The 141,129-nt window shown below is 49.8% G+C and overlaps 4 protein-coding genes across 29 annotated transcripts in view; 2 read left to right on the forward strand and 2 right to left on the reverse strand.

Moving 5' to 3' along the window:
- The first annotated feature begins 4,785 nt into the window (after nucleotides 1-4,785).
- Nucleotides 4,786-68,285, forward strand: Clstn1 (calsyntenin 1). 4 transcript variants are annotated; one of them, XM_039110100.2, is made up of 19 exons: nucleotides 4,786-5,292; nucleotides 37,749-37,871; nucleotides 47,481-47,510; nucleotides 48,606-48,801; nucleotides 49,762-49,970; nucleotides 52,320-52,469; nucleotides 52,715-52,900; nucleotides 54,994-55,242; nucleotides 55,552-55,673; nucleotides 58,300-58,462; nucleotides 61,194-61,250; nucleotides 62,669-62,826; nucleotides 63,022-63,170; nucleotides 63,420-63,646; nucleotides 64,145-64,315; nucleotides 64,619-64,764; nucleotides 65,719-65,854; nucleotides 66,150-66,334; nucleotides 66,739-68,285. In XM_039110100.2, the coding sequence occupies exons 1-19, from the start codon at nucleotides 5,202-5,204 to the stop codon at nucleotides 66,934-66,936; spliced, it is 2,946 nt and encodes a 981-aa protein (XP_038966028.1). In that variant the 5' UTR covers nucleotides 4,786-5,201; the 3' UTR covers nucleotides 66,937-68,285. The 4 variants fall into 4 exon arrangements, with proteins under 4 accessions (XP_038966028.1, XP_038966030.1, XP_038966029.1 ...); XM_039110102.2 differs by lacking the exon at nucleotides 61,194-61,250 and having other exon boundaries at nucleotides 4,855-5,292; XM_039110101.2 differs by lacking the exon at nucleotides 47,481-47,510 and having other exon boundaries at nucleotides 4,855-5,292.
- Nucleotides 68,286-68,651: 366 nt separating this feature from the next.
- Pik3cd (phosphatidylinositol-4,5-bisphosphate 3-kinase, catalytic subunit delta) lies at nucleotides 68,652-117,278 on the reverse strand. Of its 23 annotated transcripts, none has more exons than XM_063288137.1 (25): nucleotides 116,506-117,278; nucleotides 114,989-115,113; nucleotides 94,501-94,619; nucleotides 83,483-83,655; nucleotides 80,249-80,477; nucleotides 79,933-80,162; nucleotides 79,031-79,210; nucleotides 78,759-78,908; nucleotides 78,351-78,440; nucleotides 77,134-77,355; nucleotides 76,445-76,541; nucleotides 76,217-76,347; nucleotides 75,423-75,473; nucleotides 75,179-75,346; nucleotides 74,967-75,088; nucleotides 74,654-74,797; nucleotides 74,355-74,454; nucleotides 73,947-74,125; nucleotides 73,746-73,861; nucleotides 73,535-73,613; nucleotides 73,023-73,190; nucleotides 72,324-72,447; nucleotides 71,954-72,099; nucleotides 71,483-71,615; nucleotides 68,715-70,462 (listed from the first exon to the last, which is right to left on the reverse strand). In XM_063288137.1, exons 4-25 carry the CDS (start codon nucleotides 83,621-83,623, stop codon nucleotides 70,325-70,327), a joined length of 3,138 nt encoding a protein of 1,045 aa, XP_063144207.1. In that variant the 5' UTR covers nucleotides 83,624-83,655; nucleotides 94,501-94,619; nucleotides 114,989-115,113; nucleotides 116,506-117,278; the 3' UTR covers nucleotides 68,715-70,324. The 23 variants fall into 23 exon arrangements, with proteins under 23 accessions (NP_001102448.1, XP_063144207.1, XP_038966423.1 ...); XM_039110495.2 differs by having other exon boundaries at nucleotides 74,967-75,097; XM_063288138.1 differs by having other exon boundaries at nucleotides 73,746-73,858; nucleotides 116,506-116,648.
- LOC120103039 (uncharacterized) lies at nucleotides 95,315-114,669 on the forward strand. The gene is made up of 3 exons (XM_063288663.1): nucleotides 95,315-95,809; nucleotides 100,892-101,042; nucleotides 107,457-114,669. Exon 3 carries the CDS (start codon nucleotides 112,759-112,761, stop codon nucleotides 113,428-113,430), a length of 672 nt encoding a protein of 223 aa, XP_063144733.1. The 5' UTR covers nucleotides 95,315-95,809; nucleotides 100,892-101,042; nucleotides 107,457-112,758; the 3' UTR covers nucleotides 113,431-114,669.
- A 22,649-nt stretch (nucleotides 117,279-139,927) lies between the features above and the next one.
- Nucleotides 139,928-141,129, reverse strand: part of Tmem201 (transmembrane protein 201) — a 22,632-nt gene continuing 21,430 nt past the window's right edge. The window contains exon 11 of the mRNA XM_001078224.7: nucleotides 139,928-141,129. This exon is cut by the window's right edge and continues 485 nt beyond it. The gene's annotated coding sequence lies outside the window, so the exon portion shown is untranslated.

Consider the following 141,129-nt stretch of genomic DNA (forward strand, 5'->3'; position numbering starts at 1 on the left):
AAAAAAAATATTTTGCTTTCGCCAGGTGGTGGTGGCACACACCTTTAGTCACGGCACTCTGGAGGCAGAGGCAGGTGGATCTCTGAGTTCAAGCCCAGCCTGGTCTACAGAGCCAGTTTCAGGACAGCCAGCGTTATATAGAGAGAAGCTTTGTCTCACCCCCAATTGCTTTCTAGGTCTGACTTTAATATAACTATAAAACAATTAATTTGAAGTTTTACAGAAGAGATGAGTAGAAATGTGTTTGAACCCAAGTGTGTCCAGCCTCAAACCATATTATACATTGTGTCTGAGAATGAGAGGTAGAATGCTTGAGAGATGCCCTAAGCCATGAGCTCTGTGCAGGGCACCGCCAATAAACAGACAAACAAGTAGGAGAGGGAAAAAGGTGAAAACAACATTGAAAGAATTCTCGCCAGGGCTTGCTGATGTGTACCTGAAATACAGTTCACGGAGGGAGAGACAGGAGCTGGAGAGAGCTCAGCTTCGGCTCTTCCAAAGGATATTACAAGCACCCAAGTCATGTGGCCTGCAACCATCTATAATTTCAATTACAGGGGATCCAACAATCACTCTCTTCTGGCCTCTTTACGTGTGTGTGTCTGCATAAAGAAAAAAATCTTTTATCAGCAATAAAGTGATCTGCTCAGGCTACCCACAGGCAGAGATCAGGCTAGACCTTGTGCTCTGGGTCCTAATGGTTCCTGGTGGTTTCTTGGCTGAGGCTTTAGGACCCACAGGAGTTTACAGTCAGCATGAAGACTTGTCTAACCTTCTCTGGTTGCAGCCCCTGACTGGCTTCGTTTCCCTGGTATATGGTTAGACAAGTACCCATAATAACTGCTTACTGGTCCAGACTCCCCTCTGCAGACACTTGCCAAGCATATACTGTGCAAACCAGTAATAATGTGCCTGCCTACCTGTGAGCCGGCGCTGCATGGCTGGCGAAGAGCGTCCTGCAGGTGACCTCAGTTCACCCTCACTGTCATTCTGGATTTAGGACTCACACACGCAGCCAGGAAGCCCAGGATCCATGAGATTGGCCCAATGGTGTCTTCTACGACTGGAGGGCAGGACTCTACAGGTTTCTCCTCCTCTTTCTGTTTTTTTTTCTTCCTTTCGTTTTATTTATTTATTTCTTTTGATCTATTTTTTTGAGACAGGGTCTTTCCTGGAATCCGATATGTAGACCTGGCTGGCCTTGAACTCACAGAGAACTGCTTGCCTAAACAGCTGGGTTTAAAGGCATACCTCATTACACCAGCTCCAAAGCTGTACCTTCTGAGGCAATGGAGCCAGCTGTGGGATCCTGGAGTGCCTGTGTGTGTGTGTGTGTGTGTGTGTGTGTGTGTGTGTGTGTGTGTGTACTTCACATATAGGCTCCTGTTTTATTTAGAGTTGGTGACAAAATTGAATGCCAGGAGTCCTACGCTCTACCAATCTACCTTTAAGTGAATTTGACATTTCCCTCCTCTGTGAAACAGAAACGACAAAAATACCTTCTGGAAGTGTTGCTGGAGACCATTTGCAGGTAAGAGCATGGAACAGAGGCTCCTATTGTTATCAAGTATTTCCCCAGAATTCAGTGATTTGGAAACTCTGTCCTCACCACACACTGCCTCACATCTCGAGTTCAAGTCTTCCTTGACCAACTGACAAAGCCCCTACTTATTCTCGGTCCCACAGGCAGGCCTGGCTTCCTCCCACTGTTTCCTGGTCCCTCCCAGACCCCACTCTGCCGGCCTCCTAATCCAGATCGATCGTTTGCACACTAGCAATCCCTTTGAAAAGTGCCACTGTGGCAGATGCTCTCCTCAGGCAGACCAGACACCAAGATTCCTGGCTCCCAAGACTTCCACATTGACCTTTGCAGCCAGTCAGGCTATGCTATGGGCAGAGTCTCAGCATGGGCAGGGTGCCCAGCTCTCCAGGCCACCCCACCCACCCCAGCCTTTTCCATCTACCTCTTTGTTTCTAAGGGACAGTGAGGAGGAGAGATAAGGGGTTTGGGATTCCACACAGGGAAGATCTTTGTTTCTGTCTTTAATAGAACTGAATACATTAAAATTTCCCTTTGGCACCAGTCTGTTGACACCAGCCAGTTCTGAGGTGAGACCTTGGTTTCATGTTCTGCAAATCTTAAAGATTTCTGAGAAACCTGCAGAGTCCTTTTTTTTTTTTTTTTTTTTAAAGTGGTGAGTTCCAGACTAACACTACTACTAAAATGGACACGGAAATTCACTCAATTCACCAGTAGAATATTTACTAAGTACCTACTATGTGCTTGACAGTGTGCCAGGGCTCAGAAGCCTTCTACTCCCAAGGGAAAATGCATGGACCATCTATTTACAAGGGTTGTATGCCAGACTCTGTGAAACATGTTAATTTTTTTAGCGACTGGATTGCACTGGCTACTCTTGCAGAGGACCTGGGTTTGATTCCCAGGGCCCACAAGGCTGCTGACAACCAACTGTAATTCCAGTTCCGGGAGATCTTATGCCTCCTTCTGGTCTCCTTGGGCACCTCTTGGTACACAAGCATGCAGGTAGGGAAATAAATACCCATGCACATAAAGTAATAAAATAATTTAATAAATATTTAATTTACATTTCATTTATTACTTTGTGTGCTCCTGTGTGTGTGTGTGCACATACACAGTCCACATCTGGAAATCAGAAAACAACTTGCAGGAGTTCAATCTCTCCTAGCATGTGGTTTCTGGGGATTGAACGCATTCATTAGGTTTTGGTGGCAAAAGCCTTTAGGGCCTTTGTCCCCTGAGCCATCTCTCTCCAGCCAAGGTCTCTTCGCTTGTTTGTTTGTTTGAGGCAGGATCTCCTGTCTCCCGGGCTGGCCTCAAATTCCCTATGTAGCTGAGGATGATCTAAATTTCTGGTCTTTCTGCTTCCACCTCGGGCGCACAAGCATGTGCCGTCCTGCCCAGTTTATGGAGCGCTGAAAATGGAGCCCAGGCTCTCAGGAATGCTAGGCAAGCACCCCACTGGCTGAGAGCTACCTCCCCAGTCCCCTGTGAGACACTTTGATTTCATCATGTGGCATAAATCTCCCGACTCTAGAGATGTGGGTATTGGATTTCACAGGAGAGGAAAGAGATCCGGAAAGTTTCATGATTTGCACACGGCACTCCTTGCCAAAGCAGAGCACAGTTCCAGCCCAGTCCTGCCGGCTTGGACTGTCGAGTTTGGTCCTTCCCACTGGGCTTGGGGGGTGGGTGGGGGTGGGGGTGCGTGCGTGTGTGTGTGTGTGTGTGTGTGTGTGTGTGTGTGTGAGAGAGAGAGAGAGAGAGAGAGAGAGAGAGAGAGAGAGAGAGAGAGAAAGACCGAGGAGTTCCTGAAGGCAGCAGCTTGACGGGGCAGGGACTGCCAGGAGGACTTCTTGACAGAGGCAGCCCTGACATTCAACGGACAGGGGTGAAGGAGGCTGGGCTAGGGGATGCAGGCCTTGGGTAGGAACGAATTCGAGTGAAGACAGCACACTCTTAGCTGTGTAGGTCCCAGGCTGAGGTGGGGAGCCTTCCCAGAACTTCCTAGAGCAGCTGAGGTGGCAATAGGAAGTCTCAAGAGTCAACAACAATGCTGGCAGTTGTAGTCGCAGTCAGAGGATGACATCTTTGGCTGGGAGGAATGCTGGGGGCGTGGTCTAGAGGTGGGGACCGGTCAGGAAACAAAGGAGAGGGAGGAGAGTTTCCATTACAGTTTGCTTTGACCCCTTCTCGGGTCGCAGCACCTCTCCTCACAGCTGTTGAAGGTCTTCCTGTAGCATACAGTCCAAATCCTCTGACCTGCCTGTGTCCGGGCACGTCAGTCTACCTCTATGGCCTTCTTTCCCAAACTCTCCTAAACGGTCCTCTCTCCCGACAGGCCATGCTCCGCCCAGCATGGAGGGCTGCCCGCCTTCCTCACCCTCTCCCCAAGCTAGCCCACCAGCACCCTGTCCTCTCCCAAACACACCCCTGACATTGCTGATGACTCGTCCAACATTGGCTGAATAACTCTTGTAGGGCAGTTGAGCTTTTTGTTGTGGGTATCTCCCTAATGAGGCCACCCTGCCCTCCAGGGCTGACCCTACGTTGTTTTACCTGAGAAGGCATTTCACTTTCCTCATCCGCAAACTGGAACCAATTAAGTCTCCAAAGGCGCAGTGCTTACTGAAGCTCACCGTGACTGCCAGCCCTGCCAGCCCTCTCCTCTAGAGCGGGGCAGTGTGAGTGTGTGTGTGTGTGTGTGTGTGTGTGTGTGTGTGTGTGTGTTTCCAGATTACAGTAGGCCTATAAGGAAAAGGGACAGACTCCAGAACCCTGTAGAGAACCCTTCTTTTGAATTTCCAAATTCCTAAAGGATACATAGTATCTCTCTATTGCGCCACAAGCCTATAAGCCACAAAAGGTTTCTACGGTAAATCAGGAATCCCTGGAGTCAGAAGTCTCTTTCTAAACCCCCAGACTGGAGCTGGAGAACAAGTACAGACACCCTAGGCTGTTTACCAAACTCATTGGGATGAGCTGTGTTCCTTGCTCTGCTCATCACCTCCACTCCGCAGAGGAGGTCACTGAGGTGCTTGGAGGAGACACCGCTTGGATAAAGTGAGCCGGTGCTGGAACTCCGAGGCCCACGGATCTGCAGTTCTAGGGGGTGGAAGGACAAGTCCTTAGGTTCGGAAACCGAGGCGCAGATCCCTAGGAGTTTTGGGGAGCTTCCAGGTGCAGCGCCCAGGGGCGCGCGCGAGGAGGAGGAGTGGATGCTCCGGGGAGGCTGCGGGCAGGGGGCGCGTCCTGCCGGTCCCTCCGGGCTGCTCCCGGGCCAACCCTCCCTGGCGCGTCCCCGCAGGCGCGCACCGAGGGCTCAGCCTGTGGGCTCGCGCACCCGTGGAGCGGGGAGCGTGCGCGCGCGCTCTCCCTCCCCGCCCCGCCCGCCGCCACCCCGCCCCCGGCCGGGTACCCTCGCCGGACCCGAGAGAGAGCGCCGCCGCCATCTTAGTCGCCGCCGCCGCCGCCTCCAGCGCAGCGCTGCCGACGAGGGGAGGGCGCGCGCGGCCCAGCAGCACGGCGGCTGCCGCTCACATCCCGGTGCTCGCCGCGCCGCCCAGCCGCTGGCCCCCGGCTGCCCGCACCCCTCTCGGCGTCCCGCGCGACTCCCTGCTGCTTCCGCGTCGGGCCGGCCGCGGCGCTCCGAGCCCGAGCGATGCTGCGCCGCCCTGCGCCCGCGCTGGCCCGGGCTGTCCGGCTGCTGCTGGCGGGGCTGCTGTACGGCGGCGGGGTCTGGGCCGCGCGAGGTAAGCGGCGGGGCTCGGTGAGCCGGGTGCGGGAACCATAACTGGGTGCAAGGTTGGGCCGAGTGCAGGAGTCATGCGGGGCCGCTGGGGTCGGGTCGGAGCCGGGTGCGGGGACCGTGCTCGGGCGCAAGGTGGGGGGCCGAGTGCGGGAGTCATGCGGGGCCGCGGGGTTATGGGCAAGGCGGGTATAGTGCTGCAGTCTTGCAGGGCCTTTGGGTTCTGGGCCGAGTGCGGGAATCGTGCCAGAGCCCAGGGTTCGGGCCCTAGTGCACGCATTGTATCAGGCAAGGTTCGGGTCCGAGTGTGGGGATCGTGCAGAGGCCCAGGGTTCGGATACGAGTGCGCGAATCATATTGGGCAAGGTTTGGATCGGAGTTCCGGAATAGTAACCGGGTGCAAGGAGGGGACAGAGTGCGGGAGTCGTGCAGGGCCGCAGGGTTTGGGTCCGAGTGTGGGAATTGTGCCAGGGCCCAGGGTTCAGGTCCGGGTGCGCGCCTCGTATTGGGCGAGGCTCGGATCCTAGTGCGCAAATCGTCTTCGGCAAGGTTCGGGGCCCAGATCGTATCAGGTGCACGGACGGGTGCAGGACCCAGTGCAGGAATAGTGTCAGAGCACAGGGATCGGTGCCTAGTGAGGTAGTGTTGCTGGGGCGCGGGGTTCCGACCCGACTGTGGGGCTGATTGCCCGGGCTCAGTGCGGAACATCGAGCCCGCTCACTACGTGAGGTTCAGGTTCAGGCGCTCAGAGAGAGCTCCGGAGAACCTAGTCGCGCGCTGCAGATGCCTGGGGAAGCCAATTTCGTTCCCGGGCGGGGCACCTGGGCCTTGACTGCCCTAGTTGTAGCCGCAGGGGTGGTTGAGGTGCTGATCTGGGGAGATCTGGGGACGCGCGGTGGGGGTCAGCTCACTTTCCAGTAGCGCACGCAGCCTGGGGGTGCGCCCTTGGGTGGGATGCAGTGTACGTTGTTGGATAATCAGCCTAGGGATGCATACACGGATTTTGGTGTGTGCTTACATAAGATTCCACTCCTCCGCATCACTCTCCCAAGATCCCGGTTCTCTACTGCGGCTAAGTGGACACCACGACTTCGCCCCCTTTCGCCTCCTCTCCGCCGCCTCTCCGCGTCCTTTAAACGTGTGGTTTCGGAAGTAGCAGGGGCGAAAACTCCGCTCCCTTCCCACCCTTTTGCCCAAAGACGAAATTGAGAAGGTGCTTGTGTTCGCTGTTCATCCACCAGTGGGAACGAAGTGTTCATCTCCTGTCGCTTTACTCAGAGTAATGTTACCTGACTCGTGTGACCACGACGGAGACCAGGCAGCCCCGCTGATTCCTTAGGAGTGTAGGAGGCAAATATTTCTTTGCTAACTGAGTGTTTTAAACCTTCATGCACTTCAACTAAACATTTTACCTGCCTTCTGATACTTGAGGTTGCCACCGAAAATGCTTACGCATTGCAGATGAAGGCTTCTGAATGGAACTTGAAACCGTAAACATTTCCCTGGTCTTAAAAAAGTCTAGGTATTATAGTCCGCAGAGTGCTCGAATCTATTTTCTTCGAGTGTATATTTTGGAAATCAAAAGAGCCTTGTGGGAGGAGGATTGATAGACGTCTGGGTGAGACGGTCACATAATAACTTGCAAGCTTTCAAAAGAGATTCTTTTTCTCCTTGGCCTGATGTAGGAAAGTTGTGTTCACAAAAAGGGCAGAAGAGGGCAAAGCATCCTTTGTTCCAACATGCCACACAGAGGGTGATAAACTGAAAACGTCTTTTATTTCATCTAGAACATTCTGTCCATTCTTGTCAAATTCAGCTCCTTGCCACTAAGTATCTAAGTACCGCGCATTTGATTATTTTTATTTTTTGAAAAGTTTCATCAAACCAACTATGAGATGAGGTTTGAAGCCTGATATATTCAAGAGGGAGAAAAGTCAGTGTCGCTTCTCTTGGGGAAAAAAAAAACCGTACATGAAAGCAGGGGAGGGCTGGATTGGGTGTTTTGGAAACAGTTCAAGTAATATTTGGTTGAGTTGGTAATACAATTCCTTGCTTGAATCTCAGCTTTTAAAGTGTGTTCCTAACACACCCTCTAATTACTCTGGTAAACTATGGTTCAGGCTCACCTGATTAGCCTCATTATGGCTGAGAGGAACGTGAAATTTCCAACGTCTTCAAAGTAAAAATGTTTGAACATCAGTTTTTCTTTCCCATGTGTCGTTTTTTTTTTTCCCCCCAGCCTGCATGGTCATGAATATTCCATGACATGCTAATAAAACAATTTCAGTTTGAAATGTTACAAATGAGTTTTATATGTAAATATGCAATTTCTGCAGGCACGTTCCCTGGCCTCATTATTTCAGTGAACATCTGAGTCCTCCCTGCAACGTTGGTGCTGGGGACGGAGCCCAGGGCTCGTAGGCTGGGCAGGTGCTCTGTTCCCAAGCCACACTGAGCCACACTGCCCCTTCAGTGTTCCCCATTTGTTTCTTGTTGCAATGGAATGGCATAAAGTGTTGTTCATCCTCCACACGCCTTGAATGGTTATTAATGAGATAAAGGTCACATGCAGACTTACAGTGAGAACGAGATAGTCTTACTCTGTGGCCCGACTTGCTGTGTAGACCAGGCTGGCCCTGAACTTGTGATTCTCTGGGCTCTTTTCCCTAGGTGCCGAGGTTACATATATGTACCTTCTGTATGGCTAATTTGGGTTTTTTGTTTGTTTTGTTTTTTTTTTTAAGAGTACCATAGAATTTCACTTTAATTTAAAAAATCCAGTAAATCAAAACTAGACGTCTCCTCTGCATGTCCTGGATGGTCATGTCTGCAGGAGCTCATCTTCTAGCCAAGGAGATTGGGAGAAACCATCAGGGGACAGAAATCAAGTGCAGAAAACAGAAACCGACATGAACGGGGATGCGAGATGCACTGGGTTTGTTTTTGCTTTTGCTTTGTCTGTCTTTTCTTTCATTTCTTTCTTTCCGAGACAGGGTTTCTCAGTGTAGCAGCTCTGGCTGTCCTGGAACTCACTCTGTAGACCAGGCTGCCTCAAATTCAGAGATCCTTCTACTTACGCTTCCTGAGTGCTGTGATCAAAGGTGTGCATCACCACTGCCCGGCAAGATTTCCACACAGGCTTCTCACAGCCTCAGTCTGAAACACTAGGGTGTTGTTGTTGTTTGGTTGTGCTCTTTGGTTTTGTCTTCAAAATCAGAATGCTAACGGTCGAGCATGAGATAGGAAGGAGCGCCTAAGCTTCCCTCCTGTCCTGTTCCACAGCTAAAGCTTCTCTTGAGAGACAGGTGCCGATTTGAAGACTGAGCCCAGGGTCTTGCATGTGGCTAAAGAAATGTGCTGAACTGAATCTCCTGCCCCTCACCCCTCTATTTGAAATTGTCTGTCTGTCCATCTCTCCCCGAACACCTGCTCTCCCTTTCTCTATTTCACTTGCTCATTTTGCATAGCGTTTACTTTTTTTATTATTATTATTATTTGGGGAGAGGGGAGCACACCTTCTAGGCATCTTGCTGGCCCCTGTTAAATGGGTTTTTAGAAATAACTTTGAGGTGGGGGATTATTTCAACACAGACTTTATTATTATCCTTAGTCGAATACTTTATTTGGACCCTTAAATGCAAAAGAAGTAATAAAATGTTACTAAACCTTAGTGTGTCATAGTTTAAGAATCCTTTTTTTTTTCTTTTTAAATAAACTGTGAGCTGACATGTGGGTGCTGGGAATTGAACTCAGGACCTCTGGAAGAGCAGCCAGTGTTCCTAACTGTTGAGCCATCTCTCCAGCCCATAATTTTTTTTTAAGGGGGGGTGGGTGCTGGGCGGTTTGAGAAAGGGTTTCTCTGTGTCGCTCTGGTTGTTCTGGAACTTGCTCAGACTCATAGAGACCCACCTACCTCTGCCTCCCAGGTGCTGGGATTAAAGGCGTGCACCACCACTGCCCGGCCTGTAATTTCATTTTTTTTTTAAAGATTTATTCATTTATTTTATATAACTACACTGTAGCTGTCTTCAGACACACCAGAAGAAGGCATCAGATCTCTTTACAGATGGTTGTGAGCCACCATGTGGTTGCTGGGAATTGAACTCAGGACCTCTGGAAGAGCAGTCGGGGCTCTTAACCTCTGAGCCATCTCTCCAGCCCCCTGTAATTTCATTTTTTTTTTTTTTGGTTCTTTTTTTCGGAGCTGGGGACCGAACCCAGGGCCTTATGCTTGCTAGGTAAGCGCTCTACCACTGAGCTAAATCCCCAGCCCCTGTAATTTCATTTTTAAGTCAACAAGAGCAACTCGTTTATGTATGAGAATATAGCCTGAAATGACATGTTTTTGTGAAATATATAATTTTTATATTGAAATGAGAAAAAGGCTATAATTGTACCAAGCTTCAGTAGCTGAGTACGTTTCGAGTCAGAATGCCATGGCACATGAAAGATCCCCACCAAAATACATAAATATGATAAGGAAAAACACTTAAAAACAGAACCGAGGGCTGGAGAGATGGCTCAGTGGTTAAGTCTCACCGGTTCAGAGGACCTAGGTCTAGCTCCCGGTCCAGTGGATCTGGTGCCCTCTTCTGGTCTCCTAGGGTATTGCACACAGGTGGTGCACAGACACACCTGCAGGAGAAACATATACCTGTAATTATAGCCCTGAGGAGGGTGAAGCAGGAGGATTGCCACAAGTTTGAAGCCAGCTTTGGCCCTGCAGTGAGTTCCAGTCCAATGTCAGAATCCCGCACCTCACATATTCGGGTCGAGGCTGCAGACACGTTCTCGCTTGCTTTTCCTGAGGTCTTGATTTGCTGGGAGCAGAGTTTCTCAAAAGGAATCCGTCTTTGCACATGGAAGTCTAAGACGTCGATTCTCCTGTGAAACGCGGCTTACGCAGAACATGGGGAATGTGTGCCGTAGACCTGTTCTCTTCGTTGTTTAGAAACCCAGACGCCGCCGCCGTGCCCTTTAGATGTAAGCGGAGGCTATGGAAAGGCCACAGGTGGGAGCCGCATGCTGAGACAGCCCCTCCCTGAGCACATTCTCTGTGGGAGCCACCGCACCGAGACATCTCACTTAGCTGCACAGAATTGTCCTGCCCTCTGTCTGCAGTGTTTTAGCGGTGATTTTGTTCATCTTATTATCTAGCTGTGGGATGTATTATTAGAGCAGACATTTTCACAGGCTCCCTTGCTGAGTGGCTTTTTTTTTTTTTTAAAGGTTCTTGGCAAAGGTTCAGTTTCTTCAAAGTAACCGAATATAGATATATACTTAAAAACCTGTAACCGTGTCTGAAGGTCAGCTTCCTTCCACTCCGAACCCCAGCAGGAGGAGTGTGGTGGGCAACATACAAAAGAAGGTCTGTGCTTTCCTTTGTACCTTTCTCATCAGAGGAGGACATTGTCTCAGTCACCTGCTTCAGGTCAGCTCCCAAGAGCTCCTGTTGAGCCTCTTCCCAGCTTCTCTGTTGAACCCATTCTCCAACTCATGACCAGTCAGCCTCTGAACTCACTTTTTTTTTTTTTTTTTTTTGGTTCTTTTTTTTGGAGCTGGGGACCGAACCCAGGGCCTTATGCTTGCTAGGCAAGCGCTCTACCACTGAGCTAAATCCCCAACCCCAACTGAGTTCCATCCTGACACTCCCTTTGCAACAACACTGTGGAGGTAGATCTCAAACCATAAAATTTACATGCGTGTGTGTGCGTGTGCGTGTGTGTGTGTGCACGTGTGTCTGTGTCTGTGTCTGTATGTTGTCTGTCTGCGTGTGTGTGTCTGTGCGTGTGTCTGTGTATGTGTGTCTGTCTGCATGTGTTTGTCTGTGTGTGTGCCTGTCTGTGTCTGTTTGCATGTGTGTCTGTGTGTGTGTATCTGTCTGTGTATGTGTGTCTGTGTGTGTCTGTCTGTCTCTGTGTGTGTCTCCATGTCTGTGTCTGTGTGTGTGTCTGTGTGTCTGTCTCCATGTGTGTGTGTGTGTGTGTGTCTGTGTGTGTGTGTCTGTGTGGTTGACATCAGATGGCATGTTTTATGATCTAGGATTCACCATGGCTAGACTGCCTAGCCAGTGAACTCAAATCTCTCCATTTCTTGCCACCTCAGGAATAGGATGTTTGACTTTTGTCATCATGCCCTGTGTTTACATGGGTACTGATGATCTGAACTCAGGACCCTGTGCATCAGACAACACACACACACACACACACACACACACACACACACACACACACACACGCCTACCTTAGGAGACAGTCTCATATAGCTCTGGCCTCACCTTGCCATATAGCCAAGATTAACCTTACAAGTCTGATCCTCCTGTCTCCGCCCCCACCCCGTGCATGCTGGGATTATAGACATGTACTCCCCTGCAGTGCTGAGATGGAACCTGAAGTTAACCCTTTCGAGTGTACCATTTGGTGATGGCCCTGTGCACAGTGGCAGTCACATCCATGCCTTTGGCAAGCACTGGTTTTCTGTCTGGATGTCCTGGTTCTGGACAGGGCATATCAGTGTTCTCACAGTACTGCCCAGGCCTCTTCCTTATAGTGTATCCTCAGGATATGTCAGTGTTGCAGCGAGTGTCAGAACCTCATTAAAAATTTTTGGCCAAATGATGCTCCATTGTGCTACGTTTTATGCATTTATTCACTGGCTGGGAGGCGCTGGATTACGTCCACTTAGTGCCTTTTCTTTTTTAAAAAATTATTTATTTTATGCATATGAATACACTGTCGCCATCTTCAGACACCAGAAGAGGGCATCGGATCCCATTACAGATGGTTGTGAGTCACCATGTGGTTGTTGGGATTTGAACTCAGGACCTCTGGAAGAGCAGTCGGTGCTCAACCACTCCTTCTTCCTCTTCTTTCTCCTTCCTTCCTCCTTCCTCCTCCTTCTTTCCAATCTCTCATAGCTCGGCTGATCTGAACCTGTCGAGTAGCTGGGGCTCTCACTGGTTCTCTCATCCTGCCACCAAGAAGAGAGATCCTAGGCTACTTTTGGTTTAACCAGCCTCCTTACTCAGAGGCTCCGCCATCTGGCAACCTTCACAGTCGCCCAAGGGAGGATTTTTCTGTTCAAACACCATATCCGACGCTGTCTGTTCTTAGGTCACAGGTTGCTCATTTTTTCCTACTGGGGCAAAGAAGTGTTTCACCTAACGGGTTCCCTCCCTGTGTCATCCATGTCCCCCTTCCCCCACGGGGCTCTGGGTACAAAGCTGCCTTTTCTCTCGCTCCGGTTTCCTTTGCGCTGAATCCTATCTTCCTTTCCTATCTTGGCGTCATCACCGCCTTCGGCTCTTTGCCACCTTTCACTCTGAGAGGCCCACAATGCTCTGTGGCCCAGTATCTCCCAAGTCCTGATGCTCAGTGATCTGAGGTGGAGCCAGCTCATGTGAGGGACACATGCAGAGTGCGGGTCTAGACTCCTGAGCAGGGCTGAGCGTCACGAAGGGGCCGGAAATGACACTCGAAGTCCTAGGCTTCAGCCAGCGTAGAGGACGATGATTGTTCATTCATTATAGTTGTTAAGCTAATCAAAGACCGGGGTTTAAAAATTAAGTTATTTTGCCTGGTCTTTTGATTTTCTTTAATTAATGTTCCTTATTTACGTAGCCTTTAATCCTGGTACAAAACATTTGGAGATGACGTTTTTAGATTCAAGTACATTTTAAAACTCAGTAAAAAATAACTGTCATTTTAATACCTCCTTAAAAATCAAAAGAAACAAAGATACTTATTCTAAGTTCTACCGGTACTTAAAAATCCTTAAAATTCCATATATTCTGTACAAAACTGAGAATGCCCTTCGAGGTTCTGATCCTTCTGTCTCCACCTCCATGGGCTGGGAGACTGGTGTGTGCTGTCATTCCCAGTTTGTGGGTTCAGGGCATCAGACACACACACTTATCACACATTCACACTCGAGTGTGGCTTTGTGAATTCTAGTGAGTACTGTAAGGCCAAGCCATACTCGAGTGTGTGTGTGCGTGCATTTTTTTTTTGACACAGGGTCTTACCCTGTGTCCCAGACCAGCTTAGAACTCACCATATCACCCTGGCCTGCCTTTAACTTTCCTCAGGCCTCCTGCAGCCTTCTAGATGAAGCAGCCATGCATATCCACCCTCCCAGCTGATGCTTGCCTCCTGGGAGACTCCAGTCTTCTATTCTCTAACAGCCTCAGGATGGAGGCCCCCCTTCTTTGTGTGTACAACACCTTGCCAGAGACATGTCACTCTAAGTCCATCGGAGACAGGAAGAGCAAGTGGGGTTTCTGCGTGATTGGGGGACTTAAAACCCTGTGTCCGACAGACTATGTTTACCTTTAGGAAATGTTGACTAATTCCTGCCAGTTTCGTGCTGCATACAGAATCAGCACCCAGGACTACAGTCATTAAAATTCACGGCGAATCCATCATCTCTTTTTCCTGCCTTGCATTTCAAACATTTGTCACGAGCGAGAACCGTGTACACGGACGTTGACAATGAGATTTTTTTTTCCTGGCCTCTTCTGGGTAAAGACTGTGGAAGAACAGTGGGGTGGGGGCGCTGGCAGGAGAGCCGAGGCCAGCTTTGTGCCTGAGCCCTGTTACGGGGCGCTGCATTAATGGCTGAGCAGCTCGGAAATCCTCAGGGAAGGTTGTACACCGAGGTGGTGAGGGCTGGTCTTGCTTCTGAGCATTCGTAAATGTCTTCATACTCCCATGTGTGATTCCCCAGTAAAGGGTTTTGTTTTTTAATTTATTTTCTTGGCAGAGGTTTAGAAAGGCCCTGCCCAGGTGTGGCTTGCTTAACCAGGGGCCGATTAGGGTGCATCATCTATACATCAAAGTCTCAAATGTAAAATAAACGTCCTATGGCTAGAGGGATGGCCCGGCAGTTAAGACATCTTGCCGCTCTTGCAGAGGACCAGTCGGTTTCTAGCATTCTTACCACGCAGCTCACCACCACCTGTAATTCTTGTTTTGGGGCATCTGATGCCCTACTCATGTAGCGCGCACATACACATGTAGACTTTATTTACATGTGGTTAGGGGTGTGGCTTTCCGCTAGAGCACATGCTCTCTCTGTGTGTTTGGCCTCCACCATTGCAAAAGCAAAAGGCAACCCAGGAGCTGGGGAGGTGGCTCGGGCTGAGAGCACATGGTCAGGTCTGGTTCCCAGGACCCACGTGGCCTTCACCTCCATCCATAACTCTAGTTCCAAGGCATCCAGTGCCCTCAAACCTCTGCACGCAGTGCATGTGTGCAAAGCACTCATACACACAAAATGAAATACTATCAAAACAGAACACAGCGACAGAGCCCTTGACTGTCGGTAGGCAGGCATGGCTCAGCGGGTAAAGGCGCTTGCCACACAAGCCTGAATTCCCGGAGCGCATGATGGAAGGAGAGAACAGAGCGCTGAGGCTGTTCTCCAGCCTCCAACTGTGTGCTCCAATGCGTGAACTCATATTCCTATCCACCTACAGAAAATAAATATGAATGAAAACATAGGTGCTTTTTCTACATGAACTGGGTGTGTGTCGTAGGCAAGCGTGCTGTCACTGAGCTATCCCCAGTCCTGGACAATGCCATGTTGCTCCAGTTCTGGGGACTTTAATAACCAGGGCTACAGTGTTAGTGTTTGTTTCAGTGAAATGTTTTAGAGGCCACTGGTGGCCAGGGATACATAGTTGCTTATCTAACTGGTTGAGTTTATTGACCCTTAAAAAAAAGCCATCCTGACTATTCTTTTAAAAGTACTAAACTATGGAGGAGTTAGAGAAAGGACTGAAGGAACTGAAGGGGTTTGCAACCCCATAAGAAGAACAACAATATCAACCAACCAGACCCCCCCCCCCCCCAGAGCTCCCAGGGACTAAACACTATCCCAAGAGTACACAGGGATGGACCTATGGCTCTAGCCGCATATATAGCAGAGGATGGCCTTATCAGGCGTTAATGGGAGGAGAGGCCCTTGGTCCTGTCAAGGCTGGACCCCCCAGTGTAGGGGAATGTTAGGGTGGGAAGGTGGGAGGGAGTGGATGGGGGTGGGGGAAGCACCCTCATAGACACAGGGAGAGGGGGATGGGATAGCGGGTTTCTGAAGGGGAAACTGGGAAAGGGGATAGCATTTGGAATGTAAATAAAAAAAATCCAATAAAAGAAAAAAAAGTACTAAACTTTTTGCCACTTTTAAGAAAAAAAGTGAGGCTGGAGATATGGCTCGGTGGTTAAGAGTATTTGTTGCTCTTGTAGAGAACTCAGGTTCGATTCCCAACACCCACAGAGGCTCACAGCTATCTGTAACTCCAGGGTCTGATGTCCTCTTCTGTTCTTATCAGGGACCAAAGTTAGTCCAGGGATGTAAATGCACATAAAACACGCATACACAAAATAAAATAAAAAATGTACCGCCAATGGCCTGGGTGGCTAGTCTTTGGTGCCCTTCTCTAATTATAGGTGGTATCGCCGTGGCCTGAGATATAGGAGGTTTCCCTGTGTCTTTAGTTGACGCCAGGGCCTTAGTATCAGAGCGGTGACCAGAGACAGAGGGAAAGATGCAGGAAGTATGTGGAGTGAGCAGCCCAAGGGATGTCGTCAGCGCCCTGTTTTGGAGGGAGCAGTGAACCACTGAGAACAGGAAGGGCATGGCTGACCATTGCAGAACTGGCAGCAGCCAGACTGCAGAGGCGGCAGCGGCCGGTCCAGAGCTGGTTATGACGCTGGAAAATGCAGAACATGGGTGAGCTCAGTTCCTCTCTCTGACACTAGCTCACTGTGACCAGAGCTCTGGTGGTCCATGTCCCCTATGGCCATGGGTCTCATCCTGCACCTTCTCAAGGAGGAGACCAGGAAGCATTCAGAGAGAAAGTCACAGTATGGGATCCTAGGTCTGAGCCTGGCCTGGAGCAAAGGCAGAAGGACCCTGGGGACCCCCGTCCCTCAGCTTAAATGGGTGACTGCCTTCTGCTTGGGGGATCCTCAACCCTGGTGGATGGAGCAGAGCCAGGGGGCAGCGTGACGGCAAGCAAGGCTCTCAGGCTGGGCGGGCGGGTTTGACAGGTGGCTCGGAGGGACAGTCTGAGTCTCTGTGAGTCAGTAGGGCAGCAGGGAAGGCCGTGGGGCAAAAGTCTTCACTTCTGAACAGTCCTGACTCTCTTGTTTTCGGAGACAGGGTTTCTCCGTGTAGCCTTGGCTGTCCTAGAACTCACCGAGAAATGCCTGTCTCTGACTCCAAAGTGCTGGGTTAAAGATGTACACACCATGCAGGCCCAAGAGTCCTGATTTTTAATTTTAAGGGGGAGTCTCCCTGTATTGTCTGAGTGAGGTTGGACTTCAACTTCAGGGCTCAAGCAATTCTCCTTCCTACAAGCTGATTGGATTTTCTTCTAGAAATTGAAAATATGCTGGTAAACTAAGGCAACTGGTGTAGAAGGTGGTGTTGGCACCTTGGCCCAAGTAGCCGGATGTTGACAAAGTTAAGCCATGTCTAGTCTGGAGTCGATTGAAATCTCTCCTGGATGCCAGGAGTGTATTTAATCTCTCCTCGCTCAGATCCTGTTGTTGTAAACTGGCCCTCAGCATTCTCTGACCTCTGGTATCTTCTGGAGCTAAGAGCCAGCTTCATTCTGACAGTCTTTTCTGAGATCAAAGTCATGTGTGATGCCGGGATGATCCAGGGGTCACACCTCGGGTCACTTGTTAATCCGAGAGGACAGCAACTCGAAACTCAAATAATAGTTTCTGCTTGGGAACATTAGAAACCGTGGAAGTTTCCCAAGTGACCACGGGACGGGCTATTTACTCAGCCTGTATTGAGATTGGGGTAGATCCATAGGGAAACAGTAGTCACATAGACGTCATGGCATGGGTAATCACGGCTGTAACTCCTGAGTCTCATGTACGATGAAGAGATGAGAAGGTGGAGAGAGAATTCCAGTGTCTTGAGTTCTGCACCAGGGTGGGTACGAAGGTGGACACAGCCCGTCCGTCATGGTCTGAAGGGGAAGAACGGAGGCCGGAGTGGAGGGAGTGGAAGAGCCTCCTGGTGCCTGTGGATCAGGTCAGGTGATGTGCTCACCACCGGGGACTGTCTGACCCCTTCTGAAACTTGGTCTCGCTGTCTCCAGCTCCCCGGTGCTGGGATCTTCGGCATGGGCCACTTCGCAGGCCTTTCAGGAAGTGTTTATTAGTGTGCATTACATAAAGCCGTGACTGATCAAATGTACCCAAGAGTTGGTATTAAAGAATTTAACTTAAGAATTGCTGTTTGGAACTGCCCCTTGGGCTTTCCAAATCGTTTAATCTATAAGAATCAGATTCGCTCTGTTGTAGGAGCACCGCACCAAAGTAAAGCTAAAGAGTGGGTTTCGGAGCCAGCCTGAGAGCTCAGTGGTCAAAGCATTCGGTGTGGGAGCCTGTTTTGATTGGAGTCTGATCCCTGGAGAGAACCGGCTTCCCAGGGTTCTACTCTGACCACACATGGGCTGTGGCACGTGCACGCCCTCTGTGACACACAAAACATCACGCATCATACACGCTCACCTGATGGTAAAAACGCAGAAGGGGGCTGGACAGGTGCCTTGATGGCCCAGAACACTGGCCGCCCTTGCTGAAGAATTGGGCTCAGTTCCCAGCACCCACACTGCAGCTAAGAACTGTCTGTAACTCCAGTCTCAGGGGATCCAACACCCTCTGCAGGTAATGCCTACCTAAGGTACACAGGGATACACGTAGGCAAGGACATACACATAAAATAAAAACGAACACGTCCTCAAAGGAAAAATATTAAACTGCGGCCTGGAGGGATGGCTCGGGTTAGAGCATTGGCTGATCTTTCAGAGGATCCAGGTTCCGTCCCTCGTACCCGGGTGCAGCTCACAGCTCACGTCTGTAACTCCAGTTCCCGGGGATCTGACGCCCTCACACAGACATACATGTGGGTAAAAAACACCTACGCTCGGAAAATAAAAATACAAATTTAAAGTGTGTTTTACGTAATTTCCCCCTCCCCACCCCCCTTTCTTGAGACAGAGTCTGTGTCCCAGGCTTGGTCTTGGACTTAACTGTAGCTGAGAATAATCTTCCGCTTCCGATCTTCCTGCCTTTCCTTCCCTCAGGCTGGGATTACAGTGCCACCTTGAGGGGTTTATTCAGTGCTGGAGGTCTAACCTGGGGTATGCTAGGTAAGCCGTCTACCTGCTGAGCTGCTGCGTCTTCAATCCCTCCTCGTGGTTTCACTGTGCCTGCAGGTACCTGTAGTTCTTACAAGCCAGAGGACCATTGCAGTATGGGAGTTTTGAGACCAGACTGGGTAGACCTGGTACCAAACCAGACCAGACCACACTCTGGGGATGCAGCAGAGCCTAGGTACCCACCCTTCAGGGTTTTAGAACTTGGCGTGACAGTTTATAGCTTTCATTTGTTTTGTTTGTTGAAGCAGAATTTTTCTGTGTAGCCCTGGCTGTCCTGGAACTCCCTTTGTAGACCAGGCTGGCTCAAACTCACAGAGATCCACCTGCTTCTGCCTCCCCAGTCCTGAGCCCCAGGGCGGGCATCACTACCACCCTGCCGCAGTTTGTATTTTGAGACGGGTCTCCTGGGGCTCAGGTCTCTGGCACAGCCTACCCTAGTGCTGGGGTCACACCAGGCAGTCTCAGACTTGACCAAGGACTTAAGGAACTTGTGTTAGTGTAGTTTTGTTTCTGTGCAGATTAGAAACCAAAAGCAAGACCCAGGTAAGCGAATTGATAATTAGTTACCGAGACAGTAATAATAACCCCCATCACATGACCATTTCACATATTAAATTTTTCTTCCTGAAACAGCTTAGAGAGCTGGGGATGTGACTCAGTTGTAGGAAAACAAAAAACCAAACCAAGGGGCTGGAGAGATGGCTCAGTGGTTAAGAGCACCGACTGCTCGTCCAGGGGTCCTGAGTTCAAATCCCAACAACCACATGGTGGCTCACAACTATCTGTAATGAGATCTGATGCCCTCTTCTGGTGTGTCTGAAGACAGCGACAGTGTACTCATATATAATAAATAAATCTTTAAAACAAACAACCAAACCAAACCAAACCAAAACACTTGCCATTGTGTGGGAGGCCTTGGGTTCGATGCCCAGAACCCCCAAAACCAAAACAAGCAACAATTTAATCAGAAGACCAGCACTGATTTTTTCTAATCCCTATGTCTGATTATGAAGTGAGCTGAGTCCACTCCGTTTGAAATATAGGAGGAAGGTTCAGCCTTACACAGACGCATAGGTACAGGCTTCTGAAAAGACACTGAGGCTACCTCCCCCTGCCCCCACACACACCCGTAGCAGGAATGGCTTTAATGCAGCACAGAGAGATCTACTTGCTTCCTCTTGCTGTGGACCTCATTAACCATGAGGGACTCCCTGGAGTGGAGTTCTGGCCCTCACGCCTGGCACTGCTTGTGGTACAATGCAAGCCACCATGGCCCAGCGAAGCACCTTCACAGATGGAAAGCTCCCTCTGCTTGGTGTTGGGATTTCTGTGTGCTTTCGAGCTACATTACTTTGCTTAGTTTGGTTTGGTTTGGTTGGGACTGGTGTGGGCTGTGTGTCTGCTTCACCACTGGGGTGCCCGAGTGCCTATGGCAAGCCGCTCAGGGGAGGCAGAACACAGTGTGTGTGATAGGGGTCCCAAGCGAGAAACAGCGGGGTCTGGGACAGATGCTGAGATCTGAGCCTCCTGTGAACCCAGATGCTGCTGGTTACCTCGGGGGTTGGGAGCGGGGTCTGTGGGTCCACACCTTCCCTGCACGTCAGGCAGGAAGGGGATGGCTGAGCCTGAGAAGGGATGGAATATGGTTTGGTGCCCAAAGTATGGAGGGTCTGGAAGAGAGAAAGCCTCCATGAGAATTAAGCATGGCCTCACCCAGCCATGGTCCTTGATAAAGGAGCCGCTTCTTGCTTGTTCAAACCGCTTTATTCGTGTTGGATGAGGATGCCTACGTCTGACTCATGGTGAACCAGGGATTAAATACCCTTTGCAGGAAGGAATGCCTTGGAAGGGAAGCTCGCTGGCCGTTAACATGGAGAACTGCATGTTTTTATGCTACAGGACCGAAGGTCTTCTCAGTGGGGCGTCTTGGTTATGTGTTCCGGAGCAGGTAGTTTGCCAGGGAGCTGGCCTCACGCCTACTGTCCTCAATTCTGAGATTTCCTGGGGTTTAGGCTTTGCTCAGCCTTACCAGTTCTTCTGTCTGGTGGCGCTGTCCACTTGCTCCACAGAGGATGACCTTGAACTCACGATCTTCCTACCTTCATCTCTCAAGTACTAGATTGCAGAAGTGTACTGCTTCTGCTTCCACATTTCTTGTCTTTTAAAGTTCTGCTAATTTTTTTTTCCTTTTCTTTTTTTCGGAGCTGGGGACCGAACCCAGGGCCTTGCGCTTGCTAGGCAAACACTCTACCACTGAGCTAAATCCCCAACCCCCTGTTAATTTTTATTTTCTACGCGTGGGTGTTTTCCGTGTGTGCGCATGTGTGCTCGTGTGCAGCAACACATGTAGTGCCCGTGGGGGCCCGAAGAGTGTTGGAGGCTCCTCTAGAACAGGTTGTCAGCACCCCGTGTGTCCTGGAAACCAAACCTGGTTCCCCGCACGAGCAACCAGTGCTCTTCTTCACGGAGCCACCTCTCCAGCGCACTTCTGGGTTCTCTCGGTGGGTGGTGGTTCTGGGGTCCGAACCTCAGAACCTCACTCATGCTCTGGAAACACTTCCATGTCTGGCCTCTGTTCTTGGACTTCAGTTGTTAGCAGTAGCAACAAATTATCACCTTCGTTTACCCTCCCAAGATGGCCCCTTGCAAGCCTGCAGGGCGCCTGCTTTTTCTAAAGCTGTGATGAATGGAGCCTGTGTTTGCTGCCTGCTTTATTTTCCTGAGGAATCTGTTGGGATTTCTCAGCATCAGGCTTTACTTGGGGGACAGTTCCACCCTCGGGACCTGCCCCGTGCCTGTGGGAAAGGCTGTGAACTGCTAACCCCAGGGCGTGGGTTTTGGTGTTACCCTTGATAAGACCAGTGACTTAAGCTTAGATAACATTCTATACGTCTGGGTCCCTGAGCGTACTCCGTCCCAGTCCTCTCTGTCCTCTGTGTGTGTGTGTGTGTGTGTGTGTGTGTGTGTGTGTGAGAGAGAGAGAGAGAGAGAGAGAGAGAGAGAGAAAGAGAGAGAGAGAGAGAGAGCGTTCCTTTACTTGTAAAGCTGCCAGCTTGCCTGCCCACTTAAACAGGCTCTGGAGTCTGGAATTGTATTGCATTAGGATGTTGGGCACTTAAAACCCTTAAGCTTTAAAAGGAAAAAAAAATCTACCAATTTGTCTTAAAAACAACAACAATTAAAAAACAAACAAACAAACAAAACCCTCAGCTACTGAATTGCGATGCTGGAATTCCAGAAGTAAAAGGAACTTCAGAAATCATGTTACTTACACATTTTACCAAAGTGGAAGTGACCACGGCTGATACCTCTGTCAGTGGTTTTTGTAGCTCAGGACTAGCAGATTAGGTTGAATAGTAGAAATGACTTAGAGGTTAAGAATACTGGGGTTAGGGATTTAGCTCAGTGGTAGAGCGCTTGCCTAGCAAGCACAAGGCCCTGGGTTCGGTCCCCAGCTCCGAAAAAAAGAAAAGAAAAGAAAAGAAAAGAAAAAAAAAAAAAGAATACTAACTGACCTTGCTCTAGACCTGGGTTCAGTTTCCAGCACCTACATGGTGTCTCACCTACATGGTGGCTGTAACTCCAGTGTCAGGATATCTGGTTCCCTATGGTCTCCACTGACTCCTGCATGCATGCATACGGTGCATGTAAATTCATGCATGCAAAATAAAATAAAATGTCCTTTAAAGTAAATCGATAGTTCCAGTGAAGTGTAGCTCATTGTTGGAGCGTGTGCCGTGCATATGTAAGGCCCCGGGTTTGATCCCCAGCACGACCCCCGAATATTTCGTATAATTGGTACATTGTATTTATTAACTTCTATGGCATTTACGTGTGTAAACATCTCAGAAACGTGTGCTCGCCCCGTTGGCAAGTGCCTAGGAAGGGTCTGCTGTGGCTTTACTAAGTACTGCTCTCTCTGTGGTGTCTTCAGTGTGAGCCCCAGCCCGCTCGCCCGTCTCCAGGGGAGCCCTCCTCATCAGGGAGCTAAGCTTTACCTTGGAGGGCATCTGGAAGGCTGGCTGCATTCTGCCTGAGCATCCCACGGGGTGAGTTTGGGTGTGGCCACTCCCCACTGGGAGCTCTGTGTGGGTTATTTAACTTCTCCGTGACCCAGATTTCTATCTCTGAAATGAGGATAGAGACAATACCCACCCGGGGTTGTGGGAGAGCGAGTGAACCTCTCGAAGTGTTGTGAATGGCAGCATAAGTATGTAAGCTGTTTTATTAAAGTCCGTGTAAATCCCCCACACCTCTTCTTAAAATTGAGACAAAATTCACATAATGTAACATGGACAGTTGAAAACCTGTTTTTAGCATTCGCTTACACGTGTGTCTGCGCTCATGTGTTCCCCTGCTACAAATGCGGAGGCCAGAAGACAGCTTGAAGGGCTTGCTTTTCTCTTTCCATTCGGTGGGTCCCTAGGGATTGAACTCCGGTTTTCGGGTTTGGTGGCAAGTGTGTTTACCTGCCAGCCCTGGTGTTTATGTGGGCATACATTTTTAGTTTGCATGGGTAAGTACCAAGGACAGTGGATAAGGGTGTCTCTTGTCTGAAACTGCTGGTGTCTTTCAGGGTAACGTTTTGCCTCCACACCAGTAGTGATTGAGAGTCCCCGTTCGTACCTTCCCCGGCGTTTGACCGCTCTGTTACCTGGTCTGTTTAGTGGAGTCTCACTGCCGTTCAGGTCCACAGCGCGTGTGGGGAACATCTGTTCACACATTCACTCACCTTGCCGTCTGTGGAGGATTCTGTCTGTCTTTTGCCTGTGTTAAGATTGTTCATTTTGGGGGCTAGAGAGATGGCCCAGTGGTTAAGAGCACTGGCTGCTCTTCCAGAGAACCTGGGTTCAGTTCCCAGCAACCACATGGCAGCATAAAACTGTAACTCATACCCTCACACAGAAGAATGCATGCAAAACACGTAAATAAAAAATAATAATACAAATGAAGATGCCGTCATCTTCTTACTGAGTTGTCCTCTTGCCCTCAAGCTCCTGCCCTTGTCTCCTTTTGAGGTGAGGTGTTTATTTGGTGCCCAGACTGGTATCAAACATCTCATCTCAATCATCCTCTTGCCTAGATCTCTTGAGGAGCTCTGGCTACAGGTGTGTCTGTCTATCTGTCTATCTATCCATCCATCCATCCATTTATCATCTGTCTATCATCTTTTCATCTTATCTATCTATCCATCCATCCATCATCTGTCTATCATCTTTTCATCTTATCTATCTATCCATCCATCCATCATCTGTCTGTCTATCATCTTTTCATCTTATCTATCATCCATCTATCATCTGTCTATCTATCCAACCATCTATCATCTATTTATCCATCCTATCTATCTATCTATCTATCTATCTATCTATCTATCTATCTATCATCTGTTCATCTGTCCATCCATCATCCATCCATCTGTCGACGGGTTCCCACTATGTATCCCTGGCTGTCTTAGAACTTACCATGTAGACTAGGCTGGCCTCAAACTCACAGATACCCTCCTGCCTCTGCCTCCCAAACTCTGGGATTAAAGATGTGTGCCACTATACCTGGCTGCACCTGGCTCTTTATTGAGACCCATGAGTCCTTTGTTTGTCTTGGGTGACAGTCCTTCATGCGAGACACCTTTCGTAGATGTGGTGAAGTAGCCTGTGGCTTGTCTTACGTTTTTCTTTTCTTCTTCTTCTTCTTCTTCTTCTTCTTCTTCTTCTTCTTCTTCTTCTTCTTCTTCTTCTTCTTCTTCTTCTTCTTCTTCTTCTTCTGTTTTTAAACATTTGTTTATTATGTATACATCATACAGCTTTCTGTCTGCATGTATGCCTGCAGGCCAGAAGAGGGAACCAGACCTGATTATAGATGGTTTTGAGCCACCATGTGGTTGCTGGGAATTGAACTCAGGACCTCTGGAAGAGCAGACAGTGCTCTTAACCTCTGAGCCATCTCTCCAGCCCCCTTCTTCTTCTTTTGAAAAAAGATTTGTTTATTTACTTTATGTACATGAGTGCCCCATCGGCATGTACACCCACGTGTCAGAGGAGGGCATCAGATCCCATTACAGATGGTTGTGAGCCACCATGTGGTTGCTGGGAATTGAACTCAGGACCTCTGGAAGAGCAGCCAGTGCTCTTAACCACTGAGCCATCTCTCCACACAGTGTTTTTTATAGAGCAGAATTGTGAGTTTTAACAGCTTATTGATAAGCACAAAGTCACTGGATTTTTTTCTTTATCATCTGTTTGGTCTGTGTATTTCTTGTGTGAGTTTTGGCAGACTTTGCCTTCCAAGGAGTTGATCTGTTTCTTTTAGTTTAGTTCATCAAATTATGGGCAAATAATTTTTTTGTATTATTTCCTTATTCTTATGTCTATAATCCTTCACTCTTTTTTTTTTAAGATTTATTAATTTATTATATATGAGTACACTGTAGCTGTCTTCAGATACACCAGAAGAGGGCATCAGATCTCTTTACAGATGGTTGTGAGCCATCATGTGGGTGCTGGGAATTGAACTGAGGACCTCTGAAAGAGCAGTCAGTGCCCTTAACCTCTGAGCCATCTCTCCAGCCCCTCCTTCACTCTTTTTAAAAATGTTTCTAGCTGGGGTTGGGGATTTAGCTCAGTGGTAGAGCGCTTGCCTAGCAAGCACAAGGCCCTGGGTTCGGTCCCCAGCTCCGAAAAAAAGAAAAGAAAAAAATGTTTCTAGCTTTATTTTTATTATTTTATTTTTGTGTTTATTTTGTGTGTGTTTTGCCTGCATGTGTGCCTGCTTGTCACACGTGTGCAGTGCCCATGGAGGCCAGAAGAGGGCGCTGGATCTTCAGGAACTGGAATTTACAGACAGTTGTGAACTACCGTGGGTGCTGGGAATTGAGCCTGGGGTCCTCTGGAAGAGCAGCCAGTGCCCTTAACTGCTGAGCCACCTCTCCAGTCCAACCTTTTATTTCCACATCACCGGGAATCCTTTTCCTTAGCCTGTCTAGAAGTTTGTTTCTTTTTCTGTTTGTTGTATCTTTTTGGAGAACCAACTTCGATTTTGTTCGTTTTTTTCTATCGGTTTTGCTGATGTAGCTCTAATTTTTGCTTTGATTCATAAATAGCTTAACTGCTTTTATATCTTTGTTTTAGGGCAGTGGTTCTCGACCTTCCTAACCCAGCTACCCTTTGTTACAGGTCCCCATGGTGTGACTGCCAATGACAGAATTGTTTTGCTACCTCGTAACTGTAACTTTGCTACTATTATAAGTCATAATGTAACATAATGTAAATACTTATATGCAGAATGTCTGAGCCTCCAGCCCATGGCTTCTGATAGGTAGGAACTGTAGACTTGTGTTACTGTTTTTTTTTTTTTTTTTTTTTTTTTTAAGATTTATTTTGGGCTGGAGAGATGGCACCGACTGCTCTTCCAGAAGTCCTGAGTTCAAATCCCAGCAACCACATGGTGGCTCACAACCATCTGTAATGAGATCCGATGCCCTTGATGCCCTCCTCTGGTGTGTCTGAAGACAGCGACAGTGTACTCATATACATTAAATAAATTTAAAAAAAGATTTATTTTATTTATATGAGTATAGTATTGCTGTCTTCAAACACACCAGAAGAAGACATTGGGTCACATTTCTCATGGTTGTGAGCCACCAGTTAGTTGCTGGGACTTGAACTCAGGACCTGTGGGAGAGCCATCAGTGCTCTTAGCCGCTGAGTCATCTCTCCAGCCCCCTCAAGTGTTGTTTAAGTGATGGGAGTTATGAGGAATGTGTGGCTAGCCAGTCTTATCGCTGTGTAAGCATAGCGTGTGTTTACACAGGCTTAGGTGGTGTAGCCCGGAGCGCATACCTGTACACACCTGCCCTCGGTGTGTAGCCTGGTTTATGTTTTAAACTTTAATTAATCACTAGATTCTGAGATGCACATTAGCCTGTACCTCCACGGGGTTGAGATGGTCAGCATTTCTTTTCCGTCGTATATCTCATTCCTTAGGTCTCTGGGGCAGTGGCAGGCTTCCATCCATGTTACCTCATGATGACATAAAGGAGTACCTTCTAAGATAACAGCAAACAAACACCATGGCTTGTCCATTCATCTGTTGATGCTTCTTTCGGGTAGACCTCAGCCAGCACCTATTGATGCCCTGAACAGTGCTGCTCTGAGTACCCATATTTATGTGGCTGCCCCCCACACCCGACAGTTGTAAGGCACCAGGGATGGCATTGTGTTCGTTAGCTTATTGAGAAAGTTCCAGCAGTGGCAGAAATATTTTTTTGTTTGTTTTTAAAAGGTGTCCCTCAGGGGCTGGGGATTTAGCTCAGTGGTAGAGCGCTTACCTAGGAAGCACAAGGCCCTGGGTTCGGTCCCCAGCTCCGAAAAAAAAGAACCAAAAAAAAAAAAAAAAGGTGTCCCCCCCCCCCCACCATCCCACACTCCCAACCGCACCTGAGGCAGGGTTTCTCTGTCCAAGGTTATTGGCTGTCCTGGAACTTCCTCTGTAGATGAGGCCGGAAGATTTATATTTAATCTTTATTGGTGTCTGCGTGTGCACGTGCGTGAATGTACCCCACGTGTTTGCGGGTGCTGAAGGCGACCAGAAGATAACATTGGATCCCACAGAGCTGGAGTTCCAGGCCGTTGTGAGGTGCCCGATGTGGGTGCTGGATACTGAACTCAGGTCCTCTGCAAAAGCAGTGTGTGCCTTGACCCTGAGCCATCTCCAGCCTGGCAGAAACATTTTTATACATCAGCCAGCAAAGGAAACCCTTCCTTGTCCTTTGCCTTTGAGGGCAGGTGAGCTTTTCCCCATCTCCAGGCCAAGCAACCTCTCGATTCCTCAGCCGTCCTTCATGTGACTCTTTCTCAAGCTTCCACCAGCCAGCCTGGTTTCTTTCTGGGCACCTCCAATGGTGTGGGTGTCGCCTGTCAGCTGAGGGTTTGATGGAGGTCCCTATTCCTGTCACTATCGGGGTGGCCAGCTACCCTTTTCTGTCAGCACGATGCCCTGTTCTGGTCCTCCCTCCCTTTCATCCATCTTGCTGCCTGTGATCCTCGCTCTAATTTACTGATTAATCACCACACATCCTATCTATTCAGTCGTGTCATCTCCAGTTTGACAACCAGATGGGTTGGAGGGAGCCCGGTGAGGACAGAGCCTTTGAAAGATGGCTGGAGGGTGGACTGGGTTCCTGATTCTCCTGAATCGGAGCCCTTTTGAGGAGGCTGCCAACATGTGGTTAGTCCTCCTGGCCTGCCTTTGGCGGGTCCCTGACTCCCATCCTGTTCTCAGTCCCTGCAAACCGGGAAGCCTCATCACGTGTTCACCGGAGACCTTGTCACGTGTTCACCGGAAGCCTCGTCACGTGTTCAGGATCTCAGCTGAGTGAGGCAGTGAGGCCCAGGCCCGTGCTTGGCACTGAGCGAGTTGTAGCTGAAGTTTTCCTCTCAGCCTTTGCCTGAAGCATCCAGAGATCTTGTCCATGTGAATCCGGATGCCAGCTCTCGCAGTTCCTCGGTCTCCTCTAAAGGCACAGGAACGAGCTGAGCATGTGTATCCTCCGCAGCCGCAAGCATCTTCATCTCCCGGCTTTGTGAGCACCATAGGCCCCTTAAAGAGCAGCTATGGTGGAGCTTAGTGTCCAAGGACTTAGAAGGCTCAGAATAGCTCAGGCAAAGTGAGTCCCTTTCTTCTTCTCGCTTGGAGTCTGGTTCATTGATTCTGTTCTTTCCAGGAAAATAAACGCGCTTCTTGAGAGGCCCCGTGGCTGAATCTGATAGGGAAGGCTAATTTTCTGTTTATCCTAAGAGTGTTAACATTTGTTTTGCAAATAAAAAAAGGGCTTGTCAGAGCACCAGCTTTGCGGTGTTAGTCTGTAGGAACATAAATAACAAAGGGGAGAGGGGGAAGAAAAACAGGATCCTGATTTTCAGACTAAGCTTTCTGGCTTTATAGAAGCTTCACAGCCAGCCTTTGGTAGCACTGGGGGAAGCAGCTGGTAAGGGTTTTGCATCGATAATGAATGTCAGCAGGTCTCCAATACCTCGTGGCCTTTTTGGAACTGCGTGTGATAAAGTTTCCTATTGTGCGTGAAGGTCAGAGACCAAAAACAACACAGGACTTGGAAATGCCGCTGGACTATTAGTTACCGGTTCAAGACGATGCCCTGCCCTATTTAAATTCAAGACAAATGTGGCAGTGATAAAGGGGGAGGGAAAGGTCAAATCCTGGCCTGTATTTTCTGATAGCACTAAAAGAGGAAATGAGGGGACTCATAGCTTGTGCTCTGCGGGATAACTGGGTTTGTAGTCAGCACTGTAAGCCCCGCCCACCCGCCCGAGCGTCACTTGCCACCGAGCTGTACCCACGTGCTTACCGTCAGGATCTGCCCCTTGCGTGTTACCATTTAATTCTATAGGAAACTGCATGGAGGTGCTATGGAGAGGACTCAGCAGTTAAGAGCACTGGCCGCTTTTGCAGGGGACCCTGGTTTCGTTTCTGGTACCGACACCGTGGCTCAGAGCCAATCTCTCTATAACTCCAATTCCAGGGGACTTGATGCCCCCTTCTGGTCTCTGAGGGGACCAGGCATGCACATGGCGCAGATGGGAAGCTGAGACAGATAAGTTGGTCTGAGGAAGCAATTGGGAGATTTGGAAACACTGGTTGCAGGGTTTATGTTGGAAACCCCGGCTTGCCCTAAAGCACGTAGGAGCAGTCTGCACAGAAAGAGACTGTTGGCAGCTCTGCATGGAGATTCTGGGCTACATCTCAGCAGTCATCCGAGAGAGAACGGTAAAGGGGCGAAAGCAAGAGCTGGTGGTCTCAGCTGCTGCAGGCGATGAGTGAGAGCCAGGGTTGGGTTCCTCTCAAGGTGGGAGTGTTCAGAGAGCACTTGGGAGAAAAACCCCACTCAACTCAGGCTGAGAAACCTTGCCACTTTCCCCAGCTGGCCTCTGCCCCCTGAGTGTCCAGTGACACCGTTGGGTTCTCTGTCGGGAAGTGTGACAGCTACCTAGAGAAGGCCACACCAGTGCTGCAGCCGGGTCAGTCCGACTGCCTCAGCCTCCAGTGTGAGGTCGGCTGCCCAGCGGAAGTGCACCAGGCAGTAGACTTCCTGCCCCCCTGAGGTGTTCAGAGCAAGGTGACTCTTTGTAAGGTTTGCTCTCCCCTGCCCTTATCCTCAGGAATGAGAGTCTTCCAGTTTCCCTCCTTCGTCCGCTTCAGGGACAGATACCTGAGAGAGATGCACTCTTGTCTCAACTCCAGTCTCCCTGACTCCTTTCCACACCTCACACCTTAGTTCCCAGGAAGCCGCTGCTTTGTGAAGAGTCAGCAGTCACTGCTTGAGGTGGGAGCTCAGAGGAAACTGGACCCCTCCCACCTGACTCTCCCTCAGCTGCCTGAGATGCGACCTGCAAACATCAGGCGCCCTCTGTCTTCTGCGTCCTCTCTGGGTGTTCTGAGAGCCTCTTTGATCTCAGGGATACTGCAGCTCAGGGTGTGACTCCATCTCTGCCCGAGGCTGTCCTGGGTCAAGACATAAGGACACCCAGAGGAATCCTGTGACCCCAGGGCCCCCTTGACTGGGCCCTTTCCAGCCTCCCACCAAATTCAGAGAGCGATTTCTGGTTTCCCAAGGCCTACCTCTCCCCGACTCCTCTTCCTTCACCTTTGGGAACATCCAGGAAGTGGTGCACGAACTTTGGTTTGCAGTGCGTGGGGTCCAGTGTAGACCTGTGGTGCATGTCTTAACCTGCTGCAGCCGGTCTCCAGGCCTCCCGCCCGGTGCAGCACACTGATGAGACTGAAGAGCCCTCGGGACACTGCGAACTGTGTAGGAAGCTCAGGTGACAGTAAGGGTCACAGGCTATCGTGGAGTTTGTCATGGTTTCCGCTGGTGCCTGCCGGGCTTTGGTAGAACGGATCTAATGTTGAGAAAAACAGATTAGAGGAATGACATCTACAGTTAATGTGCGCTGGCTCTTGTGCTCCTGGAGAAGTGTGTGTGAGTGTGATCGGAGGGCACTTTTGGAAAATTAAAGATAACCTTTTATGAGGGTCTTCGTGACAAGAGAGCGGGGTTTGGGGAGCTTTTACTGCTGCTGCTGCTGCTACTGTCGTCTGCTGTCACTGTTGCTTGGGATAGACCCAGCACCTTGTGCGTGTCAGACCCCTGCTTTGCCATATAGGACATGTTCTCACCGCAGTGTAAGTAATGATGCAAGCTTCGGTTCCGTTGTTTTCTGAGACAGCGTCTCCTTGTGTAGCCGTGGCTAGCCTGGAACTCACTCTGTAGACCAGGCTGACCTCGAACTCAGAGATCCACCTGCCTCTGCTCCTTACTGCTGGGATTAAAGGCGTGCACCGCCAACGCCTCGCTGTGACACAGTTTTTAAGCTCAGGATCTGGGAGGTAGAAGCAGGCAGAACTCTGTGCTTGACTTCTAGGCCAGCCTCGTCTACATAGTCAACTCCAATCCAAATGCTTGTAAGGCCGTCTCCCCAGCCCCTCTTTTGTAGATTTCCCTCAGCCTCCTCTCCTGTCTTGTGCAGCAGCAGAAGCTTAGGAGCCACACCATAGCTCCATTCAGCGCCTTCTCGTCTTGCCGTGTGGCATCTGGACTCCTAGTCTCCTGCCCCAGTAGCCCTGGCTGGCTGCCTTCCCTCACCTTCAGGGCCAGGCCAGCATTTCCTGCTTCCTCCCTCACCGCCCTCCTTTGGAGCTCGGGTGGGAGAAGTCTCAGGGATTCTTCTCTCTCCAGCCACACTGGTAAATCTCCAGTGTCCCCTGCAGCTGTCCTTTCCTCACATGAAGGACTCGGTGCAGCTCTTCAGTCCCAGTGAGGCAGATTGCTGCAGAGTCAGCCCACGCCTGGTGACAGGTTTCAAGCCAAGAGCCTCTCTAGAGGGTTAGATCTGGCTCTGCCCTGGTTGAGCACATTATCACCTCGTAGGAAACTGGGCCTCTTATGATGCAGTGTCACAGCCAGTGCTTCTCATAGTCGAAGTGAGTAGATGTAACCTCCATTCTCTCCCCTTAATTCTGTATAGCTGAAGGTGACCTTGAACTCCAGATCCTTTGGCCTCTAATTTTCATGTGAGAGAGAGAGAGAGAGACAGAGAGAGAGAGTGAGAGGGAGAGAGAGAGAGAGAGAGAGAGAGTGTTAGTTCACACCAGAGGTTGATGCCAAACATCTTCTTTAATTGCTTTTCTCTTTATATATTGAGGCACAGTGGGTCTCTCACTAAACCTGGAGGTCTCTGATTCAGTCAATCTGACTAATCTGCAGTCCCCAGAGAGGCTTTGTCTGCACCTGTTAGGGCTGGGATTATAGGTGGACCCTGTTGTACTTTTTTTAAAAATCTGGGTGCTGGGGATCTGAACTCCATTCCTCATGTCTATATGGCAAGTACTTTATCCACTGAGCCATCTCCCAGCACCTTCTCCATGATGTTTACTAAGAAAACCAAGGGCTTACTTTTATAATTTAATATTGTCTTATACATTGTATGTTTTTATGTGTACATATCACACTAAGTTGGGTGTTTTAAAAGCGTACAGCTGATTTTAATGTGCAAAGCGTTTTTTGAGACCGATTTCTCTGTGTAGCCCTGGTTGCCCTGGAACTTGCTCTGTAGACCAGGCTGGCCTCTAACTCAGAGATTAAAGGTGTTGAACAGTCGCTGCCTGGCTACATTGTTCTTAGCAAGGGGAGTCTAAGTTGCCTCTTAAGGAAGCAGGGCTAGAATTTGCCTTAGAGGATTTCTGACCACGGCTTGACTATAGCTGACTATGGCTTGACAGCTTGACTTAACCAGGGAAGATGCTAGGGCCGTCTAGTGTCTGGAGGTCTAACATTGGACGTTCAGTCCACTTGTTCCTTTTGAAAATTTGCTTATTTCCGTTTTATGAGTGTTTTGCCTGCACGTGTGTAAGTACACCAGGGGTGTGCTGTGTGTGCCCACAGAGGCCAAAAGCCTGTGCAGCACGGAGCCGCTGGCCCAGTCCTGGTTTTCAGTGGGGGAAATCACTCTGAACAATGTGAAAACACTTCACAACGAGGGAACAGGTGCGCTGACCAAGCCGGGGCTGGGGCTAAGCTGAGCAGCAAGGTACATGTTGCATTTTACTTCAGTTGATTTAGTCTCCCCATCGTTAAAGGTGCAGGTTCTGCCTTACCCTGGACATGGCCGTCGCTGTATGGTCCCTCTCTTCCTTTGTTGAGGAAGAACAATAAATTCTCTAAAGGTTTGAGAGTGGGATTCTCTTTAACGTGAGTTGTATTAGTTGGATTTGAGGAATTGCTGACTGGGGGATAGGGTGGGGGTGGGGTGGGAGTTGTGGACTTGTGCCCTCCCATCCCAAGCCTGGGAGGTAGCCTAAGGGGTCTGGCCCTGCTGGCCTTCACAGCTACTCAGATAGTTAACTGTCTTGCTGCCAGCCCTCGGGTGTATGGTGGTTACCTAAGTAAGATAGTTAATCATCCACGCCCAGCACTGCCTAGCATGTTTGAGGCCCTGGGTACCAAACAACCTCTGCAAAAAGCAAGAGAAGGAAAAAAGGCGCACCCCTCCCTGGACCCCACCCCATGCATTTCCAGCAGGCAGAGCAGTGTGGCATCATCACCCCCTTCATTCCCACCCGAGGCCTCCTGCTGCTTCTGACCTCCCGCTCTTTCTAAAATTTTAGTGCTGGCATGGTGGTGTGTCCCTTTAATCCCAGCATTCACTGTGCCGTTCTGGCTGGCCTGGAGCTCACTATCAGATCAGGCACACACCCACAGCAAGCGCTTCTCTGGAGGGGGGGAGGATCTTGCTTTGCTCCCCTTGCCCTTGGCATTGGAGTGGGCATATTTGTGTTGGCAGCTGCCTGGGTATGTTGGTCCTCACTGTGAAGTTACCCTCACTGGGTGCCGGCTCATTACCGCGCTGCAGGGGCACTGTGAGCAGAGCTCGAGTGGTTTGGAGTGCAGATGCAGTTGACGTTGTGTTCTGCCAGGGTTGTCCTGAGAGCCCAGCACCGTGCCTTCCTCCTGCAGAGGATTGAAAGATTGCCTGTGACACATAGCTGTGAGAAGTTAAGGACCTTTGACGCCCAGCTGGCTGGAAGGATCACAAGTGGCCTGAGCTGAGCAGAATTTATACTTGAGGACAGTACTCAGTCTGAGAGTGTGTCTTTTTGATCTAAAAAATTTCTTTTAATTATTTTTAAAAGAATTATTTACTTATTTTATGTATATGGGTACACTGTAGCTGTCTTCAGACACATCAGAAGAGGGCATCGGATCCCATTACAGATGGTTGTGACCTACCATGTGGTTGCTGGGAATTGAACTCAGGACCTCTGGAAGAGTAGTCAGTGCTCTTAACCGCTGAGCCATCTCTCCAGCCCAGTATCTTTTTTATTTTTACATCTTATAATTAAGATTATTTTTATTATTGGTGTGCATGTGTGCAAGTGCGTGTGAGTACGCACCCCAGTATGCATGTGGAGGTCAGGGGGTAGCTTGCTGGAGTTGGTCCCCTCCGCCACTGCGTGTTCCTGGGCTGAAACTCAGGCTGTCGGGCTTGGCAGAAAGTGCTATCTTTTAAGCTATGATGGTGGCCTGAGAATGTCTCTTCTTTTTAAAGGTTTGTTTTTGCCATTTTAAATTATGTCTGTGTGTGTATTTGTATGTGGGTATGTGCTGGTACAAAAGGTGCTTTGAACCAAACTCGGGTCTCCCGCAAGAGCAGTATCCGACCCTAGTGGCTGAGCTATCACCTTCCCTGAAAGAGCGCCTGCTGCATTTCCAGTTTGGATCTGTGTAGACGTCCTTCTGTCTGCTTTCTGTTGTGTTGCTGTAAACAGTGTGTGAGAAAATCACCCTAAATAGGGAAACGAGTGCTGGCTAATAGGTTCAGAGGTTGCTGTCCGTGGTCCCGTCCGTCGGCTCTTGTTTCCAGGTCTTGCTGAGTGTAACACTGCCTGGGGTGTGTACTGGAGGCCACTGACCTTCTGGGGCCGTGGTTTTCAACCTTCCTAATGCTGCCACCGTTTAATATAGTTCCTCGTGGTGTGGCGGTCCCCAGCCATAAGGTTTTTGTTGCTACCTCGTAACTGTAATTTGCTATTATGAATCATATTGTAAATATATCAGCAGGATATCTGACGTGACCCCCTCCCCCAACACAGGTTGGGAAGTGGAGAGGAAGTAGTGAGAGGGACAGAGAGGAAGTGGGCCACCATTCTACTCCAGGCCAAACCCCCAAAGGACCACCTGGTCCCACCTCCTATAGGTTCTGCCACCTCCCAAAGGTACCACAGTCTGGTGAGCAAGTTAGAGCATCCAGGCCTTCAGGGGGCACTCACTCTGTAACCTGTACCAGCCTGCTTTAGTGTTCTGCTTTGGTTCTAGATCTCTCTCTCTTTCTCTCTCTCTCTCTCTCTCTCTCTCTGTCTCTCTCTCTCTCTCTCTCTCTCTCTGTGTGTGTGTGTGTGTGTGTGTGTGTGTTGCCTGCATGCATTCTGCACACCACATGTGTGCCTGGTACCCACACAGAGGTCCGATCCCCTGGAACTGGACTTATGGATGTCTGTGAGCCACCATGTTGGCGCTGAGAACCAAGCCTAGGTCCTCTGCAGCTGCTCCTAACTGCCGAGCTGAGTCCAGCCCCTCCCCTGTCTCACAGTGTATTTGAGGAAAGAACGAGTCAGCTCGAGACTTTACGTGTACTCTCTCATTTTTTGACGGGTCTCACTCATAGACCTGGCTGCCCTGGAACTTGTGAACCCTTTGCCTCTGCCTCCTGAGCTTGCAGAAGATTGTGGGCATGTGAGGCTATGCCTAAGTAGGAATTTAGAACATAGTTGCTGGCACTCTTCCACCCCGAGCATCATACGGGGGCTGCTGGTAACACCAGCTAGAGGTTATTTTTAATCAAAGCATCATTTCAAGCATGAACACCTGAGCACCTGCTGCCCCCTGGTGGCAGTGTCCTAGGATTGCAGGACCAAGATTCACTCATCTTGGATTTTTTTTTTTAATTTATTTATTATATATGAATACACTGTAGCTGTCTTCAGACACACCAGAAGAGGGCATCGGATCTCATTACAGATGGTTTCGAGCCACCATGTGGTTGCTGGGAATTGAACTCAGGACCTCTGGAAGAGAGCAGCCAGTGCTCTTAACCACTGAGCCATCTCTCCAGCCCTCGTCTTGGATTTTTACAGGTTCAATTATAGTCGAAATGCATTAAAGACAGTTGAAGCTTACAGCATGGCCAGCGTAGGTATTCTGCTATAGGAAGCACACATCAAATCCTTACTCTCGGCCAGTGGATTTCTACACGGAAAAGGTGTAAAACAAAAGAAGTCGTGTAGTGTGTGATTGGTATCAAGGGCTCTGTGGCACATTGTGGATCTGAAACCTGCCTGGCGGAATCTCTTGTTTGTGTGACTTGAGCAGGGGAGCAGCCTTCTTAGCCCACAGAATTGGGATGTGTTGGGATGAATCTTTCGTATTTGTGATTAACCCTGAGATTCACTGATTGGTTTTGTTTCTGGGTTTTTTTTTTTTTTTTTTTTTGGACAGTTTTCTTGTGTAGCCCTGGTATTAAAACTTGCCCTGTAGCCCTGTAGGCCAGGCTGGCCTCGAACTCAGAAATCCACCTGTCTCCACCTCTTGATTATTGGGATTAAGGCACGCGCCACTGCCGCCTGGCATTTGTAGGTTCTAAAATCAAGTTTCTAATGATTAAGATCTGTAGTCATCCCCAGCTCCAAAAAAAAGGAAAAAAAAAGATCTGTAGTCACAAAAATCATTTTTATCTGAAAGTAACCCCAGAAAACCTACACACTCACAGGTGTGATCTCTAGGTCTGCCATCAAGAATGTAGCCGGCTTCGATGCTCTGGAACGCAATGGAGTGAGGGCGTAGGGCTGTGCCAGGGCTGATGTGGTCCTCGACTTAACTGCCCATAATCTTCTGGTGGTTTGGAGAGTGGATGATTACAGAAACATCAGTCACTTGTTTCTATAAATGTTTCATAGCACAAATTGAATGTAATGAAATATTAAAAATATCATTCATTAATTATTGAAAAGTTCAGCCTTTGGAAATGGCCATATCTCTCATTATACTGCCAGCTTAAAGGAGCAATTGAGAGATTTCGAATTATAAAATTAGAACACTGGGATGGCGGTGAAATGAGTCGACACAAAGTTATTTTCCCCTCTGAAATTTGTTAACCATTTTCAGCCTGTAGCCTTTCTGCTAAGGCGAGCGGCCCATTCTGTGTTAGGACAGTGCAGGCTCACCTCACACTTCGCTTTGCTCGATACTTTTACATCCCTGTGGTGCTGGGAAAAACAAGGTGACGTCATTTAATCTAAGAGTTTTATGGACTCAAATGTTGGAGTGAAGTTCAGTTTGTTTTATTATGCTTGTGATTTTGTTAGTAAAACAAAGCATCGATACAAATTTGTATCAAATGTTTCTGTTCATTACAAGCCAATGAGTGGTTTGCCTTGTAAAGTGAAAGACTGGAGTGGGGTTCGGTGTGTGCAGCTGTAATCCCGCAGTTTGGGAGGCGGAAGCAGGAAGATTGAAGCTAGCCTGGGATATATAGATGAGAGAGAGAGAGAGAGAGAGAGAGAGAGAGAGAGAGAGAGAGACAGAGACAGAGACAGAGACAGAGACAGAGATGACAGACAGAACCATAAGACTAGAGGTTAGGGAGATGTGTCTGAGTCTTCAGACTTTGTGAGCAATTTGTAGCTCCATTTGCCTCCGGAGTTGTCCCAGCTTCAAAGACACTGGGGTCTCACCAGTGGGTGAATCGCCCATCTCCTGTTGCCTAGCAGAGGTGCCCCCGTTGCATGAACCCTTTAACAGAAGGCCAGCCCGTGCTGCGTGTGAGACTCGATTCTGTTGATGTCAGTAGGCATCCCTGCTACTGTGCGATTCCATCCTGCCGCCGCCGTGGGGACGGGGACGGAGGGTGGGAATGCTGACCCTCCTGAGTCCCCTCTGTCAGAGCTCATGTCCCAGGAGTACTTTGTGGAGGGAAAGAGTCAATTTTTGTCTTCATGATCTGGGTTAGATTTTACGTGGGGCACTCCTGCAATCAAATCATAGTTTACCCTTTTCAGACGATCTGTCTCTTTGCCCTCACATGCCTCTGGCTTCGCTTTCACGTGCGTGCACACGCACTCGTGCGGAAAGCCAGATGACACAGACTCGCCTTCAAAGGCGACAGCATCTCGGTCTGAATCTTACCCGTGTTTCCCGTTTTCTCCCAATGCAGTTAACAAGCACAAGCCATGGCTGGAGCCCACCTACCACGGGATCGTCACCGAGAACGATAACACGGTGCTGCTCGACCCCCCCCTCATCGCCCTGGACAAAGACTCACCGCTGCGCTTTGCAGGTACGGAGGCCAGCTGTTCACTGTCTGCAAGGCTGCCCTGGATAGGAAGCGACTTAGTGGCTGGATGACTGGACCTCTCGGGAAGTGTTCTGGTAGCTGAGAGCTGCTTGTGGCTCCAGGCACCCATGTTCTCCTTGTAATAGTCACAGGTAGCTGACACTGAGCTGTTCTGCTGGACGAAGGGGGAAGGAGATACTTAATTGCTCTGCCTTGTGCAGATAGGCAGATACTGTCTAGACACACTCAGTGCAGATGGAGCACGGACACTGCTTAGGACAGAGTTGATGTGGGACCTGCACTCTGTCCGTTCATTCATGTCTGGGTGTTCAATTGTCAGTTTCCCTTCACTCCAAAAACTCTTACTCCCTTCCATTCACCCGCACAGACTTCAGAAACGTTGAGCAGTCTTCGTTGAGGAACTTTCAGCCTAGATTTACTTTTTTTTCCCCCAATCTTTAAATTTTATTTAACTAAATCTTTTTCTATAGTTTTATTTATGCATATGAATGTTTTGCCTGCACGTATGCATATGCATCGTGTGAATGTCTGGTGTCCACAGAGGTCAGAAGAGAGCATCGTATCCCTTGGAACTAGAGCTGCAGATACTGAGAGTCAAACCCAGGTCCTCTGGGAAGGCAGCAAGTGCTCTGTGGTTTAAAGTCACGTATGGGGCTGTGTTATTTAAGGCATGCACACTGCATGCTGATCACATTGTCAGTTTGTGTTTGTTTGTTTTTTTTTTTTTTACGGGCATGTACCACTATGTCCAGTTTAATGAATTTACTTTTTCTTCCTTTTGTGTGTATGGGTGGTTTTGTTTTTTTTTTCTGCCTGCATGTGCCTGTGTACCATGTGCATGCAGTACCCAAGGAGGCCAGAAGAGGGCATCAGATTCCCTGGAACTGGAGTTAATGGTTGTGAGTGACCTTGTGGGTGCTGGGAAGCAAACCCTGGTCCTCTGGGAGAGCAGCCAGTGCTCCTAACCACTGAGTTATTTGTTCAGCCCCTTGTTTGTTTATTGAGACAAAGTCTTTGCTCTGTTAGTGCTAGCTGGCATCCAACTTGTCATCCTCCTGCTGCAGCCTTCTGAGGGACGAGGTGACACACACGTATGCACCACAACACCTGCCTCAATAAAGTTATTAAATATTTGATACAAGTTATTTTTTTTTATAAGATTCTATCCTGTATCTTTGCAGAGAACAACCTGCAGGACAGTGTCATAGATTTCAGTCATGTGGTGATTTTCCTACATTGCCGACATTCAGTGGTGTTTGCCAGTCGGATCTGCCCTGGCTGCTTGATGGCTGTGTTTTTCAGTCCCAGCGTTACAGTAAACGCTGGGATCACACACGAATGTGTGTGGCTCTGTCCAGCTTTTAAGTTTTCCTTCCTTCCTTCCTTCCTTCCTTCCTTCCTTCCTTCCTTCCTTTCTTCCTCTTTCTTTTTTCTTTTAGTTTTTTTTTTTTTTTTTAAGTTTCTGAATATGGGTGTTTTGCCTGCCTGTGTGCAAATGTCTTAGGAGGTCAGAAGAGGGCACCAGAGCCACCGTTGTCCTGTGAGTGTCCACCCAGGTTCTCTGTGGGAGCTACCGGTGCTCTTAACCACTGAGCCATCTCTCCAGCCCACTCTGTTATTTTTCTTTTTAAGTAGTTATCATTTCTCCTTTTGTGTGTGTGTGACATTTAAAGATACATCACAGTTATAGCGGGGTTGCCTAGGATGTGTTGCTGGTGGATTTATATATATTCCTGCATTTTAAGAAGTGCTTTGGAGGCTTGGGGAGACAGCTCAGTGGTTAAGAACACCTGCTGCCCCTGTGGAGGACCAGGGTTCAACTCCCAGCACCCACGTGGCTCACAACTGTAATTCTAGCTCCAAGGGATACAGTGCCTTCTTCTGACCTCCGTGGGCACCAGGCGAGCATGGGGTGATGCATAGACAAACATGCAGGCAGAAACACTCTTATACATAAAAATAAAATGTTTAAAATAAATTAAGAATGAATGTTTTAAAAAGAAAGTAGTAACTCAGGCTAGGAAATGCACCCGCCTGGCAGCAAAAACCTCTGAGTTCAGAGCTCAGACCCATGTAGCATGTCGAGGTGCTACATGCTTTTAGTCCCCTCAGCCTCCGTGAGGTGGAAGCACAGGGATTAAACAGTCATCCTCCGAGGCACAGTCAGTTTGAGGAAGACCAGCCTGAGTTACACAGGATCCTCTCTCGAAAAACAAGGAGGCAAAGAAATGGCTGTGGTCCGGGATTCCGGGGTCACTGCCGCCGGCCTTGATCTACAAGGCTCCAGCTGCGTGCAGCCTGTGGCGCTCGGAAACCACCCCACAGCTAATAATGCATTTGCTCCTGAGCATCAAGAATAGATTCCAGGCCCTCTTCCAAGTGCTTTATTAATAAAAATTTATATTTAATTCTCCACCACTTGAAGTGAGGATGCTTTCTGCCAGACCCCCTTTTAACAAGAGGAACTAGGAGCTGCAGAGATGGCTTGGTGGTTAAGAGCTCTGGCTGCTCTTCAGAGGACCAAAGTCTGTCCTGAGCACCCACATGGTGGCTCATGACCTCCATCCACAACTGCAGTCCCTAGGGATCTGATGCCCTCCTTTTCAGCCTCTGTGGGTACCAGGCATACACGGCTCACAGCCATATAAGCAAAGAAACAGTCACAGATAGATAAAAATAAGGAAGTATTTTTGTTTTGTATTTTTTGAGACAGGGTTTTTCTCTGTGTAGCCCTGACTGACCTGTAACTCGCTCTGTAGACCAGGCTGGCCTCGAACTCAGAGATCCACCTGCCACCTGAGCGTTGGAACTAAAGGCGTGTGTGCCACCACTGCCAGCCTCACCCCTCGGTTCCATCATCTGCAAACAGAAATTTAACACCCTTCTTAGGGCTTGGGGAGTTCTGTGTGTCGGTATGAGTCGAAGAGCTTAAATTCACTCCTGAGGCCCAGGGACGTAGCTCAGTGGTAGAGCACTTACCTGCCGTGCCTAAGGCTGTGGGTTCAAGCTCCACCCCAAGTCCTACCCTTAGCAATAATAATAAAATTTATAGGAATGTCTGCTGTGTCAGTGTGAACAACGGAATCACACGTAACATGTTTAAAAATACGTTTTTACGGGCCAGCAAGATGGTTTGGTGGATAAGGCACCTACTACCAAGCCGGGTCCTTGATCCCTGGTGGAAGGGAAAGACAGCCTCCTGTAAGCTGCATCCCCTCTACCCCCAAATATTTTTTTTTTTTTGAAAAAATTCAGTTTAGTTTTTTTTTTTTTTTTTTTTTTTTGGTTCTTTTTTTTTCGGAGCTGGGGACTGAACCCAGGGCCTTGCACTTCCTAGGCAAGTGCTCTACCACTGAGCTAAATCCCCAGCCCCTCAGTTTAGTTTTATTTGGTTTTGCTTTCGTTTTTTCAAGACAGAGTCTTACTACACAGCCCTGGCTGACCTAGAACTCAGTCTGTAGACCAGGCTGGCCTCGGACTCACATCCACCTGCCTCTGTCTCCTGAGTGCAGGGATTAAAGACATGTGCCACTACACCCAGCAATAAACGTAATTTTTATAGACGTTAATGTATATTCTTAAATTTAATATTCTGTGGGAAATGTGTTTCTATGGTTTTACATAAGTCGTTATTTAACTCCCTCACACTTGGAAGCTATTTTCGTGTTGAGCAGGGCTTATTCTGCAGACGAGTTCTGAGATTGTTTTTGTGATGGTACCGAGTCCGCTGTGGTGACAAGATTGGAGAAGGCTTGTGCGGCGGCCGGCCGTGGCTCACTCTCCATGAACTGACAGTGTTCCCAGCTTGTCCTGGGGCTCTTTCTGGCCACCCGCCCTCGGCTTCCAGAAGTCAAGTGCCGTCACCCTCACTGTACCATTTCCCCAGTGGGCAAACTGGTTCAGAGCGTGTCAGCTTGCACGGCCGTCGGGAATGGTACTCTCCCAGTTCTCTTTATAGTACCCTGGCTACTCAGTGCTTGGGACACACCAGGGCTCCAGACCTGCATGCGGAAGGACAGAGGAGTCCGTCTGAGGCCACACGCTCTGCTAAGCGTGTTGCCTTTGAGCCAGGCCCTCTGGCTGCAGCTCTCCAAGACGTGACATTTCAAAGTTGAGAACAGTCTGCTCTGTGTACCCAACCCCTCATGGGCTGTGTGTGTAGGAAAGCATTGAGCTCTCTTGACAGAGCTCGGAGGCAGACACGTTTGTGGTGTTGAACCTTTTGTCCCTGGTGCCCCTGGTGTGTGTTGTCAGACTCTTAGGGAACACACAGCCAAGTCTGCATTGTTGTCTTGGGGGGAACTGAGTTGGGGCGATGTAAGAAAATGCACCAGTTTGCTGAGGGTGTCTGCTGTAGGCGTCCACTTTCATAGATGAGCCTGACAGTGGTGACTCCCTCTCTCTGCCTTCACTCTTACATGTTTTTCAAGATTATTATTATTATTATCGTCATTATTGTGTTTCTGGCTGTCCTCAAGTCTCTTTCTCGGCCCTATGGTCAAGTGTGAGCATTTTTGCCTACCTGCATATATGTCTGGTGCCCTCAGAGGTTAGGAGAAGGCATCAGATCCCTGGAATTAAAGCTACAGATGCTTGGGAACCACCATATTGATACTTGGAACCGATTTTAAGTCTTCTGCAAGAGCGGGCCAGTGCTCTTAACTTCTGAGCCTTCTCCAGCCCCTGTTCTTCTGTTCGATTAAACATGGCATTCCTTCACAAGTAGCTTATGGTCAGATTTCACGAGTTCAGGAATCATGACTGGTGAGGCAGGAGAGGGGACACGGAAAGCCTTTCTTTTTTTTTTTTTTTTTTTTTTCTTTTTTTTTTCTTTTTTTCGGAGCTGGGGACCGAACCCAGGGCCTTGTGTTTGCTAGGCAAGCACTCTACCACTGAGCTAAATCCCCAACCCCTACGGAAAGCCTTTCTTGGTGGAGCCTAACAGATCTGGGTGCTAGTGATTGAGCACAGACAGGAAGGCACGGTGTAGGAACAGCACAAGTGGACACGGGGCAGCATGGGTCCCCATAGGTCACCATCGACTTCCTAAGATAGCCATTGGGATGTAGCTTGGTGGTAAAGCACTTGCTTACTGAGTCTCAGGCCCTGGTTCAATCCCAAATATAAATGGGGGGGGGTTGTTTTGTTTTTAAATATATTTTTTTATTATATATGAGTACACTGTTGCTGTCTTCAGACACACCAGAAGAGGGCATCAGATCCCATTACAGATGGTAGTGAGCCACCACGTGGTTGCTGGGAATTGAACTCAGGACTTCTGGAAGAACAGCCAGCTCTCTTAACTGCTGAGCCATCTCTCCAGCCCTTTAAAGATTTCTTTAGGGGAAAAAGTACCCTTGGCCATTTTAGATAGGAGAGGACGAGGTTGGCGGTCAGAAGTAACTTTGGGGGAGTGACAGGGCGGGAGAGTTCTGACCCTGTCCCTCGCTGGTATAGCTGGGAATCTGATTTTCATGGTATCGTAGGAGGTTCCCTGCCATGAAGCAGTTGTATGGAGTCCTCATGGGACAGGAAGGGCTGGGCAGGGAGGAAAAGGTATGTGAGGTGATTCCGAGAGGTTCTTCTCTGCAGTGTGGGACCCAGGGAACACGGCTGAAATCACAATAGTGGAGGGTAGAGATGCTAGTGTGGGGCCACACAATGCTAGTAAGCTCTGTAAATTGTGCGTGGACTGGGAAGGGAGGAGAAATCAATGTCGACTGGTAAAATAAATAAACAAGCCAGTTGTTCTCATTCCGTGCAGCACATCGGATATCCTGAGTATCAGATATTTATATTAGGATTGAAAACAGAAGTAAGGTTACAATTCAGAAGGACCAGCAAAAACAGTTTTACAGTTGGGGGAGGTCACACGCCACGAGGAAATGTAGTAAAGGGTTGAAGCATAAAGAAGGCTGAGAGCCACTGAAGTAAATACGTATATATGCATATACATGTGTGCATGCATGTATCTATGTATTAGCTACTGGGAGAGTGGGGTCTGAGGGACATAAATCTGTATTAGGGGAGGAAGATTCTAGAACATTATTGTCCATTGGGCTGTGGTGGATTATTGTGCTTGTTAAACAGAGATAGATGCTGAAGTGAACGGAACCACGGCATACCTGGGGTTTACTATGAAAGTCTCCATGCATGCCCAAAGATGGTAAGGGGCAGGGACACGCCCTAAACAGCATGCACACACACATACATACACACAGATACACACCGCATAGACACACATCCCCCACACACATACATACACACAGGTTCACACCACTGGAGAAACATACAGATACCCCCCCACACACACACAGATACACACCGCATAGACACACACCCCACCCCATACACAGACACATACATACACAGGTTCACACCACCAGAGAAACACACATAGACACACTCCCCCCCCACAGATACACACCCCGCACATAGAAACATACATGCAGACATATAGACACACACACACACACACACATACACACACACAGGTTTCACACTACATACACAGAGAGACACATAGAGGCGTAGTTTCTCACTTACACTTGGACCACATCTCCCTCGACTTTAAAGTTCCTCCCAAGACTAGGACTGATCTCATCTAAAATAACCTCCTGAGGGACTGGAGAGATGGCTCAGGCTAAGAGCACCTGATGTTCTTGCAGAGGACCTGGGTTCAGTTCCCAGCACCGAGATGGCTTACAACCTGGTCTAACTCCAGTTCTGGGGGTCCAGCACTTTTTGACCTCCACAGGTACTGTACATGAATGACACACATGAACTTGTCCAGGCAAATGCACATAGACGTAAATAAAATTCTAAAAGCAAAAGCGACCTCCTGGGTCTGGTCCCCAGGCTCTCGTGCTGGGGGCCAGATGACCATGTTTACCCAGACAGACTTGTTTAACAGAGCAAAGGTCCTTTAGGACCAAAGTCCCATTCATCTAACCATCTGCTGTCTCCTCTCTTGATGGAAATTCTTGCCTCAGCCTGAGAGGACGGCACAGTATGGCCACTGTGGAAGCTAAGGCAAGAGGACCACTAGAGGGTTCAAGAGCAGCTCAGTCCTCAGGCTGAAGCCCTGACTTGTCTCTCATTGCTTGGGATTGAGCATCTTCACCCTCCTGTTTGAATGTGTGGCATTAGTGGTGAGCGGTGCTCAAATTTTCATGACATGGTCCTGGCCTGTGCTCACCAGCAGGCCTGGTGGCCTTGCCAGGAACACACAGCTATTGTCGGGGGCACTGGCTCACTCGATACCGAGCTGCCTCTCTTGCCCTGTGCTCGGCAGAAGAATGAACCCCAGTCATGAACTGGGAAGTTTACAGTGAACTGAAGCCTGGTAACTAGGATTCAGTGTATTTTGCAGTGCTAGAGAGATGGCTTATTGGTTAAGAGCGCACGCAGTTCTCAGAACCTATGCCGGGCAACCACAGCCACCTTAACTCCAGCTCCCATGGGGTCCGATGTCTCTGGCTTTCCCAGCATCGTTACTCTTATGTGTATACCCATACGCACAATTAAAAGTTATGAAAATAATACGAATAGAGTCTATTTATAACGCAGTTTGTTAGCATGTCCTGGGGTGCTATTTGGGACCACATACCGCCTGGCTCTTCTCTCTCAGGGCTCTATAGTAGGGATCAATAAACCTTTTCCCTTAAAGATCTGCACAGGGAATGCGATGGGTTCTACAGACCATTGGGTGTCTTGCAATGGTACAAACTGACAGGGAATTTAGCCAGCATCGTTGGGAAATAGCTGGGGACTGACTCGGTAGACATGTTTGTGGTCCAGCCAAATGTCACTTCTGAAGACTGATGTTTGCATTTTAGTATCGTTCCCTCATGCTCTGAAAAACCATTTACAACAGTAACAGCCAGCCAGGTGTGGTGGGGTGCTCCTGTAATCCAAGCACCCAGGAATCTAAAGCAGGAGGATCGTGGGCTGGCTCGGGCTACAGAGTAAGTTCCAGGATAGCCCGGGGCTCATAGTGAGAGCCTATCTCACTTAGATGAAGTACTTTTTTTTTTTTAAAGATTTATTTATTTATTTTGTATATGGGTACACTGTAGCTGTCTTCAGACATACCAGAAGAGGGCATCGGATCCCATTACAGATGGTTGTGAGCCACCATGTGGTTGCTGAGATTTGAACTCAGGACCTCTGGAAGTGCAGTCAGTGCTCTTAACCGCTGAGCCATATCTCCAGCCCTGATGAAGTACTTTTAAAACAGTAAAAACCATTCCATAGGAGATGGGCCTTTGAAAAAGAGGGGGTGGCCTGATTCTGGCCTGCACTCCCTGACCCGCAGAGCCTAGCCCTACAGTAGCCGTGCAGGAGAACCTACTGAAGTGGTGTTCTGAGTTCTGCAGTCTCCGAGCGGTGTTGTGAGCCTTGAGTGGCTGTCACTCAGACTGTGGCCAGGGTGACTGAGAATCTAAAAGCTTAACGTTACTTCATTTTAATGGGGATGTTAGTTTCTATTCAAGTACCCCTCTGTGGCCAGCATCTACCTTGCTGGGCAGCCCTGGTCCGTGGGAGTCTTTGTGCCGCAGGAACCATGGACAGAAATGCTTCCTGCCCATTGTTCACAGGCAGTCAAAGGCCCGAGACTGCACCGTACACAGAGTGGAAAGTGGTTTTAGTAACAGCGAATGTGGAGTGCTTGGTAGACAGTCAAGAAAATGAGTAAGCCACCGTCTTATACATCGGTGAGACAAGATCATGAGGTTGTGTGAAAGGCACAAACCCTGCGTTCCGTCTTAATACTGTGCTTAAAACCTTCAACGACAAGCAGAACGAAGCGGTATTTCTTCTTTAGGGAAATGTGTGGTGAAGCCACCGAAAAGGAGGGAATTTGCTGCATCTTCTCTGTGTGAGCATGGGGTGAACGGCTGGGTTGGAGCTGACGAGGTGATATCTAGAAAACAGAGTGGTCAGCACAGATGGCTGTCTCGGGATGGCTACTGTGGCCTGGCTTCTGTTTCTTTCAGAGGCATTTCTGTCGGTTGCTCTAATCGGGTACTTTAGACACAGCGTGAACAAAGACTTAAGTCTGTAGCTCCGGATTTTCATTTCAGTAAATCTAATGATAAACTGAATGTTTCTAGAGTTGTATTTAGCTTAAAAGTAAGAACACTATTCAGGCATGGTGGCCCAAACTTTTAATCCCTGTACTTGGAAGGCAGAAGCAAGGGGATTTCTGTGAGTGCCAGGCTAGCCTGATCTATATATTGAGTTCCAGGCCATCCTGAGCTACATAGTGAGACTCTGTGTCCAGAACAAGCAAGTAGGAACACTTAGGTTTACTTAATCGTTACTGTGACAGCTGGGGGTGTTGGGAAACTTGATTGGTCAGTGTCTCATCCCTGAGTTCATTGTAAAGTTACATAGTTTATGGTAAGTAGGATTCAAAGTAGCAATGGTGGGAGGATTCTCAGAGCAGTGCCAGCAGCCGCCTGGGAGCCGCGTGAGGTGACCTGCCCAGCTTTCTAAGTAATGTGTTGCAGCTTTGACTGTTTCCTTGTTATTCCCTCTTCGCTCTTTCCTGAATTACTGACATGGGTTTGTCTTTTTTCCCTTTAGAGAGTTTTGAGGTGACAGTCACCAAAGAAGGTGATGAAGGGTTCTTTGTCTCCCTTTTATGAATATTAACCCACTAACTTGTTTTATAAAATTGGGAATCAGCCTTAAACGGAAGCAACTGCCATGCCGTCCCCCTATTTATTCTCTTAGTTTGTTCTTTCTTTCTTTTTTTTTTTAAGTGTATTTATGGAAATTGTATGTAACCAGACCCTTGGTTAGAAATATCTAGAACTCAGACATCCATTTGAACTCTGCGTTCAGGGCCACATGTTTTGTTAACTCGGGTTTGCTGGCAGAGCACTGTTTTCCTCCTATTCATTGGACTTGTGGGAGAGCACGTCTTATTTGCATATGGAATAAATTTTGTAGCTTCACATGTACATCAAGACGTGAAACCTGTTCTCCCACGGGCAAGCGTATAAGCTCGGACCTTTCTAACTAGGACAGTTTTGCCGTAGTGCAGTTCCCAGGCTGGCGCCCCTCTTAGGTTTGGTAGGGTGAAGCCCAGAGCTAAGGAACCTAACGCCCCTCCCCGTAACGGACGATGCCGACAGCCGTTGAAATGGATGCCTGAAAACTTGGTATTTCTACTACTTTTATTTAGCAGTTTGTTTTTGATTCCCTAATTTTAGCCAGACTCATTGCACAGGAAGACTTGATTCTCTCTTTTTTTTTTCTTTCCTTGACAGAATGTCTGTAATTCTGATACCGATTCCACCCGTCTTCTCTCAGTGCTTAACTCTGTATTTTCATCCTTTCCCCAAATCGCTGCCGAGCCAGCGAGCGCGGGCTCGGGTCGCCTGACAGCCTGACCTGGCTGTTGCTCTTGAGACTTAACCCTCCGGCCATCCTAAGTGCTCCTGTGGAATGCCTGTCTGTGTGCTCTCTCTTGTATCCCTGCATGAATGGATGCAAAGTAAACCAGTTGCTTGGAAAGCCAGAACCGCTTCTAATAAAGCCCCAGAACTCACCCGTGCTAAAGCACAGCGCCCCCCGCTTTGTCCACGGACCCCCCCAAATCCCCTGGCTGCTAAGTTATTGTCGTCTATTTCCCTTGTGGGCAGAGGGCAATGAGCAGAAGGTTCGAGTGGCGGGCGTACTAACCCGTTCTGGTTTACTCCCCAGGTGAGATTTGTGGCTTTAAAATCCACGGGCAGAATGTCCCCTTCGATGCCGTGGTAGTGGATAAGTCCACGGGTGAGGGAATAATCCGATCAAAAGAGAAACTGGACTGTGAGTTGCAGAAAGACTATACATTCACCATCCAGGCCTACGACTGCGGGAAGGGACCCGATGGCACCGGTGTGAAAAAATCTCACAAGTAAGTGGGCCGGACAGAGCTCAGAAAGAGCCACCCAGGAGATGAGCGTGCATGGGAGAGGGGCGGCCGGGAGCCGGCTCCCAGGTTCTCTGAGTTTTGAAAAAGAGCAGGAAGAGTTCCGCACGCAGGGCATCAAGCTGTCTGTAAAGGGTGGGCTCCAGCCTCCGTGTCCCCTTTTGTGTCTAACTTCTGACGGAAACAGGGTTTGAGAAGAGAATGAGTGGTTTTATCTCACAAAGTATTCTTGGTAAAGAAACTAAAGACTCACTGGGAACAGCGGCTCACGCCTGTTCTTGGAAAGCTGAGGTAGGAGAATCACAAAGTCAAGGGCAGCCTGGGTAATAGAGCAAGACCCTGTCTCTGGAGGAGGAGGGTGGAGGCAGGGGAGACAGATAGACGGACGGACAGGCAGACAGATGCACATGGCCCTACACACACACACACACACACACACACACACACACACACACACACACACACACGGCCCTATATTGAACTTTTTTCTGAAGGAAAATGGTTCTGTTATTATTTCCTGTAAACTTTAAGCGCATAAGCTAGCTAACTTGTGGAGGAAGCAGACAGGCCTCCTCCATCCTGCGTCAAGTTCAAGTGCCTTCCTCCCTGCCATCAGAAGGCTTAACCCCAACAGAGGGCTCTAGAAGACACTGGTTTAATATTCTAGACTTTCCTCACCAGCCCTTCAATCGTGCAGATTTACTGTTGCTGAGTGCTGAGTTCCCTCAGCGTTTACACTGAGTGGGCCACACACTGTCTGTCACAGGGCACGGTAAGAGCGCACCACATAGGTGAGCGTGGGTTGGTGAACAGCAAGGTGTGTTGCACCACCTCACCTTCTCACACAGTGACGTTTTATTCACTGAGAAGATTTTGAGTGTGTGCTTTTTGGGTAAAAGACAGGACAGGACCCCCCTAACAATAGCTTTCCCCCTTCTTGTCTAGAGCAACCGTGCACATCCAGGTGAACGACGTGAATGAGTACGCCCCCGTGTTCAAGGAGAAGTCGTACAAGGCGGCCGTGGTGGAGGGCAAGCAGCACGGCAGCATCCTCAGGGTGGAGGCCGTGGATGCAGACTGCTCGCCCCAGTTCAGCCAGATCTGCAGCTATGAGATTCTCACCCCAGATGTGCCGTTCACTGTGGACAAAGACGGTAAGAACGGAGAAGCCTCCTGAGGCCTGGCCCTTCCAATGAGATCAGCTGCTGACCCGGCTTCCCAGCACTGGCAGAGCATCGAGAGCTTGCAGGCTGTCCGGAGTCCAGCTAGTGCAGGTCACTCCTGTTTGGCTTAACTCCCTGATCTCAAGCCTCTCTGAAGCCCGGGCGCCTCTGGGCTCTCCTTCTCCAACCCAAGTCAAGTAGAGGCATCATTTAATGTGAATCTCCTCAGTTCTGGCCGCCTGCAGCTGGGTGTGTTGTCGTTTTGGTTACAGTGATAGTTTTCTCCATTCAATTAGAACCTTTTACACATACCCTACACATAGGCTTTTGGTGATACTAAGTATCCAGTCCAGGGCTTCCTGCATGCCAGGCAAATGTTTTCAGCTGGGCTACACTGTAGCTCCTTCTGCCTCATCCGAAAGGTGAGGGATCATTCATTCATTCCTTCTTTTAAAAATTATCATTATTTTATTTTACATAAAATAATATATTAAATAGCATAAAATAATTATAAAATTATTTTAATATATGTATTATATAAATAGATCTAGTTAGTTTGTTTTTTGAGACAGGGTTTCTTGGTGTATCCCTGGCTATCCTAAACTCACTCTGTAGACCAGGCTGGCCTCAGACTCACAGAGATCCACCGCCTCTGCCTCTCAAGTGCTTGGACTAAAGGTGTGCACCACCACTGCCCAGCTAAAACAGTATTTTTAATCCCGCATCTCTGTGTGGGTTTGCGCATGGGAGTGCAGTGCGTTCGGGTGCCCTGGAGCTGGAGTTAAAGGGCCCTGTGAGCCGCTTACTGTGGGTGCTGGGAATGGGTCCTCTGGAAGAACAGTATGCGCTCTGACCTGAGACAGCGTCTTCCTGTGTAGCCTAGGGTGGATTGTAGCCAAGACGGAGATTTCTAGCCTCTTACCTCTGCCAGAACCTTTGTTCTCGAGTAACTGACGGGAGAAACACACGGACTCGGCTCCTTCGTAACTCATGCAATAGCATCTTGATGGTAGCTCGGTGTGTCCGTCATAAAGTGGTTCACACCACAGCATCTGGTAGAACTGTGACTTTGTCAGCCCACTGGGGAGGATGGGTGTTCAGTTTTCAGCCCTCACAGCAGGCTGCTCATGGCCAGGAGAATCCCACTCCCCCTTCTGGCATCCAAAGGCACCAGACACGCGTGTGGGATATACATGCATGCAGGCACTCACACATATATATAAAATAAAAACAACCGTTAAAAAAAAAAAATAAAGACTTGCACTAATGTGTAAACCAAAGGCCCCGTCTGTCCTGGAACTCACTCTGCAGACCAAGCTGGCTTGGACCTCAAGATCCGCCTGTTCCTGCCCTCCCCACCCCTGATGCTGGGATTGATGGTGTGCACCACCACTGCCTGGCTTCTCCGTTGTTTTCTTGAGGGAAGGTAGTTCCATGCAGCCCGGGCTAGTATGATGTAGCTCAGTATGGCCTTGAATTTTTAATCCTCCTGCCTCTGCCTCTCAAGTGCTGGGATTCCGGCCAGCACTCTTGGTTTATGGAATCCGTGGGGGTTGGGGTGGGGTCCAAAGATACTAATTCCATCCTATGTCCCCAGCATTCGGCTTTTCCTTAACAAAATAAATCTTTAGAAGAAGTATTTAGGGTTGGGGATTTAGCTCAGTGGTAGAGTGCTTGCCTAGCAAGCGCAAGGCCCTGGGTTCGGTCCCCAGCTCCAAAAAAAAAGAAAAGGGAAAAAAAAAAAGAAGAAGTATTTAATGAAGTTTGGCCCCGTTGTTAGTATTGGGATTTAAACTGTCTGCTGTTCTGTCTTTATTACATGCCAAGTATTAAATGTTGATACAAAATCCGGGCAGGCATGATGGCTCGAGTCAAAGTACTTAACACACAAGCCCAATGACCCGATGTCAATCCCCAAAACCACAGCGTGAGGAGAGAACTGACCCCTGAAAGTTGTCCTTTGACCTCCACACACGTGAGGAGGCGTGTGTACAACCACCCGTACACCAAACGAAAGTGGTTTTAAAAAGTTGGGTGGACGGTAACATGCCCTTAATCCCGTCACGTGGGAGGCCAAGGTCTAGCCTGGCCTACATAATATAACACGTTCCAGGACAGCCATAGCTACAGAGTGGGACCAGCGTAGAACGAATATAAGAGTACAAGAGTAAGCAGAGGACGAGCTGTGTGGATCCCAACGGTCCTTGAACACTCGAGCATGGATTTGGTGTGTTCTCCGGCTCCGGCAGGATGGGGGAGTGCTGTGATCTCGGGCTCTGTCTGTCCCTCCCGCACCCCACGAGTAAAGACAGATCTCACTGTTGCTTCCCTTCCTGCCAGGTTACATCAAAAACACAGAGAAGCTTAACTACGGCAAAGAGCATCAGTATAAGCTCACTGTCACCGCCTATGACTGTGGGAAGAAAAGAGCCACGGAGGACGTCCTGGTGAAGATCAGCGTTAAGCCCACCTGCAGCCCCGGGTGGCAAGGTGAGCTGCCCTCCCTCTAGCTCCCGTGTCCATTGTGCAATGAACGCACCGTAAAAAAAACGTGGTCGTGGTTGGGGATTTAGCTCAGTGGTAGAGCGCTTGCCTAGGAAGCGCAAGGCCCTGGGTTCGGTCCCCAGCTCCGAAAAAAAGATCCAAAAAAAAAAAAAAAAAAAAAAAAAAAAAAAAAAAAAAACGTGGTCGTGAGCTTTCTTCCTGTCTCTCACTCCCGTCCATGGCCCACGCAGGCTGGAGCAGCAGAATTGAATATGAGCCCGGCACAGGCGCTTTGGCCGTCTTCCCGAGCATCCACTTGGAGACCTGCGACGAGCCTGTCGCCTCTGTGCAGGCCACAGTGGAGCTGGAGACCAGCCACATAGGGAAAGGCTGCGACCGAGACACCTACTCCGAGAAGTCCCTCCACCGGCTCTGTGGTATGGAGGTCTGGTGTCTGGAGCCCTCCCTCTTCAGGGAGGCGGGTCCCTTAGAACCGCAGCCCCTGGGTCTTGGTCAGTAAAAGGATGGGTAGAACAGACGCAGTGTTCTGAAGTGGCTTTTGCTGCCCTGCTGCCTGGTTTTCGCTCAGGACAGGCACGGGGAGTACGCAGACCCTGCAGAATCAATTCAGAATTACGTATGTTGTCCACATTGAAGAGCCCGAGATTCAAACAAAGTAAGACACACTGAGAGTCATTCAAATATGGGTGATGTAGCAACGAGAAGCCAGGCTTGGGAATGTGCTCTGTGATCCAGCTACTCTAACGGTTGAGGCAGGGGATCTTTTGAGCCATGAGGTCTGCTTTCGCCTAGGCCACATAGGGCACAGTGTGTGAAAGGCTTTTCCTAATGCGTGAAGCTCTGAGTTCCAATCCCAGCTTGAGAAGGGAAGACAAAATGTTTACCCTGACAGTATTTACTGAGGGTCGTAAATCTTCTTTCTACTCTTTTTTTAAATTATTTATTTATTTATTTATTTATTTATTTATTTATTTATTTAACGTGTGTGTGGTGCTTGTGTGCTGTGGTGTTCATGCGGAAGTCAGAGGACGCCTCGTAGTAGTGGGTTTTCTCCTTCCAACATAAGGCCGGTCCCCAGTTGTCAGGTTACATGTGTTGAGTCATCTCATTGCCTTCTCTCCCCTGTTCTTTGGTACAGTAGTTCCAGTTCTAGAAGTTTATGCTAAGGTCAGAATCATCAGACACATAGATGCTCATTCCCTGTCCCAGAGAGAGGACTAAGCGAGTTACATTGTATCTGTGCAGTGAAATGCTATGCAGACTCTTTACGATAGAGGAAAAGGAGGAAAATGTATGTGTATATTGCAAATTGCAAATACAGCAGGATTCCAGTTTGATTCTGCTTGGAGAGGGGTCCTGAGGAAGGGGTGTATGGGAGCAGTGAAAGAAATAACTCGAAGTCAAATCGTGGGTTACAAGCTGACAGCCTATGTTCTGGTTGAGACAACTCTCTTTTAGAGACTGCTTTAAGCATTGCAAATGAATTCAGAAATCTGCCTACCACTGCAAGCACAGACAATAAACTAGCTAGATGGGATCTTGCTCTGAGATCACCATTCTTACCATGCCTGGGCCTAACCTCCCTCTTTCCCAGGCTGACCTTGAACTCACAAATATGCTTTCCTTTCTATCTTTCTGACAAGCTGGCTCATAGTGTGGCTGCCTCTGTTCTTTTAGGTCTGTTTGAAGCTCATTATACAATTCATATCGCATCCTTATATTTTGTATAGTTGAGAAATTTTATATAAATATTTTTTGAACTCATGTTTTCAGGGTTCTTCCCCACAGCCTCTTAAGGGCTGTCCATATGTGTGTATACCCATACACATGTGTGCCCACGTATATGCAAACATACACACACCTGCACACACCACTATTTTATATATTCATAAAAAGGGACTAGAAGTTTATATTTGGGTGGGAGCATCAAAAGTAATTTTGTTGTTGTTGTTGTTTGTCTGTTTTAAGACAGGGTCTCTCTGCATAGCTCTGGCTGGCCTGAACTTCACTCTGTAGACCAGGCAGTCTGAATGCACAGAGATATGTCTGCCTTTGTCTCTGCCTCCAAAGGCCTGTACACTATCCCTGGCTTTGTTTTCTCTTCTTCATTCCTCTCCTTAAAACAAAAAATCCAGAGAGAGAGAGAGAGAGAGAGAGAGAGAGAGAGAGAGAGTGTGTGTGTGTGTGTTTGTGTTTGAGAGAGACAGACAGGCAGGCAGACAGACAGACAGACTGACTGACTGACTGACTTGTGGCCCAGACAGGCTTTGAACTTGGCAGTCCTGCCCTGCCTCTCGATGCTGAGATTACTGATCTGTGTGTGTACTGTTATATTTTCGTTAAGACAAGAAAAATCCCTTATTTTTCAGGAAAAGCAAAATTAAACCAGCAAACATTCTAACCCTGAGCTGAGAGCCACCCCTTAGTGAGGCCCTGAACCACTCCCCAGCTCCCCGTTCTCCGTGAACAGCCCTGTCCCTCTCTGACAGCCCTGTCCCTGTGCTTCCAGGGGCTGCTGCTGGTACCTCAGAGCTGCTCCCGTCGCCCAGTAGCTCCTTCAATTGGACCGTCGGCCTCCCCACTGACAACGGCCATGACAGTGACCAGGTCTTTGAGTTCAATGGCACACAGGCGGTGCGGATCCCAGACGGTGTTGTGACCCTTGACCCCAAAGAGCCTTTTACAATTTCCGTGTGGATGCGGCATGGGCCTTTTGGCCGGAAGAAGGAGACAATTCTCTGCAGTTCGGATAAAACAGGTTTGTTGTGTCCCTGGACTGGCTGGTGTTTCTTCAGAGTCCCCTCACAGGGACTGGGTCCTCCGGCTGCTCGCTGTTTTATGCTGGGAACACTTTGTCCTCAAGAGAGACAGAACTAGCCTGGGAGATTTATCAATTTTACTCAGTAGATTACTCAGTAAAGCTCCCATGTGTCTGTTTCTAATCCCTGTCTTGGCCCAACTTGAGGGTTCATTTGTACAGATCAAATCTCTAAACCCATTAAGGAAACAGTCCTCCCCGTGGGCCTGAAGTTGGCAATTTACCCACAGGCTCTGTCTGTCTTCCCAGATATGAACCGACACCATTATTCGCTCTATGTCCACGGGTGCAGACTCATTTTCCTCCTCCGTCAGGACCCGTCTGAGGAGAAGAAGTACAGGCCTGCGGAGTTCCACTGGAAGCTGAACCAAGTGAGTAGTGGAACCAGGCCACGTCTCATCTCTCAGGATGTGACAGCCTGAGGGACATTATGATCCGTGCATCTGTGGGGCACAGGATAGCATGTCAGACTCCTTAAACGCCTTCCCACTGCTGACCTTTCCCCACGTGTGCATTTTGTACATAAAATACTAACATAAATATTATGTTCTTTTGGGGCGAGAGATGGCTCCCCAGATAAAGGCACCTGGCTCCAGGCCTGACGACCTGAGCTTGATCCCCAGGGCTCATGCCCGTGACGGAAGGAGAGTTAGCCCTCTGACGTGCAGACGTGTTGTGGCACTTTCAAAATTAAAAAAGAATGTGTGTTTTAAGTGAAAGTACAGTTATGGTTGACTAGAATAAAGGGCGCTGTCTCAAGCGATGGCATTAAAACCCTCCTGGTTACATTAGTTGTTGTTGTCTAAGGCTCCCGGATATACCAGGGAGTGCTAGACTGACTCAGCCATTCAGAGAGACCACGGATGCCTTAAATATCCAGGCAGCTGCCATCTTGGTGTCTTTTGGATGGCACAGAAACTGCTAGCTCGACGTAGCATATGTCTGGAGAGACTGCAGAGCAACCCCTCTTGGTGATGTTGGGGCTTTGGGGGGCTGATTTTCCTGCATCCTTGTGATAGGCGCTGGGGAGGAAGGCCATCAAAATATCTCCATTAAGGAAATGAAGTCAGCACATGCTGTACACTGAGACTCAAAGGAAGGAGGGAAGGAAGCTCTGGCTTAGCTGAGACTTACTTGGTGCATGGAGTTAGCAGGCAAAGGAACGCCGACAAACAGATATTTAAAATGTAACACTCCGTGTAACAGTTGCAAGATGCATAAAAGGCGGAGGTATCCATGAGAGGGGAAGGTAGCCTGTAATATGCCTGCCTTTCTGCTGTGGCTTTTATTTACATAAATAATTGTTTCTCAAAAGTTCTTACTGTATTTGTCCAAGAAGCTGAAGGAAAGTATGCTGTGGAAAAAAATCTGTGCAACAGAAGTGGATACTGCAGGCTGTGAGGTGTCTACTGAGGTGACTTGTGTAGGGTCCCCTGGTTACACATTTGTTAAAACTTCAGATACATAAGGAAGACGGGTGAGCATAGCACTCACTCCCGTGTGCCCTTACCCGGCCTCTGCGGCGAGCAGTCCTTGTCAGCTTTGCTTCATATGCCTATTCTCCGTTAATAATTTATATTACCCATCCCCAAATTATTCAGTAATTCCCAAGAAATTGAGTGCAGAGTGTTTTGTTTTGCGTAGACGTTATGTCTTTAAGTTGTAACATAGCCACAGTACAGCCCTCACACCTCAGATTAAGGGGGCTGGGAGCATGGCTCCGCACACCTGAGACCCTGGCTCCAATAACTAGCACCCTCATTCCCACCCCACAGAAGAGAAACAGAAGGAAAAGATAACAGCAATTCTTAAGGTAATCAAATATCCAGTAAGCGTTCAAATTTCAAGCCGTCTTAAACGTGTTTTTTACTTGAGCCAGAGAGAATCCCGTAAGGAGTCAGACATTACATTAGGCTGATATAGACACAATGACTGCTCACCGCAGTAAAGGAATTCAGGTTGATTTGGCGTGCGGTCTGAATTGCATGTCCTTACTTGTTTGTTTGCTCTTTTTTTTTTTTTTTTTTGAGGCAGGGTTCTCTGTAGCCCTGGTTATGCAGACCTGGCTGAACTTGCTGTGTAGACCAGGCTGGTCTTGAACTCACAAAGATGTTTCCCTTTGCTTCTTCCTTTCCCCTCCCCTCCTCTCTCCTCTCTTCCCCTCCCATCCCCTTTCTTCCTCCTCTCCTTCCCTCCCCCTCCCCTCCCCTTTCCCCATCCCCTCCTGTTCCCCTCTCCTCTCCTCTCCGACAGGGATTGATGTAGTTCAGGTTGGCCTCAAACTCACTATGAAGCCAAGGAGGCCTCTGCTTTCCACCTGATGAGAGGTTATAGGCAGGCACCACAGCGTGGTTATTTGTGGCTCTGGGAATCTGACCCCAGGGCCTTATGCGTGGGTACTGTACAGCTGGGCTCAGCCCGGATGCTCCTATTTGGACGAGCAGTCGTGACTGGAGACATTACTATCTCGGTCAGACGAGGTATGACTAGTATTTGAGAAGTAGAGGCGATGGAGCGCTGGCTCCCAGCCCAGTCCCAGGACAGTCAGGGCCACCTCAGTGTGTGTAGGAGGTAAATGTCTAACCTGCTGTTAGAGAAATTTGTGGAGAATCGCACAGCCCTGACTATTAGCCTCTGGCCTACGGTGGTGCTGCTGGCTTCCGAGAAATGAAGTCACCCTTCCTTCCACTGGGGTGTGTTTGTGAAATACTTTCTCGACAGATTTTTTGCTTTTTTTTTTTTTTTTTTTTTTTTTTTTTTTTGGTTCTTTTTTTCGGAGCTGGGGACCGAACCCAGGGCCTTGCGCTTCCTAGGCAAGCGCTCTACCACTGAACCAAATCCCCAACCCCTCAACAGATTTTTTAAATCCTTTTCTTTTTAGGAAGTCATTCCTAAGCGTGACTCATCTTCCGGGTCCTGTCCTGCTTCGGCCAGCCAGGGTTGTGTCTTTGGCTGAGCAGTTCTTTGACCATGTCACGTTTCTGTTGCCTTGGCTAGGTCTGTGATGAGGATTGGCACCACTTTGTCCTCAATGTGGAAGTCCCAAGTGTGACCCTCTATGTGGACGGCGTCTCTCATGAGCCCTTCTCCGTGACCGAGGACTACCCACTTCATCCAACCAAAATAGAAACTCAGCTTGTGGTCGGAGCTTGCTGGCAAGGTAACGGCCTGGGGAATTAAATAGCACTCCTTACTGTGTCGTTACTGTGTCTGAGCCTTAGCCTTAGCTCATCGTCTCTACCCACGCCTCCTTTATCTGTGCGTAGCCTTTTAGGGGACACTACTCATGTCATCAATGGTTGTTTACCAAAGGGGTGTGTGGACAACAGCCCCCTATCACCTTTCCTTAACCTGAGAACACTCGCACAGGGGAAGTATAGTTAGGAAGCCTGCATATAGGCCAACCTGTTTATTAATTGTTGGTGTCTGCAATAATTATTAACAGTCTGAACTGTAGGTACAGAACAGTAAAGGCTGTAGAAGTCTCTGGCCAGCAGGCCTCTCCTGTGGTATTTAGCCCTTTGGCAAGCTGTCAAAAACTTGCTAGGAACCTGCGAGGGAGGAGACATTTGGTCAGGGCTCTGGTAAGTTCTACTGGAGAGATGACCCCGAGGCTAAGAGCAAAACCCCCAGGTGGCAGGCTGTCAGCTGTCTCCTCAGACATGTTATCTCGGGTAAGCTTCATGTTCCTCTCGTGTAGCAGAAGGAACTGAGGCCCCTGGAAGGAGCAGGCCCAAGATTATCCAGGTGACTAGCACAGAGCTGGGGTTTGAACCTCAATGCTGTGACTGACCAGACCACAGGCCTTCCTGGTTTGGCGAAGCCTATGAACCCCTTAAACAACCCGTTGGTTATTCGTGGGATCTTCGGTTAGCCAGTGAAGTAGAAATGGTGACCAGCATTCAAAAGAATCGACTCTGAATTTGTGTAGTGATACCCGTGATGCCCCTTTAACAGGTGAGAAAACCAACCATGATTCTCCTGGTGACAGGGTCACCGAGACCACCCACTCTGCTGTTGTGGCTTATAGTCTGTATTTATAGCCAAAGGAAATAAGTTATTAGAACTTAATAAACACTAACTGTTCTTGTGCAAGTTCACAGAGCCACGTGTCGGCCTCGGAGGGTCACGTGCCCACTGTGACCCTTGCGCCCGACAACCTCCTACACGACTCCAGGCACCGTCTCCACGCGTGCTGGGCGAAGAGACTTTAGATACGATTTTTCTCCCCATAGGAAGACGGTGCCTTGCCTTTAGTTAGAAACGTATGAATGAATCCTTTTCCCAAGACAAATCTGTTTATTTTAGGAGAATTTGAATTTCACAGTTTTTCTTTAAATCCTTCTGGGTACGAAGGAGTAAGATAGCATACAGAGGTGAACCACCTGAGTGGGTCCCGGGGCTCGAGGTTGGGTCATACAACTCCCTGTGAGGAAATAAGGTGTGAGGCCTAAGACCGGGTGGCAGAGCAGGCGGGCGGCCAAAGCCCTGTCCTTTAGGTTTAAATTCAGATGTGCTGTAAGGAAAAACAAAACCACAGGCATAAGGCTGAAGGACTGACTCTGGCAGTTCTGTCATGTTGGTTAAATGGGCCACCCTGGGTTCTCCTGCCACCTTTGGCCACAGTGTCACTGCCGTCAAACACCAGGTGCTTGTCATCCTTCCTCTGTGACCTCAGCCGTATCAACCTCACTGATTGTCACACCAAGTCAACACAATTTTTTTTCTAATTTTTAAAACATCATGTGTTGCAATATTTTTGCCCGTATGTAATGTCCGTGCACCTTGCATATGCCCTGTGCCAGTAGAAGCCAGAAGAGAGGACATCAGATCCCCTGGAACCAGAGTTACAGACGGTTGTGAGCCACCATATGGGTGCCGGGAATTGAACCTGGATCCTCTGAAAGAATAGCCCGTGCTCTAACCACTGAGCCGTCTCTTTAGCCCTTATCAACACAGGCTGTTTAAAACTCAGTTCACACGGAGGAAGCTGCCCTTTGCCTTTCGGTGGATGTGGAACCCCTCTCCCCAGTAGTTCACAGTTGGGGTGGGGTGGGCCTTTGGCAGCCGCTCCACCTCTTAACTGTTAGAGAGATTATGGCGGGTGGGCATGGAGGTGTAACGGCTCCACAGGTCTGGCCTCATCTCATTTCCCCACTTGTTGCATGGAGACACTTGAGCATGGTGTAGTGGCCGGTGTTGCCGAGCAGTCGCAAGGGGAGCCATTTCCCCACAACACAGTGCAGAAGGTGTGGTTTCTGTGCTCAGCCATGGGGGTGTATAACCACCGGGGAGGCTTTGGAATCGGTACTCTGATCTACAGCTGTAAGATTGTGGTCTGTGAGTGCCCAGGCCTGCCAGGCAGTCGGTATCCCTCTTGATGTCTTCTTTCCTCTGGTGTTTAAAATCCGGAAAGGACAGACTTGCGTGTTTCATGTGGACCTGATATGGACCCTCCCGTCTGTGCATTCTGCTTCCCTGTCTGGAGGGAGGAAGACGGTTGTCCTGGAGCTGAATGTTTATTTACATCTGCTCCAGCGCCACTCCCAGCCAGACCTCCCGGAACACGCTGTCCTGGTCGGCTAAACAGAGAACGAATTCCGTGTGCCTGCTTCCTAGTCTTACTTTAAGCTGATTTGTGTTTCCGAGAGGAGAAGAGGTGCCCGTATGAAAGAAAAACCCCAAATGAAGCATTGGGAGGTGGGGGGGTGGGGGTCACTTCTGGGAAAAGGTCACCAAATGCAAGCCTGTATCCAGGTGTCCCAGACATCAAGGGGGACTTTATTCTCTGGGGCCCATGTTTGGCTGCTCCAGCACATGACTTTTGAGGTCCCATGTGAAGGCCCTAACCTCTCGGTCCTTTCTGCCGCCTGTCTGTCTTGCCTTTCCAGAGTACTCAGGAGTCGAAAGTGGCAATGAGACTGAGCCTGTGACGATGGCCTCTGCAGGTTGCTGGATCACCCCACCCCCACCCGCACTCCCCCTTCACTATAGTGCTTCCTTTAAAGATGAGACATTGATCCATTCCACATGTCGCATGAGATGAGCAAATCGTATTTGATCCCAGACACCATTTCAGCTGCCTGTCTGCATCGAGCTTCCCCATTGCCTCCTGGGACCTCCCTCCCTGACCCCGTCAACCCTGGGGGGCAGAGGGAGGCAGATGACACCCCTGTATGCTGCATTTGTGGGGATTCGAGCGCCTCCAGTTCCCCAGGGCCCACTGCACGAGGCTTCTACTAAAAGTTCCCAGGCTGGGTTTGGGAGGCCCCTTCACGGTGCTCAACTGGCTGGGCCACGGGACAGAAGAGCAATTTCTACATTTTTCCGTCCTAATGGACAGAACTTCTAATCAGAAATACCAATTCCCTAGCGATGACTTGCCATGCCAGAGCCCTGCCCTTCGTTAGCATAAAGGAGAGCCGTAGCTCTGTCAGGGTCTGTCCCCTGGGGCTTGGTCTTCCCTGCCTCAGGGAATAGAGGGAATAGAGTTTATCCTCACAGATAGAACTCAGCAGAGCTTCCGGGAAGCCAAGGTAACTTGGCGTCTGACATGCTCACTGTGCAAGCATGGAGCCTGGAGTTCACATCCCTACCACACACATGAACATCAAGTGAACCTGGTGGCCCACTTGTGATTCTAGTGATTGGAAGGCAGAGACAGGGAGTCCCTGAACTAGCTGGCTAGTTAGACCAGCTGTATGGGCAAGCTCTGGGTTCACCAAGAGGCCTACCTCAGTGAATAAGATTTCCAGGGTCAACCTCAGGTCTGTCCACATACATGCACGCACATATGTACCCAAACATGTATAGACAAACGTGTGAACGTGCATACACTCACGAGTACTGTACACATACTGCGCCCACAAACATCTGTAGAAGGCCTCAAAGGGTTTTAGGTGGGGACTCTGAGCATCCAGAGGTCCTGCTGTGTTATGATCTGGTCTTTCCCCGCCCCGCCAGCTCTGACATCCCCAGAGTCGGGATAAGCATCCCACAGTGTGCTTAGCCGATAGGTGGCAGTGGTTGAGCAGGCTGGTATGAAGGAGGGAGGCAGTGTCTCTGCACCTTGGTGATGGCACTGCATTGGCCACCATCACCAGGTGCATAAGGACCCTGGAGGGGCCTCTGAACATTCGGGGTGTGGGTGAGGGACCCCTCTCCCCCCTCTTCAGGCCATGTGCATGATCATAAACAGTTTAATTTTCCATCTCGCTTCCATGTAGATTGCAAGGCTAACAGGGTTTGTTCTGAACTAACCTGCATGTCCATCCATCAAGCTGCCACCGCTGGTAACACGGCCGTGAGACCACACCAGGATCCTGTGGGCCGCAAACCTAAGTTCTCACTTCCTCCCCTTTCTAAGGTGGTGACCTGCACATGACGCAGTTTTTCCGAGGTAACCTGGCTGGCCTCACAGTCCGTTCTGGGAAACTGGCAGATAAGAAAGTGATCGACTGTCTGTACACCTGCAAAGAGGGGCTGGACCTGCAGGTCCCTGAGGATGGCAACAGAGGGGTGCAGGTAAGAGCTCACCCGACCTTGCTCCTAGCCTAGCCCTCTGAGAGTAGAGCCAGCAGGGTAAGGCAGAGATGGGGTGCTAGACTTAACGCCATGTGAAGAGTCTTGTTCATGGGGACTGAACAGTTTCTCGGTGACTCAGCCCCTGCTGATAACTCCACCTTGTCCCCTCTCCTCTCTCTGGTGTGATGATTGCAGATCCAAACAAGCTCCAGTCAGGCGGTATTGACCTTGGAGGGGGAGAATGTCGGAGAGTTGGATAAGGCCATGCAGCACATTTCTTACCTCAACTCAAGGCAGTTCCCCACACCAGGCATCCGCAGGCTGAAAATCACCAGCACCGTCAAGTACGTAGCAAAAGACCGTTTCCATTCACCAACCCTCAGGCAGAAAGTGTGTGCGTCTTTCGGTCTTTAAGCCCGTTTGCCTCTCCTGCTAAGGGAAGACAGGTCATGGCTTGATCTTGCTGAATGAGGAATGGGATGCTTACAGAGGGAAGAGTATCCCTGGGGTAGCCACCTGCTCTCCCACAAGCCTTTGATTGACGTCTGCCTCCTAGCTCCCAACTTTCCCTCCTCTTCCTGCTTCTCGGACAGGTGCTTTAATGAGGCGGCTTGCATCGAGGTGCCTCCGGTGGAGGGCTACGTGATGGTTTTACAGCCAGAAGAACCCAAGATCAGCCTGAGTGGGGTCCACCACTTTGCCCGCGCAGCTTCCGAGTTTGAGAGCCCGGAGGGTGTTTCCCTTTTCCCTGAGCTGAAAATCATAAGCACCATCACCAGAGAGGTGGAGCCCGAGGCGGACGGGGCTGAGGACCCCACAGGTAACAGCTGCTCCCCCGTCCCCCAGCTTGCCTCTTTTGTCTTGACTGGCAGCCTCCTCGTGGGTTCTTTTTCTGTCAGGTTTTGGAGATTTTAGTGTTTTTATACGTGAGCCTGTTCCTGGAACTTGGCTGTAGCTGGAGTCTTTACTCTTTTGGGTCAGGTGTTGGGTTTTAAGATTTAGCTTGGGAGCCGGCCCATAGGAAGACAGTGCCCCACCATTCTTACCGGGGACTCACCAAGTGCTATCTGTTGACTGAGCTGGGTCTGGGTCTGGGTCTGGGCCGGGCCTCCAATATGCTAATCATATATGCTCTACTGCTGACTACACTCTCAGCCCCCTAAGTCTTGAAGGTGGCTCTCCCATGATTGGTCCTTACTCTCTTAACTGTGAGCTTGAGATCTGGCCTGGTGGGGGGGCTGTGGGGGAGAGGGGGTTCAGGGGGTGGGGGGTTGTGTCGCCTGCAGCCTCTGCTATTCCTGGTCGACCTTGTTTGCAGTGCAAGAGTCCCTGGTGTCGGAGGAGATTGTGCACGACCTGGACACCTGTGAGGTCACGGTGGAAGGGGAGGAGCTGAACGCAGAGCAGGAGAGCCTAGAGGTGGACGTGGCCCGCCTCCAGCAGAAGGGCATCGAAGTGAACCACTCTGACCTGGGCGTGGTCTTCACAGGTGAGGGGCTAGGGCTGAGCAGAGGGTAAGGGGGGGCGGGGGCGGGGGCGGGGGCGGGGGAAGGCTCTCATCAGCCGCTGCCTGCAGATGTGAACTGGGGTGTTTGCCTCACACCGGCACCCTCCTTCTGCACACAGAGGGGCACGCAGCCAGTGCTTTATTCTGGGTGAGGCTGGGCGGTAACAGCACATGCCCCTGGGTGGAGAAGCCATTGGCCTGGCTGACCCAAGCGCCTGAAGTTAGATACCCAGGCCCAGCCTGGGCTCCAGACCTAAGCCGCTCACCTGCAACAACACCCTACAGGTGTGGAAACCATGGCAAGCTACGAGGAGGTTCTGCACCTCCTGCGCTATCGGAATTGGCACACCAGGTCCCTGCTGGACCGGAAGTTCAAGCTCATTTGCTCGGAACTAAATGGTCGTTACCTCAGCAACGAGTTCAAGGTGGAGGTGAGTCCAGGGTGCCCACCCCAGAGGGCCAATAGTATAAAAATAAATCAAATGTCCTGACTCGGTCCCGAGGTTTCAGATGTTCGCAGTGGCAACTGTTTGGGCTCAGACCAGGGGTGGCTCTGTCCATAGGGTAGACATCCTGCCTTGGAGCAGCTTGGCAACCTTGGAGAGCAGAGATGAAAATCGAGGGATAAAGAATGTCTATGGGAAGGGACAAGGGGGTTCCCCGGGCTCTGTGTGTGAAAGAGACCCCAAGAAACCAAAGGGTTTTGGCGGCTGTGTCAGATTACTGGCCCTTTTGAGGGGAACATTGGGGTCCCCGGCTGCCAAGTGCTAACACTGCCGTAGTCACCATGGCACCATAGGCAGCTAGAGGACAGTATACTCCACTCTTAAAGTGTCAGCAGCTGGCTCCATGGGCCAGCACCCCTGAGGTCTCAAGACATGAGTTCAGAGCTGTTCTGAGCAGCCTACCATCTCCACCACCATCCAAGTCGTGGGCAGAGGCCAAATGCACTCGGGCCTAAGGGTGGTGGGTTAGAAAAGCGAGGAGTGGGGTTGGGGATTTAGCTCAGTGGTAGAGCGCTTGCCTAGGAAGCGCAAGGCCCTGGGTTCGGTCCCCAGCTCCGAAAAAAAGAAAAAAGAAAAAAAAAAAAAAAAAAAAGGGAGGATTGGTGATCCGTGCTCTCTCCCCATGGCCAGGTTGGTCTCCTATTCTGATGCGAATGCATTCTTTCACTGGCTACGCCATCAGTGAACCATTAGACACACGCCGTTTCTATGATATGTGTGTGACACTGTTGTGACACTTGGCAGAGTCTCACTAACAGTGCTTTTCTGGTCACTGGAGTAACCGTTTGCTCCCGGCCTGGAGCTGGGAGGCTGTGGAGACGCAGGTACCTGTCAGGTACGCTTAGGGTGCCAGCCATACTGACTCTCTCTCTTCCATAGGTGAATGTGATCCACACAGCCAACCCCGTGGAACACGCTAATCACATGGCCGCCCAGCCACAGTTTGTCCACCCTGAACACCGATCCTTCGTGGACCTGTCTGGTCACAACTTGGCCAGTCCTCACCCATTTGCAGGTAGGACTCGGTGGGGGGGACCAGGTGGACCCCCGCATGCATGCATAAACATGGTAGTCAGCATAGCTCACAACCGTGGCCCGTCAGCTACCCCAATGCTGTCACCTACACAAGGATACTCACCACAGCCACAGAGCAGCAGGCGAGCAAAGGCAGGCTTAATGCTTCCTCCTAGCGACTGGGGTCAGGCAAAGCACTATGTGACCTAGAGTAGTCGAGGAGGCCGAGGGTGGGTTTGGCTCTCTGGGTAAGCATTGTCACAAAAGCTGTGTCTGGTCTTCAAATCCCGTGGCAGTTGTCCCCAGCACGGCGACTGTCGTGATTGTGGTATGTGTCAGCTTCCTGGTTTTCATGATCATCCTGGGGGTGTTTCGGATCCGAGCTGCACATCAGCGAACGATGCGGGACCAGGACACCGGGAAGGAGAACGAGATGGACTGGGATGACTCTGCCTTGACCATCACTGTCAACCCCATGGAGGTAAGTGCAGAGGGTCCCCAGACTGCCACGCGCCATGGAGACCCAGGTATGTGCTCTGTGAGATTAGGGAGGACATCTTCAGATGAGGAAGACCAGGCTCAGACCTTGCTGAAGGTCTCGTGACCAGCATAGGTAGGCAACCGACGCTCTCAGTTTTACCCCAAGATGTTTCTGGCATGACAGGACTAAGCTCCATCCCTCTGCGGCGAGCACCCCATCCCAACATGGCCTCCATGTTGCTAGTGAGAGCGTCACCTGCCCGGTCACTTTTGACTGGTGACTCCCAGCACCGCTCTGGCCTTTTCTGTCACTGTGGGGTTGGTTGTGCTTTCCTTTGTGGCTTCAAGAAGGTGGACACTGGGTGTCGGGGCCACAAGCTAGACTTACACCATCGTGTCTGCCAGACGTACGAGGACCAGCACAGCAGTGAGGAGGAGGAAGAAGAGGAAGAGGAGGAGGAGAGTGAAGACGGGGAGGAGGAGGAGGACATCACCAGTGCCGAGTCAGAGAGCAGTGAGGAGGAGGAAGGCGGCCCCGGGGACGGCCAGAACACCACCCGGCAGCAGCAGCTAGAATGGGACTACTCCACACTCAGCTACTAAACACGCGCTCGCCCAGCACCTGCTCTCCAGACTCTCCCAGCCATCTTCCAGCCCCACGGGTCCACGATGTACAAATCATTTTGACCAGCAGGTCTGCAGACCCCTCCCCCATTGCTGAAAGTCCTCCCGTGCTTGGTGTGTGGGACCACAGGCTCCGCCCTCCCTGCCCATCACGCTTGCAGTTTTGCTTAGGAGCTGGCCCTTCCTCCCAGTGCAGGGGCCCCACAGCACCTCAGACCCCAAGTGTGTCTGGAGTCCCCTGTCAGCCAGGGAGAGGACACCAGCACCTGGGACCTCCAGAGAAGCCGCAGTGAGCGGACTTGTCGACAGAGGGTAAAAAATTACTCCCACGCAGTCATCATTTTTCTTCATTTTTAAAAGTTTTTATTTTTATTTTCCAATATAGTGCATGTATAAAGTGGGAGAGCGGGGAGGGGGGGTTAATATGTAGATGACCAACTGACTTTTTAATATTTTGTAAATAAATTGGGATTCTTTGTGTCCTTTGTGCTAGTGTAGTCCAGGACAGGAATGTGAAGTCAGAACATGGGGCCAGGAAGAGCTCTTCCTCCCTTTTCCCTCCCAAGAAACCAGGTTGGAAAGGTCCAAGTCACAGTGGCCCATGCTGGGGTTTCTGTACAGCCATGTGGCCAGGGCCATAGGTTTTGAGTGCTGCCTGGGGGAGCCAGACCCACGCGCTCCCACCACATTAGAGGCTGGGAACAGCCAGGATGGTGCCAAAGCCCCTGGCCTTCCTTGTACACGCCTGTGACCAGCCTCGTGGCTTCTGCTAATTAGCGTGTCTCCCTGTTGGTGAAAACCTGTAGCTGGGAACTGATGGCAAAGATGGACAACAGTTCTGAGCAGTCTGCACTACAGCACCCAAGAGGAGAACCTGAGGCCCGAAAACAAACTGCTACAATGTTTCAAAACGAGCTGCGCTCTCCTCCCCAGAGACCCCACGGGATGCCCCCGGGATGCCCCCTTGCTGTCGGGTTTTGGCTAAGACCTAAGACCCAGCAGAGGAGAGCCAGCCGGCTTGGGGGGTGGGGGTGGGGGAGGAGACAGCAGCTAAAACCCACACAGCACGGCTTGTCATTCACAGTCACAGTTTAGACTCCTCCAGCTGGGGAATCCGGTCCTCGCTGCTAGTCCTAAGGATGTTGACGCTGTGCTGCCTGTGGCCACCCTCCCGTGTCCTGTTCCCTGTAGTCGCTTTATAGATGGAAACAGGCTATGAAGAGGGACACTGTCGTGTGTTGGTAGCCGCAGGCTCCCCTTAAGATGTGTATATTGACCCCAGGTCAGGAAGTGTATGCGTTATAATAAAGTTCTGGTTCTAACTCCAACCTGAGTGGGATCCATTCTTTCATGGTTTTGGGGGGGGGGGGGAGGCCTGAGGGATTTATTTTTGAGACAGGGTCTGCTACATAACTCTGATATGCTGGCTTGGAACTTCCTAGGTAGACAGAACAGGCTGGTTTCAAACTTAAAGCAATCCTCCTGCCTCTGCCTGCTCAGTGCTGGTTTTACAGATGTCCACCATGCCCGGGCTAGGATTTTTTTTTTTTTTCTTTTCTTTTTTTCCGGAGCTGGGGACCAAACCCAGGGCCTTGCGCTTGCTAGGCACGCACTCTACCACTGAGCTAAATCCCCAACCCCGGATTTTTTTTTTAAATGGTCCTGAGGACTGTTCCCAGAGTTTTGCACCTTCCAGACAAGGACTTTACCAATGCACTGTATCCCCAAGCCCCCCCTTATTATTTGAGCCAAGAACGTAAGAACATAAAAAGATTTTTATTTCTTTTCACCTGTCTTTACCGGACGTGTCAGGGTTGCACAGACTGATCTCAGCCCACATCAGTGAGAGGAAATCTACCTTCCCCCCTACAGAAACGTAGAACAACTTTTAAAAAAAAAAAATAGAAAATACTTTTCCAGCCAGGTACACAGACCACATACCCAACCCAGAAAGGCTGAGCCTCTGCAGAATCTGCAGCCACACCAGGGAGCACCTAGACTCTTTTCAATAAATAACACGGCACACACGCGCACACGCACGCACACGCACGCACACTTCCTATTTCAGAGTTGGGGCAGACTAAGGGTTCAGCAAGTGCCCTGGAGGCACCAACCACTGCTGGACCCTCAGTTCATCATCGTGAAAGAGCGGACACCTGGCTTCCTTGAGCAGCCATGTTCTGGGCTGCCAGCAAGACGGCGGTGATGGTTCTGCAAGTCTCAGGATGTTACCGGGAGAGCCAGGTCCTGAGGCGGCAGCTGATGCATCACGGTGGGCTCGGGATGGCACGTTTTATGCATGTGCACCACTGAGCTGGGCTCTCTAAAAAGCCAGGTGACTGGCTCTACAGCCCAAAGTAGGTTTGGATACCTGGGAGGGGGTGGAGACCCTGCATTTCTGGAGATGCTCCAGTCGCCCAGACTACTAAACTTGGTCCTCCTCCTCGCGCACACTTCAGAACCCGGGACCCCAGCTGCCTTCTGAGAATGGCAGCTCTGGGAGACATCAGTCCTGTCCTTCCAGAAAGCTGCCTTTGTGTGCGGTTCTCACACAAATTGCGAAGAGGACTCCGTTCAGGCTTGCCCTTTGTCTGGATTCACGACCACACCGCACTAAATCGGGCACCAATCTCTAGTGTTTTGAGGCCCAGAACACAGCTATCTGTAGTGGAAGCCAGGTCCTTTACCCCGGCTATTCTATACAGAGTTTACATAATCATGTTCTTACCCGCAAATAAAAGGTGAGGGTGTTTCCGTACCCAAGAGGTTGTCACTTCAGCAGTGCAGAGCAAGTGTGCCTGAGTCTAGAGGGAAGCTCCTGGCTTCCTCAGGAGCTGCCGGAGGCTTGGTAGATGGAGGTCGCCGAGGGTGGGCCACATGAAGGTGGCGGAGGTGAGCTGAGCTGAGGATTGAGGTGTCCTGTCTGCGTGGGAGGCACCAGGTGACTGCCAGGCTTGTTCTAGGCAGCCGGCTGGGAGCCTGGGAAGGTGGCCCCCAAAACTGCCTTTGGGGGGCCAAGACCCACAGGTTGGAAGACTAGGGGTACGATCCTCAAGGTGCTGTTTACAGTGCTGAGGGAGGGGGGGTCACGAGGACAGCACCCCTCCCCTGCACAAAAATGCACTTCCATTTATGGCTATTCTGTTCCTTAAACATTTCGAGTCATAAATAAATAACCAGTGTAAACAAGAAGCAGTTGTGTGGTTCTTCTCTGTGAGGGACAGTTCAGGTCTGGGGCCCCTTTGATGACCACTGAGCATGCCTGGTCTCCAGGACTGACAGTTTACCTCTATGGCTGAGAGCCCGGAGGGAACCAGGGAACTGCCATGTGACGCCCAGGGGAATGTGACGCCCAGGGGGGCGCCTCTTACTGCCTGTTATCCTTGGACACATTGTGTGCCAGCCAGTTGACTTTGGTTTTCCAGCTCTCCCGGAGAGCTTCATTGAACTTCACCCGGAAGTGCTTTAGTGCTTCTTCCTCCGTCTTCCCTAGTGCCAGAGAGTCCTGGACAAACACCACAGCAGGGTGACATTGAGGGGCCCTGCTCTCTCAGTTATGGGATCTATACTGAAGTCTAATGGGATCTTAACTTCCCTTTATTCAGACCCCAAACCCAGATGGTCCACCCCACTGACTCAAATGTCAGACACTTTGGAGTGTCGTGTGGCCCTCAGGAGATGCCCTGGCTAGGCCAGCTGCTGGTCACCACCTCCCTCTGGCTCCAGTTTTCACAGACCGAGGCCATGGGCAGAAAGTACTAATACAGTGTGCAAGGAACCTCAGCTCACACAGGCTGTGCAGGAGTGTGTGTTTGAGTGTGTCCACGCACACACGGGTGTGAGGACACCTATGAGGGACACGTGGATTGACTAAGAAAGGTTACCACGTATCTGCCACCCAGCATAAGTGGGTCCAGCAAACTGGACCCCTCCAGCCACTGCCCACTTCGAGGACAAGGATGGCATCAGTACCCCCTGTAAGTCTACCAAACAGGGCCCTCCTAGGGTCCAGACTGCCCAGGCAGGCCGTGGAAAGTATACAGCCGTGGTTGAAGGCCCTGACTCAACCCTGGCTTGACCTACTGTGTTGGTAGTTTTCTCCCAACTTGACACAAATCAGAGTCACCTGGGAAGGAGGAAGTCTCAACTGAGGAAACACCTCCATCACTGCCCATAGTTAAGCCCTTAGGCATTTTATTTTACTTTACTATTTTTTTTGGATCAATGACTTTTTTTTTTTTTTTTGGTTCTTTTTTTTCGGAGCTGGGGACCGAACCCAGGGCCTTGCGGATCAATGACTGTTAGAGGAGGGTCCAGCCCACTGTGGGTGGTGCCATCCCCTAGGCAGGTAGTCCTGGATCATAAAAGAAGGCCCCCTGAGCAAACCCAATGCTTCCGCTTCAGTGCCTGCCCTTGCCTCCCCACTTCATGACCCGACTGCAAGCTGAAATGAACCCTTTTTTTCTGCCTACGTTGCTTTTGGTAGCTTTTATCATAGCAGAAGGGACCCCACAGGGGCACTTGCCTTGAGATACTGGATGTCTTTGGAGCAGCTAAGCTCAGGCAGACCTGCTGCGCGCATGAGGGCGAAGAGATGAAGGAAAAGCAGCCCGTGACGCCGCAGGATGGTGTAGGCTCGTTCACAGTAGCCTCGGAACCTGCAGGCGAGGGAGGCGGGGGCAGGTGAGGTCCTGGGTTCTCTTCTCCCCTCGGACCCAAAGGCCAGTGGGCCTGTGTGCACCTCCCCCCTGAGCCGTTGCTGAAGGTGGTCGTTGCAGGTTATCATCCGCCAGACGATAGTTCTTCAGGCTGACCTCCCCCTGCCTCCTACTGGAGTCACAAACCTCCTTTCCCAGGGAAAACAGGTTTGGAGGTCACTCATCCCAATCTACCAGCATCCAGGGAAGGGGCAGGAGGGGGACTGACAGCAGCCTCCAGCCTTGTTCCCACACTTGTTCCCACATCCGGGGGAGATAATCAAGGGCAGAGCGCTCACCTTTCAAATTTCTCACTGTTGTTAGTCTTCCCCTGCTGGATCACGTGGACAAAGTCGTAGGTGAGAATGAAGGGGACACGCTCCCGGTTGATCCCGAACTTGGTCTTGAAGTTCCCCAGAAAGTGGCCAAAGTCAATGTGGAAAAGCTGACGGGGAAGAAGTGGACCCTTAGCCTCGCATGAGCAGGGTTCAAACCCCAGGAGACCCAGGGAGGGAGAAAAAGAGCACAGAGAACCGGGAGCTTCATTTCTTGAGAGACCCAGGGAAAGAAGACACCAGCAGGGCTCACAGCACTCGTGGGACACCAAACACAGGGTGGAGGGGCCAGCAGGCCAGATGGGAGGGAAGCCACCCAGCCACGGCCCCCTACCTGCCCACTCTCTCTGATCATGATGTTATCGCTGTGCCGGTCACCGATGCCCAGCACATATGTGGCCACACAGTAGCCAGCACAGGAGAGGGTGAATTCCTCAATGGCCCGATCCAGAGCCTCCCTGAGTGGGGAAGATGGAAGGTCACAGCACGCCAGGCTATAGCACTTTACCAGAGGTGGCCCTGCTCCTCTGCCCCTTGGATCTAGCTTGCCGGCTTGCTTTACTCGACAGAATGTAGTGTCCCAGAGCTTAGGCCTAGGATACCTCTCTGACCTGCCCCCAACACATATGAGCACCAGGGGGCGAGGCTGAGGGCCAGTCCACACAAGCTGAGGCCAGAAGGAGAAATATAGCCAACAGGCAGAACCAAGACCCTAGGCATTGAGTGGACTCAAATCTTAGAACCCCCTCCCCCAGGTTTGGGAAAAGTTCCAGATAACTTGAGTTTTCCCAAGCAAGGGACATACATAATAGCCCAAGGTTCGAAGCAACTGATGTCTAAGATCGTAAGCTTTGAGGGGGTATCACAGTTGCCGTTGGCAACCAATACACCGAACAGCTTTGCTGACTCAGACTCAGGCTGGCCCCACAGCTGAGCCAACGAGTCAGAGAGGATCACAGCCCTTCCCTCTTGTCTCTGATAGGCCAACCCTTCCCAGACCACACCTCCCAGAAGGAGAAGGCTGGAAACCTACCCAGGGTTCTTAGACTTGAGCCAGTTGAGCAGAGCGTCCTTGTTGAACGCAGCCGTGGCTGCCATGTTGCTTTTATTCAGCTGGATGTTGGCGATGGTGTCCGAGTGGAGGACCACCTCAATGAGGCCTGTGCGATCTCCGGTGGGGAGGCAGCCATAGGGGGTCATCCTAGTGGGGAAGGAAAGGACGGCAGAATGTCACCATCAAAGGCTGTTCCTGGGGACGCCACACTCAAGCTGCTGAGGAGCGGAAGCGTGAAGGACTCGGAGGCACCAGCACTGGCACCCAAGATGAGGAGGGTTTGAGGAGGAAAAGAAGCTGCTGCTTCCTTGGGACGCAGGGGCAGGAAACGCAGGAGGGAGTAAGACAAATGTTTGACTGCCCTCCCTGCCCCCTCCTCTCTCTCCTCTCCCTTTCCCAACCCACACAATAAGGACGGGTTTGACCCCCCTTTGAAAGCACAGCTCTAAGGGCTGGCCTAGAAGCACAGTGGTTACAGGATGGGCCCCAACCTCAGGTCCAGGCCCTCCTGCTTCCATAGGAAGTCCATGAGCTGGATCATCTGCAGAGTCAGCATGTCCTGGCGGAGGTCTGTAGCGTGGGAAGGAGACCACAGTGTCTGCTAGGTTCTCGTTTCCCCCTGTGTGTAGGCTCCCAGGACCACCCCCTCAGGATAGCACAGGGCTGGTTAGGCCTCAGTGGCTCTGTGGCCCGCCCGCTCACCATCCCCGTTCTTAAAGATGATGCCCACGCTGCCGGCACCGCCTGCCTTCTCGCTGCTGTACATGATCCACAATGGCTTCATTTTGGAGTCCATGAAGGTGCACTGCTCCACACTGCTGGCCAGAGAGTGGGGTCCACAGGTGCTCCTCCACAGGCCAGGAAGGGGGGAGGAGCCCTGGTAGGGCCAGGCATGGGGCTCACCAGACTTCCTCCAGCAGGGTGCTGGGGTCGAGGGGAGACTGCAGGTGGGACAGCGCCTCCATGTAAGTCTCCTGGCGCATACACATATGCATCATCTCCTTGGTCTGGGGCTTGGTGGTCTTCTGCGAGCTCGCCTTCACAAAGTCATTCAGGGCCTTAAGCTTGCTCAGTGCCTCCCCCTGGTGGTGGTAAAAGATAGGGGTGCAGGTGCCAGCCACAGAGGTGGGGAGGATGGTCCGGAACAGCATTCCAAAGCTTGTAAGCAGAACCTGATCAAGCCCTTTTTTTTTTTTTTTTTTTTTTTTAATCTCTTTTTTCGGAGCTGGGGACCGGACCCAGGACCTTGCACTCGCTAGGCAAGCGCTCTACCACTGAGCTAAATCCCCAACCCCCCTGACCAAGCCTTACCTGCTTCATCAGCACCTTCATGTGGTGGGTGCTGCCTCTGCAGTAGGCTTCCATGATGAGGCCAAAACGCAGGGCCACGGACGGTACATGCATCTCAGAGCTGGGGGAAAAAAAATGGGACTGAGTCTTGCCAGTCAGGGCCTCACATCCCCTTCCCAGCATAGACGGGACCGGGAGCATCAGAACATCTGAGCCTGCTGGAAACAGGAGTTCAGCAAGATCTCAGGAAGCCCGAGACCTCCCTTTCCCTGTGCCCCTCGTAGGATTTCCAAGGAATAGGCTGGGGTGCGCTCAGCTACCGGAGGTGCCAGAACAGGAAGTGCCCGATCTTGCGGTTAGCCAGGGCTCGGCCCAACAAGAATTTGGTCAACTCGCAGTCCAGGTAGGACTCATATTTGAGTACTTGTACCAGCTGCAGAAGGTACTGGAAAAGCTCGTCATCCCTGAAGAGAAGAAAAGCTGATGGTCTGTCATCCTACGGTAAGCAGAGCAGGAAGCAGAGGCCAGGGTCGTCCCAACCCAGCACCCACTTCCGGGCGCTTGGGGTAAAGCTGCGTTCCGGAAGAATAGGGAGTCCGTGGGCCCCAGGGGTAGCACGCGGCTGGGACTCACGTCAGCTTCCGTAGGGACTTGATGGCGAAGGAACCCACGTAGCAGTCAGGAAAACTAAAGTCCAGAAGCTCCAGGGCGCTCAGCACAGGAAGCTCGGGCCAGGAGCACAGCAAATAGAGCATCTGGGACAGCTTGGTGGTCAGGTGGGGGGGTGGGCGGTAACTGTCCGTCTGCCCCCGGGCGCTTTTCCCGAACTTCCCCCCCCCACTCACCTGGGCCACATCCTCATGTTTATTCCACTTGGTGACCAGTAGCAGGCGGGCCAGCGCCTCTGGGAAATGCTCCTGGACTTCGTGACGCATCTTCCACACCAGGTCCTTCTCATGTTCGTACAGTTCCCCAGATCCCCGCCGCTCCAGGATCTCCCGCAGCTGCAGCTGCTGAGGGGCACAGGCAGGGTGGGGCCTCCAGCTCCGTGCCCGATTCCAGCTCCCCCATCCCAAGACCTGAGCTCACCTCCTCCTCTGTGATGCGCCCACGCTCCCCGTGACGCCCCAGCTCCAGGATCTGCAACGAGTGTCAGGCTCTCAGTGCAGGGCCCCAAACCAGGATTCTACACCTCAGACCTAACGTTTGTCATCGTCTTGTGCATTGCATAGTCTTTACCAGCATCCTAGTGTGCAGCTATAACATACCTGGAACATTCTTCCCATACCAATCATTACCAAATGGTTGCTCAAATGGCCTTTGAAAGGCCCTGAATTGGCATAATGGCATTACCCTAGCAACGGCGAATCCCAAGGTGGCCAGGGTCTAACTCTCTGCAAAACTAGACTAGGAAAAGTCTAGAACAATGGCTCTCAACCTATGGGTCAGGAGCCCTCTGGGGTAGTGGGGGAGGTGTCCAACACACCTTTCACGGGGGTCGCCTAAGACCATCTGAAAACAATTATTACCTGATGATGTGTAACAGTAGCAAAACAACAGTTATGAAGTAGCAATAAAAATAACTTTATGGGAGCTGGAGAGGTGGCTCAGTGGTTAGAGCACTGACTACTCTTCCAGAGGTCCTGAGTTCAAATCCCAGCAACCACATGGTGGCTCACAACCATCTGTAATGGGATCTGATGCCCTCTTCTGGTGCATCTGAAGACAGCTACAGTGTACTCATCAATAATAAATAAATCTTAAAAAAAATTATTAAAAATAACTTTATGGTTGGAGGCCACCATAACAGGAGGAAGTGTATCAAAGGGTGGCAGTGTTTGGACTGAGAGCCAGTGGGCTGGAAGGAAAGGATCTTCACTGACCTTCTCCAGAGCAGGGAAGTACACAGGGTGGGGAGCCACCTCAGGTAGGTAGATGACCAGGGCAGCGGCACTCTCTGTGTTGGGGTTACCACGTACTGTACCCGCAGGATTCATCAGTTCCCCTTTCTCATCTGAACACAGGGACAGATGCAGCTGTGTGTGTAGTCACTTGCTTTGGAACCTCTACCCCCCTCCCCCCACTCGCTGCTCCCCTGGGGCTGGGCCCACCTGGGACAGAGGGCCACATGTAGAGGCACCGTTCGCCCGTCTTGAGCTGATCTTTGTAGTCGAATAGCATGAGGTTGGCCCAAGCGATGGGACAGTCCTGGGGGAGGACACCAGTGGGTTAGGGCCAGGCACAAAAGCCCCATTTGTTGATCTCGGAGTGGGACAAACCCCAAAGGCCAAGTTGGGAGGGGATCTGGGCTTCAAGGGAGGACTCCCAGATAGACTCAAGGGAAGATCCTGCTTGAGAAGAGGGAGGACCAACTGCCTTGTTCTAAGTGAGAAAACCTGCGTCCTGGGTTCTGGCCTCCAGAAAACGGGAGCCAGTCCCCGTATCTGGCTCAGCACCCAGTGTGTGTGCATTGTCAGGGCAGGTGAGAGTCACTTTAAATACTAGAATTGGTGTCTAGGAGGGGCCCAGCCACTTAAGACAACAGCTGGCCCAGGTCCTTTAGTCCCTCTGGGGACACTTTCTACCCAGGGAGCTGCCTGTAAAGGCCCCTCTGAACTACAGGTCCCGAGCAGATATCCCCACACAGACTGTTCACAGGTCATCCCTAGAGTGGATAGGGATCTATGATGGTGGGGAGGCTTGGGGTTTAGGCCAGCCAGGATCCCTGTCCTCCACCTGCCTGCCTGTGGCTTATGGCACTGCAGGGAGGCCTAGGCTCCTTCCAGCCAGCCCTACCCACCGCCTTCTTGGACTTCTTCTTTGTGGAGCGCGCCTTCTTAGCCTTCTCCACGACAGCATAGAGTGCAAAGCAGAGCCGGGCCATTCGGGGGAGGTCACAGATGCTGATGTCGAATTCTAGTCGCTGCTTCCACACGGGCTCTGAGCACACATTCACCTCTGAGCTCGACACAGTCTTGCACAGCATCTCATTGCCGTGGAAGAGCCCGGCCTGCACAACCAGCTAGGAGGTAGGGTGGGGGGCCAGGCACAGATTAGGGGGAGCAGGAGACCCGTCCCCCCTCCTCACCAGGCTTCTCCCAACAATTTTCTCCTCAAATGTCCTCATTCATAAATGGGTCTCAATCTACTTCCTCATGGTGTGGGTGTGTGTGTGTGTGTGTGTGTGTGTGTGTGTGTGTGTGTGTGTGTGTTGGGGGTGGGGGCAGTTGTTTGTCAGAGGGAAAGCCAATGGCCAAGTAGGACAAGAAGTCATGGGGAAGAGGAGGCCACAGACTGTGCACTGATAGCCCAGGGCACGTCCCGTCCCATCTAGGCCTCAGTTTCTTCAAGAGGAGATGGTAAGACATCCTAAGGCTGCCTACCCTTTTTGAACCTTACGGGCTCCTATCCAGGAGCCACACCAGTTGATCACCCCACACCCAAGTATCCAGGCCTCCGGGTTTGTAAAATTATGGAGCTAGGAAGGAAAGCCAGACTGTGGGCCTCCCATTCCACAGATGAAACAAGACCATCTCCACCTGGAGGGCAGCTGTAAGAACGGAGGATTTGAGGCTGGCAGAAGTGTTTTAAATGGCGCCCCATGCCCCCACACTGTCTTCAGAACCCAGAGGGGAGCTCAGAGCCCAGGGGATGCCATCCAGACTGCAGGCCTACCCTGACCAACTATAGCTGGCTCCTCCTTGCGCCTCACACACCTCCCCACAGGCCTCTTTGATCTGCACAACCTCCACCAAAGTCAAAATACACAGAAATCCGCTCTGCCCGGTTTCCATGAATCCGTCTCGGGCTGGCTGGCCCGCCCCACTCCCCTCTTCCTGTTTTGAAGCGGCTTACAACCACTCCAGGCAGGGACGCCGGGTAATGTGGTCAGGTGGCTTTCGTGTGACATCTTCCCACTCTTCTTCCGCTGCTGCCACCCCTCCTGGCCACAACCACCTTGTTTGTATAGAAAGCGGTGACTCCCCCCCCCCCTCCTCACTGGCCCAGGAACCCTACCTTCATCCTTTCATCCGCATTCACCTTGCGGCCCTCAATCAGCTCAATGCAGAATGGCTGTTCCAGGGACCACAGGGACACAGAGGAGGGCTTGGGAAGTAGGGGGACAGGGTTAGTGGCAAAGAATAAGACACCTCTCCCCAACACTGACTTCTTTTTTTTTTTTCCCCCCGGAGCTGGGGACCGAACCCAGGGCCTTGCGCTTGCTAGGCAAGCGCTCTACCGCTGAGCTATATCCCCAACCCCAACACTGACTTCTTATCAGAAGGCCTGCTGTGCAAACGCACAAGGGTTCCCAATACCCTTAAGATCCACAAGAGGACGATGGAGGCTGCCCTGCGGTCCACACAGGACCCTGAGTTCAGAAGGAATGAACAGATGTGAGGAACAGGGACTACACCACCTCACCTTCTTGGCAGGGATCGGGGGAGGTTTGACTCGTGGCTTCTGCACCTGGGGGGCAGGGTTGCTCTGCTCATCCCTCATGGCGAGGATGGAGGAGGAGTGGACCATGGTCAGATGGGGAGTCAGTCCGCTGTGCAGGCAGCTACAGATGTACTGGAAGAGAGGTGTAGGGCGAGCTGCTGGTAGGGCGGGGAGAACCCACTCATTCCCTAAGTCCAGTTCCCGTATGTATGTCCCCGGCCACATGCGGGTGGCAGGGGGTGTAGCAGGCTTACCTGAAAGTGGCAGAGGGGGTAGCTGCCGTAGAGGTACTCGTGCCTCCCGTTCACCTGCAGGGCATACTCCTCAGGCCTCTCCACCAGAGGCTGCCGGAACACGGTGGCCTTTTTTCGGAGGGCACAGGCCATCAGTGCGAGGGGCATGTCCTTGGTGGATACCTGGAAGGTGAAGCTCTCCTGTAGGAAGAAGGATGTCAGCCTTCTGCTCCGCAGTTCCCGAGGCCTCTAGGGCACAGAGGGAAGGCTGCCTATGAGAGAGCCCATCTCCAAATCATGTCTAGGTGTTCACTAGTCAAAGCGCGCCACCAACACGCAGGAAACACCGGGAGAGAAGGAGGGAGGGAGGGAGGCACTCTGTATGGTCAAATCTGCCTGATGAGTGGCCGTTCTTATTAAGCGTGTGCTGCTCTTGCAGGGGACCTGGGTTTGGTTCCCAGCACCCACATGGGGACTCACAGCCATCTCTAACTCCAGTTCTATAGGATCTGACATCCTCTTCTTCTTCTGACTTCTGTAGACACTAGACATGCATGTGATACACTTTTTTTTTAAATTTATTTTATTATATATAAGTACCCTGTAGCTGTCTTCAGACACACCAGAAGAGGGCATCAGATCCCATTACAGATGGTTGTGAGCCACCATGTGGTTGCTGGGAATTGAACTCAGGTCCTCAGGAAGAGCAGTCAGTGCTCTTAACCGCTGAGCCATCTCTCCAGCTCCGTGGTACACTTATATACACACGGGCCAAACATTCATACACATAAAATAAAGTAAACGAAAATAAATCCAGATTTGCCTGATGGGACAACTAGGCACCCACAGGGAACTGGCGGGAGAAGGAACCTGGGGGTGGGTGGTGGGGTGGGGGTGGGGGTGGGTGGTGCGGTGCGGCTCACCTCACTGCCCTCGAACTTCACATTGACCAGCAGGGGTCGGTTGCTGACATGCAATAAGCCAGCCCGCCAACCTCTGGCTGAGGGCTCCAGCTGCAGGGGGAAGCTATACTGCAGCCATTCCACCCAGCCCAGCTGCTGGCGGTGAGCCGCGGCCTCTTCGCAAAACTGGCGCATCTTAGTGCGGAAGTCGTTTACTTCCGGGTCCCGCAGGGAATCAAACTCATGGAGACCTTTTTGGGAGTGAGAGGAAGAGATCAGGACAAGCGTCAAGACACGTGGGTCCAGGCGAGTCACCTCCTATCTCCCGAGAGTCTACCTTTGCCGATGAGGAGGCTGATCTGTGAGTTGATGAGCTTCTTCACGCGGTCCCCCTCTCGGGCCACCAGGCGCAGCACGGGCAGGAAGGGCTGGATGTCACACAGCCTCCGCTGCTCATCCTCCAACTCCTGCTGCTCCGCTGTCTGGTTCACACAGGTGAACACATAAGCCTCGGGGTCACTGAGCATGTGGAAGAACGGCTCATACTGTGCACGATGCCACAGCACCTGGGAGACGGGGTATCCATCAGTTCCTGCAGGACTCCCACAGGGGCAAAGGGAGACCCCAAGCAGACAAAAGCTCTCACACTGGAAGATGAGCCATAAACTGCCTGTTCATCGTGTCAGAGGTTTGCTGAGACTCGGTGCAGGGCAATGGGCCCCTATATCTCTTCTATGGGGTTCAGGGATGACCTCTGACTACTAAGGATGGCCATGCGTGACCCTTGAATCCTCCTACCCCCACAGATGATCACTGTGGGTAACCACTATCATTACTCACTTTGTAGACCAGGCTGGACCCATCTTTGTTCTGCCCCTGCTTCCTAAGTGTTGGGGCCACAGGCATGAACTGGAGTATATTTATATAAAGATTATGGCCGAGAGCAAGTGTTACATTGTTCATTCAGGAAAGAGAGAGATACTAAGGGGCCCGACGGATGGCTCTGAGATTAAGAGCACTTGCTGCTCTTGCAGGGGACCTGGCTTCAGTTCCTAGCACCCACGTGGCAGCTCACAATGCCCTGAAACTGGAGTTTCCTGGAAAATTCACACCCTCTCCTGGCCTCTGCAGGCACTAGCACACGCAGGTTACACATACGTATATGAAGGTAAAATGCTCATACACATTTTCAAAAAAAAAATCTTATAAAAAAGAGATACAAAAGTTCATCATCAGATTTGTCCCGAGACTCAATGTGCAGGTATAAAATGATCTGGGAGCCCCAGCGAGATGGCCTAGCAGGTACAAACACTGACAATCTGAGCTTGATCCCTAGAACCTACATGCTAGAAGAAGATCCCCTGATCTCCAAACCATGCTACGGCATACAAATGACCACGCACATACATGCAAGAGACATACACAGGTAAATAAACAAATGTAAATTTTTTTTTTGGTTCTTTTTTTTGGAGCTGGGGACCGAACCCAGGGCCTTGCGCTTCCTAGGCAAGCGCTCTACCACTGAGCTAAATCCCCAGCCCCCAAATGTAAAATTTTTAATTAGAAGCAAAACCAGGAACTAGTGGAGCTGTTGACTGTATTGTCTCATCTGGCTACATCACAGATGGTTTTTCTTCTTTCTCTGTTTTTAAATATTTGTTTACTTATTGTGATGGACGGAGGACACATCTACTGGTACACGTGTGGAGCTCCGGGGACAACTGAGTTGCTTCTCTCCTTCCACCATGTCTGTTCTGAGGATCAAACTCAGGGTGTCAGGCTTGGAAGCACCCTTACCGGCTGAGGCATCTCACCAGCCTGCCTTCCTCTCCTTTAAGACAGGAGCCCAGGACATCCTTGAACTCACTGTGTGGCTGAAGAGGACCCAGAACTTCTGACCCTCCAGTCTCCCAGTGCCAGGATTACAGATGTGTACGGCCACACCCAGTGTATGATGTCTGGGAATTGAACCCAGGACAGCATGCGTTGTGGGCAAGCCCCCTACTAACTGAGCTATATTCCCAATGTCCTTTTCCTTATCTTCCTAAATTTTAATGTGTCTATGTTGTTTTCGTAGTGGAAAAAAAAAATCAGTATTAAAGGAAATCTGGGGCAGGGAGCACGAAGATGACTCTTGCTTCTACAGTTGGTTTTTCTGTTTCCACTTATGGCTTTTAAAATTCTGCGGTAGGGGCTGGAGAGATGGCTCAGCGGTTAAGAGCACTGACTGCTCTTCCAGAGGTCCTGAGTTCAACTCCCAGCACCCACATGGTGGCTCACGACCATCTGTAACACAATCTGATTCCCTCTTCTGATGTGTCTGAAGAGAGTGACAGGGTACTCACTTATATAAAATAAATAAAATCTTTAAAATTCTGAGGTAAGGTCTCAGCCTTTGCCCACTTGAAACATACTCCAGCAGCTCCCACACTTGGTGGGTTGCACGAGCTCCGTCCAAGTCACAGACAGGAACTACCAAATGCCATTCAGTTACGTGCAATGCTTTGACTCGGTAAATCACCCTGAAAATGATTCAGTAAACTCAAACCTCTTTTTAACGATAGTGTCTACTGCCAGGGTGGCAGTTCTAAAGACAAGTTGGCTACAAGGCCCTTGCTCTGTGGATAGAGTGGTTCCGAAAATGATCTCACAGTCATGAGTGGGGATGAGAGCCCAGCCAGAGGCAGCCCTGAAACTCGCAATCTAGCAAATCTACTAAAGGGAAACGCATACTGGTAAAGGGGAAGCTTACTTTGGAATGATAAGCGGAGTCTAACCACAGGTTTTTAAACAATTCTTAGAGATTTTATCTAGTAAATGTCACATCTAAGGGCTGAGGGTAATAGTTCAGTAGGTACTTAAGGACCTGAGTCAGTTCCTCAGAATCCACAGTTAAAAGGCAGAGCGGGGACTGGAGAGGTGACGCGGCAGTTAAGAGCACTGGCCGAGCTTGGTTCGGTTCCCTGGCACCCACATGATGGCTCAAAACCATGTATAACTCCAGTTTCAGGGGATCCAAAGCTCTAATATGACCCCTGACGGGCACCAGACACGCAGGTGGTGGATGACTATACACATAAAATAAAAATAAATAAATCATAAAATAAAACAAGCAGGTGTGACTGCACTCTTGGACTCCCAGTATGGAAGAAGTGGAGAAGGGTAGATGGATCCTTTTGACCTGCTGGCCAACTAGTCTAGCCCACTCCAATGAGACCCAGTATCAAAAGCAAATAAATAGAGGCTGGAGAGATAGCTCAATGGTTAAGAGCACTGACTGCTCTTCCAGAGGTTCTGAGTTCAAATCCCAGTAACCACAGGGTGGCTCACAACCATCTGTAATGAGATCTGATGCCCTCTTCTGGTGTGTCTGAAGACAGTGACAGTGTACTCATAATAAATAAATCTTTAAAAAAAATAAATAGAAAAATAGGGAGTACTGCTCCTGAGGAAATGGCAGCCAAGGCTGCCTCCAGCCAGCTCACACCGCTCACACCTAACTTACACCCTGGCATTCTGTGTCTCCCTGAGCATCAAGGTGTGAGAACCGGCCTTAAAGTGTTGGCTCTACCTGCTTGATGGTGCTGAGGTTGGCATTGCGGGACACAGGGAAGTTCAAGTAGACTCCTGTGGGCAGCAAGAAGTCAACGGCCACGCTCTGGCTCTCCTCTTTGGTCCAGAACTCCATGGGGCAGTCTACCCCAGGGGGCATCCTGCTGTGTTACTTCTCTGAGGCCTGTTCTCCTGTGGGAAAGGCAAAGACACAATGAACCAGGGCTTTGGAAAGTGGGATTGTCAGATCTGGGCCACAGGAGGACAGGGGAAGCCTGCCACCCGAGAGGCACCATCCTGCCGAGGTGGCTTGTGACTCCTGCCAACTTAAGCCACCCTGAGGTGCTTCTCATTACAGATGGGCACGCCACAGGCCGAAAGACCATGTGATGGCCAACCGAGGGCCCAGAGAGGGGAAACAAGAACGGGCAGATGCTTGAAAACCGAAGGCAAAACTCTACAAGTCTTAAAAAAAAGTTCTAGGCAGAAAACAATTAGCTTAAAAACAACTTTGAGTAGCCAGGCACACAGGCACCTGCTTCAATTCCAATACTTGGGAGGTGACAGGGGTGGGGGGCGGGGGCGGTGGTGGTGGTGAGGACACAGACCAGGAGGAAAGCAAAGCCAGCCTCAGCTATGTAAGTTCAATGCCAGCCTGGTGACCATGAGACATCTGTCTCTCAGTTTCTCTCTCTGTCTCTCTCTGTCTCTCTCTCTCTCTCTCTCTCTCTCTCACACACACACACACACACACATACACACACACACACACACACACACGCAGGCACAGAAAGAGAAAATACGGGACTTTATCTAAAGAGTTATATCTGTCATGCCAACCCTCAGCCATCCCTGCCCCCACCCCACAGTACCACAGCAATAACAAAACATTGCAGATAACAGGACACAGGGTGTGTTCACCACCCACACTCCAGAGCACCAAACCCCTCCCCCGCCACCACCAGCTTCCCCCTTCCAGGTCACCACAACCTAGAATCCAGCCACTTATCAATGGTATGCATGTTTTCATACTCTTGCTACTAGTGTGCATCCACGAGCAATTCCTAGTGTTTTCTGTGTGCTTTTTAAGACCTTCCTGCTTAGTGAAGTCTTGAGAGCCTTCAGGCCACCCAGCATGAGGGGACGCCCACAGACCCAGGCTTGTGCAGGTCTTTTGCAAGGAGCCTACTGCTGCTGTGAGTTCATGGATGCAACAGCCACGTCATATCAAGAGAACATCATTTGCTTGCAGCCCTCCCTCATCAGCCTTGGGCTTCCTCATTCTTTCTGCCCAACCCTCAGACTGGGGTGGGGGTGGGGGCGGCGGGATGCTACAGATTTCCAGTTTAGTGCTGAGCAGTAAATAGGTCTAATGTTCATATAATCAAATCTGTTCACTTGTGTTTTATTATTTTGATTATTTTGTTGGTTTGTTTTTGAAAGAGTCTCTACTATGTAGACCACGTTGGCCTCAAACTCATAAATGCTGGGATTAAAAGAGTGAGTGCACACTGTGCCTGGCCTATTTTTAGTCTTTAAAAAAGAAAAAAGATTCTAAGCTGAGGGTGTGTGGTTCGGTTGGTAGAGTACTTGCCTACCTCCCCTCCTCTGCTCCCCCCCAAAGATCTACATTCAATTGCCAACACCACATAAACAAACTGGGTATGGTGCTACACATCTGTAACCCCTGCTCACGGCAGGCAGAGACAGAAGGATCACACATTCAATGCCATCTTCTACATTGCAAGTTCAAGGTCAGCTTCAACTACATGAGACCCTATCAAAAAAAAAAAAAAAAAAAAAAAAAAAGGTCTTCTGAGTTGGGATTTGTAGCTCAGTGAACAGCTCGGCTTGAGGCTCTGAATCGGAGCCCGACACCAAAACATAACAAAACTTTCCCTACCTACCACAAGGTCACATTCTCCTGGTTTAAATGACATGTTTGGTTTATGAGAGATGTCCCAGTTGGTGGTGGTATCAAGTGGGCTGTGCCAGACTCACATGGCAGCATGCTAGCAGCTGCTCCAAACTCCCCCCCAGGACCACCCCTCCCCCGTTGGTGGTAGCTACTTCCTCTGAGTGTGAAACCGCGTCCTACTTGGGGTTCCTCTTTCTGAGGCCAAAATTTTCCCTTTTTATTTAAACTTCAGGCAGGGTGGCAGTCAGGAATCTGGGAGATTACATCCACAATGGATTCTTTCTAAGTTTGAGAAGTCAGGGGTACCTTCAGTCACATGAACACAGGCTTGGGCTTTTGAGAACCCTACCCAAAGGTCTGGGTCTGAGGTAAGCAGATGTTTTGTTTTCTTGTCCCTCAGCCCTGTGGAAAGGAAGGTTTCAGATGCATCTATCCATCTGGCGGCAGAAAACTAAGTCTGTCAACAACTTCATTTAACCATGGGAAAGATCCCAGGGTGTGCCAAGACAAAGAGGAACCACTTCTCTCTTCTATGGAAGAAGTCTAGAACCTTCCATTTCCAGTAGGATGCAAAATAGAGAGAAAAGCAGGGACTCAGCGTTACCCCCAAATTGCACACTGATACAGCCATGGACGTAAACTGTTGGGCTGTAGGGACCAGGCCAATCATAGTCTTACCCAGGCACTCACCCAACAGACCTCGAGTACAGATACTGTGGAAGGCACAATCAGGAGAGTTTAAAGCGTTGTATAGTCACCCTCAGGGACATTCTAAGGTGGGAGCCAGCAGCAGGATGCAGGCTATCCTTCCCACTGACGCTTAGGTAGAAGCGAGGAGGAAGACTCTCCTCGCTGAGGAGAGATAGCTGAGGAAAACAATGAATCTCATGGACAGAAAGCTGAGCATCTGAAGCTGGGAATGAAAGCCAATTCACACAAGTTCAAGGCCAGCCCGGGACACAAGAAACATTGTCTCAAAAGAAAAGATACTCTCCTGACGTAGGCAGCTTGTCCTCCCATGGAGTTCCTGCCTCCTCTCCACTTCCTCAGACGTGCACCATCCTTCCTGCTTTCTATAGCGATGGGGAGGGCAGTGAGGGTCTCTCTCTGGTTTTGAGTGTTATTTTTAAAACATAGGTATGTTGAGCTGTGGTAGACAGGAACACATGGGGATCAATGCCCCTTGGAGGGCAGAGCCACCCGGTTCCGGAGAATTGGAGTTACAAGCAGTTGTGAACCATCCCGGGTGGAAACTGAATGTGGACCTCTCTAAGCGGTAATCACTCTTAACCGCTGGGTCAGCTCTCCACCTCTCCAGCACCAAGTCCCCAACCCCCAGGACACCTTTGATTCCCTGGATCCAGACACACCAGCAGCCAGATCTATTCCCGGCTTCCATGGGGATTTTCTTTTCATTTACAGCATTTGAATTAGGTTTAATGTTTAATTAGCTGGAAGGCAAAGGTAGGTGAATCCCTGAGCATTCAAGGTCAGTCTGCTTGACATAGTGAGTGCTAGGCCAGCCAGGTAGATACAAGGATATCCTGTCTTTAAAAAAAAAAAAAAAAAAAAAAAGGAACTGGAGAGATGGCTCAGTGGTTAAGAGTACTGCCTGCCCTTGCAGAGGACCCAGGTTCAATTCCAGGCAATCACATGACAGCTCACACCTATCTATAACTCCTGAAACTCCTCATACACGCAGACAAAACACCAATGAACATAATAGACAAAATAAATTATAAAAAAAAAGTTATGTTTACTTATCTGGTCTCGTTTCTGCCGCACACATACTCCATGCTAGCTGGCCAGCGAGCTCCTAGCCAAGTTGTTCCCCGTCCCCATCTTTCCACCTTCCACTGCACATAACTTTTTACGTGGGTTCCAGGGACCCAAACTCAAGATGCTGGCTTGCATGGCTCCCACTCTCGCCCACTAAACCATCCCGATAACTCATCGAGTTGGCTCTTCTGCCGTCTCCCAGATAGCATCCTTTCCCACATAAGAAGCAGTACCCTTCCAGACACTTCTTGTTTAGAAAGTTCTTTCCTTGGAGGTTGACTGCCTCTGACAGCCAATTTCTGCCCTCTGGGCTGCCATCAGTAATAAGCTAGGAGGGCAGCTCAAGGTCAGCAAGGGCCAGGGCGGTCCCAATACCTGTGAGTAATACCTGTATCTCAGGCATTCATCCCGGCTCTTCTGTCTGCACCTACATTATTCAGAAGGTGTCTGAGAAGACGTCACAGGACACAGCTCAGTCCCTTCAACTTGTACCTGCAAACTTGATCTGCAAAATCAGCTATTGGACAACATTGTGGTAGATTTATGAGTCTCCAATAAACCCTTTGACCAAATTCTGGATGTCCCCCACCAGTCTGCTTTAGCCTGAGATGGCTCAGTCAGTAAAGCCCTTGCTTTGCTGCCTGAGAACCTGAGGTATCCTCAGAACCCACATAAAAAGCTGGGTACAACAGCATAAGCTTGTAATACGAGAGCTGGCACCACGGGACAGGAGAAGGAGGAAACAGTGAAACCCAGAGCTCACACGTCGGCTAGAAAGGCTTAGCTGGTGGAGCTGCAGGCCAATGAAAGGCCCTGTCTCAAACAAGAGCGTGGAATCCTTCCCGGGGAACAAGACCCGCACGCATCTGTGTGCATATGTGTGGATACACGCGTAGATCCAGGAGAGAACTTCTCCAAAGACTAACAGACATACCGGGGCTACCACCAGCATCCAGGGAATGCCTCAGGGGCCCTAGGAGACTTGGGAGAGGCCTGCAAGCAAGCAAGGAGCCTGTGATGGTTTGTATATGGTCGGCTCAGGGAGAGACATTATTAGAAGGTGTGGCCTTGAAGTGGGTGTGGCCTTGCTGGAGTGGGTGTGTCACTGTGGGCATGGGCTTAAGACCCTCCTCCTAGCTGCCTAGAAGTCAGTCTTCCACTAGCAGCCTTCAGATGAAGATGTAGAACTCTCAGCTCCTCCTGCGCCATGCCTGCCTGGATGCTGTCATGTTCCCACCTTGATGATAATGGACTGCACCTCTGAACCTGTAAGCCAGCCCCAGTGAAATGTTGTCCTTGTAAGAGTTGCCTTGGTCATGGTGTCTGTTCACAGAGTAAAACCCTAAGACAGAGTCCCACTGGCTTGAGTCTTGCTCCAAACTGAGTTCCCAGAGAGTTCTTTGCCTTCTTGCTAAGCTCTCAGTGGCTACAATCTCCGGATTAATAAACTCCACCTCTTTCCAGGGTCCATGGCAAATATGGATAATTCTGACCGGGCAAGTTACCCGGCCTTTGTCAACATAAAGGTAACTTTTGGGGTCCTGCCGTCCTGAGTCCTGTGGAATGGCCTCGTATGGGAACACATGAGTCACTTTGGCTCGACACACTGGGGATAGGCAACAAGAACAAGAAGGGAAATTGTGTCCCCCTTCTCTGGATGATAACCATCTTCCTCCTGGAGACATGGAGCCCTGGGAAATCTACGTCATGCTCCCTCATGCTGCCCCAAAGGGGACCCAGAGTCACTCCAGAAGAGGAGTGTCAAGGTCCCCTGGGAGCCATCTCTACATGTCTGTGGAGAGTCAGAACATTCATACTGTATCCTGCTGAGAAGCCATCTGTCCAAAGCCTGGATTTCAGAGTCAAGATGACAATTTAATTAGTCCAAGAGAGTCTGATTCACAGAAACATCCAGAAAGTGACTATGCATAATCTAAGTATCCATACACTCAGGCTAGAAGATCTAAGACTGGAAGCCATCTCAATAGCAAATCGGGAGGGCACCATGCAAAAGCATTCGTGGAGCAGGTGAACAGTGACCGGCAGCAGACACTGAACCTAGTGCCACTTTCAAAGAGGGCTGTTTGCAGGAGCCCCTCAACCTCAGGAAGCCCTGCTAATCAAGGTGTTCATCTCTCAGCTGCAATTAACCTAGGAGGAAAACCACACAGATGTGTGCTTCAGGGTACACAGAGTCCGAAGGTGTTTTATCCAAAGGGTAGCCTCACAGCAAATGTCCAGGGATATTCCCCAAGAAAAGACATTAAGACAGTCATCCTGCGGGGTTGGGGATTTAGCTCAGTGGTAGAGCGCTTGCCTAGCAAGGCCCTGGATTCGGTCCTTAGCTCCGGAAAAAAAAAAAAAAATCCTGCTCTGGATGTCAAGGAAAGTCCAAAGCCCCCAAGACACCCCCTGGAGGACCCCTGAAGGGTGTCACGAAGAGCCACGCTCCTGGGCTTGCCTGCATTAACCACTTACTAATACGGTCAGCAGGAAGCCGACAGGCATCAATCACCCTTGCTCTTAGGGAATTTTCAAGTCTAATGAGAGGAGACAGGAAATCAAAAGGAAATAGAATGAACAAGATGATTTCATAGAGCCAAAGATCTGGACTGAAACAAAAAGGACAGCAGAGGGGTGTCCTGTGGATGAAAGGCCATGGGAGGGGCAGAGCAGGGAAGGAGCAGGGGGAAGGGGGATATGGTCCTTGGGTGGGAGAGGCCACACAGAAGCAAAGGCTCCACTGAGTGAAGGATCCAGCAAGGATGGGTCCCACAGAGACCAGGTGGTGACAACAAGGCAGGAACAAGTATAAAGACCCTGAAGCAGGAAACCAGGTGACAAGCCCTAGATCCTCTGAGGGAAATGACCAGGAAAGGTGACCTCAGCCCCTGCTCACACTCAGGGCTCCAGTTTAGTGCTAGGCTTTCTCCCTTCTGGCTCTCACTCCTACCACAAAGCCATCTAAGGCAATAGGCTTGGAGGCTGAACCAACAACTGAGAGACAGGACCTTGGGCTTTGAGCCCCAATGACTAAGGACTGAATAAACACCTTTTCTTTGTAAGTAGCCTGCTACGATTTAGTTACGTAACTGAAAACAAAACTTAACATAGTGTTGTTTTCCAGTCATTCCCAAGCCTCAGAGAGCACTTGAAACATTGAAAGCCATTTGGCAGCCAAGGCAAATGAGAAACAGACACAGTTGTACATTGTATCCACTTTGGTTTCGGGTTTTCTTCTTGCTTTGTAGCTCAGGTTGACCTCTCGTCTCAGCCCGCTCAATATTGAGATACAGGAATGATACTTGGCTTACCATCTGTTTCCTACATTCCTGAAGACTTTCTCACCATTTCCTCAAAAAGACATAAAAGCTATGTGTCAAATTTTTTATATTTACATCTAAAAAATGCTTTAAATGAACCATGCACAATTTCACCTGCCTGTAACTCTAACACCAAAGAGGCAAAAACAGGAAGGTCGTAAGTTCAAGTCCAGCCTGGGCTATATCATGAGACTTATGTATAGAAATGCATGGCTGTAATCCCAGCCCTAAGGAAACAGAGGTAGGAGGACTGTCCCAAGTTCAAGGCTAACTGATATAATAGGGACTCCTAGACCAGCCAGACCCTCTTTCAAAAAACCCAAAACAGAGGCTAGAGAGATAGCTCAATGGTTAAGATTACTTGCTGCTCTTGCAAAGGACCAGAGTTTGGCTTCCAGAAGCCTTATTTGGGTGGCTTGCAACTACCTTAACTCCAGCTCCATGAGATCTGAAACTTCTGATCTGGATCCAAGGACATTACACTCACATACACATAAACTCACATACACACAGACACACATATACACGAAGTCTAAAATTAATAACAAAGCCTTTAATTGTTACGTGCCTTTAATTCCCACACTTGGGAGGTGTGGATCTCTGCGAGTTTGAGGCCATCTTAGACTACACAGGATAGTTCCAGGACAACTAGAGCTGCTACACAGAGAGCCCCTATCTTTAAAATAAAAGTAATAATCTTTAAAAGAAAACCATTATTTCTGATGCCACAGGGGTTTGTTTGTTTGCGACAGAATCTCAAGGTAACCTTGAACTCATGTAGCGAAGAGTGACTTTGAACTTCTGATCCTCCTGCCTCCCAAGTACTGGGAGGCCCCAGCACACCTAACTTACGCAGTATTGGGGGCTGAACCAGGGCTCTGTGCAAGCCAACTGAGCTACAACTCAACCACTGTTAACTTAGTTTCAATGCCCAAGAGCATTTTGTCTCTCCTTTAAGAAGAAAATGTGGCAACTTCTGGTTTCCTTTGTCTGTCTGCCTGCCTGTCTGTCTGGGTCATTCTTGCTAAGACCTTAACTATGTAGGACCATCCAGGGCTGCCAGGTCAAAGGTAAGGGCACTGGGTCAGCTACTTTCACTTCCCTGTAACAAAATAACTCACAGGAACGACTTAGGAAGGAAAGACTTATTTTGGCTCACAGTTTCAGGGTCTCAGTCCATCACTGCCAGGCAGGCATGGTCATGATCAGCTAGTTCATGGCTTGCAGGTCTGTGGCAGATGCTGTTCACATCATGGTAGACCCAGAAGCAGACAGCACAGCAAAAACTAGGGATACCACCCTCACCCTCATACCTACCTTCTGCTTATCACGTCTTACTTTACCCAGGCTTCCAACAGCCTCCCAGGAGTGTACCACCACATGGGGACAAACATTTGAAACATGATACCGAGTGTGAAACTTCAGAGTCACACTGTCACAGCCACTAACCCCATTTGGACACTGGAAGGGTTCACTGTGTCAAGGGCTACGTGAGCCAGTGATCAATGTCGGGATTGATGGTGGCTGTTCTTGTGAGATCAGTTTCCTCAGAGAGAAGCTTTTTGCAAGGCCCTGCTTGGTGAATGGGTGGAAGCTGAGACCCCAAGCCTCCATCATTTTCTGCGTGAGCGTCTAGGTTCCTTCCTATCCATCTTTCAACTTTTTGAAATCTCCCTCCAACTTCTATCAACTTCCTTCCTCCCCACCAGCCCCTTTCCCTGATTCATGATTTGTTTTTCTGATCCATTTAATTTAACCAGGATCATACTATTCACTGGAGTCTGGTGGTCTCTCCCTAGATCTACCAAAGGGAGAGTCCAACCGTGAGAGGTAGAACCCCTGAGCCTCTCCCCTCCAGCCATGTTTAACAACAGACAGACTCATTCTTTGTGGGTATCCACAGCTGCTGTAAGCACACTTTGTAATGACTGCAGAGTTCCCAAGAGATGCACAACTCCAGTTTCAGGGAATCCAATGCCCTCTTCTGAGTTCCATGTGTACCACAAGCACATGGTGCACATACGTACAAGCAGGTAAACAGTCATACACATTAAATAAAAATGAATCTTTTAAAATTAAAACTCTTGGGGTTGGGGATTTAGCTCAGTGGTAGAGCACTTGCCTAGCAAGCACAAGGCCCTGGGTTCGGTCCCCAGCTCAAAAAAAAAAAAAAATTAAATTAAAATTCTTTACGAATAAAGGCTAAAGTTATTATTAAGGGGGTATTTCCGGAGCCATGGAGATGAGTAAAGGTATTTTCTGTGCAAGGTTGGCGACCCAAGACCACTCCTCTCAACCCACATAAAGAGGAAATGGAAAACAACGCCACAGGATTGTCCTCATTGAAGCAAGGGGAGGAGGTATGGGAGAGGGGGATTCCGGAAGAGAAACCAGGAAAGGGAATACATTTGAAATGTAAATACATAAAGTACCCAATTTAAAAAAAAAAGAAGAGGGCTGGGGATTTAGCTCAGTGGTAGAGCGCTTACCTAGGAAGCGCAAGGCCCTGGGTTCGGTCCCCAGCTCAGAAAAAAAGAAAAAAAAATAAAATAAAATAAAAAAATAAAAAAAAATTAAAAAAAAGAAAAGAAAAAGAGACCTAATAAATAAATAAATAAAGAAAGAAAGAGGGGCTGGGGATTTAGCTCAGTGGTAGAGCGCTTACCTAGGAAGCGCAAGGCCCTGGGTTCGGTCCCCAGCTCCGAAAAAAAGAACCAAAAAAAAAAAAAAAAAAAAAAAAAAAGAAAGAAAGAAAGAAAGAAAGAAAGAAAGAAAGAAAAAGAGACCTAAAATAAAAAAAGAAAAGAATTCAACTCCACAAAATTGTCCTCTGACCTCTGCACACACACCACCATGGCATAAGTGTGTCTGAACACACACTAATCATACATGTAAAAAATTTAAGGCATTTTGAAAACTAAGTTTCCATCATAAAAAAAAAAGTTCTGCCATTGTTAACATTTTGTTTAAAGCTGGGCAGTGACGGCACACACCTTTAATTTCAGCATGCAGGAGGCAGAGAAAGGTGGACCTCTGAGTTTGAGGCTAGTCTGGTCTACAAAGGGAGTTCCAGGACAGTCAGGGACTGTTTTGAAAAACTGAAGAAGAGGAGAAGGGGGGGGGGACCAGGAGGGGACGGTATAGGAAGAGGAAAAAGAGGAAGGGAAAGAAGAAAGAAAGAAGGAAAGAAAGAAAGTTGCATAATATTTTTATTTTGAAAGAGATCCACAACAGAGAGGTTTAGCAAGCACTAAGAAAGACCTAGAGACGATGAGAAAAAAGGCTGGGGAAACTTCACAGGTGACACTGACCCTGCCCTTTTCTTCCTGAAAAGGCAACGCTTCTCAGTGTTCTCCATGCCTACACGATAATCATACACCTGCAAGGGGACCCCAGACTGCAAGGGGACCCCCGACTTCTCCACCACACAGCTCAATGCCCACCCTGCTTACTGCCTGGATGGGAGGTGCCTTAGGTACTTTTCTATTGCTGTGGAAAGACACCATAACCGAGGCAAGTTATAGGAGAGTTTATTTGGGGCTCGTGATTTTAGGGGACTAGAATCCATGACCATGATGGTGGCGGACGTGGTGGCAGGCGGGCAAACATGGTGCTGGAGACGCTGAGGCCGTGCATCTTAAGATATAAACATGAAACAGTGGAAAGAGACACCAGAAATGGCCTGAGTCTTTTGGAACCTCAAGTCCCCCAGTGACACATTCCCCTGACAAGGCCACACCTCCTAACCCTTCCTGAACAGTTCCACCAACTGGAGACCTAGCATTCAGATGCACAACAGTGGCCCAGAAACTCAAGAGAGAAACCTACCTTGGCTTTGTGACTGCCCCGGTCTCTGTAGACACAAAAGCCCCTACTTAATGCCACCACCTGGCTATAATCCCAACCCCCGCTCTCTTCCTCTGAGAAGGCTCACCCTATGGACAAGTCCGAGAGGGTAGATTTTCTTGAAATCCCTATCTGTAATACAGTATCTCTTCCTCTCTTCCCCTAACCTACCTGTTTGGGATGGGCCGAGAAGGACCACCAGCCAAGGCCCCTGTGCCTGGGAGATTACAGGTGCTTTGCCATCAGGGAGCTTCATCCCACTTCTGCCTGGCTCTCAGCTCCTTATGTGTCTGAAAGGAAGAAAGGAGGAGAGAACACTTTGAACACAGACGTTCAGACCCATGCTGACCATGTAGCTCAGGGCAGTGTTTGCCTGCCCAACACGCAAAGAGACTCCCAGTACTGAAGGAAGCCCCATTTCATCTCAGATCCCCTTCTTGTAAGCCAAGCCCAATTTGCTGGGTCAACCTATCTAGCTACCTGTGTCAACCCCACCCCAGTCCACTTTGCCAGCACAGAAGTAAAGCACAGGGTCATTCCCAGACCTGAAGGTGGGATGCACACAGATGGCTCAGGTGGTCGTTTAGAGCTGCTGGTTGGTTTCGTAAAAGCAGAGTTAATTGATCTGAGCCCTGCATAAGTTCGAATCCCATTACGTGGCTTCAAGAAATAAAAGTTCATGCACTTTAGGTCTTCATTTCCCCATGTAGCTCTTTCCAGAGCCAAGGCTAAAGGGAGATTCACCCTTGTTGTGTTAGAGATGAGAAGCTCAGCTGGGAGCGGAGGGGTGTTTCTTCTCCACCTTGGGCACACCTAGAAATAACTTGCTCCCTATGGGAGAACTAATGGATACCCTGCTCCTGGGCACTTGGATGGTGGGGCAATGCGAGCCCCGGCTCCGTTAGACAGAGTGGGAAAGGCGGCTGAAGACACACAAGACACTCCACTAATTACTGCCTTCTCCGTAAGACAAAAGCAAAGCTCTTAGGAGCCCGCTGGAAATAGTGTATACTTATCGACACACATTTCCCAGGGTCTAAGCTGAAGTCCTCCGGCCAGACCAGACCCTGAAAGCTCGCTCAGCAACCCTGTAGCAAGAGCCTGGGCAGGTGGGTGTGGATAAACCCTTCGGTTTAGCAACCGGGAGGGCCACTAGGGCTTCCCAAGAAAACTATCTGAGATCCACCCGAGGATTGGGTCAAGGACTAAAAGAAGAAATAACTCACATGCTGACCAGTGAAAACAGTACGAAGAGAGCAAGAAAAACAGTTGTAGGACAGAGCCAGGGAAACAAGAAGTTAAGTGCAGAAAGAAAGCGCTTTGAAAACGGGAAAGACAAAGCAGAGAGCATGATGGAGCCTGAAGATTGCGTCCTCAGGAATCCAGGACCGGAGATAAGGAGCTAGGAAAAAATGCACCAGGGATTAGTCAGGAAGGACTAAGTCCCACAGCGGAAGACGGATCGGACTTCCAAGCCTGGGTATGTTTTCGGTTAGCCTCTCTTGGTTCAAGGGCAAAGCTAGGGATGGAGCGGGAGCGAGCCGACTGATGGGTAGGGAATCGGGGACAGGGGGAGGGGGTGGACCGGGGAGCGCGCACCGAACTGCTTCGGGTTCCAGTGAAGTAAACAGCTCGTCCTCCTAAGCAAAGCGCGTCCTCCTCGGGAGCCCACTGAGGGTCCGGCATCAAGGGCGGCAGGAGACACACCCAGGATTTCATCCTTAGAGACTCACAAAAAGATGAAACTCAGCACCACCACCCCCCATCACACTCAAACACACACACACATACACACACAGACCAGGGAATCCCAGGCAGGCTCGACCCTGTGTGAGACTCAGCCTCTCAGGCGGGGTGCTGGAAAGCATCCTCTGGATGCTCCTACCTCTCCTAAGCTCCGCCACCCTGGAACCCTGATGAACTCCCACCCTGCCCGCCCAAACCCAGGCGGACAAAGCCGGGTATTAGGCGGGGCAGAGCATCTGGCCAGTTAGGGAAGGCACAAGGACCCCAAAGACTCCCGCACAGGTGGGTTTCGTACCCGGTGTTGGTGGCAGGGGCGGGCTCCGTCTCCCTGGAGACAGTTACCCAGGGGACACGGCGGGAGGGTCCCGAAGTGACCGGAGGGCGCCAGCCTCCGGGCGGCGGAGTGCAGCCGGCAGGGCCTGAGGGCAGGCCCCGCCGCTCGAGGTGGCGGTGAGTGAGCGAGCGAGCATCCGCGGAGGGGCGCGGCTCGGGGCGGGGCTGAACAACGGGCATGAGAGGGCGGCCGGGTGGGGCGAGGCGGGCGCGGTCAGAGGCGGAGCATCCCAGGGATGGGGCGGGAACAGAGGCCGCCTCACCACTTCAGTCTACTAGTATTAATACCCCATCTAGCACAGCACTGCAGGAGGAATAGCCGCGGGGCGGGCACTAGGAGGTGGAGACACCTTAGCCAGGGGTTAAGGCCAGAGTCTTTAGAGTTTTCCCCATCTCCCCATCCTGGAGCCTTAGAGCAGCCGTGTGATTCAGGATGACAAACATAAGCTTCCCGTCCTAGATCTCTTAACGCCAGCGGATATTAGGCACTATTTATAAAGAGAGACCTAGTCGTCTACCCAGTCTCTTGTCTTAGCTTGCTTTGTATTGCTCTGATAAGACACCATGACAAAAAGCAATTTGAGCAGAAGAGGGTTTATTTGGCTTACATATGCCTGGTCACAGTCCATTAAGGGAAACCAAGGCAGAAACTCAAGACAGGAACCTAGAGGCAGGAACTGAAGCAGAAGCCACAGAAAAATGCTCTTACCAGCTTCCTCAGCCTGCTTTCTCAGGACTGCTTGGGACCACCTACCCAAGAGTGTCACCACCCCTACTGAGCTGGGTTCCATCAATCATTAATCTGGAAAGTACCCTCCCCCCCAGACTTGCCTACTGGCAACATGTGAGAAGTATTTTCTCAATTGGAGTTCTTCTTCCCAGATAACTATGAGTTTCATCAAGTTGAGGAGAAAACAACAACAAAAAACATGGATTCAGCCCTGTGGGTTTCCAGGACATCACCTGGAAGGGCAGAACATTCAGATCTGGGTCGGACTTGGAGCTGTTGTCCTCAAGTATCAGGCAGTCCCCAGTCTTGACTCTGGGCTCAGATCTGGCATGCTGGTTGTTCCTAGCAGGTGGTCTGCCCATGGGAGATCCCCACATGGAATTAGAAATAAGTGATTTACCCAGACTTTTACTCAACACATCTAAGTTCCTTACAAAAGCAACGCTGTACTAGGGCTGAGGTTCCACCCAGGAAGCCATACGGCAGGTACTGATTGTTCTCCCTGGAGCAGTGGATGAGGAAACCCAGGGCACCCTCCCATCTACATACGATCTGCACAGCCTTTCTGTTTCGCTTCGCTTTACTACTGGGCTTTGTGTGCCCAGCCTATTTAAAGATTTTTTTTTAAAATATATGTGAATACACTGTCACTCTCTTCAGACACACCAGAAGAGAGCAACAGATCTCATTACAGATGGTTATGAGCCACCGTGTGGTTGCTGGGATTTGAACTCAGGACCTTAGGAAGAGCAGTCAGTGCTCTAACCACTGAGCAATCTCTATAGCCCACCCCCAGCCTTTTTAAAATTATACACACACACACATATATATTTGAAACAGGAGCTCCCTGTTTGCGATCCTGGCTGGCCTGGAACTCACTATGTTGACTAGGCTAGCCTCGAACTCACAGAAATCTGCTTGCTGCTACCTCCCGAGTTTTGAGATGGTCTCACTCAGGTCACCTAGACTGACCCTGAAATCCTCGCCTCCTCAAGAGCTGGGACTGCAAGCCCAGTTCACACGGCTTTTTGACAGCAGTGCTAGCATGGAACCGGTTTGACTTCGCACTGGCCCCATGAACCACTTCACTTGCTTTGTCTGGTCCTCTTACACTGTTCTTAGATTTAAGCCTTTGGGGAAAGTGGAGCTCAGAGGAGGGAGGGGCTCTAGGCCCACCACCGCCCCAGATGAGGCTAGTTCTCACTGGTTCTCATTGCTGAGAGTCTGAGGAACGTCCCAGAGTTAACAAAGAGGGAAGAAGACAAAAGCTGGCCAGAAGTTCCCAGGAATCGCTAAGCGCAGCATGGGAGGACTAGGCTGCTGAGATGGCCAGGATGTGGGAGGTCCCCAGCCAAGAGTCACAAAGCCCAGGCCAGGAGCTTCCCACGGCCCCCAGCAGCTCTGCCTGGAGCACCCTAGAAGGAGAATTAGGCGGGACAGGATGCAATTCATCTCCAGTACCATGTCTAGATGTCTTTAAAAAAAGATATCAATGGCTGAGCTTCATGGGGCCAACTTAATCCCAGCTCTCGAGCAGGGAGGCAGAGGCAGGTGGATCTCTGTGAGTTCAAGACCAGCCTGGCCTACACAGGGAATTCCAGGACAGTCAGGGCTATACAGTGAAACCTGGTTTCACAAGACAATTCCCCAGGCATATACATATATGTTTGTGTATTAACATGAACAGGGAAGGCACATATTGCCCTAAGGCCTCAAGCATCCAGCTGTGTAAGCCAACCTCTGGATCTTTGGAACCAGGACCACTGGGTGTGGCCAACCCGAAGCCCTAGGGTCCCTGACCCGGGGAGTCTCCCCCTTCCCTTAGAGTCTACAAGCAAATCTGGGAACAGAGCTACCTAAAATCTCCAAGGTATGAAGTCTGGTTCTCCTAGGCCACCCAGATTAAGAAAAGTCATTGCTCTATCTTGAACAAGTAGACAAGGAGGGAGGAAGCCCTCCACCCCCACAGGAGCCAAGTCCTTGCATAGTGTTACCCCTCCCCCCAATTCAGCTCCCCCTACCAAAGCATGGGTCTGAATGGACATCAAGCTCAAAGACAAGATGTTCTTTAACAATGGAAGCCCGTGACTGGTTTGGGGTGTAAACAGCGCACGCAGTCAGGTACTAATTTCTCTTTGAGTCCCAGAGGAAAATATAGGATTTCTTTGAAACGGCAAAACCCACAAAAAAGACGACCTATGTATATCACAGAAATGTGTTCAAACTATGCTGGCAAATACAGGAAAGATAGGAACCATTTTTAAAAAAAATTTAAAAAGTCCAGAGAGAAGGCTCAGTGGGTAAAGGTAAAGGCTTGCCTTGCAAGCTGAACAACCTGTGTTTGTCCTGGGGCCCTTCTAATGGTGGAAGGAGAATGACAACTTCACGAAGTGGTCCTGTGACTTCCACACGTGCACAGTGGCACGTGCCCTACTCCCAATGACAATAATACAATAAAGTTAGAAGCCAAACAAAGTCTGGAGAGAAGCCAGGCTTGGAGGTGCATGCTTATAAAACTTAGGATGTAGAAGATATATCCATTGTTAACCTCTGACTCCCACACGTGCGCACACACACACACACACACACACACACACTCATCTAGGAGTTTCATTACTGTCAAAACTCAAGTGTAAACAGAGAAAATTAGATTTCCTCCCCTCTGTTTGCTCCAAAAGGAGCCAATTCTCTGCAAATATCCTAGCCTAAGAACCGGAAACCAAATACTTCCACTCATGGGAGCCCTTGTTCCACTCAAGAAGTTTATCGGCTCCATCCATCACTCCTCCCCCTCTCGGTCCTGACACTTCCAGGTCACCAAAGTGTGACACAATCTTGCCTCTTGTAGCAGCCTGTCTGAATCCCCACTGCCTTCCCTGCAGGAGTCCTGCAGGCTTCTTCCTACTCAAAGTGGCAGCTGCATTCCTAGGTGTGCTCAGATAAGACAAGAGAAGAGACTATTTATGCTTTTAAGCATTGACAACTTGACACTGTGTAGGGTCACCTGAGAAGGGGGAAGGGGTAGATGTGTGTGGTGGACACAGTGTAGGGTCACCTGAGAAGGGGGCAGGGGGTTGATGTGTGTGGTAGATTATCTAGACTGCCCAGCCCACTACGGGTGGCACCATTCCCTAGACAGGTGGTCCTTGAGCTATATTAGAAAACTAGCTAGGCATGAACCTGTGAGAAAGCAAACCAGAGATGGGGAAACAGCAAGTAGCATTTTCCCATGATTCTTACCTTACTTCCTGCTTTGACTTTCCTCAATGAGGAACTATGTGATGACTATTCTTGGTTGTCAACTTGAATACATCTGGAGCTAGAGACATACCTTTAATCTGGGGCACACCTTCTGCTGGAAACCTATATGAACATGGAAGAAGGAAGCTTCTTTGTCTGCTTGCTCTCCCCTTGCTAGACGGTCCATTCTTTCCCAGGTTTTAGATCGGCAGCTCTCTACCTTCCTGACACAGTTCCTTGTTATGCTGACCCCCAACCATAAAATTATTTTTGTCGCTACTTTGTAACTGAAACTTTGCTACTGTTATGAATAGTAATAATGTAAACACTTGTTTCCCAATGGTCTTAGGTGAGCTCTGTGAAAGGATCATTTGGGGGCTGGGGATTTAGCTCAGTGGTAGAGCGCTTACCTAGGAAGCGCAAGGCCCCGGGTTCGGTCCCCAGCTCCGGAAAAAAAAGAACCAAAAAAAAAAGAAAGGATCATTTGGTCACACAAAGGGTTGCAACCTACAGGTTGAGATCCACTGAATTAGAGCCTACTTCTTTGGGATTCCAGCATATGCTGAAAACTAGTGAGACATCAGCCTTGTGGACTGAGCAACTACTGGATTGTTGGACTTTCTGTTCACAGCCAACCAACATTGAATTAGCTCGAGTACAGCTGGTAAGTCACTTTAATAAATCATATATCTATATCTATATATACATACATTTATGTGTATATACACACACATACATATATACACATATATACATAAACACATGTGTATATATGTATATGTATGTATATGTATGTATATATACATATACATGTATAAATAAATGTATTTGTGCATATATGTATATATACATAAATATATTTATATATACATATATATTCATTCTATAAATTCCGTTAATCTGAAGACTAATAGACAGACTAATAGACCTCCTAACGATGCCACTCCCCGGTAACCAAACATTAAAATATATGAGCCCATGGGGGCTATTCTGACTCAAACCACCACAGACTTTACCCTCTAAAATAAAATAAGCCCATTCTTTCCCTAAGTGGCTTTTGGTCATGGCGTCTGTCACAGCAAAGAATGAAAAGCACCACAAGGATAAAGTCGGGGAAGATCAGATGCAGCTACGGTAAAGTGTGTTAAATGTGTTTTAAATTCTAATCAGAGGGCTGGAGAGAGATGGCTAGGAGGTTAAGATGTAGTACCCATATGCATAAAATAAATAAATCTTTAAATTCTAATGGGAAAACAGGAGGGCAGTGAAGATTTATCCATCTTAGTCAGGGTTTTTCTCGCCGCAGCGGAACACCATGACCAGAAGCCAAGTCAGGGAGGAAAGGGCTTGCTCCGCTTACACGTGGAGTCCATCACTGAGGGAAGCCAGGACAGAAACTCAAATGGCACAGGAGCCCAGAAGCAGGAGGGGATGCAGAGGCCATGGAGGGGTGCTGCTTACTGGCTTGCTCCCCGAGACTTGCTCAATCTACTTTCTTTCTTTTCTTTTTTTTTTTTTTAAGATTTATTAGTTTATTACACTGTACACCATAGCTGTCTTCAGACACACCAGATCCCATTACAGATGGTTGTGAGCCACCATGTGGTTGCTGGGAATTGAAGTCAGGACCTCTGGAGGAGCAGTCAGTGCTCTTAACCACTGAGCCATCTCTCCAGCCCTCAATCTACTTTCTTATAGAACCCAGGACCATCCACAATGGGGTCCCCCATTGATCACTAATTGAGAAAATGCCTTACAGCTGGGTCTCAGGGAGGCCTTTCCCCAGCCAGTACAACTGACCCCTTATCAACCTGACAGACACATCGATATTAAGCTACAACCCCTCCTTCCTTATTCCTCCCGAAGATCTCACATTAAAGACAGAAGTTTAAAGTCCCAGTTTTTTTTTTTTTTTACAAATTCAAACACACTAAAATTTCAGTCTCTTTAAAAATGCTCAATCTTGGGGTTGGGGATTTAGTTCAGTGGTAGAGCGCTTGCCTAGGAAGCGCAAGGCCCTGGGTTCGGTCCCCAGCTCCGAAAAAAAGAAAAAAAAATGCTCAATCTTTTAAAATCCAAAGATATATATTTTTAATTCAACCGTATTTCATTCTCTCGACTGTGGGCTCCAGTAAAATATCTTATTTCAAGATGGAAAAAAAAAAAAAATCAGGGGACAGTCACAATCAAACCAAAGCAAAACCAATCTCCAACCATCCAATGTCGGGGATCTAGTCGCTGTCTCCTGGGCTCGTCCAAAGGACTTGGGTCACTTCTCCAGCTCCCCGCTCTGCAGCACACACAGTTTGCTTTCTAGGTTCTCGGTGGTCATCCCACGGTACTGGCATCTCCTAAACTGCTGGGGTCCCTTGCTGCAACTGGGCTTCGGTTTTACCAACAGCATCTCATAGGGTCTCTTTCCGGGGCCAAGCCTCAATGTCTCTGTAGGACCCCTTCAATCCTTCACGTTCACCTCCCCTGGCCTCTCTCAGTGCCAAGCCTCAGCTGCTCTCCATGACCCCTTCAAGGCTTCAAAACAAGCACCACCTGGTGACTCTTACACTCCAAGCTCCGAGGCCAGCCTGAGGAACAGGCTGCCTCTGGAACAGAGCTTCTGTGTGTTAACTCTCAGGAAACACCTTCCAGAAGCTTTCACCTCACTGATGCTGGTTTCCTCTTAATCACTTAATTTCTCAGCTCCAACTGACCAGCACTGAGTCTCCCAGCAAAGCAAAGGTTTCCTTTACAAGTTCTGGTATCTGGTTAATCAGTGATTCTTCAGCCCCAGACGCCCAGAATCACAAATTCTTCACACAAAAGCCTGGTAAGAGTCTTGGCTTCCCTCTGAAACATCACAAGGCAGGCCCCCATCGTCTTCACGGTGACTTTCCTAGCTCAAAATTCCAAAGTCCTCCCACAATCCTCTCCAAAACAACACAGTCAAGTCCGTCATAGCAATACCCCCTCCTGGTAATCTGCTTGTCTTAGGGTTTCTATTGCTGTAATAAAAACCATGACCAAATAAATAAATAAATAAATAAATAAATAAATAAATAAATAAATAAGGGAAGAAAGGGTTTATTCAGCTTACACTTCTACTTTGTAGTCCAGCACTGAAGGAAACCAGGACAGGAACTCACTTACGGCAGGAACTGGAAGCAGGAGCAGATACTGAGGAGTACTGCTGACTGACTTGCTCCCCCTGGCTTGCTCAGCCTGCTTTCTTATAGAACCCAGGACCACCCTGGGATGGACCCACCCACCATGGGCAGGGCCCTTCTCCCCTTGATCACTGACTAAGTAAACGCCCTACAGCTGGATCTCATGGAGGCATTTCCTCAACTGAGGTTGTTTCCTCTCTGATATCTTTAGCTTGTGTCAAGGTGATGCAAAACCAGCCAGTTCCGCCCCCCCCCCAAGAGACAAGATTTTTATATTTATTCACATGACCTCACTATACTGTTTTGTTTTGTTTAGAAACAGTGTCTTCACTTGTGTTTGCCCCCCAAGCTGTTTTCTTTTTTTTTTTTTTTTTTTTTGGTTCTCCTCCCCCCCCCCCCCCCCCCCCCCGGGGCCCAGGGCCTTGCGCTTCCTAGGCAAGCGCTCTACCACTGAGCTAAATCCCCAACCCCCCCAAGCTGGTTTCTAATTTAAGTGTCAGCGAACCAGCTGCAGCAGCTCCCTGAGTAGCTGGGACCAGAGGTGCATGCCTGTCCTGTGCTGCTCTGTTCTTGATACTTTTACCTAATTACAAGAGTCTTCTCTCTCCCTCCACTTCACACAGTTTCATTAAGCTTTGAAATCTCACCCTCCGGGTTAACTCAAAAAGTCACTCAACTGTAGTTAAAAAGCCAAGTTAATTAGGACCTGAAGCTTCCTTCTCCTCTGGGGTAAAGTCCCTAAGCTCTGACCACAGGTCTGTCTTAATTGAGGCTCCCAGAGTTTGTGACTCAGGGCACGGAAGTGGGTGGGCAGCCGAGGAAAATGAGGCTTGTGTAGGCGTTGTTCATTCTTTCAAGATTCTACCAAACAAAACAAACAAACAAACAAAAAAGAAACCACTAGTGTTTCCGGCTCTGGAATAGACTTGTCTTTGAAGACACCTGCTAAGCTCTCCTCTGCTCAGTGCTTGGCCCAGGACAGGAGCAGCAGCACACGGTGGGTGACCTTGGACTCGGGAACAGGGATCCATGGCGCACACAGGCAGCTTCTACAAGTATTCACAGGGGAGTCTCAGGTTCCCAGCCCAAGGAACCCTGGGAACCTGAGTTTTGTGTCATCCCTGAGTGGGAAAAAGTGCTCTGTTTGTGGAAAAGGCCGGCTGTGAATTCCTATGGAGGGGAAAGTTAGAGTAATGAGCTGAATGAACAATGTTTCCAGTTCCTTTCCAAAGGGCACCGGGGTTTGTTTCTGGACCTAATTTTCTAGAATCATTTTAGAGATGTGTTGTGGCAACTGCTGGGGTCTTTTTGTTTTGTTTTGTTTGTTTTTTAAATGAGCCTGGCAAAATTTAAGCTAAACTCTGTCACAGAGCTGTCCTTAGAGAGCAGGTGACCTGTGGGACGGCAGGAAGCACCACCCCGCTCACCACCCCCACGCCCTCCCACACACACCCAGCCCCATGTTAAATACCAGTTAGCAGGGAAGTACTGTCATGGATCAGGCCTGTGTTAAAAGCTTGATCCTAGCCTGGTGCTGTAATCTAAATACACCCACCCCCTCCATCTCCACCTCTCCTTCCCCTCCCCCAGACACATGCTGGCTCACAACTGCCTGTTGTCTAGCATCAGGGGATCTAATGCCCTCTCCTGGGCGCCTCTGTGGACACCTCCTTCACACACATGGTGCACATATATACTCCCAAGCTTACATACATGCACATAAAATAAATAAATCTGAAAACTAATAAATAAATAACATAAAACTCAACCACCAAAGCTTCAGTAAGGTCAAGGTGCTGGAACAGTGGGGTGTGGAACCTCACACCCGAATGGGGGTGTCGCACCCCAGGACTGTCCATTCTCAGCCACCTAGAAGCAAACACTTGTGCTGAGCAGATGGACACATCACAATACACAGTGTATCTTCACGGTGCTGTCTCAAGAGCCTGTGGATTGGATAATAGGTATCAAAGACCTCCATTGTGCTGGTTCTGCTATGACAGCAGGCGAGCACAGCCTACGAGGCGGTGGTATCACATAGGCTGGCTCTGTAGTGTTGGGAATCCTGGATGAGATGTGTGGATCAATGTCTATATGCAGGTGAGCCGTCATGTGCTATTTCCTGTGTGAGAGAGCACAGTTTTATGTAGTCCCTACCTGGGGGGTCAGGCCGACACCTCTCTTTATTTTGTACTTTTTCTTCCTTATTTGTACGTTCCAAATTTTTATAAGTAACTTGAATTAAAAATATATACTATAGGGGTTGGGGATTTAGCTCAGTGGTAGAGCGCTTGCCTAGGAAGCGCAAGGCCCTGGGTTCGGTCCCCAGTTCCGAAAAAAAGAACCAAAAAAAAAAAAAAAATATATATATATATATATACTATACATGTGCAATGTCACGGATGGCTCTATAAATATTACACATGTAATATAAATATAATAGTGTATTTATTATATAAAATGTAATAATATAATATTAAATAAAATTTAAATATATTTAATAGTAAATATATGTTTATTATATATACTATGTGCACACACACACACACATATATATAAAATCTAATATGCACTACAGAACACATCAGTCCATAACTCTTAGAAGACGTGACCACCTCCATATCCTTGCAGTATTTAGTATCTTTTAAAACTTCTTTCTTTAAAAATAAGATTTATTTATTATATATAAGCACATTGTCGCTGTCTTCAGACACACCTGAAGAGGGCATCAGATCCCCATTACAGATGGTTGTGAGCCACCATGTGGTTGCTGGGAATTAAACTCAGGACCTCTGGAAGAGCAGTCAGTGCTCTTAACCGCTGAGCCATCTCTCCAGCCCCAAGAAATATTCTTTATAGTAAAATAAACATACAAGCATCGCGGAAGAGAATGTAAAATTAATGTCAGTTTTAAAATAGGGCCTGAAGCTTCAAAGCAAGGTCACGGTGGGGGCGGGTCGATGTCACGGACCCTGGTTATACAGAACATCTCCTCTGGCCAGAGGAGTGGCTGGGAAAGTTGGAGAAGATTGGTTCATCTGGGTCAAGGTTACTTCCAGCTGCTCAACCTTTTCCCAGCTCTTTCCCACAAGCCTCGTGCCCGGGGATCCCGCGCGCGCGGCCGCTTGTGAAGTAGTCCGCCCATGTGTTAGAGCTACAGACAGACATCGTCTGGGGCACACTATCGAGTTGCAAAAGGCTGACGCTCACACCACACCGTGCGAGCTTCAGCCATAACGTGTGGCACGCACGCCTGTTGTTCGTGCACCATTCCTTGCCACAGCGTGGGCCCCTAAAGATTCAGACTTCAAGTGGCAGAAAATGTAGAGTTTTTCGTGGGGCCGTAAGCTGTGCGAGGTTCAATCATATCTGACCATCAGAACCAACCAGTGAAACTCCGTGAGGCCCAGTTTTTCAGACGAAACCTTGTCGGCTCACACACTCATGGAGTTCACATAACATGTTAAGTATCTAAGTTTGTGAACCACCTGCCTCTTGCTAGGTAACCTAGGTTAGCATCGAACTCCCGATCCTCTTGCCTCAGCCTCTTGAGTGCCAGGATTACAGGCGTAGGCCGCTATGCCCAGTCTACCTGTCTAACTCTTTTTTGGATTGCATTTACCTATGTATATGTTTGTGGGTACAGACATGAGAATGCCACCGACCGGGTGGGTGGAAGTCAGAGGACAACTTATGGGAAACTATCCTCTCTTCCCACCATGCATTGCTAGGGAACAAATCAGGCCATGAGACTCGGCAGCGAGCATCCCTACCCACTGAGCCATCTCACCAGCTCTCGTTCTTTCTCACACATTTTCGATGCTAAGGATCAACTCAAGCCCAGGACCTCAGGCACACTAGTCAATTGCCCTGTCCCACTGAGCTAAATTGCTAGCCTTCATCTGTTTAATTCCGAGGCCCTTGCTCTGAACACTACTATCAAGGAGCTGTTTCCATCTGCTGTCGCCGAGCACTGCCCACCAGACACCGAGCACTGCCCACCAGACACCGAGCACAGCCCACCAGACACCGGAAAACCTTGGGTGTCTCAGACAATGGCCACGCGTTAGATGTGCCTCACTTAGCTGAACAAAAACTTCAAACCACATTTGACTGGTTTCCAAATGACAGGTGAGTCACCTCATTCGAATACCTGTCCGGGCACACCACAGGGAGAAAAGTTCCCAAAGGATGATTCACCCCTGACGCGGGAGCCCCCAGAAGCAGAGGCACGCGCTATCCTTTTGTCGACTCGGAAAGTAAAGGATATTTACCTCTTTGGAATTGTTTTTAGATGGAGAAGTAGGTGGGGAAAGCAGGGGGTTTTGGTGGGATTCCCCTCAGAAGAAATTTTCCATGAAGCAGACTAGGTGAGAACAAGGTCCTAGTTATATATTCTTCCTTCATCAGCAGCTGCGGGTCAGTCTCAAAGAGGAACGCCTGCGCATGCGTTCCGCGCTACTCCCTGCCCACTTGAGGCTGCCTGGGACCCACTGGAGGTGAAATCAGGGGCCTCTTCATTCTAGAAGGCTTCAGTGGGCTGGAGAGACAGAGATGGCTCACGAGTACGTATTGCTTTTTTTTTTTTTTTTTTCAGAGCTGGGGACCGAACCCAGGGCCTTGCGCTTCCTAGGCAAGCGCTCTACCACTGAGCTAAATCCCCAACCCCACATATTGCTTTTGTAGAGGAACCGAGTTCAGTTCCCGGGAACCGTGTCAGGCAGCTCACGGCTGTCTTGGAGCTCCACCTCTGATCTGATGCCTCTGGCCTTTGAGGGCACACACCCACTCATCCACCCACGCACACCCACTTCTAAAAGGAGCGAGCTTTTAAAAAGTAAAATACCGAGCTTTAGGAGAGCTAGGGGTGTAGTTCGGTAGTAGACAGCTTGCCTAGAATGTGCAAAGCCCTGAGGTCTGTCCCTAGCAATGAAAACAGAAACAAAACAACAACAACAACAACAAAAAAGTGTATATGGAGTGGAGCAGGTGTCCTTCAGGAACTGGCACCATGGGCAAAAGGCCGGGCTGGTGCCCAAGCCCTAGGTTCCGGTTTCTGAAGTCTCTGGGTCATTCCTAGGCCTACTTCAGTTTATCTGCTTTGAGACAGAGTTTCCTGTAACCTAAGTCAGCCTCAAACCGGCTATGTAGGCAAGGGTGACCTTGAAATTCTGATCCTCCTGTACCCATCCCCCGAGACCTGGCATTGTAGGAGTGCACCACTGGGACGGGCTTATGCGGTGGTGGGAACAAACAAACACAGGCACGAGAAGCAAACACTACCTCTTAACATCCCAGCCCTGACCTGGGCTTCTCAAACCGCACAATGGGGTGCGTGCTCGCAAACAGTAGAACAGTTCCCAAGATGAATTCTGCTCCTGACAAGAACCATTCATAACCCTTATTTGTACTTTCCACACCACAGAGGCTGCAAGACCACAGGGGACCCAGGCTCAATCAGCCCAGGGTCCATCAAAACTATCTACTCTGGAAGGCACACATGGCCCTGCCGCAGGCTTGTTTAATGCCCCAGAACCACCACCACCCAAATCCAGCCAGAGAGCCAAGGATTAACCAAGAGGACAGTCCATTCGGACAGAAAGGCTTTGCTGGCCCGCCCTCTAAGATCACCGACCCCCCCACTTGGCAGCTGATGATGCCTCTGTGGAAGTCACTCTCCCTTTGGCTTAGGGGGTCTATCATTTCTCCTTGTTAGAGCGAGATGAATCTTGAGAGCAAAATGGCAACTTGGGACAAATGATAATTGGGAACAGCTGACACTGTGTCCCTGGCACTATTAACCTAATTTGTCTCACATAATCTGCCTTGGAACAGAGCCCATCAACTCTGTTTTACAGAGTTTAGAGAACGCCTGAGGAGTCAAGCAACCTATCAGAGGCCACTCAGCCAGGAAGCAGAGAGAAGAAGGTTGCAATGTGAACTCGGCCACTCCAGAAGGCAAGCTACTTAAACTCGCTAGCAAAGAACTTCATCGTAAATGATTACCCTTGAGAGGGTTAGCAAGACCTGTCTCTCGGTGATATTCAGTGATGGAGAGAGGGTCTTGGAGCTGTGGTATATCGGCCTCGCTTCTAGAGACAGACACATTGTCTCTGACATAGTCATTCCAGAGTATGAGGAAGGCCATGTGCCTGAAAACTTCAGTCACAGATTTAGGGATAGGGACTGTGACGTGGGCGGGCAGGTCTGGAAGCAACATAAGGGTCCCTCCCTGAAGGTTGCATCAGAGCCTATGGCACCCCGGCTTTAGAGATGTATGCTGCACCAAGGACCACTAGGGTAGGAAGTAACATGGAAAACTGTTAGGTTACAACTCGTAAAAAGTCAATTACAGGGGATTAGGAAGACAGCTCAGTGGGCACAAGTGCTCACTGTGCAAACACGAGCCCCTGAGTGTGAATTCCCAGCATCCATAGAAAAGCCGGCCATGGTCAAGACAGCCCATAAGTCTGATGTTGGTGGGGAGAGAGATAAATGGATCCCAGGAGCTCAATGGCCGGCAAGTCTAGAGAAAAGCCCAGGTTCATCTAGGGACCCTGTCCTTTTCCTTTCTTTTCTTTTCTTTTCTTTTCTTTTCTTTTCTTTTTTCTTTCTTTCTTTCTTTCTTTCTTCCTTCCTTCCTTTCTTTCTTTATTTTTTTTTTTTTGAGACAGGGTTTCTATGTGCTGTCTTGGCACTCCCTCCGAAGACTAGGCTGGCCTCAAACTCACAGAGATCCTCCTGCCTCTGTCTCCCTAGTGCTGGGATTAAGGTCATGTGTCACCACTGCCTGGCTGAGACTCTGTTTTAAGGGAATAAGGGAGAAAGAATGGTAGACAGCCTGTCTTCTGGCCTCTACATGTGTGCACCTAAATACACACACACACACACACACACGCACACACACACACACACCCCACATGCCTCGCTGGGCATGGTGAGTGAAGCCTGTCATCAAGGAGATCAGGAGTTTAAGGCCATCCTCGGCTATGTAGTGAATTTGAAGCCAACCTTAGCTCCCTGAGACCCTGTCTAAAAGATGAGGCCATATTATTGTATATTACTGGATTACATGAGGTACCTAGAGTTGTCAAGGTCTTAAAGACAAGAGAGCAGTTATCAGGGGCTAAAGTGGGGAAGGGGGAGTCCATGCTTGGGGTAAAGGGGGCTCTCCTAGCTCCTTTTCAGATATCATCTGCCTTGCTGTGTCTGGCTCCTTTACCCAGTCATGAAATTCTAAAAACTGATATTGCTTCTGAGGCTCAGAAAGGTTAGGCAGTTAGCCCAAGGTCACTCAGCTTGGAAGAAAAAGGACTGGAAAGATGGCTCAGTGGTTAACAGCACATCCTGCTCTTGGAGGGAACCGGTTAGGTCTCAGCTTCTATGCAGGGCGGCTCACCCTACCTTAACTCTAGCTCTAAATGGGGTATGATGCCAGCACTGCCCACACATATACATACAAATAACTAAAAAGCAACAGGAAGAATTTTTTCGTCATTTTTGTTTTTTGACACAGACCCTGGCTGTCCTCAAAACCTCCTATGTAGCCTTAGGCTGGCTTTGAACTCGGAGACTCACCTGCCTCTGCCTCCTGCGTGCTAAAAGTAAGGTATGTGCCACCATGCCCAGCAAAATTATTGTTTAAGAGCAGCCGACGCTAAAACTCAGTCCTGGGCTGAGGACTGCTACTCAATGAGGGAGCTCGACTCCCAGGAAAAGCCTGGATTCCACACTCTGTGGAGCCACCCTGCCCTCCCCTGCGTGGTGACTGCTTCATCCTCTCCCCTATGCAGACACCGTCTCTTCCTCGTCTCAACAACAGGGAATGTTTTCCCTTCCCTGTTAAGAACACACTGCTCCAGCCTCCACAACAAGGAAAAACAATTTCCCATGTAGAGCCAAGGGAACAGAGTGGCCCGGCAGGGCCCCTGGAGACGCCCTCATCCATCACGCTCCCTCTTGATTCTGCATTTTAGCTTCAGTAATGGGGGCTCCCCAAATCCCTTCAAACACCACAAGCCACATCTCATTGAATCTGCCAGGCAAATTACAGTTCCCAAGGAGGACATGGGGATTCAGCAGCAGAGAGGGGCGACGGTCACCACCTCTGGCCACAGAGAAGGCACCAACCTGAGACAGAGAGGGGTACAGGAAAGAGAGGGAGGGAAGTGTACACAAGGGCTCCCATCCCCTCCCTGGGAGTCTCACACATGCCTCTCAGAAGAACTGACTAGAAAGCTGATGCTAGTCACAAAGCCAAGGAAGAGGAAGCAGAAAGGATACTTGGGACAGCATCGATCACTGGGAACTGAAACACCAGTCTAGGGTCACCCTGCAGAAGAGGCAGGGCAGGGCATGAGTAAGAAGATAACACCAGCGTCTTCCTTGGAAAACGTATACAGATTCCTCCCTTTGCTCTGGTGAGCCGGCCAGTGGCTCTCAGGGGTGTCTCTGCCCTCGAATCTCGACATTGATTGAAAAAAAAGTTCGTGTTTATGTACATGTGTGCATGTGTGTACAGGCTGGACAAAGACCTCGGTACTGTCCCTCAGGAACACCGTCTGTTATTTATTTATTTTTGGTTTCAGGAGACAGGGTTTCTCTGTGTAGCCTTGGATGTCCTGGAACACACTTTATAGACCAGGCTGGGCTTGAATGCACAGAGATCCACCTGCCTCTGCCTCCAGGATACTGGGATTAAAAGTGTGCACCATGGGGTTGGGGATTTAGCTCAGTGGTAGAGTGCTTGCCTAGGAAGCGCAAGGCCCTGGGTTCGGTCCCCAGCTCCGAAAAAAAGAATCAAAAAAAAAAAAAAAAAGTGTGCACCACCACCGCCTGGTAAGACAGGGTATTATTACTTAATATTTTTAATATTTTTGCTGGGGGGAAATGGTGCACACCTTTCATCCCAGCACTTGGAAGGCAGAGGCTGGTGGACCTCAAAGTTGGAGGCCAGCCAGCCTGGTCTACAGGACAAGTTCCAGGACAACCAGGGCTACACAGAGAAACCCTGTCTTAAAAAACAAGAAACAATACCTAGGAAGCGCAAGGCCCTGGGTTCGGTCCCCAGCTCCGGAAAAAAAGAACCAAAAAAAACCCAAAAAACAAGAAACAAACAACAACCAAAAAGAAAGAAAGAAAGAAAGGAAGGAAGGAAGGAAGGAAGGGAAAAAGAAAGAAAGAAAAATGAAAAACATGATTTTTTAAAAATTTACATGGATGTGTCTGAGTGTATATGCCTTGAGTACAGGAGCTGTGGAAGCCAGAAGGGGTGTTGGCTCCTCTGGAGGGGGAGTTACAGGCTGCTGTGAGCTGTCCCAGGTGGGTGCTGGAAACCAAACTGGCTCTCTAGAAGAGCAGAAAGTGCCGTGCTTCCCTGACTCAGCTTTCCAGCCCATCATCATCATCATCGTCACTGTCATCACCACCATCATCACCACCACCACCATCATCATCACCACCACCATCATCACCACCACCACCACCACCATCATCATCATCATCATCATCATCATCACCACCATCATCATCATCACCACCACCACCATCATCATCATCACCACCATCATCATCATCACCACCAGCATCATCATCACCACCACCACCATCATCATCACCACCACCATCATCATCATCACCACCACCATCATCATCACCACCACCACCATCATCATCATCACCACCACCATCATCATCATCACCATCATCAGTGCACAGTGTGGGACATGCCACAGCACACACATGGAAGTCAGAATACAACTCTGTGGAGACAGTTTCCTCCTTCTACCTTTATCTGGGTTCTGGGTCATCATACTTGCATCTTTGGGCAGCAAGCACCTTCTCCTACCGAGCCATCTTGCCAGCCCAAGACGGGGTTTCTCTTCGGCCTAGAGCTCACCAATTAGGCTTGGCCTTGGCCTGCTGGTCAGTGAGTCCCTGCAATCTGCTTCCTGTCTTTGTATTCCCGCTGTTGGGACTGTTACCCAGCAAGCTTGGTTTTCATGGATGTTTCTAAACATGGGCTCTTTGGCTAGTACTCAGGTAAAGCATGTTTCACCAACCCGGCTCCCCAGCCCTTGAGAAAGTCATACATAAGTTAATGGATGACTTTATGACTAATGACTTTAATTAGTTAAATGGCTTTCACTAACGAAGTTCAAAATGACTCCCTCCCGCACCGGTTCCTCCAAGAGACACAGCAAGCCACACAGACAGGAGGAGATGACCATTATAAGGACAGAGGCATATGAGTAAGGAGGGCCTCTTGGAGCTACTGACAGCTAGGAGAGGCAAGGTTTACCCTAAGGTCCTGGAGGGGACATGGACCTGCTGAGGCTCTGACTTCAAACTTCTGGTTCCTGAATAGAAATCTGTTGTTTTAAGGCACAAAACTGATGCTCCTTTGTTACAGCGAGAACCAACCCAGCATCCCGATAGGACCTGAAACCCCAAGCAAAGGGCTCTCCTTTTGGGTCTCTCTCCCTCTGCTCTCTACTCTCCTCCAGTTCTCTACAAATGGAATTAATTTTCCCTCAGGAGAGGCGCTCCTGGTTGGAGCTGGCCGCATCCATCTGGCTGACCAGCAGCTCAGAGCCAACACACCCAGGACAGGAAACAGCATCCTTCCAAAGCACCCTTCTCCAGCAGCAGCCTGACCCTCACCCATCCTCAAAGCCTTGAGGCTTTGTGTGCATATTCAACCGGAAGGGGAGCTTTCTTAGCTCCCAGGGACGGCCCTGGCCCTGGGGGAGAGCAGAGCGAGCTGTATTTTGGTGCACCCCACAGAAAGTCACACACAGTGTTTGGGTGCCAAGAGAGATTGGGGAGGTTCCCGGTTGATGTTTTTTTTCCACCTTGAAACTGGCCGTGGTTCTGAGATGATGGCTGGGGAATTCCACCAGCCTCTTCAACGACCATTCATTCAGTTTGATCGTTGAACAGCAGGAGCAAGCAGAGACTTGCAACGTCCGCCGATTCCAGATAAGCTGGTGTTTTTCTCACTGCCCAAACAAGCCAGGCTCCTGCTGTCCTGCAGGCTGGCGGCTAGTCATTCATTACTGCGACACGTGCCCTATTCAGGGTTCTCCTTGCCCATCCTCCAGGGGCACTTGCCTTCCGGACCAGCCCTACTATCAGACCTCTTGGGAAGCACGGGTTCCCTGGGGACTCACTTTCTTAAGGTCCCGTCTTAATCAAACATTTGCTGGGGCGCTGGACCCACAGAGGCGAACTGGGGAACTGCTCCAAACAAAAAATAATTTTGAAAAGAGCGGTCAAAGGGGGAATTGCTTCATCCATTGTACATTCACTTCCCTCTCCTACCGTGCAGTTAAAGAAAAACACAGCGAAGCAGGAAGCCACCTCTCACCATCCGCGACCACTCTGGCTCCTCTATTTGTGGATCCCTGTCCCTCCCGTGCCCATCCCCGGAAGCCTGTGCTTTCCCTACCTGCCTTGTCCTTAGCATTGTCTCTAGTCCTGGTGGGACCTTAGTGAGCATCAGTTCAACCCAGCTGAGCCAGAGAAGGGATGGAGCCCACAGCAGATGTGTACGTACACCCGGCAAGTTTGTCCCTGTGGGAGAATTAAACAGCCAAGAACGAGCACGGTCGAACCTCTGGTGTCAGGGATGAGAACTGGGATTATGATTTTACTTCTTCCCACGTCCCTTTGGAGCAGATAGTGAACCACTCCTGACCAAGGAACACCTCTCTCTCTCTCTCTCTCTCTCTCTCTCTCTCTCTCTCTCTCTCCCTCTCTCCCTCTCTCCCTCTCTCCCTCTCTCCCTCTCTCCCTCTCTCCCTCCCTCCCTCATCCCACATATATTGAATACTGTGTCCCAAGTCTCAGAGTCTCAGAGGGCATTTGGGGGCGGGCTTCTTCAAGTCTGCTGCAGAAGCCCCACTGACTGGTGAGGCTGCAAGCTGACAGGACCCTGCTCCTGGCAGAGACAGCTCAGAAGACCCCAGATTCCATCCGCAAACTGAAAGGGGGGGGTGTTAAGGGAACTAGACGAGGCCCCACCCAGTATGTGAGCACTTCACACCCTGACATCGCAAAGCCCATTCCCAGCCTCCACTCCAATTCCAGAGTACCCGTGTCCTCCTCTGCCATTAGTCCCGTCCTGGGTTCTGGAGCCATGAAAGTGAACGGCCACCTTAGTAATAACCCCATCCCGGGGCCCACAAAAGGTCATGCTGGTCTCTCTATCTCTTAAGGATGAGGTGCAGAGGAGGAAGTATAAATAAGAACAGGAAACTAAATTTTTAAAAAAAAGGGCCCCATTCAGGCTGATTTACCGGCAAGAGTATTTTTTAAAAGAAAGGTCCGGAAATGCAAAGCTGGAGGCGGTTTTGCCGCCGTAACCCCAGCTCAGCCGCAGATCTGTAGTGATCTAGCCCTCCCTCGCCTGGGTCCAAAACTCTGCGGCAAGCAGCACAGGCAGTGGGGGGGGGGGGGGCCCAGAAACGTCAGTGTCTGCCCCTAGCCAGTCCTGACCCTCCGTGAAGAGGCTAGGAGGACCGCAGGGCCAGGCAGGGTGCAGAGGATCTTGTCGCTCCCCTGTCCCAGCGCCTGGACTGGCAAACCCTGCTGGAGCTCAGCCTCACCGCACTGTCCAGATGCCTAGAACACAACACGGACCTCACTGCCCGGCGGGAGAGCCCCTGTCCGGAGATCAGGGCGCACAGAGACAGGTGTAGGGGAGATGCTGGTACAGGGGGATGCGGGCACAGAGGACGTGCAGAACCCCAAGGTAGCTCAGGCCCAGGTCCCCGCAGACTGGCTCCAGAGGGATCCACTGTCCACTTGCCTGACACCAGGAGGCCCCCAAATTCAAGGCGCACTGGCTGTGCGTGCTGGGAGCGAGTGGGAGAGCTGCCCCGCGCTCCCGGAACCCCCTTCCCACCTTCTAACTCAGTCTTCTTCCCACCTCTGCCATGAATGAATCCCATAGAGAGCACTTACCGGTCCAGCGGCTGCGCCCGCGGAGCTGGCAGCCCCGAGGCAAGGAGCGAGTGAGCTAGAGGCGGGGCGAGCAGTGGGACAGGGCCGCCTACTGACAGTCCGCACACTCCACTTCCCACTTTGTTTCCTTTCTACAGATAACAGGAAAAACAACTGGTCCCCTACGCCTCTCCAGCCCCGCCCCAAGCCCAGCGGGCCCTGCAAAGAGTAGCGCCGCAGGTGCCTCTTGAACCCCACAGAAGCTCGCACTGTTCAAAAACAAAGTCTTCTCTTGATGCAAAGCCCATGGCCAAATAAAGGTCCGGAGAGCCCTAGGCACCGCCACAGTCACTCAGAAAACAACAACAAAGCAAAAACAAAACCTAGACCGTCTGGGAGTACGACAGGAGGGGTGGCTGCAGTCCTGAGCGCTCTAGCAGCCAATTCAGAGGAGTGACAGAGGCAGTCCCCAAGTCTCAAAGGTCCTTTAAGAACATCAGCTAGGGGGTTGGGGATTTAGCTCAGTGGTAGAGCGCTTGCCTGGCAAGCGCAAGGCCCTGGGTTCGGTCCCCAGCTCCGGAAAAAAAAAAAAAAAAAAAAAAAAAAAGAAAGAAAGAAAGAAAAAAGAAAAAAAGAACATCAGCTAGGCATGGTTGCCCTTGCTTTGAATCTCAGCACTTGGGCAGAGGCACATGGGTCTCTGTTTAAAGCCAACCTGGTGTAGCAGTGGAGTTCCAGGACAGCTAGGGCTAAAGAGACCCCATCTTGAAAATAAAAAACATCCAGTGTTTGGCTGGGTGTAGTGAAGCATATCTTTAATCCCAGCACTAGGGAGACAGAGAGCCAAGCAGAGTTCAGGGCATCCTGTTCTACACAGTGGTTTCCAGTCCAGCAGGTGAGCCTGACCCTGCCGCCTGTCTCCAATAAACAAACAAATCCCGTTGACAGTCAGGCTTCTCTGTAATTACCAGGGCTCCCTACTTTTAGGATCACCTGGGGAAGGCGAAGCTCGCTTAATGATCCTTTTCAACTCTGGCCGGGAACTAAAGCACCTTTAAAAACAAACAAACAAAAAAATTTTTAAAGATAAGGTCTTACTATGTATCCCTGCCAGACCTTGAACTCACTACATAGACCAGGCTGGCCTCAAACTCAGAGATCCACCTGTGTCTAGCTTTCAAATGATGTGTTTAAAGGCCAGAGCCACCATGCCCACAGAAAACTCTTGCTATAATTACTTTGGTGGCCTTCAACATGCTTAAGAACAGCTCTACCAGGAAGCAAGTCCCACTCCCATGACATAGTTACTATTGTTCCTATGAACAAATAGGACTGACCTGAGTCCTACTTGGGAACAGGCTTTTTCTAGAGTCTTCTAGAAAGGTCCCACAGATACAGTGCGATATGGTTGGAGACTGGCAGGTCCTTGCTCCCAGCCTCTTTGAGACTGAAGGGTCAGGATCAGGATCATCAGAAATTACTCCATTTCTGTCTGGGAAGGAAAGAGGATTTGCTGCAAGTTACTGTATGGGCGGGGGATGTCTCAGAGGGAGGCTGCAGGCTCCAGGCATAACTGGAGACTCTGAGGGGTTGAGTGGAAAGGCAGGTACCATTCAGGCGACTGTTAGATCTATTCTGAGACGTCCTCCTCACTAGGACATCCAAGCTCACAGCCTGACTTCCACTCTATGGGATCTGATGATGGCAGAGGTTTCCACTCCAGCCAAGGAGAACCCCGGCAAAGCGAAGGGGAAAGAAAGTCGCAGGGAATGTGCTGGTTGAGACCACACACTGTGCCAACACCAGTCCTGAGGCTGCTTTTGGAGAGGCTGCGATTTAAACACTGCTCCTGATAGAGCTCTTCATGAGACAGTCAGATGAGGAATACATTTGCTACTTCCAAAATGCCTTCCTGGGAGCTGGGGATGTGGCTCCGTCGGTGGAGGGCTTGCCTAGCATGCACAAAGTCCTGGGTTCGATCCCAGCACGGTAAACTGAACACTGTGGCAGATGCCTGGCGTCCTAGCACTCAGGAAGTGGAGACAGGAGGATCGGAAGTACAAAGTCACCCCTCAGCTGTACAGCAAGCTCAAGGCCAGCGTGGGCTGCGTGACAACCTGTGTCTTAGGGTTACTACTGCTGTCATAAACCACCACGACCAAAGGGTTTTAATTCGGTTTACACTTCCACATCACTGTTCATCACCGTGGGAAGCCTAAACAGAAACTTAAAACAGGACAGGAATCCGGAGGCAGACAAGTGATGCCAAGGACTTGGAGAGGCGCTGCTTATTATCTTGCACAACCTCTTTGATCTCCCAGTCTTCAGTGGTCACTGAGGCTGCCCCTTCCACCAATGGCCTCTCTTGGCTTCCCACAGAGCTGAGCCTCAACTGCTCCCCACAATCCCTAGTAGCACCTGGGTGACTCTCACATGACCAAGTTTGACTGCCAGCACAAGGTATAACCATGGCTGCCTCTAAACCACAGCTTCTCTGTGCTCTCAGGAAACACTTCCCAGAAAATTCCATCTCCACAATGCTGGTCTCTTCTCAATCACGCTAATTTCCTGGTTTCAGCTGACCAGTAGCATTTGTCACAGTAGCACAAAGGTTTCACTTCAGCGGTGTCAGTTTCTTGTTAACCACAGCTGGCTCTTCACCCCCAGTTACGCAGAAGGACGGAATCTTAGTTTAAAAAAAAAACAAGGGGTTGGGGATTTAGCTCAGTGGTAGAGCGCTTGCCTAGGAAGCGCAAGGCCCTGGGTTCGGTCCCCAGCTCCGAAAAAAAGAACCAAAAAAACAAAACAAAACAAAACAAAACAAAACAAAAAACCAAACAACCCCGATAGAGTCTTTAAACTTTCGTCTGAAATTCCACAAGCCAGGCCTCCCATCGATTGCACTGGCCCCAAAATTCTCACTCTCCAAGCTCCCACAGAGCTCTTAGTGGAAATTTTGTAGCCCAAAGTCCTTCCACAATCTTCCCCCAAACATGGTCAGGTCTGTCAACAGCACCACCCCACTATCCCGGTACCAACTAATCTTAGTCAGGGTCACTGTTGCTGTGATAAAACGTCCATCGTGACCAAAGCGACCCGAAGGGGAAAGGGTTAATTCGGCTTACACTTCCACATCACTGTGCATCATAGGAAGTCGGGGCAGAAACTCAAACAGGGCAGGTGCTGATGCAGAGACCCCAGAAGGATGTTGCTCATTGGTTTGCCCAGTCTGCTTTCTTAGAGAAGCCAGAACCACCAGCTCAAGATAGGCCACACCCACAGTGGGCTGGGCCCTCCCACATCGATCACTAATTAAGAAAGTGCTCCACAGGCTTGCCTAGAGTCAGCTCTTTTTTTTTTTTTTTTTTAAAGATTTATTTTATTTATATGAGTACACTGTAGCTGTCTTCAGACACACCAGAAGAGGGCATCGGATCCCATTACAGATGGTTGTGAGCCACCATGTGGTTGCTGGGAATTGAACTCAGGACCTCTGGAAGAGCAGTCAGTGCTCTTAACCACTGAGCCATCTCTCCAGCCCCATAGAGTCAGCTCTTATAAAGGCATTTTTCTCAACTGAGGCTCCCTCCTCTCTGGTGACACTAGCTTGTGTCGAGTTGACATAGTAAAACTAGCCCGGACACCTTGTCTCAAACAAACAAACAAAACCGACTGGGAAGTGGAGTGGATGAAATTATTTGTTACCAACCCTGAAGATCTGAGTTCAATCCCCCAAACTCTCATGGTGGAAAGAGAGAACTGACTCCTCAAAGCTGTTCTCTGAACTTCAAGTTTATATCATCATCATCATCACCACCACCACTACCACCACCATCACCATCACCACCACCACTACCATCACCATCATCACCATCATCATCACCACCACCATCTCTCTCACACATGTATAAACTCACACACATGTACAAACAAACACACTAGAACCTTTTAAAATGGGTACCAGTGAGTGACAATGATCTAAACTATGCCTTTACTACGCAAGATGCTGCCATGGGCCAGCCTGTGTGCTTTTGCGTGGTCCTCTTTGATGCCCGCAGAAGCCCAGGACAATTAACGTCAATCATTAAGTCTCATCCTTAATAAGGACACTCGGTCACTGGAGGAAGCCACCGTCAATAAGCAGCCAACTTTTCCCAGCTCCTCCACTCCCGCTTCCTTGCCTTCCTGTCCCCGTGAGTCTCTTTGCCTAAGAAAATCCCACCTTCTTTTTTTTTTTTTTTTTTTTTTTGTTCTTTTTTTTCGGAGCTGGGGACCGAACCCAGGGCCTTGTGCTTCCTAGGTAAGCGCTCTACCACTGAACTAAATCCCCAGCCCCAAAATCCCACCTTCTTAAAAACCCAAATACTCTCCTTTATTGAGAGCCTAACCACAGGAACTTAGGGTATCCCTTCTTTTCACTGGGGTCAGGGGTACCCGAAAATGCAAACTAAGTCTGGCATTCAAGTAGACTTGTTCTCTTTCCTCAAGTTCCCGATAGTGGCCTCAGCCTTCCCCTCTCTGGTTTCTGATCTCTCACTCTATTTTTAACTGTTGTCATGTGTGTGTTAGGGGAAGCTACCTCAGGTCCCCTTTGAACTGTAAATAAAATGAACTGCTTATGACACGTAATTTGAAGCAATCCAAAGAGAAACGCCAGCCCTTCTCTCTGGAGGTGGGCACTGCTGGAAGCGCTCTGGCCCCTTTGATGGGACAGAAAAGAAGTCCTAGCCTGGAAGGCTGGGCGCTGCTCTGTGGAGAGCCTGCTGGCAAAGACCTGCACCCTTGGTTCCCAAGACCTTTCTCCTGCAGAACTTCCCCTCTGCAGCCAGCCGACTTCCGCAGCAACTCTCGAATGTAACAAACAGCAAGTGTCTTTGTTCTGCTCAACCTCCAGTGGCTTCACCACGGACACCCACACATGCCCACAGGCAGGGTTACCTCGGGGCAGCTACTTTGAGCTGGGCACAGAGGTAGGGCAAGAATTAGCGGTCCTTCCATATCCCAGCCTGTCAGGATGCTCATCTTACGGTGGCAGATCCCGTCCTTCCAGACAGGGCAGAAACTACCCAGATCAGGGCCCCTACCCTTTGAACAGGAAAAGCACGGGAAGCTTAACTGGATTTTGGTGGAGAGCAAGAACCTCCTGTGGAGCAGACTGCAGCTGTGGCGCTGTGCAACTTCAGGCAAGCGACTTAACCTCCCTGAGCTTCCCTCTTCCTTTCTGTTATCTGGCAATGCTAACGATACAGTATTACATTTAGAATACTCCATAGGATTAAATTAATATGTATAGAATACTTCTACTGTAGGCTGGGGAGATGGCTCCGTGATAAACTGGTCGCTGTGCAAGCACGAGGGACTGAATTCAAACCCCCATAAAAGCCAGACAAAGGAGGGCCCATCCGTAATCTTCTGTGTTCACAAGACAAGATGGGAGAATTTGGGGTTGGGGATTTAGCTCAGTGGTAGAGCGCTTGCCTAGCAAGCGCAAGGCCCTGAGTTCAATCCCCAGCTCCAAAAAAAAGAAAAAAAAAAAAAAAAAAAAAAAAGGATGGGAGAATTCCAGAAGCTCATAGGTCAGCTAGCCTGGTTGACACCGAAGTGAACAAGACACTGTCTCAAGACGAGATGAAAGATATTGACAGACATCTGAGGTTGTCCTCTGACCTCCACATGTGTGGAATGGCATGTGTGTGCCCCCCAACACACACAGATATTAATGAACACGCTTCTGTGAAGCAGAATGAACGCCCCATAACGTGTTTTTGAGTGATTATCGTTACCTTAGTTGTTCTAGAACAGTCTTCGGCCATTGCCGGATTGGACAGTTCCACTCTACGATGGTTCTTTCCAACAGCAGCGACAGGAGATTCCTGACGCATCTGATCAGCAGGTTTTAAGCAAAATACTAAGGAAACCTGGTTGTATAGGCCTACCACAGTAGCTACTTAAGAGGCTGAGGCAGGAGAATTACAAGCTCAAGACCTGTTTGGGTTACAGAGAGAGCTCAAGGGCAGCTTGGGCAATTTAGGTAGAGTAACATTGTCTCAATATGAAATAAAAAAGGGTGGGGGTGGAGACAGAGTTTATGGTGGAGAGAGCCCTTGTCTAGCACACTCAGTTCAGCCCCCACCCCAGTCCTCATTATGGTAAAAATAAAACAAAATCTACACACACTATGATATCCCAGGCCACCAGGGAAATCCCAGCCACCATTTGCTACTATGTGACCATGGGGAAGTCCTTGAGCCTTAGTTTCCCCATCTATCTCAGGAGGACAGAGCTGTGGGCTAGCACTGGCTAGCTTCTGCCCTGCACTTGGGACTGAGACCAGGCATCAACAGTTAGTTTTAAAAAACCTTGTTACAGTTTCCTTAGTCCAGGAATTGGGGGACCTGTGGGGGGAGGATAAGAGGCTAATGCAGAGTTCTGGAATCAGGAGGGTCCCCCACACTCCCACTCCCCGCACACCCTAGGGCTGAGCCCTGATGTGTAACCCTGACCGCTTTGGGCACTCTGTGGCTGTGCTGGGATGCATGCTAAGAGAGAAAAAAGCCAGGAAGACTAAAAGATACAGTGTCTAGTCTTAAGCTAAGGAGCGCAGAAAGGCCCTCTGGGGTCAGGACTTTTAAAAAACAAAATAACAACAACATAACACCTTTTTTTCTTTTTTTTCTTTTTTTTTTTTTTGGTTCTTTTTTTCGGAGCTGGGGACTGAACCCAGGGCCTTGCGCTTCCTAGGTAAGCGCTCTACCACTGAGCTAAATCCCCAGCCCCCTTTTTTTCTTTTTAAAGTTCTCTTCTTGTAGCTCAGGCTGGGTTTGAGCTCACAGAGATTTGCCTGCATCTGCGCTACAAGACCTGAACTTAAAGACAGGTGCCTTTCTCTCTCTCTCTCTCTCTCTCTCTCTCTCTCTCTCTCTCTCTCTCTCTCTCTGTCTGTCTGTCTCTCTGTCTGTCTCTCTTTGTCTCTCTGTCTCTCTGTCTCTCTCTCTTTGTCTCTCTCTCTTTGTCTCTCTCTCTGTCTCTGTCTCTGTTTCTCTCTCTCTGTCTCTCTGTCTGTCTCTCTCTCTTTGTCTCTCTATCTCTGTCTCTCTGTCTGTCTCTCTCTTTGAATCAACACGCCTCTTGGATATCCTTCTGTTGCCCAGAGTCATGGAGGTCCTGTTTTATGATTCCACAAGACTGGCCCCTTCACATAGATATTGGGGTGAACCAACTCAAAGTCCCAGATCTGGGCTTAGATGATAGCTGAGTTAGTCAGCCTGAACCCCCACTGGTCCCCCATGCCACCACCATGCAGCAGCCAGCAAGAGGCAGGACTGTCTCTCCTGAGCCCATGCCACAGCTGGCGGGCAAGCCTGGCACACAGTGCGCATGTGAAGGTCAGAGGACAACTTCACGAGGAGTCTCGCTCTCCCTCTGAGTGGGGCCCTAGGATCAAACTCCGGTCATCAAGCTCAGTGGGAGGGATCTTCACCTGCTGAACCGTCTTGCCAGCTCAGAGGTCAGAACCTTTGAGCAAAGCCATGGTCTCAATAAGATGAGGGTCATGTGGGTATTTAAATTTACAACATCCCAGGCTCTGAAAAGGCCTCCAGGACAGCAAGCTGGAGGAGCATGGAGGCAGAGAGACCGGGAGAGTAAGCTGGAAATAGCAAGTAGAGAGGACCTTCCAGTGGCCAAGGCTAGAACATGAGCTGCATGATAAATAAAGTGGCAGTGTTTATAAGTCATTAAAAGATCCAGGGCTGGGGTTGGGGATTTAGCTCAGTGGTAGAGCGCTTGCCTAGCAAGTGCAAGGCCCTGGGTTCGGTTCCCAGCTCCGGAAAAAAAAAAAAAGATACAGGGCTATGGCTATGGGCCAGGGATAAAACACTTGCCTCGGGCTGGAGAGATGGTCAGCAGTTAAGAGCACTGACTGCCCTTCCAGAGGTCCTGAGTTCAAATCCCAGCAACCACATGGTGGCTCACAACCATCTGTAATGGGATCTGATGTCTTCTTCTGGTGTGTGTGAAGACAGCTACAGTGTACTTATATATAATAAATAAATAAATCTTAAAAAAACCCACTTGCCTAGCCCCCACTAATCCCTGGGTTCTGTCTCTGGCACAGCATAAAGCAGCATGGTGGCACACCTCCATAATCCCAGTGCCAGGGAGGTGGAGGCAGAATCCACTGGCATCTACAGAGCACATTTGAGGCTAACCTGAGCAACATGAGACCTTGCCTTGAAAAAGAAATCCAGGGGTTGGGGATTTAGCTCAGTGGTAGAGCGCTTGCCTAGCAAGCACAAGGCTCTGGGTTTGGTCCCCAGCTCCAAGAAAAAAGAAAAGAAAAAAAAAAAAAAGGAAAGAAAAAGAAATCCAGCTCTCTCTTCTTCCCTTTCCTCTTTTCTTTCTGTGTGAACACCTTTTCTCTCCTTCACCCTCCCCTGAGTCCTTTCCTCATAGTGACGTCCCTGATGTCTCTGTCTGTCTGTCTGTTGTTTCTGTCTCTCCTCTCTCTCTCTCTCTCTCTCTCTCTCTCTCTCTCTCTCTCTCTCTCTCTCTGTGTGTGTGTGTGTGTGTGTGTTAAGCAGGTTCTCACCATGTAGCTCTGGCCGGACCTATGTAGACTATGTAGACCAGGTTGGCCTCAAATTTTTTTTTTCTTTTTCTCGGAGCTGGGGACCGAACTCAGGGCCTTGCACTTGCTAGGCAAGCGCTCTACCACTGAGCTAAATCCCCAACCCCTGCCTCTGTCTTCTTAGTGCTGCGATTAAAGGTGTGTGCCACCATGTCTGGCTAGAGAAATTTCTTATACAAAAGAAATCCAAGTAATTCACGTGTTGCATTGGCCTCAAAGAGCCTAACTCCACTTGTGTGTGCATGCCGGTGATAGGGGTTGGGGGGACCTACTGACTTCCTTACAGAAACTACAGTAGAGGCAAAATACAAAAGGCAGGCAAAAGAATAATAAAAATTAAAAAGAGAGAGAGAGAAAGAGAAAAGAAAAAACAGACAATAAGAAAGGAAGAAAAAAAATAAATGAAAGAAATCAGAAATGGAAACCTTGGCCAGGAGCGTTGATGCACACCTTTAATCCCAGCACTTGGAGGCAGAGGCGGGCAGATCTCCTGAGAGGCTAGCCTGGTCTCAGAATGGGTTCCAGGACAGCCAGGGCTACACAGAGAAATGCTGTCTTGAAAAACCATAAACAAACAAACAAAAGGAAATAATGTTGTCCTTTATCAGAGCTGCCTTGGTCATGGTGTCTTTTCACAGCAACAAAACCTAAAGAAAGACAGAAGTTAGTACCAGGACTTGGGTATTTCTGTGATAGAGCTGACCATGCTTTTGTTTGAAGGAATGTGGGTTTTGAGCCTTTGGGTTAGGAAAGCAGTGGAATTTTTAAGGCTGGACTTAATGGGCCATCCTGGCAGGACCATGGGAGAAAGTGGTGCTGAGGGTGATTTGAACTGTGGGCCTGGCTCAAGAGGTTTCAGAGAAGAATGGTAGCATGTGGTCTACAGCTTTCGCCCTGAATTCTTTTTTTTTTTTTTGAAGATTTTATTTATTTTATGTGAGTACACTTTCTTCAGACACACCAGAAGAGGGTGTCAGAATTCATGACAGCTGGTTGTGAGCCACCATGTGGTTGCTGGGATTTGAACTCAGGACCTCTGGAAGAACAGTCAGTGCTCTTAACCACTGAGCCATCTCTCCAGCCCTCGCCCTGAATTCTTATGAAGAACACTGCCAGTCACCGTGCCTCATGCCTTTAATCTCAGCACTCAGGAGGCAGCGACAGGCATGTTTCTGTGAGTTCGAGTCTAGCCTGGTCTACAAAGCAAGCTCCAGATCAGCCAGGATTATTACACAGACAAACCCTGTCTCAGAAAGCAGAGAGTAGAGGGAAAGGAAGAAAAGGGTGATTCAAAGATGAAAATGGCACCAGGAAGTAGAGTAGGGCTAAATCCTTGGTTCAAGGAGATAAAAGGATTAAAGATATTAAACGGAATTAAGGAAGTGATGACCTCAGGGGAAGACCCCATCCAGCTAAGCTCCCATCTTGTGAAAAAGAATCAAAGAACAGGTTAGGACCAGGCATAGTGGCCTTTAGTCCTAGCACTCAGAAGGCAGAGGCAGGCAGATCTCTGAGTTCCAGGCCAGCCTGGTCTACAGAGGAAGTTCCAAAACAACCAAGCTTAGGCCGTGAAGGAAACCATCGAACACAGAAAGCTGGTGAAGATGTAATTGAACAAGGAGGCCATGTTCCAGCCCCAGCAAGCAGCAGAACTCGGAAGCTTCGGCCACGTGGTTCTGGCTTTAGAGTCAATGATAGAAAAAGAGAGGATGTGGATTCTCTCTCTGAGATTAAGGAGAGCTGCAGAGGTCAGCCTTCTGTGGCAGGGCTGTCCGTGCGTGGAGACCCTGAGAGGCCATTGATGAAGTTCTGAAGGGGAAGCCTGGATTGCCTTGGAGACCCCAAGAGGTTAGAGATGCCAGAGTTGTGGGGTACCTGTCAAGGAGCGCTGCTAACTGGGAGTGGAACCAGCCCAAGAGATAGAAGTATATCACAGTCAACAAAGCTGACCTCAGACATGGAAATGAAAAACCTGGAGTTTGCCCAGAAGGTTTCTGTCTTCTTTGTTATTTCCTCACTGTCCCCTTCCCTATGTTCTGGAATGGTAACGTATATCCCGTGCCATGATATTTTGGAAGCAGATGATCTGTCTTTTTATTTTGATTTTATAGGGGGTTATGGTTAAGAAGTTACTTGAATCTCAGAAGAGACTTTTAAACATGGCTGAAACTGTGATGGACCATGGGGACTTTGAAGTTGGACTAAATGAATTTTGTATGGCCACAAGCCTATGGGGGTCAGGGAATGGGGTGTGGTGGCTTAAAGAGGAATGGCCCCCATAGCCTCACGTGTCTGAATGCTTGTCCATAAGGAATGGCACTATTAGGAGGTATAGCCTTGTTGAAGGAAGTGTGTCTCTGTGGGGTCAGGCCTTGACTTCTATGCTGTAGCCACATCCAGACACAGTCTCCGTCTGCTGCCTGCAGGTCAAGATGCAGAACTCTCAGCTCCTTCTCCAGGTCAGCCTGCAGGCTATCGTGCTTCCTGCCATGTTGATAATGGACTGAACCTCTGAAACTGTGAGACAGCCCCAGATTACATGTTTCCCTTTATAAGAGTTGCTATGGTCATACTGTCTCTTCACAGCAGTAAAACCCAAACTGAGACAGTAGTCCATCTGTAGTTTCCCTGGGAACGCTAATGGACCCAAGGGAGCAGAAGGAAGTTCTTCTGGAGTGTAGAGCTAAGGTACCACAGGGGTTTCATTCACCCAGGAAGGAAAGGGTTAAAGTAGTCAGAGCCACCGGTGCAAGACACTGGAAGAGCTAGTGGGCACACACACACTTGAAGGGGCAGGAAGACAGAACACTCCAAGCCAGTCTCAGCTCCAGCTCTCTGAACCTTGAGCCCCACTGCATTCTGATCCCTGTGTTCTACCAGTGTTTCCAAACCTGGTAGACTCCTTTGCTAATCCATCCATCCCAATCAGACTAGTCAGATTATCTACAAAGACCCTGTTTCCAGTTCTGAGGCTGTGAGAGAGTATTGCTTTAATTGAAGAAGAAGAAGAAGAAGAAGAAGAAGAAGAAGAAGAAGAAGAAGGAGGAGGAGGAGGAGGAGGAGGAGGAGGAGGAGGAGGAGGAGGAGGAGGAGGAAGAGGAGGAGGAGGAGGAGGAGGAAGAGGAGGAGGAAGAGGAGGAGGAGGAAGAAGAGGAAGAAGAGGAAGAAGAGGAAGAAGAGGAAGAAGAGGAGAAGGAGGAGAAGGGGAAGGGGAGGAGCAAGGGGAAGGGGGAGGGGGAGAGGGAGAAGGAGAAGGAGTTCTTCATTGATTATCACTGTCTGGGATCAACAATCTCAATTGCTACAGATATTAGTGTCAGAAGTGGGGTGTCAGAAACAGTTTGTCAAAGAAAATAGGAAATTAACTGACTTGAGGCCAGGCAAGGGACAGTAGGGAATGCTCTGCCACCCATATTACATGGAAACAGACCAGCTCTGCTAGGATCATTGGTCTCCTGGAACTTCTAGGTTGGGACAACCATTAAGAAACTTAGTAACTGGCTGGAGAGATGGCTCAGCGGTTAAGACTGTTCTTCCAAAGGTCCTGAGTTCAATTCCAAGCAACCACATGGTGGCTCACAACCATCAGTAATGGGATCTGATGCCCTCTTCTGGTGTGTCTGAAGACAGCTACAGTGTACTCATATACAAAAATAAATAAATAAATAAATAAATAAATAAATAAATAAATAAATAAAAAGAAACGTAGTAGCAAGATATGTAGGCTCAGAGGACATTTATCAGCTTCCCCAGGTGCTGTAAGACAGGGTTTAGTCATATTCTCTCTACTGGAGAAGGAAGAACTGGGGCTGTAGCTCTGGTACAGGGGCTTGCAGAGCAAGCCCAGGACCCTGGCTTCCACCTCTTGCACCACAGTGACTAAACAAACAAACAAATAAAGCCGGCTGAGAGTGGTGCCACACACCCCCCGTAACCCCAATATTTGGAATGGATGGGTTAGGGTTAGGGTTAGGATTAGGGTTAGGGCCAGTTAGATGGCTCAGTGGGCAAAGGTGTTTGCCACCAAGCCTGATGACTTGAGTTTGGTCCCGGGAACACATTATGGTAGACGGAGAGACCCATCCACCTGAAAGTTGTCCTCTGGGCTGTACACATGTATCGTAGCAAGCAGGTGCCCTCCCATACAAAATAAGGAAATAGCTATAATAAAAATCATTTGTAAAAGATTTGTTTATTTAATTTATGAGTGTTCTATCTGCATGTACACTGCATGCCCAGGGGGTGGGGGAAGATCCCATTACAGATGGTTGTGAGATACCGTGTGGAACTGAACTCAGGACCTCCGGAAGAGCAGCCAGTGCTCTTAACCAATGAGCCATCTCTTCAGCCCATAAAAATAATCTTTAAGGAACAATTTTAGGCTAACCTGGGCTATATCTCAAGTACCATATATTTTAACTTTTTGGGGTTTTGTTTTGTTTTGTTTTGAGACACGGTTGGTTTCCCTTTGTAGCCCTGGTCGTCTTAGAACTCATTCTGCAGACCGGGCTGCCTCCCAACTCATAAAGATCCTCCTAGTGCTGGGATTAAAGGTGTGCGCCACCACAGCCCAGCTTATAGTTAACTCTGTAAAGGGATATTCTTTTTTCCCCCCTATAGTCAAAGCCTACTAAGGCTCAGATACCCTCATGTCTGCTGCATGACAGAAGCCACACCCCGTGTGGAACCCGAAGCTGGCACCCTGCACCCTGCAAGGTTCCTAGGTAAGCGCTCTACCACTGAGCTAAATCCCCAACCCCCAGTTCTGTTTTTGTAGAGGACTCAAGTTTGGTTTTCCCGTTGGGCAACCTCTTGTAACTTCAGCTCCAGGGGATCTGACACTCTCTTATGGCCTTTGCAGGAATCTCTATATAAACACACACATATATACACATAATTTTTAATTTTAGACATTTCATTTTCCGTGTATGAGTGTTTTGCCTGCTTGGACACACACACACACACACACACACACACACACACACACACACACACACACACACCTGTGCCTGATGAACATGGAGGTCAGAGAGAGCACCAGGTCTCCTGGAACTGAGAGTTACAGCAGCCAGTGCTCTTAGCCACTGAATTTCTCCAGCCCCTATACATATAATTTTATTTTACTGAAGTTCTTAAAGACAGGGTTTTTCTGTGTAGCTCTGGCTATCCTGGACCATGCTCTGTAGACCAGGCTGGGTCAAACTCAGAGATCCTCCTGCCTCTGCCTCCCGAGTTCTGGGAAATAAAAGTGAGCGCCACCATGCTTGACTATAGCCCTATTCACTGAATGTAACGGAAGTGTAAATCTCAGGGAGTCCGCGAGGGCTTTAGGATGGATGAAGACCTGAGAGCCGATGTAGATTGTGGCATCCCATCCTTAGGGACATGGCTCTGTCAAGGTCCCAGCACCAGGCAGCAGATGGCTGTGGCAATTACAGCTCTACAAGAAAAAGCCTGGCTAGGAAACTCAGGCAGGGTTAGAGGGAGTCCCTCCATGGCTAACTTCCCTGTGGGCGGAGCCTGGGGCAGCCACGCTATCTGATTGGATAAGCCCAGGTCGCTAACATCAGAGCGCAGCTGTCCACAGCACTTCGGAGCCTGGCTCTACAGGCAAAGTTTGGTATGTCCTTAATTGATTGATCGTTCGTACGTTGAGGGGTTCTGGGGAACCTCCTAGAGGAAGGGCAGCAAAACAAGGGAGGTGAAGTATACCATCACTAGATAATGCTCCAATCACCTCGTGTTCGACAGGGGGAGACATGGGTAATTTTGTGACAGAGCACAATTAGGTGAAACAAGGGGCAACAGGAATGAGGGTGTCTTAAAAAAGGAAAGGAGGGGCTGGACAGCAGTTAAGAGAACTGGCTGCTCTTCCAGAGGATGTGGGTTCAATCCCCAGCACCCACATGGCAGCTCACAGCTGTAACTCCATGTCCAAGAGATCCAACATCATCTTCTGGCCTCCTCAAGCACCAGACACACACGTGGTGCTCAGACTTACAGTCAAGATAAACACCCATAGGGGTTGGGGATTTAGCTCAGCGGTAGAGCACTTGCCTAGCAAGCGCAAGGCCCTGGGTTCGGTCCCCAGCTCCGAAAAAAAAAATAAAGAAAAACACCCATAAAAGAGTAATTAAAAAAAGAATACAAGGGCTGGAGAGGTGGCTCAGTGGTTAAGAGCACTGACTGCACTTCCAGAGGTCCTGAGTTCAATTCCCAGCAACCACATGGTGGCTCACAACCGTCTGTAATGAGATCGGACGCCCTCTTCTGGTGCATCTGAAGACAGTTACAGTGTACTCATATATAATAAATAAATAAATCTTTAAAAAAAAGAAAAGAATGACGTGTTGTGCTTTTTATATACACGTATACATGTGAATTTGTGTATGTCTCTTGGTAGATTGAGTGTGTATATGTCCCTGTGTGTTGTGTTTGTGTATATTGTATTTGTGTCTGTACTGCGTGTGATATGTGTACATGTCTGTTTGTATGTTATATATGTGTGTGTGTTGGGCAAGACCAGAACAGAATGAACTCACATGGATGGACACAGTAGGCTTCTAACCTGGTAGTCTGGCTGTTTTTTGGCAACTCCTCCCCATGTAGCCAAGAACGTAGGCATCCAGTAGACTAACTTGTCTCATGGCCATAACTTAATGGACCAGAATGAAGTCCTGGATTCTTCCAGGGAGACCAATCAAGTCCTTCCCAGAAAAGTGAACTTGGGACCTGTTGAGGAGACCCAGGGTAGGTCAGCTTAGCAGGTGTAGCAAGTGGGGACAGGTGAGCGACGCTGAGGGTGCCTTGGTTTCTGCCGTGACGTGCATATTTGACCTCTGTCCAGTCTCCTACAGTCAGCTCCTGACATCCTGGAAAATTCTGCAGCGTGGCTTTCTGTGGCCAGGGCTGACCAGGACTGAGGGTTGCTGGACTGTCTCGGGATGGGGATGTCTGCTAAGGGGAACTAGCTGTGTGGTGAGAGTGGGGACTTTCAGCCCTGCCCTTCCTCCAGCCTGCTGAGAGGGGAAGAGGGTCTAGATGTCACCAGCCATTCCCACATAAATACTCAAGAGAACAGGGGGATATTTGCTGAGGAAGGGTCTCATGTCACATAGGCTGGCCCCACTACAGAGCTGAGGAGGATCCTGAGTTTCTGATCCTCCTGTCTAGGCCTCTGACCTGCTAGGATTACAGGGACCTGTTTTTCTGGGGTACTAGGATTTCCCGTATGCTAGGCATCACTATACCACAAGAGGGCAGTGTTCTGAGCGCTTTCTGGTCACTGCAGCCAGGGTACCCCGTGCCCTCCCCCGACCTGGGCCATTCATCTCTCTGCTGTCTCTGTCTAGTCCTTTATTACAAGTCAGAAAGCGCCAGAGAACAGTTCCCAGAGTCCTCAGAGGGGCTCCAGCAAGTTAGCGGAGCCTGACGTGGGGTCATGGGAACTGGGCTTTATCAACAGTCCTCCAGAAAACAGGGAAAACAACTTTGGGGCCGAGGTTACCTACTACAAAGTCCCCTTTCCGGTTCCAGTGAACGGCTGGTTTCGGATCCTGGCCTGGGAAACCGACTGTGGACGGGGTGTCGAGTGAGGCCGCAGCTTGAGAATTAGGTAGAGATAAGGCAGGGTCACACAGCCAGCCTCCCGGGGTCCCTTCCACCCCGTCTGCCCTCACTGCGCCTGGTGCTGCCCCTACAGGGAACTTGCAGGTCCAGATCTTCCCAGGCTCGCTGTGTGGTCTGGAGTACCGGTCTCTGCATCTGACTACTCTGAATCTGACTACATCTGAATTAGGCCCCCAGCACAGATGTTACCCAGTTGGCCCCTTGCCCCAGAGGGATCCCACTTTGCCCCCAGTTGTACCCTTCCTTTGCAGCACTCCGTCTGCTCAGCTCAGCTGGGATTGTGTGTCGACTCAGCTGCTCTCTAGAAACACGGAACACGGGCTCTACACATATCAGGGCGGGCTCCTTAATCACTTGCTCTCTGCCTGCAGACAGCACTGGGAGTGAGTGTGTAGGAACGCCACGGAATGAATGGATGAATGAATGAATGAATGAATGAATGAATGATGTGATTTTAAATGGGCTGGTCGGTGGCAGTAACCAGTGACTATGAGAGTAGAGGACAAGGCCACCTCTAGCCTTTGCAGGGATAATTCTGCCCTTCAAGATGGACTTTACACTCGGACTACGAGGCTTAATAGCCCAGAGAGCAAAGAGGCTGGGTTTGCCTCTGTGTGTGGAGTGTGTGTGTGTTTTGTGTACACGTGTACATGTGTGTGTGCATACAGAGATGTCAATGTTAGACTTCGTCTTCATCGCTACTCGGCCTTTTGGCTAAGATCAAGTGTAGACTTCGTCTTCTCTCTCTTCTTACCTTAGCTTCACCTCGGGGAGAGACGAGAACTCTCCCTGAACATGGAATTCTCCAATTCAGCCAAGCGCACTGGCCAACCATCGAGCCGCAAGGATCTGTCTGTCTGTGTGTCTCTACCTCCCCGGTACTGGAACGACTGATGCATTTTACGTGGGTTTGGAACTCAGATACTCACGCTTCTCAGAAGGCACTTCACCAACCCCAACCAAGCCATCTCCTCCGGCCTTGTCTATTTATTTTATATACGTGAGTGCATCAGATCTCATTACAGATGGTTGCGTGCCACCATGTGGTTGCTGGGAATTGAACCCAGGTCCTCTGGAAGAGCAGTCTTAACCACTGAGCCAACTTTCTACCTTCCTCTCCCCCCCCCCCCCCCTTAGCTCAGTTCTTAAATCAAGGAGACTTACTATCTTGGTGAGAGGCCCTGGAGGGAAGCCCTGTAGCCTCGTATAGCCTCTCTCTCCAGTCTTGTGATAGCCCAGGCTCCTCTGACTCCTTGGCTTCCTCCCCAGCGGCCTTCACTTTCACTCCCCCACCCCGGTCCCATGATAAAAGAACTGGGGGCAAAATTCTTTGGGGGCGGGGGTTGGGGATTTAGCTCAGTGGTAGAGCGCTTGCCTAGCAAGCGCAAGGCCCTGGGTTCGGTCCCCAGCTCCGAAAAAAAGAAAAAAAAATTCTTTGGGAGTGGAGGGAGAAAAACAGGAAGTGGAAGCCAGAGCAGGGGTGCAGAAGTTCCCGGGTGACTGTGTTTCCACCTCCCTTACCACAGCCCCATAGGAAGGGGAACTGGGGGGCATCCCTTGTCTGACTGTGGGTATGCAGTGGGCTTAGGCAAAACCCTGTGGTGGGGGCCTTTATTTGAAGACCACATATCACAAATTCGACTCAGTCTTATTCCATCTGATCTCAGCTACAGGCGTCTCTGTCCAGTGTGCAGAACAGACCAGAGACACTCATGACGGACCAGGGGGTCACTCAGCTTTTCCCACAGCAGGGTCAGGGTTCCTTTCCCTTTTCTCAGACTCTGGTGTCTGTTTGTGGCATGTTTCTGTTCTAGGACTGTGTGTAGGATGGGTGGGGTGGGGGCAGGGCAGGGCAGGGGGCTCTTTCCGGATCTATATCAGCAGGCAGCCTGAGGGCCTGAGCCGGAGCCTCTGGTTCCTGAGCTCGTCTACCATGAGGTCCATGGGCCTAGTTAAGCTTAGCTACAGATGCTGTCAGCAGGCTGAGAGACCAAAGAGCTGGGAACGTCCCTGACTTCAGGACTCTCCCCTTCCTGCACCCTGAGCTCAGGCAGCCAGCCCACCACAGTGTGCTTGGATGGGGTGTGTATAATCTGGCTGAGACCTCCAGGGGGGAAAAGGGACTCTGATGGCTGACTTGGATGCCGAGGGTACAGCCCCCTCCTCTGGCCTCTAGGTATCTGGACATCTCAGCATTTTAGAGAACCTTTGAGCCAAGCACTCCTTAGATGTCAGCTCCTTGGGCCCTGATGTCCTGGCCACTTTCACTGTTTCCTCCTCCCAGGAGGCCTTGCTGCCCAGGCAATCCCCAAGGTGGAGAGCCTGGTGTCACTCTGACTCTTGATCACCCCCACGGGTCACCAGCGCTTCGTCCCTTCATGGTGAGACACCTCTTACAAAGTTTCTGTTCAGTTGGAAGGCACAAAGCGCGTGCGCTAAGTAGGTAGCCATGTATTCCTTTCCTGGCTTCTGCTTCCTCTCAAGATGGCCTGCTTGGAAATGGAACCACTCGGGACTGGCCATCAGCCTCAGATGTGGCCCCTCTTCTCTGCCTTCTTTGGAAGAAGGCTACCTCAGAAGGCCATGTGCAGCATTCGGAACCAGTAGGGAAGGTGAACGCTGTAGACCCATCCTTTTCTTTTGGGAGGAGGCTTGGCCAGGAGTATAGAATGGAATTATAAGGAATTAGTACATACAAATTTCCACCATACTTTCTTTCCTTTTTAAAATATTTATTATGTATACATCATACAGCTTTCTCCCTGCATGTATGCCTGCAGACCAGAAGAGGGCACCAGATCTCATTACAGATGGGTGTGAGCCACCATGTAGTTGCTGGGAATTGAACTCAGGACCTCTGGAAGAGCAATCAGTGCTCTTAACCACTGAGCCATCTCTCCAGCCTGCATCCATCCATCAATCTTTTTTTCTTTCCCTCTCTCTCTCTCTCTCTCTCTCTCTGTCTCTCTCTCTCTGTCTGTCTGTCTGTCTCTCTCTCTCTCCCTCTTTCCTTCCTTTCTTTTTTCTTGAGATAGTGTTTCATGTAGCCCAGGCTGGCCTCAAACTCTGTCGCCAAGCATCAAGCATGACCTTGAACTTCTTTCTGATCCTCCTGCCTCTGCTTTTCCAAGTGCTGGGGTCACAGATATGAACCACGCTATGCCTGGCTCACCATTGTCTTCTCTCTCTCTCTCTCTCTCTCTCTCTCTCTCTCTCTCTCTCTCTCTCTCTCTCTCTCTCTCTCTCTCTCTCTCTCTCTCTCTCTCTCCCCCTGTGTGTGTGTGTGTTTTTCTGTGTAGCCCTGGCTGTCCTAGAACTCACCCTGTAGATCAGGCTGTCCTCCAACTCGGAGATCCGTCCAGTGTGCTGGGATTAAGGTGTGCACCTCCACCTCATAATTCCTAAGCCAGTCTTTTTGAGATATCACGCCCGTTTGCAGGCGAGGCGGTGAAGTGGAGACTCTAAGTTGCATGCCTGAGGCAGCAAAGCACTAAGTGGTTCAGAGCATTGGAACCTAAACCTGTTGGAGGCTTGTGCTTATGCAGGTCTGTCTCAGGTTTCCCATCAGCTTTGTGTGTCCACAAACTGCCTATCGTATTCGAAAGTCCTTGGGTTGGGGATTTAGCTCAGTGGTAGAGCGCTTGCCTAGGAAGCGCAAGGCCCTGGGTTCGGTCCCCAGCTCCGAGAAGAAAAAAAAAAAAAAAAAAAAAGAAAGTCCTTGAAGCGCCAACCTCCGAAGAACCGGTTGAGGCTGGAGGTTGCCCCTGAAACGGAGACTGAGGTGGGTTCTCCCGTGTGCGAGCGCCTGCCTCTGCTCGGCTCCGTCCTTTTCTTTTGGAGTCTGCAGCCTCCCCTGGGGGACTGGAGTTCGGGTTCCAGAGAAACCTCAAGCTCCACCTAGTGGCGATACACAGAACTGCAGGTGGTACAGCTCAAAGCTCAGTAGACCTAAGGTGTGGTAGGTGCTTTCTGATGGAAAGCCTTTCTCCCCGGAGGGCAGCGGCTGGGGTGGGGCACACCGTAGACTCACATTGCGAACTGTTGCAGGTGCCTGGCTCCACGGTTTGCTTTTCTGAAACCGTTTCTTTCCTCCCCAAACTTCCTATTTCTTACTTCCCACACACTATCCAGAGCTGTGTCCCCTTGAGGGTGCTAGGCAAAATGGCTGATACACACTTTTCCCTTCCTTCCTCGTCACCTCCGGAGTCTGTGCCCACTCCTGCCCTTCCAGCTGATGCCTAGCCACTCTCAGGGGAGTTCACTGAGCTGCCCCTGGGCAATGCAGTCCTCCCCACACAGTACTGGTCCCGTTCTCCCTCGTCATCTTGCCTGACTACCCTCCTACAGTTCTGGCTTCAGTTTCCCCGAGTCACCCCCTGCATGGGCACAGAAGCCATGGTATGTGAAACCATCAAAGACCGTGGGCTACAGGTGTGTTCCTGTGTCCAGCATGTTACTAAATGAACACATCAGACACTTCACCTCTGATATGTGAATGACACCCTCTATTTGGAGGATACAGCTGAGACCAGTGTCTCTACCCTTGAATTAGAATTACGGCCAGTCAGGAGCTGCCGAGTGGGTCCTGGGAATGAGAGCCCCCTGTGACCTTAACCTCTGATTCATCCTTTGGTTCCTAGACAGGGTCAATCAGTAGCCCACGCTACATTGTGCCTCAGTCTTCCGGGCTCTGAGCCACTATACCCAACCCCAGTGCCTTTTTGAATGAACTGTAGAGAAGGGAGTGACCTGGGGGGCGGGGGGAACAGAGAACTTCTCGACTTTATTTAGAGATGTTTTGTCCTCGGGCTGACCCTCAACTCTTGGTTCGTTTTTTTTTTTTTTTTTTTTTTGTTTTTTGTTTTTTGTTTTTTTGTTTTTTTTTTTTTTTTGGAGCTGGGGATCAAACCCAGGGCCTTGCGCTTCCTAGGTAAGCGCTCTACCACTGAGCTAAATCCCCAGCCCCAACCCTCAACTCTTGATTCTCTGGCCTTTGTCTCTCAAGTGCAAGGGTTATGGGATCTGCCACCATAGACTTCAACCTGGATCTTAAATTCAAAAGTTTTCTGTTTGTGTGTGCTGGAGCACACTCACGGGTGGAGGTTAACTTCCAGCCAGTCAGTCCCCAGTGTCCACCATGTGAGTTTCAGGGGTCAAATTCAGGCTGCCGTGTGTTTGGTGACAAACATCTTCACTGAGCCACGTCGCTGCCCCTCCCCCCTTTAATACTTACTTATTCCATGTCTGAGTATTACTGGGCCAACGCACAGGTGTAGAGGTCAGGGGACAACTTGTGGGAGTCACCCCTCATTCCCCTAGGTGGAGTCCAGAAACTGAACAGAAGAGAGGGTTGTCTTAGCTAGGGCTTTACTGCTGTGAACAGATACCATGGCCAAGGTAACTCTTATAAGGACAACATTTAATTGGGGCTGGCTTACAGGTTCAGAGGTTCAGTCCATATCATCAAGACGGGAACATGGCAGCATCCAGGCAGGCATGTTGCAGGAGGAGCTGAGAGTTCTACATCTGAAGGCTGCTAGTGGAAGACTGGCTTCCAGGCAGCTAGGATGAGGGTCTTAAAGCCCACGCCCACAGGCTATCCCACCATGGCAGGGTTGTAAAACGACCTCAGTCCCAGGGTAGAAATAATCATCAAATGGTGACGGACAAGCAAATCTTTGACCTCACAGGTGGCTGTGAAACAGGCCTGGTGGCAGAGACAGGGAAGAGCATGGGATATTTTTGTTTTTTAAGATTTATTTTATGGAGATTCCAGGGACTAAGCCACTACCCAAAGACTATATATGGACTGACCCTGGGCTCCAAATTCATAGGTAGCAATGAATAGCCTAGTAGGGGCACCAGTCCAGCCAAGGCTGGACCCCCAGCGAATGGGATTGTTTGGGGGAGGGCGGTAATGGGGGGAGGATGGGGAGGGGAACACCCTCATAGAAGGGGAGGGGGAGGGGCTAGGGAATGTTGGCTTGGAAACCAGGAAAGGGAATAACATTTGAAATGTAAATAATACCCGATTTAATAAAGATGAAAAAATAAAGGTTTATTTTATGTTAGTACAGTCATGGTCTTCAGACACACCAGAAGAGGGCATCAGATCCCATTATAGATGGTTGTGAGCCACCATGTGGTTGCTGGGAATTGAACTCAGGACCTCTGGAAGAATAGTCAATGCTCTTAACCAATGAGCCATCTCTTCAGCTCCAGGTTTTGTTTTGAAACAGGATTTCTATGTAACATCCCTGGACTCACTCTGTAGACCGGGCTGGCCTCAAACTCAGAGATCCTCCTGCCTCTGCTTCCCTCACCAGTGCTGGGATTAGAGCCATGTGCCACCACGCCCAGCAGGCATGGGCTTTTCAAGGTCAGAGCAGACAGTGGGCATTATGGTGGCCCTCCCACCTATTTAGGCAGCTGTGGTCTGTGCCTTCGGGTTCTGATCTTAGTGGCCAGGAGATCTACAGGGCTGTTGAGAGGCCTTGAGAACCAAGCGTTTGTCTCTTGCTGGCCTCTGGTCCTGGTTAGCTGTCAACTTGATATAACCTAGAATTAATCTGGAAAAACAATTTCAACTGAGGAAATGCCTAGATCAAGTTGACCTGTGGGAATGTCTGGATTGTCTTGTTAACTTATGGCCCCAAGGGCCCAGCCCACTGTGGGCAGCACCATTCCCTAGGGTGGGGTTTCCTGAACTGCTTAAAGCTGAGCATGAGCCCTGTCAGTCAGCGAGCACCATTCTCATACTTCCTTGGTCAGCGGTACCGGCTACGTGGGCTAGCACACAGTTCTGTCTTCAAGCTCTGGTCTTGATGCTCCTCGATGATAGACTGTGACCTGAAACTGTACACGAAATAAATAAACCCTTTCCTGCCCTCTGCTGTTTCCCATCAGAGTGCTTTATCACAGCAACAGAAAGGACACTAGACCATCCCTCCAGCCTGTGGCAGGGGAGGCTGGGGTGACAACATGCTAAGTTGGCCCAGGCTATCAGTTTCCTGCTAGCCATCGGCCCCCCAGAGCCTGGAGCAGGACAACACACCCATCGGCTGACCCCTTCAAGAGTCAGGCCCCACAGGTTCTCATGACCTCCTCACACAGCACTCCAGCCCCTGGAATGTGTGTTATTCCCCCTCCCCAGACGGCTAACCCAGCAAACAGAGCACAGCCTGATAGAAGCCAAAGGTTGGTACAGTTTTTATTTCTTCACTTTTGTAAAGAAAAATAACATCGTGTTTATGTATGAATCAGACATAAGTAAAAGCCCCTCCTGGGTGCTTGGGGACCAGGCTGGCCTGCTGGGAGGGGCCACAGCTTCTCCCTAGCTGTTTCCTCAGGGCTGGAGATGAGGATGCTGAGGGAACAATTTGGTTTTATTAGGCAGGAGACAAAATTTAAAAACTTGACGCATCTGCTGTACAAATGCAGAGTGAAGAGGTGTCACCTTTCAGCTGCAACCTTTGTGGCAGCTGTGCGCAGTGGAGTCCTGACCCCTGATTGGTGTGAGATGACCCAGGATAGTGTCAAGAGCTCCCAGGACAGGAGTGTAGAGGTAAGGTCAGGGCTTCTTCCCCATAGTTAAAAGAAAAGTACTAAAAGCACCCAAAGCTTAGGAGGCCACTTCCCTGCAGGGAGGGCTGGAGGCATCGGCTTCAAAGCACATGCCTCACCTGGCAAAAGATGTGTAGAAAAATAAAGTTAAGTTTTATCCCTGAATGACAGTGAAGACCCTTCCCTTCCCTTCCCCATGCCCCTCCCACACAATGAATCCCAAGGGGTTTAACATACGCACACGCATACCCACTCACACGCGCACACACATAGACACCCACACAAGCACACAGGCCAAGGCCTGGCCCCTACAGGCACATGTGGCCTCATACTATTGAAAGGGCCAGTTTCAGGCCAAAGTTCCTCCTTTCTCCTCATGGGACAGGATGTGCTCCAGGAAGCCTGCAGTGTCTCCGCAGGGCAGTGGTTAGGCATGAAGGCACCAACACAGGTGGCCTGGAGCCACAGGTCGAGGGGGACAGAGATGGGGACAGGATGGAGGAGAGGATAGTAGGGCCTCAGGAGTAAGGGACTTGGTTGAGAGAAGTGTCCAGTCTCATCTGACACTCATGGGCCAGGCAAGGACTCTGGATGAGAGAGGCCTGGACAAGTGGACGAGGGAGCTCTGGTGTTCTCAGAAAGTCACCAACAGGAGTTTGAGGCAGGGGTTGGGGAGACAGAGAACAGGTGCTTAGTGTCGAGTCCCAGGGTCCCCATGTGCCCAGCCCTGCCTGAAGCCCTGCCTGAAGGGGCGAGATGGGCGGTGGGCGGCTGCCTTCTCCGGGGACACTTGCTCTCCAGGGAGTCTTGCTCTCTGGAGTGGG

Source organism: Rattus norvegicus, chromosome 5 (genome assembly GCF_036323735.1).
Source record: "Rattus norvegicus strain BN/NHsdMcwi chromosome 5, GRCr8, whole genome shotgun sequence".
NCBI lineage: Eukaryota > Metazoa > Chordata > Mammalia > Rodentia > Muridae > Rattus > Rattus norvegicus.

Coding starts and splice junctions, on each gene's coding strand:
- Clstn1 (XM_039110100.2), top strand. CDS start 5,202: ATGCTGCGCCGCCCTGCGCCCGCGCTGGCCCGGGCTGTCCGGCTGCTG. Junction 37,872..47,480: donor CTCACCGCTGCGCTTTGCAG/GTACGGAGGCCA, acceptor TTTTCCCTTTAG/AGAGTTTTGAGGTGACAGTC. Junction 55,243..55,551: donor CTGCAGTTCGGATAAAACAG/GTTTGTTGTGTC, acceptor CTGTCTTCCCAG/ATATGAACCGACACCATTAT.
- Pik3cd (XM_039110494.2), bottom strand. CDS start 83,623: ATGCCCCCTGGGGTAGACTGCCCCATGGAGTTCTGGACCAAAGAGGAG. Junction 75,474..76,216: donor ACTTCCCTGCTCTGGAGAAG/GTCAGTGAAGAT, acceptor CACTCGTTGCAG/ATCCTGGAGCTGGGGCGTCA. Junction 75,098..75,178: donor AACATGAGGATGTGGCCCAG/GTGAGTGGGGGG, acceptor CTGACCACCAAG/CTGTCCCAGATGCTCTATTT.
- LOC120103039 (XM_063288663.1), top strand. CDS start 112,759: ATGTGTCTGAGTGTATATGCCTTGAGTACAGGAGCTGTGGAAGCCAGA.